At 40.8% G+C, this 121,896-nt stretch overlaps 2 protein-coding genes and 2 long non-coding RNA genes across 14 annotated transcripts in view; 2 read left to right on the forward strand and 2 right to left on the reverse strand.

The window, feature by feature from the left end:
• TNFAIP8 (TNF alpha induced protein 8) overlaps positions 1–41,285 on the reverse strand; it is a 47,799-nt gene extending 6,514 nt beyond the window's left edge. Inside the window, exon 1 of one of the 4 annotated variants that reach the window (XM_081213928.1) lies at positions 40,952–41,285. Coding sequence is in view for 3 of the 4 variants with exons in the window: in XM_081213925.1 (XP_081070051.1) it covers positions 18,409–18,439 (31 nt within the window). In the remaining variant the exon portion in view is untranslated. Of the gene's footprint in view, positions 1–18,408; positions 18,509–40,477; positions 40,517–40,703; positions 40,925–40,951 lie in introns of those variants that run through there. The other 3 variants (XM_081213926.1, XM_081213927.1, XM_081213925.1) reach the window with 3 other exon arrangements.
• Positions 41,286–42,504: 1,219 nt separating this feature from the next.
• On the forward strand, positions 42,505–53,021 carry LOC308597823. 2 transcript variants are annotated; one of them, XR_014013153.1, is made up of 4 exons: positions 42,505–45,755; positions 45,909–46,028; positions 46,179–46,549; positions 52,892–53,021. It is a non-coding gene; the product is annotated as an uncharacterized lncRNA (long non-coding RNA). The 2 variants fall into 2 exon arrangements; XR_014013154.1 differs by lacking the exon at positions 52,892–53,021 and adding an exon at positions 49,668–49,909.
• DMXL1 (Dmx like 1) lies at positions 51,101–121,588 on the reverse strand. Of its 4 annotated transcripts, XM_081213498.1 has the most exons (46): positions 121,115–121,588; positions 113,981–114,106; positions 111,841–111,918; positions 110,780–110,858; positions 108,974–109,100; positions 108,069–108,135; positions 103,154–103,329; positions 101,574–101,763; positions 101,253–101,418; positions 100,277–100,489; positions 98,991–99,235; positions 98,235–98,901; positions 97,976–98,097; positions 97,324–97,413; positions 95,219–95,321; positions 92,861–92,977; positions 91,358–91,579; positions 89,245–90,903; positions 87,886–87,996; positions 86,937–87,106; positions 85,204–85,301; positions 83,323–83,488; positions 82,113–82,365; positions 80,231–81,309; positions 77,453–77,644; positions 76,975–77,051; positions 76,049–76,176; positions 74,822–75,070; positions 74,247–74,360; positions 70,342–70,517; positions 69,253–69,386; positions 68,662–68,747; positions 66,822–67,023; positions 65,170–65,287; positions 64,607–64,669; positions 63,156–63,242; positions 62,312–62,433; positions 60,681–60,822; positions 57,452–57,502; positions 57,125–57,185; positions 56,758–56,885; positions 56,212–56,304; positions 55,458–55,549; positions 54,815–54,867; positions 54,078–54,295; positions 51,101–53,681 (listed from the first exon to the last, which is right to left on the reverse strand). In XM_081213498.1, the coding sequence occupies exons 1-46, from the start codon at positions 121,199–121,201 to the stop codon at positions 53,457–53,459; spliced, it is 9,222 nt and encodes a 3,073-aa protein (XP_081069624.1). In that variant the 5' UTR covers positions 121,202–121,588; the 3' UTR covers positions 51,101–53,456. The 4 variants fall into 4 exon arrangements, with proteins under 4 accessions (XP_081069624.1, XP_081069626.1, XP_081069625.1 ...); XM_081213500.1 differs by lacking the exon at positions 74,247–74,360 and having other exon boundaries at positions 121,115–121,587; XM_081213499.1 differs by lacking the exon at positions 57,452–57,502 and having other exon boundaries at positions 121,115–121,587.
• LOC308597839 lies at positions 54,067–60,674 on the forward strand. Of its 4 annotated transcripts, none has more exons than XR_014013183.1 (5): positions 54,067–54,207; positions 55,236–55,320; positions 55,424–55,571; positions 57,925–57,975; positions 59,137–60,674. It is a non-coding gene; the product is annotated as an uncharacterized lncRNA (long non-coding RNA). The 4 variants fall into 4 exon arrangements; XR_014013184.1 differs by having other exon boundaries at positions 60,457–60,674; XR_014013185.1 differs by lacking the exon at positions 59,137–60,674 and having other exon boundaries at positions 57,925–58,167.
• Positions 121,589–121,896: the final 308 nt, after the last annotated feature.

Below are 121,896 nucleotides of genomic sequence, written 5' to 3' on the forward strand. Positions count from 1 at the left end.
CTGTTTTTGTTTTTTTTAAAGGGTCTGATTACGTGGGCACATCTATATACACATTCTTCCTGCTAGACGTCCACTACTGGCTCTGTGCTCTCAAATCCACACTCTCCCAAGTATGCTATTCGTCAGCAATCTGCAGGACTTTTGCAGACACATTTCCCACAGCAACAAGCCTGCAAACTGGAGTCATGTTTGAAATGAAAGTTGTGCGAATAGAAGATTGTATCACTTGCTTAAAACAACAAAACTGCATAGAATACAAAAGAGGCAGCAGCATGCCACACTATAACTAATAATGTTGCCTGGATAGCTCCATTGGTTAGAACATGGTGCTGAAAATACTAAGGTAGCCAGTTTGATCCCTGTGCGTATGGGACAGCTGCAGACAAACACAGTTTACTGCTTGACCAAAGATTTTAAACCAAATGAATGTGGGTGGACAGGGTGACAGTTGGCTATGGTATTTGTGGATTTGTTGCTGCAGGCTTTGCCTCAGCACAACCTCTATGCTAACATTCCAACTTTCTATCCATCAAGCCTAGATTTTGCATGCCAATGGCAGTTGACAGTTTTAAAACCGGTATGTATTAACATTTATTTACCAGCACTCTGTTTTTCTTTGCACAAGAGTCACAGGAACGTTATCATTAATTTTTTAGTTGCTTTTCCTCACAAAAGTGATGCAAAGTGGCTTACAAAAATAGTATAAACATTAAAACCAGTTATAACACACACACAACCAGTAAATGCCTAAAAAGCACATCTGTGCAGATGACAGGTCATACATATCCCACCGCACTAAAAGAGGCAACAAATGTATGAAACCCTTCAAATTAAGTGAAAAGGAAAGCTTTTGCTTGGCGCCTAAGAAATAAAGATGGCACCAGGGAGAGCATTCCACAAGTGGGGAGCCAACACTTGAAAAGGTCTGTTCTCATGTGGCCTTCCTCCTGCCCTCCTGAGGAAGGGACACAAAGAAAACACCTCAGACGACAATTTAAAGATCTGGGTTCGTTCACATGGGAAGAGGCAGTCCTTGAGATACTGGGGTCCTGAGCAACTTAAGGCATTTCAGGTCAAAACTGGCACTTTAAATTGAGGCCAGAAACATAATTTGTAGCCAGTGCAGTCATACCATAATTGGTGTTATATCTTTGGATCGTCTTGCCTTGGTCAACAATCTGGCTGCTGAATTCTGCACAAGCTGCTGTTTCTGAACCATCTTTAAAGCCCCACATACAATGCAGTAATCCAACCTAGAGGTTACCAGAGCCTTAGCAATGGAAGCTAGGCTATCCCTGTCCAGCTGGGGCACCAGTCAAAGCTGGCAGAAGACACTCAGTCCCACTGAAACCACTTGAACCTCACGTGAAAGCACAGGAGCCAGATGTTTTCCCAAGCTATGTACATACCTGCTCTTTCAGAGGGATAATAATCCCATCCAGGGCAGATTAATCCCATCTATCCGGTACCAACTAACACTTCCTCAGCCTTATCTGGGTTAAGCTTCAGTTGAACAAAGTCAAGGAAATAAGGGGTAGAAAAACATGGAAAGGAAAAATAAATAGTCTGGGATAATGGGATAAATGAGGAACATGATAATGCATTTGGGCAGATACAAGAGAGAGGAGCAAAAGTATGTATGTATGTATGTATGTATGTATGTATGTACGTACGTATGTTATTTCTGTACTGCCCTATACCTGAAGGTCTCAGGGCAGTTCACATAAAATATCAAATACATAAAAATCAAAACAACAACAACAACCCAATAACCTCCCCCCCCCCAAAAAAAAAGAGCCAGCATTTTAAAAAGGGTATAGGATGTAGATCAAGTCAGGCAAAGGCCTGGTTAAAAAGGAATGTTTTGCCTGGTGCCTAAAGGTGTATAGTGAAGCCACCAGGTGAACTTCCCTGGGGAGAGCATTCCACAGACAGGGAGCCTGCAGAGAAGGCCTATTCTCGTGTTGCCACCCTCCTGACCTCTTGAGGAGGCACACGAAGAAGGCCTCAGAGGATGATCTCAGGGTCTGGGTAGGTTCAGATGGGAAGAGGTGTTCCTTGAGGTATTGTGGCCCTGAGCTGTTCAAATCAAAATGAGGAAGAAGATGGATATGGGAAATAAAAGGGAAGGAAACAACTAGAGATGAAAGGACTATTAGGCCAGACACAAAGAGAACAGTAGGCGGTGGAGGTGCAAACATATACAGAGCAATGGGTGGGGGGGAGGCAGAAGTGAACTGGATAAACACACTGGAGAGAAGGATGTCATTAACAGCCAGAAGAGACACAAAGATCAGCCAGATATTTCCTCTCCTCTCCCTCCCCCCCAGCCACCAACTACAGAACCAGAGTGATGCTAAACAGACACAGGCCACTTCTTTTAACTTGAGTTCAGACTTTTTCTTCTTCTTTTTTAACCATGTCTAATTCCACATCCTGACATTTGGATGCTGATGTCAAACACCTGATAATCTTCAGTTTTAAGGACATGTCTTGCTCTCAGGGATGTAAAAGAACACTTTGGGCATATTTATGATTGTGAGCTAATGACCTGGAAACAAAATATAAAAGAATCCCAATGGTTAACTTTCACTTCATAATGGAAGATGGCATTTTTTTAACTCTGGCCCTGCACAACACATTTTTAGCAGTCAAACTACTCTCACCCTGACGCTTTCTTTCCACTATTTGCTTTGGCATTTTTACAAACTAATTTGACAAGATGTAACATATACGCAGGAAACTGCAGTGGTTTTTTTGTTTTTATGTTTTTTGCTCTACTGAAGCCTGGCCATAGACTACTGAAATCTCTGTCCTGAGTATTTTCAGGATCATAGTACCAAAGGTGACTCACTGAGACCACTATATTCAAAATGCATACATTCAGAGTTGCCTTTCTACTATGACTGGTGACTATGACTAAAACAATGAATGGATTATTGTACATCACCACTTCATGCTCCAAGCATTTTACCATTTTTTATCTCGAAGAGAATGAGGAAATTTTGTTTAATAGCAGAATTTGGCTGGCTAGCAGGGCCATCACTCATAATAGCTGTTTATCAAACAGTCTGCTTCTGCACTCTAACCATCTCAATTCTGTATCATGTCAAAAAAACAACAACAAAGTGGCAGACACTGACCTCACACAATCACATGGCAGATTCTGCTGTTAGAAGACTGATAGTACCATAATGAGATAGCAGCTTCAGTGATACAGCTTATTCCCAATTTGAGCTGACAACCTTAGAAACAGCTCCTGTAGCTGCCCTTTAACCACTAGCCAGGTCTGCAGCATGCAGCAGTTAGCAGGTGGAAATGTTTAGTTCCATGCCTTAAAAACCTTCACCTGCTGATTTGCACGTCTGAAACCTTATATATATATAAACCATATATATATATATATATATATATATATATATATATATATATATATATATATATATATATATATATATATATATTGGCCTACTCATCTCTCATCTTCCATATATATATATATATATATATATATATATATATATATATATATATATATTGCTTTCGTAGATTTTCACGGGTACAGGAATGCAGGTTTTGGTGTCTTCGGGTGTCTTCCCGTGTAAGAGTTGGGGTGTCTAGGCGACGTTTCGACGAGGTCTCACTCGTCATCTTCAGGCTGGTGCTTTCGGCTTCTTGTTACTGGAACAGAGCAGGATCTCAGTGTTTGAGTTCCTATAAATACTGTTGAGGGGGTGTGGTGTATAGCCTCCAACGTTCTGGGCAGAGAGGAAGTTCCCAGGTTAGTGTGCCTTTTCTTCTTTTGTTCATTAATTACTTGAGGGATATCTTGAGAGATTTCTTGAGTGATATTCTGAGTACCATTTAGGAGGGTCATTAGGTGTGGATTAGTTGCTAAAGCTTTCGTGTCTTGACCTCTTGAGCTTGTGAAGAGTTTTTCTGAGAAGATGGCTGTACTGCACTTAGTTGTGCCAAGCCAGAGCACAACTAAGTGCAGTACAGCCATCTTCTCAGAAAAACTCTTCACAAGCTCAAGAGGTCAAGACACGAAAGCTTTAGCAACTAATCCACACCTAATGACCCTCCTAAATGGTACTCAGAATATCACTCAAGAAATCTCTCAAGATATCCCTCAAGTAATTAATGAACAAAAGAAGAAAAGGCACACTAACCTGGGAACTTCCTCTCTGCCCAGAACGTTGGAGGCTATACACCACACCCCCTCAACAGTATTTATAGGAACTCAAACACTGAGATCCTGCTCTGTTCCAGTAACAAGAAGCCGAAAGCACCAGCCTGAAGATGACGAGTGAGACCTCGTCGAAACGTCGCCTAGACACCCCAACTCTTACACGGGAAGACACCCGAAGACACCAAAACCTGCATATATATATATATATATATATATATATATATATATGGAAGATGAGAGATGAGTAGGCCAAGCTGCTTTTATCAGGTCAGATGGCGAGACTGCAGTTGCCCAGGAGGATTATTTTACCCGAAAATTGCATAGAATTTTTCTGCCAGGGTCCTTTCAGGTTATGACACCCCATAATGGGGGAATGCTCCACCACACTGTATCCTCAAGTCAATAAAGAAACAGCCTAGGCCCACTGATCCAGATAAAATCCTAAAGTCCAGGTATCAACCTCACTGCTAGTAATGAAGCAAATAGCTGTTAAGAAGTTTTAGTAAACTGTACTACACCAGGCATGGGAAATTTGTGGCCTTCCAGCTGTTGTTGGGCAACTCCCAGCACAACTGACTCCTGGGCCACGCTGGCTGGGGCTGACGAGAATCAGACTCCAACAATATCTAAAGGGCCATAGGTGCCCCCCACCCCCCAAAAATTAATTCCACATAGTTATCAGTACAAAGTCTTTGAGTGAGAGTTGCACCCTTTTGCACTCAAGTTACAGTTTCCTGAGTACTTCTAAAGTCATTGCTGTAGGATACATATGGGTTGCAAGCAAAGTGAAAATATCAGAAATGTTATCTTTTTCCAAGAGGGGGACAAAACAACATCAGGAGATCTAACCACACTTCTTTTCTAGCAGATATACTCAAGCCTCTTTATTGCTCCATTTGAAAACCATAAGAGGCTGTGGAGGAAATTTGCTACAGGATGTGGGTAAAGGTGCAATCGGACAGAAGCAGGACGAGACAGATTCACATATTACTCTGACAGTGCCATGATATACAGTAATGCTGATCTCATCTTCATCTTTATGTAGCCAGAAGAGGGTGAAAAGAACGACAAACTAGCCAAATGAGTACTGAGCATCCTCAGTTGGTGTGGGATGATGGCTGACTGTTGTGGGGTGGGGACCAAAAACCAGGATGACAAAAACAGAATGGAGTATCCTGCGAAAGGACACAGCTGGCCAGTGGGCACTTTAAACATCCCATACTGCAACATGTGTTACAGGTCCCATTTGTATAACCAACCCTTGTTTAACTTCTTGGAGATTTTGTCTAAAGTTTGTAGGGCTATAGCCCTATTTGAGTGTTCCAGTTATCCTATGCAATTAGAATCACATGAAGAAGAGTGGCAGCAAGTTGCTAGCTCAGCTCTCTGTCACTGTTCTCATCACTCTCTCCAAGTTACAGGCAGATGTCTGCAATGCAAAGCAGAGCTGGGTCCTAAACAGCACAAGGAGCCTATACATTTAGAAAAGATTCCATACTTCAGAAATGAATGCTCCAATTTGTGGATGGTACAGCATTTTATTTTTATTTTTTTGAGGGAGAGGGGAACTAGCCCACTAATATGAGGTATCAGAACATCTAAATAGGGCTTAGATGGATGGACCAATAATATAACCCAGAAACACACATTTTATTTTAATCATACAGCTAAAGCATATACTTAGCTGTACAAAGCTGTGGCAAGAGAAGGCTTAAGCGACATTATGTGGAGTATATCACAATCACCATTTTTATTATTGTGACTGAATTGCATATTCTGCTGAAATATTTACTGATTTTGCCTTGAAGAACAGTTTTAGATAAAATCCTATTTCCCCTTAAAACCATGACACTCACTCATTTCTGCAATAGAAGAATTATAACGTGGACAAACACAGCATGGGAGCAACCTTCAGAACAAGGTATAAGCCTGTAACTCTTCTCAATACTCTGAATGACATGGATCTACTTAACAGGAGAGTGCACAGAGTATTGTTAGTGAGACTATTCCTGTGAGATAGATGCCAGTGATTAGTTTAAAACACACAACTATCAACGTAGCTAGCATTGGATTATCATAATCGAGAACTGCTCTTTTCTCATTTATGTGCAATGACTTCCTACCTTCTCTTACAACTAAAACATAATGCAGTGATTCTTAAGTGCTTTAGCCTAGGCATTCATAGAGTCCAAGCTAGAGTCCAAGCCAAGAAATATGGTGTATGCAAATACAGAATGCTGATTCACAGTTCTTTCGATCTATATGAGGGAACATAACAGAACGTTAACACATTTCCTTCCTCTTTGCCTTTCTGTAACAATAAGCGCATCTGCACAAGTACTGCTGTGCTACAGTTATTAGTTGGTACATCAGGCAACATTAAATTCTTAAACTTGCAGAATGATAAGCACTGCCATTCTGCTGGGAGAACCAGCATCAAAATGAGCAGGAGAAAGTCATGCAATGTGAGTAGTAGTAATTTCAAATTATTAAAGCAGAGGTTAAAAAACTGATATTGCCAGCTCTACTGTAGCTGGGTAATGAAAATGTTTTTTTCAAATTTCAGATAACCAAGGCATCTGCCTCTTCTCAGGGGAACTCAAGGCAGCATACATTATTCATGCCTCCTAATTGTATCTTCACAACAACCTTGTAGGGTAGCCCAGGCTGAGAAATAGTGAAATGCCCAAGGTCACTCAGTGAGATTCACAGCTTAATACAGATCTGATCTCCCTAATACTATTCAGACACTTTAACCACTGCACCACACTGGCTCTGGATAAGCTTCCTGCCAGAGTGGTCAGCAGAGAGGGGTGGCACTAAGCACCTGGCCCCCCAGCCGTGGTGTCTCTGCTGCTTGCTGAGAGTGACAGGGGCAAGGTGGCAGTGGAGATGGGAACTGCACGGATGCACCAGTACAGCCAACCTGGTACTCCTGCCAATGAGCCGTCACAGACCCAACCTGGCATCTCAGCCCATTCAGTAAAGAGCAGCAGCAGTGCTGCTACCAGGAGGTCAGGTGTACAGCAGCGGCCCTTCCTTTTGGCTGCTCCCTGTCTCTTGACTGGAAGGCAACTAGCTCAGAGCAGTAATATATTGTGAGACTCAATGGGCAGCCTCTTCTGAAGATAGGCAACTCTGCTACATCTCTACACCTGGATTGATTGAATGATCCAGTCACGTCAGATGCAAATATATGAAAGAATTATATTGCCCCAGGATGCTGTGGAAGATTACTGGAAGGAGGCAACAGCAGAACTGGAAAATGTGCAAAATCACTGATCAGGCTACCAACTTTCTGGGAGGGTACTCTGAATTAAAGAAATCCTGTACTCTGGTAGTGGTCTGAGCACAACAGAATGTCCTTCTGGCATGTACACAATGAACATGTATGAAATACAAGCACTTACATTTTATAACCTGTAGACAAATCTAATGACTGAAAACACCATTTTCAACGTAAGTCAATCTACAGAACATAAAGGGGCATTCATTTCACCAAACCATAACACAATCCAGTCAAAATTTAGCACTTAAAACATAGCACAGTGGGCATGTACTGTGGAGTCAGAACTAATCCACGGCTTTATGGTATTCATCTGCCTTATGGCTGTTCTTATCTTGGATCATACATGATGCAGCAGTCGTGTTTGGGGAAGTAACATATGATCTGGGTGCCCATGCTGGCGTCCAGTTCTCCAGAAACCCCGTTTGTGGTTTCTCTCCTTCAGGGGTATGTGGGGAGTGGTATAAAAAGCACGAGTGGCAGCATGAACTCTGGGCTCAAACTTCATTTCCCTCACATGGATGTTGCAATGAAACTGCTGTAAAAGGGTTGTGTTTTTTAAGTACAGTAGACCCACAATTTATGAAGGGGTTATGTTCTGGGGATAGTGCATAAAGCCAAAATTGCATATACTGTAGTCAAAACACTTTGGGTGCAAGGTGGGTGGGATTGCCAAAGTATTTTCCCCAGATGCCCTCTCCCTTTTTAATTTTTTTAAAAATGCTTGCCAGGCACATAAAGCTGAATGCACACAAGTTAAATGTCCATAAGTTGTGAGTATACTGTTATGGAGCAGGGAGGCTTTTTCTTCAGTTTCAAAGCACAGGCAGCTGGTATAATAGTTTATTGCAGAGTTTCTCTTGAAGTTATCCTGCGTGCAATTCCATCCCTGCTACACCATAACCCTCCTCTCATGAGCTCGGAGATAAAGTCATGACATGCAGCTTTATTGATTCTCATCTAAAACTGCTGCAAACAAGCTTGTGACCTCAAGCATCTTGCACAGAAAAAGCTTCTGGAAAAGCCACAGTTATCAAAAAACAAAGGCTATACCTCTCCAAAAAGGCATCAAAAATTCTATGCTGACCTCTCAAAGTAGTTTACAGTTTGCATTTTGACTGAGTCCACTGGAAAAGTGCCACATTCTTTTCCTGATCAGTGTAAGGCCAATTGTGAGTCATTGCTTCTGTTGTACTATTTTACTGTTCAGGAAAACAATGAACTGTACAGCAGCTTCACATTTTTAATTTATTCATCTCTTTACCCCAAAGTGATGTTCCACTTCCTGCTGAACCAAGCAATACCTTTAGGAGGAAGCAAAGAGGGGGAAAAAACAAGGTAAGGAGGGAGGAGAAACCCCTGGAGATACTGTGGGACTGCCTGAAATGAAAAGTTTACTTCCAAGGGTGAGAAAACATTTTCTGATGCACATCAGGTTGATTCTTCATTTCCTTTTGAGGTGTGTAAAATCAGAGCAGGGGTTTCATGGTCCAGATGTCCAGATCTGACACTGTTCCATGATCTAGATCAGGGGTCAGCAAACTTTTTCAGCAGGGGGCCGGTCCACTGTCCCTCAGACCTTGTGGGGGGCCGGACTATATTTTGAGGGGGGGGCAGGAATGAACGAATTCCTATGCCCCACAAATAACCCAGAGGTGCATTTTAAATGAAAGCACACATTCTACTCATGTAAAAACACCAGGCAGGTCCCACAAATAACCCGGAGATGCATTTTAAATAAAAGGACACATTCTACTCATGTAAAAACATGCTGATTCCTGGACCCATGATCTAGATTATGTTCCAAGCACCCAATCCTTCAAATGTCTGTTCAGTTCAAGTGAACCAACAGGTTCAGTGTCACCTCATTGGAAAGATGTGAAAGAATTAACTGTGGTAGGGAACCTTTGGGTTCCCCAATATTCAAAGCATATTTTCAGGGAGCTCAAGAGACAGCAGAAGGATTGAATTCAAGCAAATGTAACTATTTTAAAAAAATAAATAAAATTAATTACCATAAAAACTCATTATGGATATTTTGATATTTCACTGTTTTACGTAGTCATGGTATCTACTTCCATACACTGATTAATTTATGTATCATTTACCTTTGTATCCTGTACTACTTTGAATGGATATATGCACTAACAACACACTTGGAATATTTAAAGTCACACTTGTAGCATTGAGATTTATTTTACAAATTCTTTTTTTAAATTAAAGATATGCAAATTTCCAAAACTAATTAAAGGGGAGTTTTTGAAGGTATATTTACTCACTTGGAGGGAGTTAGCAAAGTTAGGTGCAAATGCATTTATTATGTGCAACATTGCAAAGATAGTATTTGCTGTTAAAAAAACCAACACCCTTATATTTGGTCAAATCACCAAACGTTATCTTTTTTTTTTATAGAAATTTTTATTGGTTTTTTCACCTTTTATAAAGACAAATACACACAAAAAAGACAAGAGACAAAAACATGTATAATTTCAGAAAATCCTACTTTCCTAACCTTGTTCCCTGACTTCCCCCCACCCCCCTTCATGCATCCCAATTCCCAAAATTGTGTCAGCAAATTGGTATTTCTCTTCTTAATCATCTTAAAATTACCTCTTTTATAGAGAAAAATAAATTTTTTCTAAGTTGGACTCAAGTTCTCTTCCATTGATTTCCCAATTTGTCTTAAATAAAAGTCATATTAACTAAACCCAAGGGTCTTGAATGTTTTTACAATTCTATTCTTCCCTCCCTCCCATCCCATCCCCGGTTTTCGTCCCTTCCCAATACATGTCCAAAATATCAGTTCTTAGCCTGGGTTCCTCACGTCCGAGGCTTTCAAGTCTCTTTCAGTCCCTCTCCGCCGGTCTTGTTGGTAATCCTTTATGTCGGTCATCGAATCTCGAAAAAATTCTGTCACCATCCAACCATATTCTCTTCCCACAAGGACATTTAGAAACAGCTGCTGGAAAATTTCCACAAAGTCTGCATCTTCAGAGTCAAAGTCAAAGTGGAGGTCCCCATCATATTTCTTTATTTTAAGTTCCTGTGTTCCATAAACTCCCGGGGCCTCCTCCTTCATCCTTTGCATCTTTCGCAGATTTGTGGTAGATGTAGTCCAAAAGTCTCCTTGTTTATATTCCACAGATGTCAGCTTCTGGTTGGTACTTTCCAACTTTACTTTCTCTTTTTCTTGTTTAGTCTCTTCCACTTCTTTAGATATCATTTCCAATTCAGCTGTGGATTCTTTCTCATCCAGGTCCTCAATACATTCAGCAGAGCTGCTTGTTCCAGAAGTCAAGGTCATAAGTTGTTTATTCATAGCCAGACTCTGCTCTTGTAAGATTCCCACCAGCTGAAACATTCTTTCGATTTCCACTAGTAACTTTCCATCCACAGCCATTGTAATTTCACAGAATTCCCCCTAGAGGGAATCTGGTTACTTGGTAATCTTTCTCCAACAATCCTCCAACTTATTGTTATTACTTTGTTTCCAACAATTTTAACTCAATTGTAACTCATTTTAATCCAGAGGGATCTTAAATAACGATTTTTCCACTTAAACTGTCCGTTTGACAGCTTTGACAGCTGTCAAACTCCGCGCCTCTTCCACAAGCTCAAAAGCAGGACGCTCCCGGGCCCGGGAGGGGGGGGGGTTGTTTACAGCAGAAAGAAAGCTTCCAAAAATTTCTTTTTGCCAAATCTTGGAAGTTAATGTCTTTTTCAACTCACCCCACAAAGGGTAGGCACTCCAGCTTAGTTCTTATATCGTTGCTTTAGATCGTCTGCAAGAAGGGGGGGTGCGGACTTCCTTTTAGCACACCCCCCGGTCGTCTCAAATTCACGGGATAATATTCATAAAGTCCAATTCCGTTTTACTCACGGGTTATTCTTTTCAGTCCGAATTTCAAGGAAGGGAATCAGCGCTCTCCAGTCATGGCTTGCGGCTTCGCTCAACCGAGGTAGCGATCGACTCTCAGCACCACGCCACCCTCCGTATCCTCTCCGCAGCCTTTAAAAAGGCTCTTCGTGAATCGGGGGGCGCTTAAGGTGCCCACCGAGTCTTCAGTCCGCAGGCTTCAGCGCCTGCGGTTTTTAAGGGTCCCCGCGTCGCCGGCGCGGCAAGACCCGTCCTCAGTTGAGCCGATTCCCTCCGCAGCTCGGAGGGAATCCGCCATTTCCAGATCGCGCCAACCCGGAAGTCCCCAAATCACCAAACGTTATCAAACATTTTTTGATAGTTGATCTAGGTATATTTGTACTAGCTTTTAGTGTACCTTGCAAACAAAGTGTTTAACATTTACCAGCCCATGAAAAATATGAAGCCATGTCTCTATTGTTGCTGTGTAAATGTTGCTGTTCACATGCTTGAAGGAGGAAGTCTCAATTTTGTGTTTGTGTGTGTGCATTAATAGTATGTATATTTGCAGTGATCCAATGAAAAGAAGTGCCCCTGAAGAAGGAAAAGAATAGGTCTTGGACCTTTAAACTACAATAAACTTTGAGAACACTTCCCTCTTTCATTTTCTTGCTGTTCACATAACTACACAACCCAGAAATTATAAAGCTGTGAATGTAGCTAGCTTCATGCTAAGACTGGCTAAGGTATGGGAAGTACATTGCTAACCACTTAGAAATGTTTTGCTACTTTTAATGGTAGTGATTCTAAGAGAGAGGTGAGCCTCAGCAACTCAAATGGCCAGTGCACATGTAATTTGCTTAACCACATGCTCCTTCCCAATCCCTCCTTGTGGAACCTGGCAAGCCTTAACCACATAATCACATTTCCCATAGGGACATTATTCCCTGTGTTTGTGGTGTTCTTTTAAGTTGTGTTAAAATTCATTTTGTGTTCAAGACTGCCTTCAACCTTTCACAGGGCTGTACTGTTCCCCTGAGGAAAGGTGAGAGACCTTCAGCTCCCAAGGTGAACTTCTGTATCTCTAGATCAGGGTCCTCCTTTGGCTCATAGGCCAATCTTGGCCCACCAGACTTCCCCATTTGGCGCATGAGTCCACCATGTGTACGCCATGGTCACCCCCATGACACCTGATGTCATACAGGTAAGGGTGGGGCTTGACCAAGCTGCTTTGTCCAGCTCTGAAAGCAACCAGTAACCAGCTGGTTGTCAGGAGCCTTTGAAGTGCTACACGAAGCAGGAACCCAGTGCTAGGCAGGATCACACTCCCTTCATAACAGCTGATCCAAAGGGAGATCAAATTCTAAAGAACTTCTGAAGTTCTTTAGCTTATTAACTTCTCTTTCTCTCTCTTAAATATTCTTCTATTCCTTTTACTATATTTCTTCATTTTCCTTCCTCCCTCCTCCTCCTCTCCCTCTTTTTTGCCTTTAATGTTTCAGTTTGGATAAAGAAAATATGTTTGACAATAATCTTTGTATTTTTCTTCATAAACCTTAATAATTATTTCAAGAAAAAAACATGGGGAGATGCTAAGGTCAGGCTTTTGTAGCAAAAATAACATGCTAATTCAACATAGGTTTCTGTCAGGAAACTGACATCGGAGCAACAGGAGAAGGAGAGGCTCTCCGATTCTGCAGGAGAAGGTACCAGCACAAGGGGGAGACGCAGCTTGATAGAGGGGGAAGGAAATCAGCGTAACACCAAGGATCCAGGAGAGCAAATGGGGGAAGAGGGGAAAGGGCTCTGGGATTCTTCCCTGGACGTCAGTGAAGAGAGCACTGGTCCTCCACTACCCACGCCCTCCCTGCGCAGAAAACTCCCGCACAATGAGAGGCGGAGACGATTGGGTGTCAAACAGCTTTTATGCTGGCAAAGGTTTAAGAAACGCCCACAGACAGATTCTGCTAGCGACTGAGACAGCCACACGGAGATGGGCTGTGTAGTCAAGACGGTTTAACCCAGGCCGTTAAGCTCCCAAACGGGGACAGTTTACGCACGAGTAACTCCAAACCACTACAAGTTTCATTGTCCCAAGCTCATCTGATTTTGTTCCTAACTTAAAAATTTATTGTCAGTTCACCAAATGACGACGTAAAACTATGAATAAAATAAAGTGCCATTGACCTAGTCTCTATTTTCTTGGAGAAGGTATTTGAACACTAGAAGAAAATTAAAGAAATTCTGAGTCATCGTGTGTGTGTGTGTGTGTGTGTGTGTGTGTGTGTTAAGTTGCATACCACCCTTCATCCGTAGCTCTCAGGGCAGTTTGCAGCATAAAAACAAAACAAAAAACATGTAAAATGTAATTTTTAAAAAACTGTTGCCAAGTAATGAAACTTTGGAAAATTATGATATAGAACATGTTAGCTATATATGGAAACGAAAAATGTGTCTGCAGGTTGACATTTTAACAGAATTACGCAAATCCGAAAGAAGGACACGAACAGGTAACTTGAAGGTTGTGAACATAAATTATTACTGAAATTAAGTAACCATTCAAATCAGTGCAAATAAGGATGTAGCAAGAGTCCTGCTGGAGGTTGGATCTGATTTAGTTCAACATCCTATTTCTCAGAATGCCCAGTCAGATATCGATGGGAAGCTTACAAGAAGGGCTCGCTTCTAAATACATGTAGAAGAAGGCTGATTGCCGAAGAATTGATGCTTTTGAATTCTGGTGCTGGAGGAGACTCTTGAGAGTCCCATGGACTGCAAGAAGATAAAACCTATCCATTCTTAAGGAAATCAGCCCTGAGTGCTCACTGGAAGGTCAGCTCCTGAAGCTGAGGTGCCAATACTTTGGCCACCTCATGAGAAGAGAAGACTCCCTGGAAAAGACCCTGATGTTGGGAAAGATGGAGGGCACAAGGAGAAGGGGATGACAGAGGACGAGATGGTTGGACAGTGTTCTCGAAGCTACCAGCATGAGTTTGACCAAACTGCGGGAGGCAGTGGAAGACAGGAGTGCCTGGCGTGCTTTGGTCCATAGGGTCATGAAGAGTTGGACACGACTAAACAACTAAACAACAACAACAGATAATGTGGATGTTTAATGTAATAGTTACATGAAATGTCCACATCATTCAATATGTCCAGACTATCATTCATGCTGCGTTATGATGTAGTGTGTTTGCAAGTTGGTTCAAGACCCATTGAGGTATTGATTGGCTTCTCTTATTTAACTCTCAACAACAACCACAGGTCAGATTCTGACCTTATAATGCTTGCCACCTCAGTTCAGTCATTTGCAGAAGAGTAAATGGTCAGACTATCGCAGAATAATCAAATAACTTAAAGTAAATGCATACTAATTTTGGATCTATTTCCTCTTTCTAAACTACAGACATTGTGAAAGCTTTATTAAATATTTAAGCCATAAAACGATTGCTATATTGATAAACTCTGTGTCATGGACTGGCTGGATGCAGAGGAGTGCAGCAGGCACCAGCGGGTACCTTCAGTTCTCGTAACTGCCTCATTGGGGCAAGATCTACTGGAAAGAGTTGCTGCGCTCACTAGGCCTGAGCTGTTGTGTTTCTCTGAATAAAGAGAGTTAACTTGACTGACAATGCCCCACACCCAGCGCAGCCAGCTTTTATGGCCGGTGGTGGACCAAACAGAAGACTGGGACTGTCAGGTCTGCCACTGGGGCACTGCGCCCCCACCAGGGTGCCAATTGGTCCATTTGCCAGCTCCCCACAGCCATCAAGACCATTGCTGACATCAGCTGGCCATGCAGTTGATTCTCACCCCCAGCTCTCCTCATGGCCCCATGCCAAGCTGCAACAACAACCACTGCCTGAAGATGGTAAGCAGTTTTAATATGAACCACCAGCACCACCACAATTATTCTGGTGTGACTTTATTGATCATACAAATAACGAAGCATTAGTAAGTTCTAATTAACTATGCCCTAGTAGTTCAAATACAGTTTTCTATCTTACCCAGAAGTATACTGTGAAGAAGCACAGAGGTGAGGCTGCACACCTAACAGATTCAAACCCAAAAAATAAGTGTCAAAATGCCTCTTTTTAACGTGGGATACACCATTTAGCAAAGAATGTCCTCCAACCTTTCCCACCCCATCTATCCCAAAATCAAGGAAGTAGCTGAGACATCTGTCTGACTTAACTCTAAACCTCCCCTAACTTTAACCCTGCCCACACTATACTGCAACACGACTGTGTTGTGCAAGAAGGAGAAGCATTACTACTAAATTGGGGAAAATATGTGTTCCAGCTCAACTATGAAAGCAATTATTCTAACCAGGATGGCAATTTTCACATTAACTCACTCCCCCCAAAGTATTTAAGGGAACATGATGTTGCAGATATTTAGCTTAAAATTAGTTATGCTGAACATCAGTCCAGTACAAATACCTCTAATAATAGTTTGTGGTCAAAAATTTAATACAAAATTTAATACAGAATGTAGCAAAAAGCACAATTCTATCGATCCATTGAGGTTTAGAAATCAATTATAATGTTCCAGTGTAATTGCTCCTTAGCAGAATCATTTGTTATGGGATATTAAAAGGCCAGTATGTGAGCAATCTTCATCTGGAAAATACAGAAAACAGAGAAAGAAACACACAAATGCTGCAAAGCCATGGGAGAATGAAATGAACAACATTAACAAGACCTCTGCCAAAACAAAAATTAAGAGCCCTGTTTTCCTAACTCAAATTTCCTTACCCAAGACATTATTTTATATTTTTTATCTCTCCCCTTGCAGCCCTTCTGAAACAGCTTATAAGACAAACACACAAACACACACACAAAATGCAGCTTAAATAAAAAGCCACACACACAGTAATCAGAGTCAGGAATAGCATCAACACTGTCCAAAGGCCTGTCTGAAACGAAAAAGCATAGATGGCCAGCAAAAGATGGAAAGCAAACAGGCCTGATAACTTTTTTTAGGAGAGTGTGACTACCAATATTCTACTGTTCCTTTTAACTTGCTGTTCAAGGCCAGAGTCCTCTGCACTCTTACCTAGAAGCAGCTCCCCATTGGGAACAGTTATTTCTGAGCAATAATGCACAGGATTGCATTGCAACTGAGGCATAGCACTGGCAAGAGGAGCTCATTTATGATCCCAGCATCCACAGAGGAACAGGTAAGTTATCAGGCCCAAAAGTTTACAATGCTTTTTTTGCAATGACATACATCAACACAATTAACAAAAGTTTGTGGTCTTTAATTTAAACACCTGAGTGGAACTCTGGATACACCTCTTTATAACAAATATATTGTTTGGTTTTATCATTATTTTCCTTTTTCTCCATTCTATGACTCACATCGTAAGATCTAACTACAACAGCCATCAATCCCGCTTAAAACTGAAATATTGCAACCTAAATTTTGGGAGGACAGAAGAAATCCATCAACCGAACTGGGGGGAAGGTAATTTCCTGCTATTCTCCCCTCTCCCTATAGCTCCCCACCCAATGTGCCCTAGAGGTGCCCCCAACCCACTGAAACAGGTTTGTAAACTGAGACACAATATACTGTATTCAACTTTTACAAATGCCAACATGTGTTCTACTTTGTTTTCCTTAATTACCCCCCTTGAGAGAAGTTTCACCTTGCTCCATGTGAAACTCAGGAGTTTTGCTGAAAACAGAAGCACACAGGGGCATCTCAAGATGTCAGCAGAAGAACAATCACCCTGTAGCAAAGATAGCAGGGGCAATTTGGATGTTTTATCTTAAATCAACTGAATGTTCATGTGAAACGAAGGCCACTTTCAAAAGGTTTTCCTGCAATCCTTGTGTCATGTCATAGCATGCATGCTGCTTACTCATCTCGCACACAGGAGGGTTGGAATGAACGTGCCGCCAGGGGAACACTGCACTGAGGAGTTGCCAGAGAAGAAAGGTTTAGTACAGTTTTACAATTGTTCAATGGAAGTGGATTCACATTTATTCTCTTGGTTGATGAGGAAAGGAAAGGGATCAGTATTAAAATGTTTTTAGCATCAATGTATTTGTTAATTAGCTATGCTGCAGTTTGTGGATTTCATTTACTAGGCTGTGTTTTTTTCTGTGCTAAGAAATACACACTCCTTCAACTCCAACTGGAAGGATAAGAGCTATGTTGAAAACATTGGCAAGGTGGGGGTATCAGATAAGCCATGGGGAGAATAGAGGAGCATTCCAGTGTTTTGAAAAGTTTCCTGATTTACTACAAACTGGTGTTCTGACTAGCTTATACCAGCCCTTTATGCAAGTTTATCTGGATTCCTAACAAGTCAGGAAATTCCAGTTTTTAAAAGTGTGCCCACATTTTTAAAGGCATTGTTCTTACCCCATTCCCACCCCTTCTCCAAACCTCTGATTGAAATGGTTTTTGTATTAACATTTCAGAAAGCCATTTCTTCCCTTCCTTCACCAGATACCCCCTCCTCTATGTTTACACAGATAACTGGGGTATTTCCAGCCCTCCACATGCTCTTCCATATCATAAAAGTAAATGAAATAGTTTTCCACATTGACAAGCCTTGTTTCAGACCTAGTGTTACTTAAAAGCATACATACATCAAGAGTATATACCCACACTGGAAAAAGAAGTTGTTAACGCCAAGAAACCTCCTTCCTAAAAATAACGATCTTTCAGTTCTCTGTATTACACAACTTCCTTTTGCAAAAGGAACACTGCATCTACTTAAAAAAAAAGTATCTTCCCCTTTCAACTTAAGCTATTGTTGCTTGTGTGAATACATAGCACTCAGCCCTTTGAACATGAATAATACTGTGTATTGTATATAGTTATCATTGCACAAACAAAACGCCATTGGCATCAAGGCTCGTGTTTCTGCATTTTCAGTGAAATCTGAACAGCAGTCTTTAGATGCCTTTTGCTTTCTCCCCTCCCCTACGAAGAGCTCAGTGCTACAGAGAGCACAAATCTCTATTCATCATCTCATATTGCTGCCAGAAGCAGCTCTGAAGGAGACGCAAACTTTTTCAAAAACAAAAACCCAAATCTTAGAAAACACTAAAGTCATACCTTCTTTAGATTCATCTGCCTCGGCGCTCATGGTATCACACTAAATCTCTGGAGATTGCGAGTGACGTGCGCGTCTGAGAAGCAGCAAAGTCAACTTCTCAAAAGAAAAAAAAGGGGGGCTGGGATTAAGAGAGGAAAAGTTCTGTGAAACCAACGAATCACAGCTCAGCTGCTCTAAAAGTTTCCGCCTCTTTCGGAATGGCATTCTGAGCAACTGTCTGAAAAGGAGCACCTTTGCAGACACCCATTTCATTTGCAAGGAATCACAGTTTATATATTTTATTCTATTTTAGCCTTTCAAATGGTGGACTTCTACTTGTTAGAGCTTGCTAAGCAGTGTGAGCGCACACATGCACATGAAAGGCAGTTAAGACAAAACAACAGAAAAGCCACTTAGTTTTTAATATCTCATTAAGAGGCTGACAAGCAGCATGGGCCTACAACCTCCAACTGTAATTGTCTAAAACAGTGTTTTGAGCTATTAAGAATTAACTTGATATTTGAGTATGAATTGCTTTATAGGGTGGGTGTGGGTGGGAAAGACTCAAGGAAGGAAAAGGTATATTTTAAAAAACAAAAATATACATAAGCATTGTTTCTTCCAGCTTTATTTTAAAATTCAGACTGTGGCTTTTTATCTGTCCATAACAGGAGCAATTTTGGTGAAATATTTTTGCCTCTTCCCCCCTTATCTGTGCATTTCACATCTTTACTGTCTCAGATCAGATAGATCTGGTGCTAAACCACTGTTTGTTGTAAGCAGAGTTTGGAACCCAAACCATGGCTTGAGGTCTGGGTATAGGGCGGTATATTCATCATCATCATCATCATCATCATCATCATCATCATGGTTTGTGCTTCCAAATGTACAAGGAAAACTATGACTTGCAGTACGTCTACTTTTACATTCTGCTCTTCAACTTTCCTAAATTGAAAGGGCCAGAAGCATATGGAGACAATGTCTGCAACTGTGGTTTCGGAGGCATTACAGTGGTACCTCGGGTTAAGAAGTTAATTCATTCTGGAGGTCTTTTCTTAACCTGAAACTGTTCTTTACCTGAAGCACCACTTTAGCTAATGGGGCCTCCTGCTGCCGCTGTGCTGCACGATTTCTGTTCTCATCCTGAAGCAAAGTTCTTAACCCGAGGTAATATTTTTGGGTTAGCGGAGTCTGTAACCTGAAGCGTATGTAACCTGAAGTGTATGTAACCCGAGGTACCACTGTATACCAAATCTTGGGGCTGGTTTAGATGATACGCACCTGCCTCACCTACTGGATAGAGAGGGGAGAACAAGCCTGCCTGCCAACCTCACCCAGACAGCATGCAAGCACCACTCGATTCTCACTATGTGCATGGGCGAGCATGTGTATGATATTATGCCTATGCATATACCAGATTTCATTTAGGAAATCAACTGGGAGGTCTTAGTGTATGTATGTGGGCAGCATTCACATATTATGTCCCCACATGCAGGTGTGGAGCCACCACAGGTGGGTCAAGTATTCTGGACAGGCAGGTATGTTCATGGTTCTCAAGGTACTTGGAGCCCTGTCTCAACTGGCTCAAAATGAGCATGAACCATAGTTTCCAACCCCACTTCAAACTATGGTGTCCAATTGCACGCAAAGGTTCATCAGTTCAGACATGATACAGAATCATAATTCGGTTTCCTTAGCCATCATTTAGGATGGCATCTGTATTACTACTACTACTACTACTACTACTACTACTACTATTACTTATATACTGCCCTTCATCTGCAGGTCTCAGGGTGGTTCACAACATAAAATCACAACGTTGAATATTGAACCTTTACTGTTGTCAAAATAAAAAAAATTCCTTCCAGTAGCACCTTAAAGACCAACTAAGTTAGTTCTTGGTATGAGCTTTCGTGTGCATGCACACTTCTTCAGATACACGAAATATGCACACGAAAGCTCATACCAAGAACTAACTTAGTTGGTCTTTAAGGTGCTACTGGAAGGAATTTTTTTTATTTTGACTATGGCAGACCAACACGGCTACCTATCTTTACTGTTGTATGAACTATCAGCTTTACTGATAGAGACATAGCTCTGTAATTAGCCTAATCTTAAGTTGTTTAAAAGTTTTATGCTTTTGTTTTGAAATTGCTTCTACTGAAGTATGTCCTAGGTAAATTGTTTTAATTTTACAGTTCAGGATGACAATATCAATACTAATGTTGCACTTTCTTCTTGCAACAACTCTGCACAATCTAAGTGTATTCTTCAATAGGCTTTTGTGGTGCTTTGTAAGACCAAAGGCTGCTGCAATTGTGTCAGTCATGGTAATTGCCATGAGATGTATTGGTCTCTTGTGGAAGAGGCACTGTTTGTACCAACAGTGCCCGAGGTGATTGTTAGACTACATATGAAGAAGCTCTCCCTGTGCCCTGTCAACTCAAACAAGCAACTGGCGAGTTACCAATCTCTTGAGAATTAAATACTGTTAATGAAAACAAGCAAACAAAATCTAAGTTATGTTGGTAGAGAATTTACTTGAGCAACAGAACAATATTTAACTTGTGTTTTTTTAAAGAGTGCTGTATTTTTCCTGTAACAGCAAGTTCAAAGCTCGGGAGTGCTTTTGAATCTGGCCTTGTCTTGCTCTGGTAACATCCAGACTGGATAGTTTTTAATTCATGACAAATAGGGTTGCCTTTTAAGTGTTCACAAAGAAACTTCATCTGGTTCTGAATACAGGAAGATATTAACAGGGGTTTTCCACAATTAACATTTTGCCACTGTTGAAATATCCCTGTTGTTTTCCAGTATGTTTCTGACCTCAGTTCAAAGTTCTCCTTTTGATCAATAAGGTCCAGCAGTCTTCAAAATTCCCTCCTAGGGCTCACTTGAGATGGCCCATGACTCATAAAATGGCAGTGAAGGAACAGAGCTGATAACAAAATGATGGCCAATAGAGACAGAAATAGGTATAATTGATGAGCAATTACTGACACTTCTATCTAATCCCTTTGTCACAGCGATTTCCTTGTGGTAGGGAATTCCAATAGTTAAGAACAGATATTGGCTTCGGAGGCAACATGATTTAGACTCTCCATTTTATTTTATAAATTTGTTCTTAGTCATACAATTGTTTATAGACTATCTTTTTAGGAACATCCAATGGTGGTTTATGTTTTATTTTAGGCAGAATTTGCTGATCTGTGTCTAAGCAGAGATGGCTTTTATATTTTCACTTTCACATGCGCCTCAAAATAGTTTTACCCATCCACAACTTCATCTTCCCGTCTCGTTTCACCCCTTTAACTTGTACCCTTTCCCCACTCCACAAACTGTCAGTTTCTTTAATCCCTCCATTCACATTTTCCCTCGCCCTGCTTCCCCTTTATTCCCAGTTTATCAGTACTCATTTTATAAATACTGGATTTCTCCTAAGTTCATTTAATGCCCCCTCTTCAAAGGAAGCTCAAACCATCCATTCCTTTCATCAGCCCCTCCTTCCTTCCTTCAAAGCCAGTTAACCACACTGCCCATTTTCTCACTTCCCCCCCTTTCTTAGCCTCCAACCTTGCATGCTACAGCCTCACTCTTGCTGGAAAGCATAGGGCGTTATGGGCACAACAGCCTAAGTCTGGCAGGCCCCCCCCCCTCCCCAGCTGGCTTAGCCTTTCAAGGCCCAGGGCAAGTGTAGCCAGCTACTCTCCACTATGCACAGGCAGTATCAGAAAGTAGCCAGGCACAAGGTACATTTTGCGACTGGTGGAGACTGGGTGCCAGGTTGGCAACTGATGTCTCAATCTGACTGGCCTCTCCAGCTTTTTTAAGCAGGTAAACAGAAGAGATTATTGCATTTATATCCCACCTTTTCTCTCCAAGGAATACAAGGTCCAACCTCCTCCTACAACAATCCTGTGAGGTAGGTTAAGAGGCTGTGACTGGCCCAGGGTCACCCAGTCTGTTTCATGGCTGAGTGGGGATTTGAACCCTGATCACCTAGGTCTCAGTCTGATACTCAAACCACATTGGCTTCCGAGAGTACTTCTGCTATGGGGCAGCTATATAGGTTAAGTAGGTAAATAAATGTGGGGAAAACAATATGTAACTCAGAGAAACACCTGAAATATTTTCCTTGAAGCTTTTCCTGACAGTAGGAGGAGGAGGCGGAGGAGAGGGTTCCACTCCACACCAGCAGCACTGCCACACTCCTCCCCTCGCCAGGCCAGGAGCCAGAGCTACCAGGCGCACATCAGAGCAAGTAGTCAGCAAGCGTTAAAGTCTAGGGAAGGATAAGCACAGGGGCGCCGGCGGTGGGTGGGTGGCTGCACCACTCGACTTCCCCAGCCTGGTGAATGCTTCTCCCCCCCCCCCCATAGCTAGCCTCTCGAGCACCCACACAAGGGACAGGATGAGACACCATGGGGGCAGAGCTAGCTGCCCACTGGGCAGCATGAGCTGGGGCAGGGGCCAGCTAGAGGGCAACCGCGGCAGGGAGAAAGGCAGCAGCTGGGGCAGCCTACAGGCCACGCTCCACATGTGTCCCATGCTTCATTTTCAGGCAGTGCTGGGCCCATACGCTGGAGGGTACCCTGCAGCCGCAGTGCCGCCCGTGTCACCCACCCCCCACTCCCTTCCTCCGCTACTGATGCATCCTGTTCTGGGTGTTTTCCCAAGCCCTCCACAGGAGATGGGGTGGATATGGAGAGGGAAGGAAAGTTCTGCTGTGCAAGCAAAAGTCCATGTGCAAATGGTACAACTTTATCGGATCCAACCCTTAGGCTACAATCCTATATCCACTTAAGTGGGAATAAGCACTATTGAATTCAAGGCGCTTCTTGAGTATACATGTATAGGATTGCACTAATGTAAGTATAGGATTGCACTAATGTAAGTAATGTAGCTGAGAGTGGCAATACATTGACACTGTAGTGCACAGTAACAGACCATGACATGTCAGCCCCTTTTACTACTAAGGTTCACAAGTCCTATGGTTCAGTATTTTGTGTAGTAGTAATAATCATAATCATAATAATTTATTATTTATACCCCACCCATCTGGCTGGGTTTCCCCAACCACTCTGGGTGGCTTCCAACAATATTTTAAAATACAGTGGTCTGTTAAACATTAAAAACTTCCCTAAACAGGGCTGCCTTCAGATGTCTTCTAAAAGTCTGGTAGTTGTTCTTCTCTTTGACATCTGGTGGGAGGGTGTTCCACAGGGTGGGTGCCACTACCAAGAAGGCCCTCTGCCTGGTTCCCTGTAACCTGGCTTCTCACAGCGAGGGAACCACAGGAAGGCCCTCAGAACTGGACCTCAGTGTCCGGGTAGAACGATGGGGATGGAGACACTCCTTTAGGTATACTGGACCGAGGCCGTTTAGGGCTTTAAAGGTCAGCACCAACACTTTGAATTGTGCTCGGAAACGTACTGAGAGCCAATGTAGATCTTTCAAGACCGGTGTTATGTGGTCTCGGCGGCCGCTCCCAGTCACCAGTCTAGCTGCTGCATTCTGGATTAGTTGCAGTTTCTGGGTCACCTTCAAAGGTAGCCCCACATAGAGTGCATTGAAGTAATCCAAGCGAGAGATAACTAGAGTATGCACCACTCTGGCAAGACAGTCCACAGGCAGATAGGGTCTCAGCCTGTGTACCAGAAGGAGCTGGTAAACAGCTGCCCTGGACACAGAATTGACCTGCGCCTCCATGGACAGCTGTGAGTCCAAAATGACTCCCAGACTGCGCACCTGGTCCTTCAGGGGCACAGTTACCCCATTCAGGACCAGGGAGTCCTCCACACCAAAACAGTAGTTCTGCCTTGTCAGGATTCAACCTCAATCTGTTAGCCGCCATACTGCCTCAAGACACTCACACAGGACCTTCACCGCCTTCACTGTTTCTGATTTGAAAGACAGGTAGAGCTCGGTATCATCCGCATACTGATGAACACCCAGCCCCAAACCCCTGATGATCTCTCCCAGCAGCTGCATGTAGATGTTGAAAAGCATGGGGGAGAGGACAGAACTCTGAGGCACCCCACAAGTGAAAGCCCAGGGGTCTGAATATTCATCCCCCAACACCACTTTCTGAATACAGCCCAGGAGGAAGGAGCGGAACAACTGTATAACAGTGCCCCCAGCTCCCAGCCCCTCTAGACGGTCCAGAAGGATGTTATGGTTGATGGTATCAAAAGCTGCTGAGAGATCCAGCAGAACTAGGAAACAGCTCTCACCTTTGTCCCTAGCCCGCAGGAGACCAGTGCGACCAAGGCAGTTTCAGTCCCATGATGAGGCCTGAATCCCAACTGGAAGGGATCCAAATGGTCCGCTTCTTCCAGGCGTGCCTGGAGTTGTTCAGCAACCACTCACTCAATCACCTTGCCCCAGAATGGAATATTTGAGACTGGGTAATAGTTGGCCATATTGACCGGGTCTAGAGATATTTTTTTTAAGAAGTGGTTTAATGACTGCCTCTTTCAGCAGGTCTGGGAAGGCTCCCTCACAGAGAGAAGCATTCACCACCCCGCGAAGCCCATCGCCCAGCCCTTCCCAGCTAGCTTTTATAAACCAGGATGGGCAAGGATCAAGGAGACAGGTGGCTGGTTTCACTCGTCCAAGCAGCCTGTCCACATCCTCAGGGGTAACAGATTGGAATTGATCCAACACAACTTGACTAGACAGGACTCTAGCACTCTCCCACCCCGGCCCTGCTCCCACGGTGGAGTCTACCTCTTCCCGAATCTGAGCGACTTTATTTGCAAAAAACTTTGCAAAATCATTGCAGGAGATCATGTGGCCCGTACTGGGCCCCGATGGAGCAGGTGAACCACCTGAAAGAGGCTCCTGCTGCTGTTTTCTGCAGATGCAATAGAGGCGGTGAAGAAAGTCTTCTTCGCCGTCGCTATCGCCATTTGGTAGGCTCGACACTGAGCTCTAACCTGTGTCTGGTCAGCTTCAGAATGAGTTATCTGCCACCGGCACTCTAGCCGTCTCAGCGATTGTTTCATTGCCCTCAGATCCTTGGAAAATCATGGGGCTGTCCGGGCTCCATGCAACCGGAGAGCGCGCTTTGGAGCCAACAGTCAATAGCCTTGGTTAACTCCACATTCCAGCGGGCAACCAGGGAATCAGCTGAAAGGCCATCAACATGGATAAAGCATCCCCTACCACTCTTTGGAAACCATTTGGATTCATTAAGTGGCAGGGGCAGACCATCCAAATCGGTCCCACCTCCCTGCAAGAGTTCTACAGGAACTTGAAGCTTCACAACTCCTGGGTTAAAAAAAAGAAGAAGACATTTTTTAGGATGCTTTATTCAAGGGAAAGTTGAATTCCCATACAGCTATTGGTTTTAATGTGCTCAAAACCAACGTAATTGGTTCCTGCCTTCCACAGATGTGTGATAAGGCGACATGAAAGTTCATTTGAAATGCATGTATGCAAAACAGGTCATCTAAACTGCATACTAAACACAGAAGACATCTAATAATGGCTTGGAAGCAAGCAGCTACTTTTTGCACTCACTCATTTTAAAACCTTAAACACACATGGCACCTGCCTCTCTCTTGAAAATCTGCTTTTATCTTCAAAAGAGTTTTGCCATGCAGTAGTATCCGTGTAGGGACGCGGGTGGCGCTGTGGGTAAAACCTCAGCGCCTAGGACTTGCTGATCGCATGGTCGGCAGTTCGAATCCCCGCAGTGGGGTGCGCTCCCGTCATTCGGTCTAAGCGCCTGCCAGCCTAGCAGTTCGAAAACACCCCCGGGTGCAAGTAGATAAATAGGGACCGCTTACCAGCAGGAAGGTAAACGGCGTTCCGTGTGCTGCGCTGGCTCGCCAGATGCAGCTTGTCACGCTGGCCACGTGACCCGGAAGTGTCTGCGGACAGCGCTGGCTCCCGGCCTATAGAGTGAGAGGAGCGCACAACCCTAGAGTCTGTCAAGACTGGCCCGTACGGGCAGGGGTACCTTTACCTTAGTATCTGTGTATGAATCCCATAAGAAATTAGATAGAATTAATGTTACAGATTTGATCTAGTTATTTCCCCCAAGATAAATGCATAATTCAGTAATCTGGACTCAGTTTAAAACTGTGTGAACAGACCCCAATTAAGGAATTCTTCTAAATTTGGTTCAAGCTTTAGAAAATGTAGTTGTATCAACATGGCACTAGATGGCACTTCATCACTAAGAAACCATATCCTTTTACACAGGAACAAGTTTGCTGCTGGTTGGAACACAACCATTAGAAGCATTAAAACTTCACAAGAATTTTACACGTTTGGTGTGTACATGCGCGCGCACACACACACAATATATATATTGAGGGAAATTAGCCCTCCCCACAAAAACCGACACCAGAACCAGAGGCACACAGAACGCCATCTCCAATCAACCACACCAGACCCAAACCCAGACCCTCTCCACAGATAAATTACAGATACCATCCAGTAGCCAAACCATAGTGGCACCTCCGGATGCTGCACCCCCCTGCAATCCCTACACAGATCTGGCTGGCACAGGGCACAAAACCACAGCTCGCCCCTATACACGAAGCCAAGCCAGAGCACAACTAAGTGCAGTACAGCCATCTTCTCAGAAAAACTCTTCTCAGAAAAACTCAGAAAAACTCTTCACAAGCTCAAGAGGTCAAGACACGAAAGCTTTAGCAACTAATCCACACCTAATGACCCTCCTAAGTGGTACTCAGAATATCACTCAAGAAATCACTCAAGATATCCCTCAAGTAATTAATGAACAAAAGAAGAAAAGGCACAATAACCTGGGAACTTCCTCTCTGCCCAGAACGTTGGAGGCTATACACCACACCCCCTCAACAGTATTTATAGGAACTCAAACACTGAGATCCTGCTCTGTTCTAGTAACAAGAAGCCGAAAGCACCAGCCTGAAGATGACGAGTGAGACCTCGTCGAAACGTCGCCTAGACACCCCAACTCTTACACGGGAAGATACCCGAAAACACCAAAACCTGCATATATATATATATATATATATATATATATATATATATATATATATGTATAGGTATAGGTATAGGTATATATGTATATATTCTTACTATATCAGTTAAAACGATTAATTTTCAACAAGGTTATTGGAGGCAATCCACATAATCACACAAATCCATGAACATAAATATCAATGTATTTTATGGCCACATTCACTAAAATACAGGAGAGAAGAATTAGATAAGTTTGACACAAGTTACTATGGGTTGCATTCAACTAAAACATTCCCAGAGCACACCTACGGAAATTAGTGAACCTAAATAATAATAATAATAATAAATTTTATTTATATCCCGCCCTCCCCAGCCAAGCCGGGCTCATGCATATTAACTTCAATGGGTCTACTCAAAGTAGGACTAGCATTGAATACTAGTCTACAGTAGTATTAGAAGAAAAGTCAAAATTTCATCAAGTCTTTCCTATATATAGTTTGATAGACTTTCTAAGTTTGTTATTCGTATCGATACCTCATCCCAAATGGTTTGAATCCAAGTGTGCTAAAAACCAGAGTGAAAAGCTATTTTGCAGCCGTTACATTTGACCTTAGGATTCTGCTTCCTTCTTGTTCAAACCAGATTATTCCAATAGCCATGTAACAAAGCTTATGCACAGTGCAAACAAATACATCTGAGCAGCAAACAAAGTATATGTTTAGTCAACAAAGAAATAGAAGGTGGTACTTATTTTTCTAGATGTTTAGCTTCAAAACTCCTCAGGGAAGCTACCTTACTGTGCTTCTGTATAGCACAGTATTTCAAACTCATCACTTTTTAAACAGGCTTGCAATGCTTCTCAGATATTTGTTAGACACACAGCCTTTGTTCATGCATAGGTGATTTCACAGAGGGAGATACACATAAGCAGCTAGGGATGGGGATGGATGAAATTTCAAGTCTGGACACTAGATTTTGGAGTGCCTGTAGCCCTCCTGTTTTATTATCAACAGGTCACTGGAGTACCAAGGTGACACACATGCTTAACAGTGATGGTGAGGAGTAATTGTGTGAAAAGCACGCATACTGAAGTCCCCTAAAACTACAGTGAAAGCTTTCCCCAACACCACAAAAACTCATCTGTCCAGGTCTCAGCTATATATGCCAAGCCAGCTCCCTCTTTCATGATCAAATTCTGGATGATGGATGTTTTATTCTGGACAGACCCATCATTTAACATCACCACCACTACCACCAGGCCATGAGAACAGCTGATAGGCACTCCCAGATTCTGAAGTGCAGCAGTCAAAGCAGAGGGGGAAAGGGCTTTGATGTAATTAGCCCTTCTCTCCCACTTATATACTTTCACCCACCTCTGTATGTCTCCCTATCTACAATCATCATTGGGATGGAAGTTTCACTTCCATCCCCTATCCTTGGCCCCAGCCTAGCTACAAAACTTTCCTTACCCTGACTGTTCAGCCCTAATCATTTAAGGCTTGGGAAGAAGCAAAGCATATATGGAAGAGGCCAGAAGACTCTGCCTTCTACTGTACCAGCTGGTGCATTGGTGTATCAGTCTGAAGTACTTAAGGTACTTCAGCTTTAGCAGCCACCAGGATATGCAATTCTACATCTAGAAGCAAACACAAGCTGCATACGTTATCATTAAAAGTGGAGAGAGTGTGAACAGAACAGGCAAATCTCTGATCAAACTGATGAAACTTTGTCAACATTTCCATATTATCTGGATTGAGATGAAACATTATTCTAAATTATTCTGCAGAATTATATACCCAGTGATGATGCAATATTTGATTGTTCCCAGTTAGAGAACAGCCTAGTATTGATGCAACCATGACCATGGCATTTATCTTACGTGGAAACTGATGTAGTAAGCTGGAATGCAATCACAGTTCTTGCTCAACAACAATAAGCAAATGCATCCCAAGTAGTAGGAATGACACAACTGAATTTAAGCCTCCTTACAAATAAGAACAAATATGAGTCATGTTACAACATGGGTGTTCCCATAGTATCACTGCTCAAACATCTAATAGTCACAGAGTGAATTCTGAAAACATTAAAAGGGAGAGTCATAAAGACTCTTAAGAACACAGGAAAGAGAGGAGTGAAAACATAGAGGAGTGATGTGTTTTGTAAGCTCATCTAATGATTTCAAGGATCCTGCTATAAAAGTGTTCCTTAAAGTACAATGATTCAACAACAAAAAAGAGCAAGACTAGAATTGTTGCATTATAACATTTGGATTTTAGTGGTCTTTTGAGCACTAACACACACACTGGCCCATTAACAGGGGAGGGGCATTTGGGTCACTGAGCATTCAAGAAAACAAATTGAGATATTAACTGCAAAATGTTAAGTTATGCTGCGGAGTTCATGTTCTTACAAATGAGGTGTTATCTCTTGACTTATACTTTGTACACAAATGCAAACCACACACATAGGCACCTATGTGTTATGTTATTGTTCAGAAATAATAACCAGTACAATTTACTGTTCATGCATTTCTCATTGCAAACTCTTATTTATATTGAGCTTAATTTGAAGTCAGGAGTCGAAAACACACAAAAGCTTGCCTCTACCTTTATTAGGACCAGTTAGAATGCTGGTCCTACTAAAAGGTTCTCATTGGCCACATTTGCACATCACAACAAATCACACATGAGCCACAGTGAGGTTCAGTGGTAGAGTGTTTGCTCAGCATACAGAAAGTCCCATGCTCAATTCTTGGCATCTCCAGGTAGGGCTGGGATAGACCTGAACTCTGAACTCCTTAGAGAGCTGCTGGCAGTCAGTGTGGACTATACTGAACTGGATGAACCATAGGTCTGACACAGTTTAAGACAGCTTCCCAGGTTCCTATGCTTTATGTGAAGCTTTTAGTTTCACTTTTTAAAAGCAATCACTTCTCATCTCTTTCAAACTGGGGAGTATGGTTTAACAAGTTATGGATTATGAAGTTGGCTTGCTTAAATTCCTTCACCCAACAATATGGCAGGAAGAGAGGTGGAGAGCTAAGAAGTCTGGAGTTTGCTGTAGCTCATGTACGTAACCCATGCTTTTTTACAGGTTACAGGGAACCAGGCAGAGGGCCTTCTCAGTAGTGGTGCCTGCCCTGTGGAACACCCTCCCAGCAGATGTCAAGGCAATAAACAACTATTTTACTTTTAAAACACAACTGAAGTTAGCCCTGTTTGGGTAAGTTTTTAATGTCTGATGCTGTATTGTTTTTAATATTTGGTTGGAAGCCGCCCAGAGTGGTTGGGGAAACCCAGCCAGATGGGCGGGGTATAAATAAATTATTATTATTAGTAGCAGTAGTAGTAGTAGTAGTATTTCTTCTGTGGGTACTCAAGGGTACGCAGTATCCACATCTCCCCCCCCCCCATGTTAAAAGTGTGGCACTTACTGTAACAATTTCATGGTGAGTAAAGGCACCTTTTTGCTTAAAAAGCACAGTACATAACAATAAACCATGGTTTAGCATGACATTCAAACTGGGTCACTGTCACTTTATTTGCATACTACTTTTCTAGACTATGTAATTTATTACCCATCCTTCACGAACAAGTCTAGGAGGGCTGCTGCTGCAATAATATAAAATTCAGACATATAAATACTTAAAACAAATCACAGTTGCATGAATAGGGTGGGTCCTGAAAATACACATCTAAGGTGTAGGTAAAGAGGGTAAAGAGGTGCATCTTCAATATTTGCCGAAAGCATAGCAAAAGTGCTAGACACACTCAATGTTAAAGGAATACCTGACAGACAAATGGCAACATGGAGGGCAGAACACTAATTACAGAGCAGTAAAATCAAAGAGAGAAAGCACGATTCGCTTCTCTGACCTCATTTGGAAAGTATGCAACTACAGCATTTCTCTTAGTATCAATAGATGATGTTCATCCCTCTGGCATATACATAGATACACACTGGTAAGCTCTATATTGTTTGCCTTTCCCAGTTTAGCTCTCTGCAAAAACTATCCTCCAGCATCAGCCAGTGGAAAAACACGATCAACAAAAGTAGATAAATAAATAAACAAGGGTCTGGACAACGCAAGGCCTAACATAAAGCCAGAGGGATTAGGGGTGCTTGACGTGCAGACCACTTGTAGCAGCTTACACAAAAGCTGGAGTTCATGTAATATAAAGGCAAACGCTCTCTAACATAAAATAATCAGAAAGCTTCTACCATGGCAGAAGACTCTTTGTTCCAGCAGAGGTTTTATCAGTGGAAGAGAGAAGGAATGTGATTTTCACCCTTCCTTTAGCAGCACTGATCACCTCCCAAAACCTTCTCCAGAAGTTTGGCAGTTCCTTTAGAATAGCATGGGAAATGGTGTGAGGAGGAGTACAAATTGGTGAAAATAGCCTCCTTTCCTTTTTGGCTGACAACAACCTCTGCTGGAATCAAAGAGCCTTCCTTTGTTAGAGCAACCGTACTGCATGTAAACCACAGTGATTTCCCCCATTCATTTGTGAATTTTTGACTAGGGGGCAAAATGTTATTTCACATACAGTTCATGTAATTCTTTCAACAACTTCACTACTTATTTGCCTATTTATTCTGGGAAACCTTTCTAGAAGTCAGCCTAACTTGTTTGTCTTTTAGGTTATTATGTGTTAACTAAGTATTCAAATAGCTCCATTTCCATCTGCAGCACAAAGCTATTTCCCTATTATTCAAAGAAAAGACACTGATATGCACATGGATGCATTAAATACTAGGCGAAAACATGAAGAAAATCTACTACTAAGCTGAAAATATATTAACTGAGCAGAAGAAAGGACAAAGACACAATATGTCATTTTGTCACAGCTGATCGCTTCCTGATTCTTTGAAGATTTATTTTAATTTATGTATTATTTTCTTATATATTATATTTTAGTCTAATAAAGTATTCTTTATTAAGTAAACTACATAGTTTATAATATATGTGTGTATATATATATATATATATATATATATATATATATATATATATATGTGTGTGTGTGTGTGTGTGTTTGTGTGTGTTATAAAATGCTAAAAAATATGAATGTCTTTATTGTCCTTTAAAGCTCATAAGTATTTGACCCATTATTTTGAATAATGTAAAATTCAGTGCTCCTCACTTCTCCACACTCCGTTTTCTAACAGGTAAAGAGAGGGTAAGCCCACACCCCATTCCTACTGCAGCCTCCCAATTATCTTCTGTGTTCTCCGACCCCTGGACCCCTCCAGCTCAGTTGATGCCCCTCTAAATCATCCCTCACCACCTCCATGTCATAGAAGCCAGTGGTTACAGAAAAAGACAATGGTCCTTTAAGAACAGCTCCTCAGAGGAAATAGGGGCTATGTGGTGGGTTAGGCCAGTCAGCCTTCAGGAGTCCTTAAAAGGCATCAGCATGCTACTGAGACCACAGCTCTCCCAGAGAGAATCCTAGTCAGTACTGGCCAAAGTGAGCTCTCCAGGGTACTAACATACTTTCTTTTGCTCTTAGGGGCCTTGCTGTCTTTCCTAGTTGAAATATGGCAATGCCAATTTTGCCACTAGTCTACTGCCTCTGCCCTGCCCCTGCCCTTCAGCACATGGCCTCCATGGTGCAGAGCATCAATCCACCCTCGGATGCGGCACTATTTTGCTTCCCAGGCTCATTCAAAAAACTGAAAACTTTGCTACTTTGGAGTCATGCTAGGAGTTTTAGTCCAAAGCATCCAGAGGGCAGTATGCTAAAGGACATATGGCTCTCTGGTCTAAAAGGATGGCTGCCAGCTTATCATAGAAAGGAATCACCATGGTATTGGAATACAAAGGAATACAACTGAGTATTTCGTGTGGCAATTTTCTTGACTTCTTTTTGAAGGCACTCCTGCACTGGGTGGGGTTGTGGTAGCTCCATTGCACAGGATCTTGGAGCGGCAAGTGAACTTGGCAAGGCAGCAAGCAAATCATTGTTAAGGACAGAACACCAAGCCATTGTTAAAACATAGTCAAAGTTTGTTCTTAAGAACAAACTATTGCTTCATACTGCAGTTCGCTGGACATTAATAAACCATAGTTAAGCCTCTGGGCAGAGTTCAGATGATGAAAAAAGCCATAGTTTAACAAACCATGGCTTAGTGTTATATACTTCTATAGCTTGGTTAAGCTTCTTGCCACTCACCAGTATCAAATGATGAAAATAAAGTGCTCTATATTAACAAAGTGAAAGCTTAACGTCCAGTAACTTATCTCATTCATGAAATGGTATTCTTCTTTTGCTACCACCATACCATGTTCAGTTTAGACAAAGGCCTCTTCCATATTCAGAATGAAGGCCATCCACTAACTCTCTTTGCATATACCAATTGAATTATATGCTTAATTCATTTGTGCAGCTCATCCACAAACTAGTTCCAGAACCTGCTATGCAAATCTAAATAAGGAGCTATGCAAAGAAAGCCCTGTTTGCACTGCTGTAAGTGTAGACAGAAGATTAGAAGACAATATGAAATACAGACACCATTATGAAAATGTATTCCACTTGTCTCTATGATTCATGTTTCTCTAATGAAAATTATATTTTTGTTTTTCCTCCATCTTATATACAGCACCATTAACATTCAGGTGGAAAATTCAAATTTAATATAAAAGTCAACAATTGGGGGGGGGGCAATGCAGCTATATGTTTAGTCATACTAAGGAAAAGAAAAGCACCAGTGCACCCCACACGGCTAAATGAAACCTCCCCTAGTACCAAAGGCAGGTGGCTAGGATCATTTAGGATGAGGTGGGGGACCCTGGACCAAAATCAGCCTCCTAGGCCTCTCTATTCAGCCCTCTGGATTCTTCCCAGATGATGCCTCCCTCATTCCTAGGCTACACATCATCATGCTTTCATACTCTTAAGTGCTTTTGGGTGGCTGTAATGTGCCCTTTAACTGTGTTAATATTACCTGCTTGCCTTATGGCTAGTGAATATACTGCCCATGGATCTCACTGAGAAATCTGAATGTGCCCATTAGTCTAAACAGGTTGGTGACTTGTGGATGAATGTCACAACAACAGGCTTTGGCCAGTTTCCAATGATCAATGATGGGGAGAGTTTTAGCCGAAACCTACAGGCTACACATAGAGCTTGCTCCATAATAGCATTTTAAATGAACACAGTAGCTGAAGAAGCCACCAGCAAGCACCTCTTGAAACAGCACCAAGAAAGAGTCTCGTTACTTCCGAACACTCCTTGGTGCCCAGAGAAGATGCACTAAGAAGGTGCCCAGATAAGCACAGGTTACAGATGTAAAGTTTCCTCGCTCCCATCACTCTTGTCTTTTCAACATCTTGAAAGTCTAAGCTGTGAACAAGAACTTAGCAATTATGTTCATGTAAGGAAGAAATTTCTTTAACGTTAACCACTTAATAAGAGGGTGTATGATGATTATGTTGGGAAACAGCCAAACACTTTAGGCTTTCTGCAGTTCCTGGGTTCCACCTTGCTAAATGAAGGTGCTGTTCCTCCCAAACAGAAAAAAGATCCAATCTTCTGGCCTGCAGGTGCCAGATGGGACAGCGCACAGGCGCATGCAGAAGAATGGAAAATGAAGTAAACAAAGAATCTTCTGTACTTCATAGTATTTTGTAGTCCCATTCATACAGGAGATTTTGCCCAAGAATTCTGCTATCCTACATTGTGTTGAGACAAATGAACACGTATACACAGGAAGTGCCTTTACACATGTGAAGAAAAACCTGGTTTACATCATACACATAGCGTACGTATTTTAAGGCAGCATGGCTTTTAATGAATTTTAACTTGACACTGGAGGTTTTAACTTTGTCTTAGTATTCAATGTTTTCTGTTACTGTTTAAATTTATTGGTTTTTGTATTTTCTTTTCTTGTAAAGTGCTTTGTTAGATCCATTTTTGTTGTTTATGCACATCACCTGGGAGCTAACATTTACAGCAAAAAGTGTACAGTACACATGTAAAGACAACTGAATCTTCTCCCACTCACCCTCCAGGGGCTTACCATCTGAACGCTAGAAGCGCACCAGGTTGGGGGGAAAGGGCTCTTAGCAGTGGGCCATGGGAAGATAAGGCATGTGAGGGTATAGCTGTCAGCTATACAACTCTTTTTGATGTTAAATATTACCCACATCGTGCTGTTTGAAAATACAGAAATGGAACAGATATGTGAACGGTGAGGCTGCCATAGTCACATCTAGTTTAGCCTTTGAAAACAAAGGATACAGTTCCTCAAATGAGATCAACTTCCTTACCAAGGACAACTTAAAGGTAATGCTTCCTATCAAATTCCTTACTACATGATGTACATGGAGTTTCACCAGCATAAGAGTATTGACCTATCTGTCATTGTTCATTTTCTCCCCATTGAAGCGAAAAATCAATAACTTTTCCAAACCCATTTGCCCTTGTAACAAGCTCTCCGGAAATACAATTCTTATTAAAATCATGGTAATGTATTTTAGATTTTACTTTTCTCCCTTCACCACATTTTGGGCAGTGGCATGTAGAATTATGTGTGCAAGTTCATGTGGTAAGGATAATAGACCTTGGAATACACTAGGACTGCTAACGGCTGCTTAACATACTAAAATATTTTACAAGTACACAAAAGGGTTACAAATGTACATGGCATGAACACCCATGGCTTTATATAAGACCCAAGTTCCATGTCACATGCACACTATGGAAGCAAATACACATTTGCTGCTGAATATTATGTGTTGTTTCCAAATTAATCACTGATGTTGTAAAGGCAGAAATTCCAACAGTAACTGAAAGACTTTTTCTGAAGAGTATACTGGTATAGGGAAGTATGCTACCTACTTTCTTCAACAGTCAGGAGAGCTGTCCAGATGGTCGCTGGAAAGACAACTAGACCGAACATTGCCTCAAATTGTGGGAGTGTTAAGCCATAGATTTGTTGATCAGGCAAGAACATAGAATTGTAGAGTAGGAAGGAACCATGAGAGTCATTGAGTCCAATCCCCTGCAAGGGGGCCCAAACTGGGGCTTGAACCCATGTCCCTGAGATAGCCATCAACACCCTGCAGCCCTATTTGGAATTAATCTTCATGAGAATAACATTCAGATGAGAGGCTGCACCCATTGGCCTTGTACCAGTATCCCTACCAACCTAGCCCCATCATCCACTTGCTGCAGGGACATGTCTGTGGAGGAGCCTGTTCTCAGTGCACAGTCTTGCTGCACAATCATGGTTTTAAGTCTGAGAGGGAGTCTACTCGGGTAGACCAGGCTCCTTTCTACAGTTCGCCCCCAAACAGGGCTCCAAAAGAGAGGAAATTTCTAATCACAGTGCTCTTAGTAGTTGCTGAACTTACAACCAGGGCTGAACTGTCTCCTGTCAACATCCTATTTCAGAAATTATTCCAATCTATCCAAATCTTGCAAAACTTCAATCTGATTTCTGAATGATTGCTACCCGTATCTCAAATGTAAATAAGGCTGTTCACACCCTTTCCAGACATTTCTTCTTCCCTAAGCAGTGGGCCAGAAACTCCTCAACCTGTATTACTGGAATGTTTGCCTACCTTACAATTGCCACACATTACATTGCCCCAAGTCTTTTTCTTTCTTGAATTGTCCTTAAAAGATCCAGGTAGTTCACAAATCAGATTTCACAAGTACAGAGATGGGTACTGGAATCCTAATACTGGGGGTATGATTTTTGTTTGTTACTATGGTATATATTTTTGTGTTTTTATATTTTAAACTGCCCTGTGACCTTTGGGAAAAGGGCAGTATAGAAATTTACATACATACATACACACATACATACATACATACATACATACTGGAATATAAAATTGGGCATCCTGAAAATATCTTTTTTCTTTTTAGAAACAGCAAGGATAATGCCTAGTGAAACCTCTGGTATGAGAGAGCAGTGAGCAAGATTTCTGGTTACCAATAGGCTTATATAATGTTTTGTCCCTCCACTAACTAGTGGAAGCAAGGTAATATACACAAATCAAATGTATAAAAAATTGCACTGTCACAGAATTTAGCTTTCCTTGACAAAGAATATGGAGTATCAGTACCTACTCTTTTCTTTTCCCATTATTTTATTTTTAAGTGAAGAAAATACAGAGCTCTGGATTACTGGCATGCAGGGAAACATAACTTTGGCCTACGCAGGATTTTTGGTTCTAATATGGGTGCTTTCACTGATGTTTAAGGCAGGAGTCTGGTACAAGGTGCAAGACAAGATTGTTCTGAAGTATCTACCAGAACAAACTTGAATCATTGCCAAACTCAGGATGCATGTCCTATTCTTCCTGCACTACACCCAACCAAATACACATTATACATACAAAGCAGGTGTATCAAGTATATACCTATTAAAAAGCAAATATTTGCTTTAGATGGCAGGAAAAGCAAAAGAATGATTACATTGGTCACCTTAGTTTGCTTACAAATGGAAAACATTGACCAGAGAAATCTGGTTTAGCCACATCACCCAAAACATGTTACACAATGTATAACAGATGTGTGCATGCACATACACATACACTTATTCAATTTTTTAATCTACTTTTTATCTTCTTTCCGAACAACTCAAGAAAATATATTTTGACGAATAAAGCAAGATACACCTGTATCTTCTACTTCTATTTCCCCCAGTTTCCCCATGGCAGAAACCCATGAAATAAACACTTTGGTTACAATCACCATCAAACTTAATATTTCTCGCATTCTAGAAACTTGATCATTAAAACACCACCATGTGTCAAGCATTATGATCATGCCTTTTTTCTTTTTACAGTTTCACAGCAGTAATTTAATTTGAACAATCATTGTTCTCGGGAGGTTAATCAATAATATGCATTATTGTCTAATTTCTAGAATAGGTTAATATTGTTTCCTGCTTTTAGGCTTGCTCAAATTAGAAATCAAAATGCAGTTTATTTTGACAGAATATGTAAATTTCTAATTGCACCCATAAAAAACCCAAGGCATTTGTTTCCTTTCTTCTCATACACACACACCTTGCATATATAGCAGACATGGGGAAGATGTGCCTTTCCTGGTGTTGCTGAGCTATAATTTCCATCATCACTGATCACTGGCCATGCTGGCTGGGACTGATGTGAGTTGGGGGGTTTAACAACATCTGGAGGATCCCTAGTATATAAGCCGCAGAAGCCTCCCAAAACCTGGTGCCCTCCAGGGGTTTTGGGCTGCCAAAACATCAGCCTCAGCCAGTAAAGCCAACAGTCAAAGATAATGGGAGCTTGAACTGCAAGTTGGGGATGGTCGATATATAAAGGTAAAGGTAAAGGGACCCCTGACCATTAGGTCCAGTCATGGCCGACTCTGGGGTTGCGGCACTCATCTCGCTTTATTGGCCAAGGGAGCAGGCGTACAGCTTCCGGGCCATGTGGCCAGCATGACTAAGTCACTTCTGGCGAACCAGAGCAGCGCACAGAAATTCTCGCCGGAGCAGTACCTATTTATCTACTTGCACTCTGCTGTGCTTTCGAACTGCTAGGTTGGCAGGAGAAGGGACCGAGCAACGGGAGCTCACCCCATCACGGGGTTTCGAACCGCCAACCTTCTGATCGGCAAGTCCTAGGCTCTGTGGTTTAACCCACAGCGCCACCCACATCCCTGGTCGATATAAAGGCTGCATTTATTTGCATGGGAAGCTGCCTTAAATCAGTTTGAACCACTGGTCCATCTAGCTCAGTATTATTTACACTGATTGGGAGCAGCAGTTCTCTGGGGTCTGAGACGGGGATTATCCCAGCTTTACCATTAAATGCCAGAGATGCAATTTAGGAGCTTTGCTCTAACACTGAGCCATGGCCCTTCTTATTATTTGGCAACTGTCTTTTGAACTGCCTTGCGTGTACAAATGCAGCAGGCAGGACAGATAGTACAGCACAGAATGGCAACCCCCGAAGCTTTTAAATTGGTATCCATTTGTCTTAAATAGCCTTAACAATGTACATTTAATATATATTTAAGGCTGCAGTCCTGCTTACACAGTGCAGTTGCTTAGATCCTAGCGACCTCTACAGCCACACTTAGAAGCCTCTCTAAGCGCACTGAACAACAGGCTAGAAGTAAACCCACCATTCAAGGTGGTGTGTATGTGTGTGTTTTTAAAGGCCAGCTCCACAATGAACCCAGAAAAAGGAAGAGAAAAGAATAGAAAGGGCTCTGGGACTGCAAGCCTCTGGAAATTCCAGAGCAGCTGCCGCAATATGCCTTGCACAGCTACACAAGCTGACCCAGCCACCCAACCTGCGAGAGTTGGGGAGACAGTCAACTTCAACAAGAGGCGCCCCTTCCAATAATCCCAATTGCTCAATGGGATTGCAGGAGCAACAGCGTCTTATTCTCTCCCCCGCCCGCCCTCCAAAAAAGAGGAGTTTGCAGAATCATAGAGTTGGAAGGGACCATGAGGGTCATCTAGCTTAACCCCCTGCAGTGCAGGAATATTTTGCCCACGACCCCTGAGATGAAGAGTCTCAGCTTGTAAGGTTTCCAGCTTTCCATCCACACCCCCTTTTTTGCAGTCCTACTTCTCCTTGGTATTCCAACTGGGGTGCCAATGGGGGACAGATATATATTGCATATAAATTCAATAAATAATATCTGTGAACTGCCCTGAGACCTCTGGGTATAGGGCGGTATATGAATAATAATAATAATAATAATAATAATAATAATAATAATAATAGGGGTGCAGGTATATATTGAATATAAATTCAATAAATAATAATATATGTGAACTGCCCTGTGACCTCCGGGTATAGGGAGGTATATAAATTCAATCAATCAATCAATATAAGCCCTGCATGGCACAGTTGGTCACATGGTGCAACACACACACAAACACACAATTTGAATGGCAATGTCCATCAACTTTGGGGGAGGGGCTGGCCCCTCAAATATTTTATTTGGGGAGGGGTGAAGGGGTCCTGGCTCCTAGGAGTTGGCTGCTATGTTTCCCTATCAGCATGACTATTATGTGAGCGTCATCTGGGGGTGGTTTTCGAATAAGACCAACATGGCAACCTGTGATTTTTATTTTTATTTATTTCTCTCTCTCTGCGTGTGTGTGTGTGTGTCTACTACTGACTATCCCACGAATTCCTCAGCGAAGTCTAAGACGTTTCCCCATCCAAGAAGGGAAGCCTCCCCTCAGAGCGCCCCCCCCAACACACCGTAAACTATTTAAAAAGAGCATTTTCCCTCACAAGCGGGGAGAAGCTGCCGCTGCTTCTCTCTTTCTCGTCATAAAGGACCCCCCCCCTCACATACCCCGACCCCTCCCTCCAGGGTCGCGGCCACGACGTCACACTCACTGTGTAGCCCGTGAAGAAACCGTTGGGAGGGGGAGGGGAAACCCAACGGCGGCGGCGGCAGCAGCAGCAGCACCTTGACGACTCCTCACAACTCTCCCAATTCCCCGGGGCGCGCGAGACAGCGCGGCTCGGAGTGACAGGCGGGTGAAAGAAAGAGCTTTGGCCCACAGGCGTACAAGGAGAGGCGGGGCTTGAGACTTCGGGCCAATCGCAGAGCGGAGGAGAGGGCTTGGGGGCGGGGGTCTCACCGGAGGTTTGAAAGGTGCGCCGCGTGAGGTTTCGCCCTCAGTGGCGGCAGGGCGTTGGCCACTGCTCGCCAGCGGGAGAGGGGAGTTTCGTTGGCCGCGTGTCTCAGGCGCAAGAGAGCCGTGGTCTCTCTCTCTCTCTCTCTCTCTTTCCGTGGTTTACCCCTTTGTAAAGAAACGGGAATGCGAAACACGTGTCTCTCCTTTCTGAAGTGCCCCGCCTTTGGGAGCTTCTGTGCTCCTGTTCCTTCAACCGGCACAGGACGCCCGTCTGTCATCATCCTCTTGTCTATCAGATCCGGAACGAAATGTCTCAACTGTTTGTAGAGTTGGAAGGGACCCCAAGGGTCATCTAGTCCAATCCCCCGCCAGGCAGGAAATCTCAGCTAAAGCATCCATGGCAGATGGCAGTTTAAATCGCTTTCTTTTGACCCCAAGTGCTCAGGAAAATCTGTCAAAATCTTTCTACAATGTCTACTTTTAGTTAAGTATTTTTATTTATTTACTTGATTTTTTGGAGGGGGGGTAAGTGGCTCCCCCCAGCTACGACCAATGTTACTAGGTCATCTGGCCTCGTTTTGCAAGGCCCCCACTACCCCATTTTGTGTGCGCACGTGCAAATACATGCATACATATATACGGTGTATATATATGTATATATATATATATATATATATATATATACCGTATTTTTCGCCCCATAAGACGCACCGGCCCATAAGACGCACCTAGATTTTAGGGGGGGAAATAAAGGAAAAAAAATTTATTTCCCCCCCAGGTGCGCTGCGCTAATCCAGAAGCTTGGGGCAAGCTGAGGTCAGCGCGCCCCAAGCTTCTGCGTGCCGGCAAGCAGTCCGCTGCCGCCCCAAGCCTCCCGCACCCGGCAGGAGGTCCCGCCGGGTGCGCAAGGCTTGGGGCGGCAGCGGACTGCTTGCGCGCACCTAGAAGCTTGGGGCGTGCTGAGCTCAGCACGCCCCAAGCTTCTGCATGCCGGCAAGCAGTCCGCTGCCGCCCCAAGCCTCCCGCACCCGGCAGGAGGTCCCGCCGGGTGCGCAAGGCTTGGGGCGGCAGCGGACTGCTTGCGCGCACCTAGAAGCTTGGGGCCAGCTGAGCTCAGCCCGCCCCAAGCTTCTAGGTGCGCGCAAGCAGTCCGCTGCCGCCCCAAGCCTCGCGCACCCAGCGGGACCTCCTGCCGGGTGCGGGAGGCTTGGGGCGGCAGCGGACTGCTTGCGCGCACCGAGAAGCTTGGGGCCAGCTGAGCTCAGCCCGCCCCAAGCTTCTAGGTGCGCGCAAGCTTCTAAGCCTCGCGCACCCGGTGGGACCTCCTGCCGGGTGCGCGAGGCTTGCAGACACTCGCCCGAAGCAGGGGGAGCCCTCCAGAGGGCTCCCCGTGCTTCGGGCGACAGGCTGCCGCCCCAAGCCTCGCGCACCCGGTCGGACCTCCTGCCGGGCGCGCGAGGCTTGCAGGCATTCGCCCCATAAGACGCACCCCGATTTCCCCTTCATTTTTGGAGGGGAAAAAGTGCGTCTTATGGGGCGAAAAATACGGTAATATGTATTCTTTGCTACCAACCATTAGGGGATAGTGCGCTTGGGTTTACGGATACTAAACCTGGGGGCAGGGTGTTAGTGAGAGATAGCCCCCAGTAGCCCCATTGCGTGCTCAGTGGGCACATCATGGCTGACAGACTCTTGAGGTGGGGAAATCAAGATTTTACTATACAGTACTGAAGGGTATCTCAATGTGTAAGTAAAGGGACCCCTGACCATTAGGTCCAGTTGTGGCCGACTGGGGTTGCGGCGCTCATCTTCCTTCACTGGCCGAGGGAGCCAGCGTACAGCTTCCGGGTCATGTGGCCAGCATGACTAAGCCGCTTCTGGCGAACCAGAGCAGCGCACGGAAACGCCGTTTACCTTCCCGCCGGAGTGGTACCTATTTATCTACTTGCACTTTGACGTGCTTTTGAACTGCTAGGTTGGCAGGAGCAGGGACCGAGCAACGGGAGCTCACCCCGTCGCGGGGATTTGAACCGCCGACCTTCTGATCGGTAAGTCCTAGGCTCTGTGCCTTAACCCACAGTGCCACCCGCATCCCTATCTCAATGTGTACATGCCATCTATTTAAAGTGCATCACTCCCCCCAAATATTCTTGGGAACTGTAGTTTAAGAATGCTGGGAATCATAGCTCTGAGATGTAAACTAAAGTTCCCAAGGTGCAAAAAGGTGTACCAGACTGCCTCTTATGGGGTCTGGAATATGCTACAACATTTTGCTGCAGTTCCCACTTGTGTATGCATAATACATACCCCCAACACACACACAACACAATAACAAAAATTCAACAATATATCCAGCTGGGTATACAAAACCTAAACATATTAAATAATGACACCCAATTTAAAATCACAACTATATTTTTCTAGATAGTGTGGTGAGAGATACAGTTTAGCTTCAGATTTACAGGTATATGCTATTTTTCTTCAATAACTAAATTCCAATAGATTTTTTATGCCATAAGGATATAGTCCATATTTTTTAAAAAACAATTTCCACTATTTTGCTATAGGGATCCTGGCAGCACCCATGTCAAAAGTTCCTTTTGGCAAAATGTATTCATGGTGTATGCCCTCATATTTAGTGGATAACTGGGGAGAAATTTGAATATGTGTTTTAACAATCTTTCATATTTCCTGAATAATTTCATTCCAGAATAAAGCAACCTGTGGGAATCCCTGTCACCATTCATCCTACAGTTTGGTGATGTTTTGGAAGTAATATTTGGAAGTCCACAATATTTATAAAGAGGTAGTGGGCTTTGGGTTTGCTTTCTCATGAAAGGAGTCTTGAAGGAGCTTGAAACAACAACAAAAAGTTGTTGGTATCTCTTTAGCATTTATATAGCAATATGGGACGTAGGCTAAACCTAGACCTGCTGTATTATATGGTTCCAGATAATTTGCCATTATTGTAGCTTCAGCTCCCCGTCTGTTAAGGGGGGAAAGCAACAAACAATCTTGGAACTAGTATTGGAAGTGACCCTAAAGGTCATCTTGTCTTCAGTATACCACTTCAGACTGTAATGAGGCTGAGCACAAATACGAACTTTCAGAAGTCCTAGGAAAACAATATGAGTAAAATTCTGGGTTTTAGCTCTTTAAATAAACCACACACTTTTTCTACTAAAACATACAAAATACTGTACAGAAGTTTAAAAACAAGGAGAGAACTGTAAAAAGCAGAAAATAAAAGGCTCTAAATTAAGTTTAAATGCTTCTTTTCATAGTAAACGGAAACATTGAAATTTCTGGCTTTTAGGAGCTTAATACCCTGGCTCCCCTTTTCTTGCAACTACAGATTCCCTTATTAATCAGCTGCACTTCCAATTTAAAACCCTCCCTTTAGATCCACAGTCTTCACCTATTTAGGAAAGCCTAAAAAGACCTACCTAATCCTGAGAGAAAAGAGAGACGACTCATCTTCCGTCTGAAAAATGCAGTTTTAAATTGCCGTCACAGGTGTCATGTCTCCTGTTTGTCTTGCTTTCTAATTTTGCAATGTTGCAGCACTTATCTCACAAACTTCCTGCTAGTACACAGTAATTAAAAGCATATTAGTCTGCTTCAGGTGAAAAGCTTCTGGCAGTCCTAGAGTTCCTAAGTCTGAAGCAGAAGCAGTCTTCCTGGCTGACATAAAAATCCAAATGTTTTATATATGTGGCACAATCAAAGCTCAAGTAGAGTATTAAACATTGGTCATAGGACCTGTTTGGAGAAAGATACTTATTTTCCTCCTCCCCCTCACCTGAGAAACTAACTTTGTGCTTGCTCCACTCTGCTCTCATAGTGTTTAAAATAAAAAATTTGAAGATGGGCCATAGCACTTGGATACATTAGTCACTTGAAGGAGGACGGTGAGTACAAAGGATCCCTGGCCCCAACACCCACATGCTGGGCATAGGCACCTCTGTAGGTCAGGATGGAGAACCTGTGGCCATTCAGATGTTGGATTACGACATCGGCCCAGTATACCTGAAGGAGCATCTTTACCCCCATTGTTCAGCCCAGACACTGAGGTCCAGCTCCGAGGGCCTTCTGGCAGTTCCTTCATTGCAAAAACTAAGGTTACAGGGAACCAGGCAGAGGGCCTTCTCAGTAGTAGTGCCCGCCCTGTGGAACACTCTCCCACCAGATGTCAAGGAAATAAACAACTGTCTGATTTTTAGAAGACATCTGAAGGCAGCCCTGTTTAGGGAAGTTTTTAATGTTTGATGTTTTATTGTGTTTTTAATATCCTATTGGAAGCTTCCAAGAGTGGCTGGGGAGGCCCGGCCAGATGGGCAGGGTATAAGTAATAATAATAATTATAGCTAAGATTCCTGGCTGTTGGTTATGCTGGCAGGATCTGAAGCGAGTCCAACAAGATCTAGATGGCCACAGGTTTTCCATCCCATCTCTATACTGAGAGAACTCAAGGCCCAAATATGCCATTTAACTTGCATCAAACAGTGATTCCCATTGTGAGGGAAACTAGTGGTTTGGAGGGGAGGGGGTTAATAGCTTTTCCTTTCCTTCTATATATGTATTTATTTACATAGTATATATATATATATTTATTTACATAGACCCTGGTGGTTTCCCATCTGGACACTTCAGCAGACCCGCCAAGTGTCCCTTTTTTCCAGGAACAGATTTACAGAAGCCATTGTGACACCTCCCTCTGCTGGCTCACTGGTCTCCAGAGTGTTAAAAGGCCTGGTGAGCTCCTATGGTTGGATTTCGTGTTTGTTATAGGAAGAAGACAAGACACGTAAGTAGGATTTCTCTCAGCATCTGCATTCTATGATGATAGAGAATTCCTCTTGAGCTTTGAGGCATGAATGCCAAAATCAGTTTAGAGACACAGATCAGGAGAGTACTAACTGTGGGCCCCATTTCTCACATTTTTCTCTTTCTTTTCTAGGCTTTCAAGGCTGAGAAAAGTGTTTTCCTGGTTGGGAAGGAGAAATAAGATTTTGCCTCTCCCTGAGACCTGCTCCTCACCCACAAACTCCCCCTCTGCCTTCCCTTCTGGACAAAAAAGGTAAAACGCTTCTGCATATAGATGTTGCTTCCAGAGTAATATTAGTCCCTAAGTAAGGCTTCTTAGGAAAGGTCTCTCTGTAACTGTCTGAGTCCTGTTTCGAGGTTCAGAAAATAAACATATCCCATGTGGCTCTTTCTTTCCCTGTAGGCTCTGCAGACCTCCTGCCAGCCAGAACTAAAAACCCCAGGAAAACATGAAGGCAATGTCTATTTCCAAGGATATGTTCAGGGTATATAAGAAAGTCCCTAAAACAGTTATAATTGCTAGCCTTCTCTTCTTTTCCATTGAGATGACATAATATATGAAGGCCTGGAGGGAGAGCAGGGGCAGGACAGCTTTTATACTGACACCATGAACCACAGAACCTGAACACGGAGTTTGCCCTCACTCTCTACCAATGGGCAGAGCTCCACCATGGAACGAACCTCGCCATTTCCCCAATGAGTGTGTCTCTTTCTTTGGGGCTCAAGGAAGCCCATTGGCTCAGCTGCAGCATGGTCTGGTATACAGCACTCACGGTAAGGCAACTTTCTGAGAAACAGCTTTTCGGTGAGCAGTGCATGCTGTCGTGAACTTCACCTTACAGCTTGGACTGCCTTTCCTCTGAGATGCCGAGGAAGCCGCCCTCCTGGGGCACGAGGGCTGCCTGGGTCATGGCGGGGTCCGGAGAGCCAGACTCCACATAGCCCAGCAGGAGCGGGGACGAGGGAAGTGCCGGGCATGTCCTCTATGGGGGATCCTACAGGCCCAACTGGGGAGAATTTAACATTTTTAAAGCAAATGTCCTGGATTTGAGGTTTGGTTTAAGCTCTGACTCGGCAGCAGTGGAGGGTCTCTCAGGCCACTTTGTATGTCTTGAAAATTGGCAACCCCAGATGTTTTGCTTCCCTGATTCTCAAGACAATACAAACTGATTGTATTGCACACTCTTTTGCACTGACACGCTTTAAGACATTGCTATGTATAAATATGCTATTAAGCTAGAGCAACTGTTCACTCGCCTGATGAAGCCTTTTAAAAGGATTGTTTAAGCCTAAACAATCACCTAGCATAATTACTCTTATTTTAAAATTTAACCTTACATTTCCTAAGTTATTCCTTGTAATGGAAGGAGATGGCTTATCGAGTAAAGCTATCAGAGTGCAACTCAAAGTAGAAATATTGCACAGCTGGGCTGGATCCAGATGACCACATTTAACACCACAGAAAACAGATGCCCAGTGTTTTTAGCACAGGTAGCATATCTGATTAGACATATTTAACTGGTGGGCAGACAAGGCTGGTTGTTTCAGATGCTTCTTTCTTTGCATGCCTTGTTGAGATCCTAAAATGTCTGTCCAACAGTTGCTTGAAAAGCTTTGAGAGATTGAAAGCGTAACTTGGTATTCATGAATTACAACTGACTTAATTTTCTTTAATGATACATTTCAAGGCAGCTGCTTTTTATAAACTGCCAATCTGCCTAGGGACAGCAAATCAATGAGTAAAATGATTGGTTGCATTGCACAAACACATTGTATCCTAACAGTGATCTCCGGATCGTTAGATTTGTATATTATTTTCAACCAGTGCTAAGGTAGCTGACTTGAGAAATTCTAAAGTAAAATTTTCTACCATTTTTTAAAAAGTAGCATAATACACTGAGCTTTCTGCAGATTAACTCTGACATTATGTGAGACATAAAAAAAAATAATACTGCAAGATCTTGTGTAATATCTTCAGATGCTCAAAAAAACCCCAACAACCTTCTTTCCCCTGCCCTTCCTGGAAGGGATGAAGGCAAGAAGTGGTGTCTGGTGCAGCAAATTGTGCAACATTTCAAAGCAATATTGCCATTGAGAAAATGGCAAAAGGTTTTCAGTGGGTGGGAGAGAGAAAAGAAAGAAAAATACACCACTGCTGGCCCCCTTTCCCTTCATAAGAAAACCCAATAACTAACAGTCCATCTTCAGTGCAAGCCTTCCACATGAACAATTTTTGGAAGTTCATACTTTCATGTGATGGGGGGGGATAGTAATTCAGTAGTTTCTAAATTAGAAACTGAAATGATGGTTTTGTTCAAGCAAGCAATACAATTACTTGAAGGTAATGGGTTTTTCCCCCATCAAGGATCAAATCTAAAGGGTTCAGTACCATCCACATATAGAATAGGGCTAAGTAACTGCTGCAAGTAACACCTAAGTCAAAAGCTGCTGTTCAGCTTAAAAACACAACTTGTCTTGGCCAGTGCCAACTGCTACATCAGGGTGGGGAACCAGCATAGGTTCCAATTTGGCCTGCAAAACCATTTCCCTTAAATCCTGTGTCCAACACCTGATGTAGTATGTGATGGTAGGTGTGGGGCAGGCAGAGACTGGGCAGGATCAGCTGCAGAGCCAAGTTCCTTATGGAAAGTTTGTGCAGCAGAACCCTGTGGAAAGCAGGGTTGAAGTCACCACCCATCAGCTGCGTGACTGAGTTTCCCATGGGAAATTTGACTGCACATCAATCCCTACAGAAAGCAGCTCTGCTAAATATAGGCATTGCAAAGCCCCTTGCACTGCAAAGACACACCAAAACAGCAAGCAAAACTCCTGTTGCATGATGCTGTCTCATACATAGGCAGGCCCCTTCTCTGGATCCAAGCCTTGATGTTTCACGTTCGATATTGCTAGATTCTCAACTTCCCATCAGCCTCAGCTAGGTGTGGGCCAATTTCCAATGCTCAGGGATGGGGAGAGTTTTAGCTGAAACCTACAGGCTTCATGGGACATGGGTGGCGCTGTGGATTAAACCACAGAGCCTAGGACTTGCCAATCAGAAGGTCAGCGGTTCGAATCCCCGCGACGGGGTGAGCTCACATTGCTCGGTCCCTGCTCCTGCCAACCTAGCAGTTCGAAAGCACGTCAAAGTGCAAGTAGATCAATAGGTACCGCTCCGGCGGACGGTAAATGGTGTTTCCGTGCGCTGCTCTGGTTCGCCAGAAGCTGCTTAGTCATGCTGGCCACATGACCCGGAAGCTGTACACCGGCTCCCTCGGCAATAAAGCGAGATGAGCGCCGCAACCCCAGAGTCGTCCGCGACTGGACCTAATGGTCAGGGGTCCCTTTACCTTTACAGGCTCCATGCAGCTTGCTCCATACAGAGCAGGGCTTTTGTTCAGCCAGAACTCACTGTAACCTAGTTCTGACACCTCTCAGGTGGGCACCATAGTCATAAGAAAATAGGGGAGGCGTTCATGGTGAGTTCTGACACCTCTTTTTCTAGAATATGCATGATAGCACTCTAAATGAGCACATTAGCTGAAGAAGCCACCAGCAAGCACCTCTTGAAACAGCACCAAGAAAGAGTCTCGTTACCTCCGAACACTCCTTGGTGCCCAGAGACGATGCACTAAGAAGGTGCCCAGATAAGCACAGGATACAGATGTAAAGTTTCCTCACTCCCATCACTCTTGTCTTTTCAACATCTTGAAAGTCTAAGCTGTGAACAAGACCTTAGCAATTATGCTCATGTAAGGAAGAATTTTCTGTAACATTAATCATCATACACCCTCTTATTAAATGGTTATGTTGGGAAACAGCCAAGCACTTTAGGCTTTCTGCACAATTCCTGGGTTCCACCTTGCTAAATGAAGGTGCTGTTCCTCCCAAACAGAAGCAAGATCCAATCTTCTGGCCTGCAGGTGCTAGATGGTACAGCGCACAGGCGCATGCAGAAGAATGGAAAATGAAGTAAACAAAGAATCTTCTGTACTTCATAGTATTTTGTAGTACCATTCATATAGGAGATTTTGCCCAAGAATTCTGCTAGTCGGCATTGCATTGAGAGGAACAAACATGCGTACACAGGAAGTGCCTTTACACGTGTGAAGAAAAACCTGGTTTACATCATACACATAGCGTACGTATTTTAAGGCAGCATAGCTTTTAATGAATTTTAACTTGCACTGGAGGTTTTAACTTTGTCTTGGTATTTAATGTTTTCTCTTACTGTGCCAGTTCATCGATTTTTGTTCTTCCTTTTCTTGTAAAGTGCCTTGTTACAGCCAAACAGTGGCATAAAATGTTTTAATAAATACTCTATATACCGGTAAGTAAAGGTAAAGGGACCCCTGACCGTTAGGTCCAGTTGCAGACGACTCTGGGGTTGTGCACTCATCTCGCTCTATAGGCCGAGGGAACCAGCGTTTTTTCACAGACAGCTTCCGGGTCATGTGGCCAGCATGTCTAAGCCGCTTCTGGCGAACCAGAGCAGCACACAGAAACGCCGTTTACCTTCCCACCGGAGCAGTACCTATTTATCTACTTGCACTTTGACGTGCTTTCAAACTGCTAGGTTGGCAGGAGCTGGGACCGAGCAACAGGAGCTCACTCCATCACGGGGATTCGAATTGCCAACCTTCTGATCAACAAGCCCTAGGCTCTGTGGTTCAACCCACAGCACCACCTGTGTCCCCATGTCGTCCCCCAAAGTGGCCTGCAGGGGTCAGGAGAACCCCATAACGGCATGTGGACCGTGGTGTCTAGCAAGCTGAAATGTTTGCACTGACAAGTTTTGCATCAGAAGAGCGTGACACTGAATTCCTTCCTCTGCTTTCAGTCTGATGTGTTAACCACTCTTGGTACAAATTCATGATCACGTATGAAATCTATATTTCAGCAACAAATTGATTAGAAGGGTGGGGAAAAGTGCATATCTTACCAATCTTCAACGTCATACCATGGTTTCCCCAGTTTGTGAATGAGCCAGATTGAGCTCTGAACTAAGTATACCAAAAGATGAGTAGAATGATTCAGCTTAAACAAACTGTTACATCCAATTTCAAGGAATTATGGTTTGTTTAAACTACGGTTTCATATCCTGGGCATTTGAAACAAACCACAATTCCTTGAGTTCAGATGTAAGAGGGAACAGCAGTTAGTTTCAAACTTGGAAGTTGCATGTTTCAACCTCTTCACTAGGAGCACAAAAAAGAAAGGTGGGAGGGAATATATTAAATTGAGGGGACAGACATAACATTAATATCCTTAAAATGACCTTCACGCTAAGGAAAGAGTCTTCATAAAAAGTTCATAGCAACTATGGCATTTTGGAACAATGATTCTCTACACGACTTTTTATTTAGGCATTATGGGTGGGTACTAAATACATGACAATATTACAAAATTTGAGTTATTAGCTGAAGAGTATTCTTCACAAACACACTCATTCACCCAGTTTCCTTGTAGAAGTGCAGAACTGTATACAATATTGGAATATTGGCATACTTAAAGTGCAACTTGTCAAAAGTTTTACTGAAAAATAATAGTACTTCTCAAAATATAAATTTCCATCTTAAATTTATTTATTTATTTATTTTAAAAAAGTCTGAACTGCTGGTACCCTGAACTGTAAATTTTCAGTATGCTTGGCTGCCTTTGTGATTCAAATATAAAACTCAGAAACTGGAAAATTAGGGTTTGTCTCTTTAACGTTGAAATCATTTCCCCACCTTTGTCTTTTGAATTAAAATGTGAAGGGCGACAGTGTTTAAAGAGGAAATGCTTTAATACATACATGAAATATAATCATCACAGCACTCAAACTCATGATCTGCTCCAAAATAGTTGTGCTGGCTTTCTGTCCAGCATAAGCATAACTTTCCATAACCCTAGCATGTATCATCCTTGTTGATGACTTTATAGAAGCCCCATAAGGGACATAGGCCACTCTACAGGCCACTCCAAGCACTTATTTGCTGGTGCTACTTCCTTCATAAGTAGGGTATTAAAAGGCATGTCTTCCAGTCGTGTGACTGCTTCATGGCACATGATAGAGCTATTGTCACCAAGTCACCCCATGGCCTGATCATTGTGTCTTAAAACATCAATTGATTCACTGGAATTTCAGAGGAAAAATGATTAAAATTCAATGTATCAAACAACTGTGCTAGTTCTTTGAAATGCCCACTGTGCATTTCTTCTCTACAGTAGTAGCATATATGTTATTGCACAAATTTAAATGCAGGCTAAGTGCTTAGAAACCACCCCTCTGCTCCTTGCACAGAAATCTGCAAAAAATTACATTTAAAATCATATAAAATGTTACAAAATATTAAAATTAAAATGTTAAAGTATGTGTCCTGAGAATATTACAAAATTCATTATACAAGCCCTTCATTTTTGTTTTATTTACAGCATCCATTCCCAGACATTTTTTTTTTTACAATTAGCATTGTATTGACACTGTTCCCACCCCCAATATTATAGCAAAAAGTATATTATTTGCATTTGAGTAACCAGTCTCTTATCTAGTTTACATACTTTTCTACACTTCTAAAATGAAATAATCCAGAATAGCTGTTTTAGCACATAGAAAACGTTGAAGGCTTTGTGCATTTCTATATTTTGGTCAAAACAGTTAGTGTATACACTTTTTACATTTTGGCAAAAGAAATGTGAAAATCTTATTTCAATATACTTTGATTTCCCCCATTATAAATCTATAGTATATTTCATACCCCAGATTAGTCATTTTCTTTTGCAGTATTTTCTAAATTTGCTTCAGAAAGGCAGTTACAAGGTAAACGCTATGATCTCTAAGTGCTGGAGAGAAAACAGCATCTTTGGGCTAAATGAAAACAAATTCACCAGAAAGGGTAAATAGCATTATTTGTCTATTTCCTGAAACACTCAGCGTTTTACAAAAGAACAATTCGCATTCAGTATCCTATGCAGCACATTCCTATGGTTCATTTCATCAACACTAAAGGTTCATGTATTGTTTTATTTAAATATAATTCTTAAACAGTTTTATGAGAGAGATAATCACATAATATTTGCATATTTTTAAACAGGGCTTAGATAAAAATATATATTCTGTATGTCTCTTGGTTTAAGGAAAAGACTGCCATCCTGATAGCAGCCGTTCAAACATGGAAAGTTCCGACACAAAGTCTATCCTTCAATTCTTAGCTCTGCATACAGAGTTCAAATTGCAACAATGATCAACTTGGATTCCAGGGATTAGGTAGCAGCGGTGGCTCAACTCTCAAGAGGTGCTTATTTTAGACAAGTACAACCCATACTCATAGCTAGCTAGGAGGAGGAATTTGGCAACAGATAGTTGTATTTATCAGGCTAACATCATAAGGCTTCCTTATGGTATGGGTCTTTAGAGAAGAATAAATGAAAAAAGACCACGTTCACCTACAAATTAAAAACACAGCAACGTACATAAAAAACTTCAGCAACATACATATTTTAAACATTTACTGAATGATCGCATATGGTTTAGGCAAAACCAGAAGGAACTTATTAAATCTTTAAGGCATCAGTGCATCGAGGACTGAAGCGCCAAGAAATAAATATAAACATCGAAAAATGTTATTGTGGTGTTATCTGTACAATCATCAACATACTTTACATACAATTGTTACCCACTTATAAAATATATTTCAGTATACTAGAGCATGAATTTCACATCACTTTTCAATACTTCACTGAGTGAGCTAAATCGATCTGGCAAGATTCTCATCTTTACTGTCCCATCAGCTCCACATGAGAATATGTGATTTGCTGGTCCTGTCTCAATCTGCATGACACCTGTCCCAAGGTTTCTGAAAATAGACTGTCGAGAATGTTCATTGATGAAAGTGTGAAGAAGACCAAAGTTAGATAGACTCCATACCTAAAAACACAAAGAAAAATATTTCAATATGTGGGTTTTTGCTATTACAAGGATAATATTGTTTGCTTAATCCATTATCTCATACTAAAATTATTTCATCAATACTGTAACTTTGGTTATTGTGTGTTTATATATATATATATATATTATTTCATTTTATGGTTTGTACTGCAAGCCTACTTCAACTTCTGTAAAGAAAGGCAGGGTATAAATATTTTAAATAAAAACGAATTCATAGTTAAGGCAATACTAACAGTCTTAGGTCTAAGGAAAAAGCAGAGGAGAACAAAACATAAAAGGCCTACTCAATATAATTCTTAGGCAATGCTCTAATGAATGTGTAATAAATTTGCATTTATTCAAAGTCTAGCAAAATGGAATTTTACAATGTGTTACCTTTATGTTGCCTTCAGCAGATCCTGTGACAAAATATTCTTCTGTAGGATCCACAGCAATTGCTTTAATTGGAGAATCGTGACTCTGGAAAAATTGTCGTTGCTGCTTTTGCCGAAGATCTATTAAACAGGTATAGCCTTTTCTGCCACCTGATATTAATAGCTGGTGTTTGGGGGCATAGGCTAAGACAGTTGCTCCAGTATCATGACAAGTAAAGGCTAAAATCCAAATCAATAAAATTAAATAATAATGTATTAGTATTTTATTTGCAGTCTTGTATAAAGCTTTGTGTAACAATAATAGCGCACATGAACTGTAATATTAAACCTGGTTTTAAAGTGACAAACTCAAGTCCAAAGAAACTAAAATGATACTGATTCTCCTGTTGGCTCTCATGCACATGGTTCAGAGATTTCTCCTCCCTAAGCAAATGACTACGGTAACCACTTAAATCAAGAAATTTGCCCTCTATGAATAATGCACGTATTCAACAAGATGTTGCCAATAATCTCTAGCACAAGTTCCAATAATCTATTGGTCAGTTGATTGCATGTAAAATGAATAGTGATTTGTGAGGCTAAGACTAAACAAGGAACAAGAATGTAAATCTAGACCACAGTATTTGTTTTCCAGAAGTTTGATAAAGAATGTGGCAAACTTTATGGGAAACATAACAATTATCTACCCACATATAAATCTGTAGTTTTAAATTGTTTGTATATATGCGTTAAACTTACCATGCACTAAGCTACTAGAATGTGCAACCAGAGTATCCCACAGACAAATATTTCTAAAAAAGAGAAAGATGTAAAATAATCAAATAAACTTTTCTGAATTGCACTTGCTGGTGCCCTCCCTTTTTATACACATCAAATAGTGTTTGTGTGTATACAGTGTGTCTACTATATCAGGATAACACTTCCTGCATTGGATAAAATGGACTGCATATCTGCAGCCCCTGACAGATTGCCTCTAGGGAATGACGCTATTCCAATAATAATTAAGTTCTACTCCGAGTAGACCCACTGAAATTCATAGCTATAATTTTGATGCATTAATTTTAATGGGTCTGCTGCGTTTGGTGGTTTTATGCTTGTAGAAATCATTTGTGCAAGGCAGGATAATTCATTTTTGCCAATTCTCTCCTACCTACTGTAGTTTCCTGTGCACTCCGAAAAGCTGGTCTCAAGGACTGGAGGGCCCTCCTAAGTAGTGTGAAATATGGGGTCGAGGACTGCAGAGGGTTGGTGGAACTGGTGAAATTCAGGTGTCCCACCTTGTGCGAGCGGAAGCACTTTCCCCTACTGCAAGCTGCCACTGGCAGTACTTTCTTCATTTGCACTCAGTTTACCACTGTGATCTTGGAAGAAGTTTCAGTACCTGTTGTCAGTAGACTGCCCAGCTGTGGCTATCAAAGATGAAGAGCTGATGAAAACGAAGTCACTGGCTGTTTTGTTATGGCACTGCCATGTCTGGAAATTGTAACGGGCATTAGTAATTAAAGGTTGGAAATAAAATTAATATATAATTTGGTCTTATAAACAGTAACATGTATGAGATTGTCTAAGGGCTTTCCATAGTCATAGTAACAACTTGAATTTGGCCCAGTAACAAATCCTCAGCCAGTATGGCAGGAGTGTTAAATGCTGATAAGATCTCACATCTGTCAGCAACCATGCAGCAGGCAGCCTTCTGCCCTAACTGCAGTTTCTGGGGAAAGTGCAAGGGAACTGTAACATTCATAGTGCATTGCATTAATCCCATCTTGAAGTCCCAATGCCACAACTATTATGGTCAAGCTCTCCCAGTCCAGGAATAGTCACATTTATCATACCAGCCAAAGCTGGTAAGGTGTTTTTTGTTTCGTTTTGCTTTTACTTCTTTTCATTGAACAGAAGGTCCCTAAAACCATATCGTAACATACTTTTAGAAAGTCCCCGTTTCAGAAGTGGTTTGCCACTTGGCTTGTGGGTTTTTGTTAGAGAAGAAGAACGAGCACAAAACCTGCAATTTTTCAACCAAGTATATTTAACAATAGATGTCTAATGTTTTACAACAATTAAAATACAGCTTTTCAATGTCATGGTGCTATCTAACAAAAGCAAGTTGGGGGATGACGACTTTTTAGACTCACCAAATATGGTTTGGGTGTGCTTCCATTAAGTAGAGATGTTTTCCAGTTTGTTTGATACAGACTTATAAACCCATCACCATCAACGATCCCAAACTGGGGGGAGAAACAACATTAAGAATATAAACATATATGCAGTTCCAACATATATTGTTTGTGTTTGTGTGCTTATATATTGCCCATACATTTAAACTTATTGTATCCTAAACATTTACCACTGTGGTTCCCAATGTGGGGCACCCCCCCACAGGGGGGCCATTTGATTTTTAAGGGGGGCAATTTGAGAATGAGTTATTAACAGTGAATGGCCTTTTAGGCTTCCTCCACATGAATAGGCGTTCACTTTTTGAATAATAAGAATTATATGTCACGGGGGGGGGGTGGATCAGGATTTTAGAGATTATTAGGTGGGACAGGATCCAAAAAAGGTTGGGAACTACTGATTTAAACTTATTGTATCCTAAGCTACTGGAAGGAGCAACCAGAACATTTCATAGAAACACATTTCTTTTTTAAAAAAATCTCCATGAGATGCAAAAGGGACGCTACCTTATTGCCTTGATAATTGAATCTCATCCGTGTAATCCTGGAGTTGCCACCAGACCGGAAACATGTAATTTGCTGAGAATGGCCCCACTCAAACATTCTCACACTGCCATCCTGAGCACCTGTCAAATCTGGAATAAAAAATAATCCAAAAACACTTCTTTAAAACTAATGTATAGTTAAAATGGCCAAAAATAGATTCAATCTGAATTAAGAATTACAACCGCCTACAAGTATGCTGTTTTTGCTCCATCTTTTTAAACAAGGGGCACTTTTCCTTTCTGGATATTTTCAAACATTTTCCCCATACACTGCATAATAAATTGGGACTATTGCAAACATCAAAATGGCCTAGAAATATTAAACTTACAGTAAGGTAGTGTTGGGTGGGAAGCCATTCTTCGTACATTATTGATAGCCTTCTTGATCATCTGTTAGATGTGCAAAAATAAAAAGGTAAGCTGCAAAATTGATCAGAAGCCTTTAAAAGTAATTAGTGATGTAAAATGCAGACGCTACCAAGTTTGTTTACCTTCATGAATTTGGGGCTGAAATATGGATGGAAGTCAATGAAAACTACATAATTCCCTCAGCATTAGTGCACACTGATATCAACAGAACATAACCCCTGAGTGTGGGAGCTTTCGTTCCACAGGACTAAGGGTCCCAATAGAGACACACTAGGCTGCATTCTTACCTCTTTTCTTGCCAATTCCTTTCTGATTCCATTAAAATTATTGGAATATTCCTGTATATTGTAAGGTAAGTAAGACAGAGGTAGAAGCAGAAGCATGTAAGAGAGAGGCAAACAAACTTTTACAGAAGTTAACTAGGAATGAAGAACATTATGTTTTGCATTTAATCGATCACAGAAAATTTAGTTGTGACTTATTTGCATTAACTGGAAAATTATGTATCTAAGTAGCCTTTGGTTAAAGAGCATGTATTACAGTAGGTAGTAAGGATTTGACACAGCTATGTGGCACATTCATAAAGCTTAATTTTTAAGGAGTCTCCTAAATATTCCTGCAGCTTCTCCTTTCACACTTCATTTGTCTCCCCTGCCCCCATTACTTTTACATATGCTTCTTCCTCCATTTCTTATCCCCATCTTCTCTACTCCAAGTTTATTTTTTAATATTAACCTTTTATCTCTTTATTTCCCGTCAGTACCCACTTTGGCTCTTTGCCCCTCAGAAGAGGGAGAAGCATTCTGATTTGGTAAGTGATTAGCAGGGAGGATGGGAGAACTGGAGTGTGGGTGTGGGATTTGGAAGGGCCAGAAGATGCTTGCAGCAGCAAGCCCCAAATGTTTCCTTCTCCCTCAGTTCATCCATTCCCTCCTCCTCCTTTTTTCATATTTGGCTGGGCACTCTGCCATCCTCTCCTCTCTCTCTCTTCTCTCTCTCTCTCTCTCTTCTCTCTCTCCTCTCTCTCTCTCTCTCTCTCTCTCTCTCTCTCTCTCTGTGTGTGTGTCTGTCTGTCTGTCTTTTGCTCCTTTCCAACTTTGCATGGTGCATCTCACTCTCCAACCCCCTTCTTGCTTCTGTGTGTGTTTATGCACTCACAGTGCATGTGAGCAGCTACTGGGAATGGATTCAGTCCCACGAAAAGGCTATGAAGCCCACAGGTGGTCCCTTGACCACAGTTGTGGGGAAAAATGTAGAGCAAAAACAGAGTTTAAATTACGTCAAAAAGGCAGGCACATTAAGGAAAGTGTTTCATCCGCCAGTGTCATTTGAAGGAGGCATTCTTCCATGGCTAGCAGTGCCCATTTCTAGGTAAAAGGTTAGGTAAAACAAAAGATGTACACATCCAGCTTTGCTGAATACCGCACACTTGCTTTGGTCTTCCTAGTGTAACAGCTGAAGGGAGTACTCAAAATTCCTTCTACATGGATGTGTAAGTGGCGCCAATACAATAGATTGGGCAATTTGCCCAAGTTCTCCCTTTGGATGTTACATAAAAACCATAAATTTGAAGTGAGAATTCAACCTTGCAGCAAAAGAAGATATATGGTAATTACAATGCATAGGATCACAGCCTTGCTACTGTCTGAGCAATTACTATCTTCCTACAGTATCACTGGGCTCAGCTACACATGCCTTGGAGATTATTTGAGATCTTAGTGTAATCCATCTTACTTTTGCTTTATTTTCTCTACTTTTTGCAAAGGCAAAAATGACCGAACATGGATACAAAAATAAAAACCGAGGATACATATAGAACCCTTTCAAGCAGTTGTTTTAAGTAACTAGTTCCAATATTTTATAAACTGAAGCTAATCCCTGCTAATTGTATCAAGTTTTATCTTTTTTGCTTTGTGTTTGGCAATTTTAACTCACATAACTGCAGATAAACCTGCCATTTTTCCTCCATCAGGAAATAAAGGGCATGAATGAGATTTGTAAAATATATCCAGTGTCCAACGTCTTCTGGGCCAATATACACATAATGGCTCATGCATGTCTCTTTAAAAGAATCATCAACTAAAGAGTGTAATAACGATACAAATACAAAAATTTAAAATACAAAAACAAGTGAGCTTTCCTAATGTAATAGCAGCAGGTTGCACAGCCTCAGATTCCTACTAGCAGAGCTGATGTGAGAACACAGAACTGGTGAGGATTTAAAACGTTGGGGAGTAAAAGTAGAGAGATGTTTTCAGAAGTGTTCTCTCCTGAGGAAAGTGTCAGAACAGTTGGACCAGAACTAAAACTTCAGAATCACTTTAGAGACAGCATGGAAAGGTATCCAAAGCTAAGGAAGAAGAGGTCCTAAGAGGTTGGGGAATCCAAGGGGATGTTGATGGAGTCAACAGTGGGCTGAGTTACATTGGACCAAGTGAAACACAGATGGAGAAAGAATCCTGAAGAAAATGCAAACAGAAAATGCACAACTGAGGGCTCTAAGTGACTCTGAGTTTCAGCACTCCCACCCCACAGTAAGGGCACAGAAATACTTGCCCCTATTGTAAAAGTTGTTGTAAGGGTTACAATTAGATGATGCATGCAAAGCATTTTGAAAGCTCTAAAAGGTACTATATCAATACTGTTTTGTAATGAATTATTCTGCTTAAAGGAAACTGGGCTAGGCAGTAAATAAAACTAGCTGGGAATAACAGTGGCTGTAGTAACAAAAGGGACAGTGTTACAAGGCACACCTTTTCTATCATTGTAACACCATGATGGGAAGATCCACAGCTAGTAAATTCTACCAAGTACAAAGGTCATATTAAGAGCCAGACATGAAAATCAGTGAAACTCAAACAACAAAAAAGGAGAGCTCAATGATGTGTAAAATTAGAAATAAATGGCCAAGGAAGGAAGGCAAGGAAGTAAACCCTAGGCTGAACTCGGATTTCTCTCGACGTTTATCCTTTGCACAACATAATAAACTTCTGAATACTGGGCATCAGCACCAGGCTCTGCCTTTGCCTCGCTTCTCCATCTCTGCCCTTTGAAAGGAACCGATGGCAAAAGAAGCAAGCTGAGGAAACTTAGTGTTAGCATGGTACCTTTTGGAATGTTCAAAATGCTTCATGAATTTGTGTCACATTTTCAACCACCATATATGGACAGATTAGTTTTATAATTTCCATGCTACAATTAGGGATTGAGAATTCAACCAGCAACTTCTTAAATGATATATCATGTTCTTAGACAACGCACTATTACTAAACTTTGCTTTTGTTTCCAACAGCATTTGGATTTTCTGCATGGAAGAAAAATGTTAAATGTCTGGATTCAACACAGTAACAGAAGTGCTGAGAGTTTCTTAAGTAATTACTAATGTTTTAATCTTTAATAGCATTAGAAGTGTATATATTCTGAATATGATTTATAATACCTAATAAAACTTAAATATTCAATATTAAGTGTGTAATAGTGTGTAATTCAAGGATTATTCTATTGCATGTGACTCACCACAGCAGCACCTCTGCCAGTCTGAGTACTACCAAGCCAAGGCATGTTGATTGGAGTGCCAGGATTGCTGTGAGTATAAGGAGTAGTTCCCTGAATGTTTCCCAAGTCATCACGAGCGTGGATAACCAAGAAATCATCAGCTCTATAAAAGAAAATGTTCTTAATGAGAATTTTATGTTGCAAAAAATGGCAGTTGTTCAGCCAATCTGCATCTACAAATTATAATGCAACATCTCTAATTTGGGCTATCGTAAAATGGTAAGAAGGGTCTGTGTCAGGCTTCGGGGAATTGGCTTCCTCCCCCCCCCCCCCCGGTAGTAGATAAGAAGATCAAACGAACGCCTTACTAATTAGCATATTTAATAATCACAGCAAGAGAACAAAGAACACATCTCCTAGAAATGGTAAGGATCACACACCCCTCTGTCCCTATTCACTCCTATGTCTTGTAATCTGGGCTTGTACCCTCTACGCTTTCTGTTCTGAGACTTTCTGAGCTCTTTGTGACCTTGGGGAGGGTGGTGGAGGAATGCTGCCCAGTGACTGTGAATCTGTCAACCCTCTCTCTCCCAGGATTTCTTCTTCTGCTAGCTGTTACCCATTCATTATTTCCCAGCTTCTGCCTTCTGAACTATGCTCCTCTGCAAACCACTGTTCCAAATCTATACTGTCTTCCCACTCCTGGAAAGATTCAGGAGCAAAGGGAGGGGGTGGCTCCCACCATTTCTCCTCAGTGCAGCCCTCCTCAGCATGGTCCCTGACAGTCTGCTGGGTCTGGCCAATGGTCCATCTGGTCCAGCATCCTGTTAACATAATGCCACCCAGATGCCTGCTTATTGTTATGTACTGAGCTGAATCCTAGAACAATAGGATCCAGAATGCAGCAGTCTGATTGGTCCACAAGAGCCACCCAATCCAGCTCCAGGTAGAAGTGAATCAGCGACCTGATTGGCCTTCAGGAGCAGCCAATCAGGCTTCTGGAGGAGGTGAATCCACAACCTGATTAGCCTACAGGAGCAGCCCAGAATTAGCCAATCACACAGGGCCCATTGTGTAAATAATGTATATATAGCTAGACGTTTTGGGGAAAGTTTCATTCACTGCTACTATGAGCTGAATAAAGAGCATGAAATCCACACTCGACTCCAAGTATATTTCACTTATACTTGGCTCTGTGAATTCAGAACTAAGGTGACCATATAACCACTTCAGTGTCTGGGTCAAAGCAGGCCAGTCTTTTGAGACATCAGGACAGCTAAGCCAACAGCTGCCAAGGGGGAAAAAATGATTGCTTCTGTCAACACAGGTGGACTGTAAAACCACAGCAAATAAGGGTAGCAGAAAGGCGGTGCTAACACTGGGGAAAAGGTGGTCTGGGAACTGCAGCAAACAGAGAGGGGGAAAGCCCAAGGTTGGAGAGATAAAGAAAATCAGGAAGGAGATCCCATAACACACTTAGATAAATGTTTTAATAACTTTTAAAAAACTAGTTGGATTAAGAAATTAACAGTATCATTATCATGTATTATTATTCATTTCATTTCTATACTGCTTTATATTTTTAAGAAAAAAATAAATTCATGTACAGAAGCCAATGTTAGGAGATATAGCCAACAAATGAAAAAATATACCCTTTAGCTTCCACTTCTACATCATCATCAACCCAAGTGTAGATCTGTGTAGCAAGAATTCCAGAAACATCTAGTTCTTGAACATCATGACTTGAAGCTATTGCAATACAATTCCTGTTGGCCTACAATATACAAGTGTAAGGGGAAAATAATAAGCTCAGGACACCACCAGTTAACAATACCTTTAATTCTACTATTGCCTGTTCACCACTGAATACAAAAGCCCCATGGAAGCGTGAAGTTATGAGTGTGACAGGGTGTTTAAATGAATCCGCATTGGCAGAGTTCCACACAGCTTCATATCATTTGGGTCCCCAACCACACCAATCAGCTACTCTTCTTTGGGTGGAAAGTGCAGAAGGTTAAAAATATAATATCCATGCTGCAGTCAGGTTTATCTGGTTCAGCAAGCTTGTTTCCAAAATTGACCAGCCAGATGCCCCAGGAAAACCATTATCAGGGTATGATTGAAATAGCTATCTGCTATCAGTTTTTCAGTCAGTATTATTGCATTTCAAAGGTTCAACTGGATGAAAAGCTGCCCATATATATGACTTTTCATTTATGTTGTACCCACTCAGTCCCATTGCAACCATCTATTTATGTTGGTAGTAGACCAAAGTTTCTAGAAGAGCAGAATTACTGCAACAGAGATCACTGTGCCTTTTGTGCATGCAGAACACAACATAATATTGACTGTAGGAGAAATAAAAATGGTGTTATTACCTCTAGCTAAGGTCTGACTATTTTCTTTAAATATTACAATAGCTCTTCCTTCTTGTGAGCCTGAACTACAACATTCCAAAATATTCATTTTTTTAAAGCACCCCATTTGTGTGCATACCTTGTTGACAGCAAAAGCAGTGATAATGTCAGACTCTTTATGGATAATTCTAGCTTTACTTCCAGGGTATCCCATATCAGTCTCTATCTGTATATAAAAGGGAAACAAAGAGAGAGGCGGGTCACACACATACCCTTTTTTAATCAGTAAGATTTCTATCTTTCTAGCTCATGCTGAAATATAAAAGCTACATATTAATCAGGAAGAGTTCTGTGCTACTTGAAAGCATGTTACTTTTAATTAGTTCTAGATAGTCCAGTAAAAAAAGGTAAATTGTTATAAAAAATTAAAACACATTTTAAAAGGTGTAACAACTTTGCATTCTATTTACTTTATAATCATTTATTGTCCCATCACTGTTATATTTAGTGCATAACCAGAAAACTAGAGAAAGAAAAGCAATTTCACATAAAGATGAGCCATGTCTACCTATGAAATATTTAAAATTGACTCGGTATCTACCATTTAATAGTTCAGAACCAGTCACAAATAATGTGAAATTTGTCAAGAGCAGCAATAATCACATGAACAATTCTACAAGTCAGAAGGTTATAGAGTGAAATATTCTGTTTTTGTATGTTAGGCCTCTGTTACCAAGCACAGAAATACCAGTATACACATTACTTATGCACTTGTCTGACACATAGAAGTATCTATGAAGGTTTTACAGGTTGCTGGTTGTAGCCTTTAAACCAGTGTTTCCCAACCTTTTTTGGGCAAAGGCACACTTGTTTGATGAAAAAAATCTCGCGGCACACCACCATTACAGCCCCGTGACGTCAGCGCGCAGCGTCACGCCGGGAGGGACGCACGAAAGTGTAAGTTTCAATTTTTTTCCCTCCCCCTTGCCGGGGAACCTCCAAGCTTTGGGGGTGGGGAGGGAGGAGGCAGCAAAGTAAGGCAGGAAGGAGAGCGCGGCTTGGCTGGGTGAGCTTTGGCAGGGAATGAGAGCCGCGAGGCGGGCGCTGCGGACGGAGGCGCTGCCCGCCGAGCTCGCAGGCAGGCAGGCAGGCAGACGGCGAGAGCCCCGCGCTGGGCGGCCTCTCCTCGTCGCCCCGCCTCTCGCCGCCCGACTCGCCCGCCTCCCTCCAGGCAACATCTCGCGGCACACCAGGCAACATCTCGCGGTACACTAGTGTGCCGCGGAACAGTGGTTGGGAAACACTGCTTTAAACATAATTACAATTAAAGTCTGCACAGTTTATCAAATACAAATAAAATTAATCTGCAAGACCTGACACAGTTGACTCTGGGGGAAAAAGAATCACATACAAAGGAGACCAGACGATTGCTGGTATTAGTCCACTCTGTATCTTCCCAATCAATGCCAATGAACCACATAATGTGTTACACAGTTAAAACACACACACACACACACACACACACACACAAACATTTTGAATGTAGGCTATAGTTTTCCCATATCACCATTTATTTTATTTCACATATACCTTATTGATTCCAGGCTCCTCCACTGAAGTACTTTTGATATGTTCGTTTTGGTCTTCTATTGACTACACCAGAAAAGAAAAAATCACATGACAAAAGACAAGATGAGACTAACATGCAACTATGAGGCAAGGTTAACAATTACGTAGTAGTTTTATGAATATGCAACAACATTTAACTTAGTGGAACAAAATCGTGGAATGCTGCAATAAACGTCTTTGAAGTACATTCTCAGAAGTACATCAGAAAGAGTTCTATACCTTAGATACTATGGTGAAGACTTAACTCTCAGCTCACAAAGGGAAATTGGACAAACTATAATAAATGTATTTATACCAGACAAATAATACTTCCATTATATTGTTCTCCAGCCAGTGAACTTTACTGCTTACACATTAAGCATATGCAACCTTTGTATTTGAGGAATGTGGTGCCTTGGAAACTAGAACAAGCTTGGATAGGGGTTGGGGGGAGACCCTGTGAGTTCAAAAATTTGAGGAACGCTGGCTTAAGAAAAGCCAAGTTAATGTTATTAAATTTCTGTATAAAAACATACAATACATACCTCATTCAAGCACCTTTTCTTTGAAAATATGTTTCTGATAAAGGTTTCCTGGACCATTTCTTGTTTAACGAGGTATTGCCAAAGTCTCTTCACAGATAGTGCATTATTACTTTTAGACCTAAAAATGAAGAGAAACATGTTTTTAAGCATGCTGCAGTTTCAGAAGCTTTTTCTGTAAGCCCAGTTTAGTCCCACTACCCTTGCAAATCTGGCAGAGGAGAATCCAGATTTGCTCATTGCTCAAATCAACGCCAGGCAGGACGCAGGTGACCGCCAAAGAGAATCATTTTTTGCCAGCATGAAATTAATAATCATGTTAACCTATTCACATGGAGCCAAAGAACTAATCCCTCAGGTTTGTTTTGTTTCAAGGAAGCTAGGTTTTAAATCAAGATGACCCAGTCTGAGCAAGGAGTGCAGATGTCATCTGGAAAAGCAGCAGAGCGTCTTAGCAAATTTTGATGAAGCACAACCAAAGGTAACAGAAAGAAGAAGAAAGCGATAAGTAATAGTGTAAAAGATAAAATAAAAGAGAAGAAACTGGTTAAATAAAAATAAGGTGGGTGAAGAAGCTCTCTTATTTCCATAAAAGTCCTTATGTTTCCTTGCACATTAAGGTAAGACTTCCTTCAGAAAACAGCAAAAGGTATATCATTTGATTTACTTACTTGTTTGTATTTGTGGTGTTCGGTTGTGGAGGACTGATGGAAAGCCACAACAATATATAACTTAAAGCAGCAGAGGGGGTCAGAGCAAAAGTCAGGGTTGTCACCAGCTACAGTCCACCCCAACTCCATGTTTATCTGCATGATTCATGTTTGCTTTGCCTTTCCACTTTTAAATATACAGTTTTAAGTGTACATTAAAATACAATCTACACACGCACACACACAAAATTAGTGAATTATCCTTAAGTACTATCTGAAACTTGCTTTGAGGTAAAGACTCTCCTCCCTGGAAGAGAGGGGAGTGGTTGTGGGCGGGAGACCGAGCTCCGCCCCTGGTAGGGGCATTAGCCCCCTCCCCTCCTACCTGGCTGGCGCCCACGCCCACCGGAGGTGGCCAACCAGGTGCCTCCGGGGGGCGTGTGTAGCAGCTTAATGCTGTGGTGCCAGCTCCGCCTCCTCCTCATTCGTCGTCGTCCCTATTGGTGGGTAGGTTAGGCATTGGATTCATGTGTTGTGCTGTGTCAAGGGCTAGGTGTGGCCATCGCCTATGCTATCTACCGTGGGTTATTCCATTAAAGGAATCTGGCGGTCGTGTATTCCGTCCGATGCCTGCTTAGCGGGAGGCCATGGCACGACCCTCGGTGGCATCAGGGGGTGAGCCTATAGTTGGATGAGCATCAACAGGCTCCACCTACTGTTGAATAAACCCACCACCTATAGTCATCCAATGCCTAAGCCAATACCTTTTCACTGCTGTAATCAATAAAGTTGTGGCCTTTTCTTGCCCATTAACCTTATATCACGTGTCCTTGTGTATTTATTTCACATAGCGGGGTCGGGCCCTCGATCCACAACAAATCCATGCTATGCTGAGGTACGCTTACAACACTAATTAGAATGTATTGCCGATATGGAACCATGAATGGCAACGGGTTTAAAGAGCATGGAAAGTACAAAAACGACAGAGCCACTGAGCACACTTACTTGAAGGGGGCGTTTGTTGGCTCTAGCAAGGCTTTGTGGCGAAGGAGTGCAGGGCCTGAAGAAGATGCATCTTGAGAAGTATGAACAGAAATGAAGTTTTCTGGTGGGCCGCCATGCATCTCAAGTCGCCTAAGAAGAACTTGCTCCCAGCGTTGAAGTATCTTTAGTACTGCATGACACAGTGGGGAACTAACTGGAAGCTCTAAAACAAGAACAAGTTTTCCCTTAACTGCAATATATTAAGGAACTTTACACTCTATTTTCTGCTAAGGTACTGCTGTCACATCAATAGCAGATTTTACTCTATGGGTGGAGCCTGCACATTTTCCTGTCAAGATGCACACAAGCGAGGCAACCAGAAATTTAAAACTAAATCAAATGGACACATAAATTTACATGCTAAATTTGGGCATGTAAATATGTGCTAATGAACTGTAGGAGTAGCTATCAAAACAAAGCTGCAGATGGCAAACCGGTTAGGAAATGAGGAATAACAGTTCTTTAGTCCAACCCTAAAATCCTTTATATACATTGTTCATGTATGTATAAATATTTTTAGGTACATTTGATCCTTCCTTTCCTCAAAAGAGCTCAAGATGATATACACACCTTTTTTATCTCTGTGAAATAGATAGTGACTGGCCCAAGGTAAGCTAATAAACTTCATGAATAAATGTACATTTGTATCTTCCCAATCCTAGTCTGGCACCCTCAACTAGTACACCACACCAACACCCTGGTATTAAATGGAGCTTAGTTCCTCAAAATTATCCTTAATATGACTGCATCTGTTAATTATTTTCAAGGTTTAACACAAAACAGACCCTTTTCACAGTTGCATAGATTCTAGCCTGTTAGCTGGCCGTATGTGCTTTTTATAAAGGCAGTATAAAAATATTACTGCTAGAACATGGCTTGGGATGTAACTTAAATATATGCTCGTTCAACATGAGCTCAGGTTTAGCCACATTTAATATTTTAGCTGGCTGTTGTACTGGAGGATGTAAAAAAAAAGCTTCTCTCTTTAAGCAGCTCTATAAAGGGAGGCTTTAGCACCTGCGGCTCATGATGATATTCTTGCAAAACTTTTACCCTTAAAACCCCTCTCACTCAGTCCCTTTTGAATATTCACTCACAAAGTTCAAGAGGGATCATTAGTTCAGCATCTGGACATTATATTAGCTTCTCATCCACATATTTCAAGAGTATTGTCCCTGTTATACCTAATTGCAAATTCAAATGTATGCCTATCGTGTTTTATGACTTCCTTGATATTGTATGTGGGCTGGATCTGGTCTGTAACCGAAATAATAAAATTCATTCATTCGTATTTCAAGAAGGAAAAAGAGAAGGCTAATTTTCTCAGTCCTTAAACAACGCCATCCCACAATGCCTTTCAGGAAAACAAGTTTGCTATTACACCAACTAAAACTCAAGTAGACTTGTAACTGCAAGCAAGGACTAAAGAACAGTTGCAGTATTATGATAACAGATAGAATCAGATGTGTATAGATGGAAAATAAGATATGGACATGCATGCATGAATAATAAATATAATGGAACTATGGAAAGGGTAGAGGGAAGTCGAGGGACTGGAGAAATCCCACACTGTGATATTGTATTGATGTTTATTTTATATTGTTTGTTATGAATAAAACCAATTTTTTTAAAAGTAACTGCAAGCAAGGATGTACACATATGTATACATTATTTTTTTCATTATCAACAGTTGTATAAATTTTATGAAATAATAAAAATAAGCACCAGTAAAATGGGTTAATTAAGGAATATGAGGGAATTCTCTATAAACAAATCCAAAAACCCACTAAGACAGACTTACCTGAAAGATCATGCCCAGCCATAGGGTAGAAAGTCTTCAAGTTCTGGAGGACAAGCTGAACCATAGCCAACCGCATCAGAGACCAACTAAACAGAATACACAAACAAGTATACACGAGCTGTGAAAAGATAATACTGGTTTCCCTTTCCTTTTTATTATTAACTAAAGGGTGTTCCTCTGATTGCTCCATACACCAACTCCCTTCTCCCTGCCTCAGTTGTCTTCCCCCGAGTTTCCCTCCTCAGGACCACAGAATTTCCCCCACCTGTTTCCATATTCCTCCCCAAGACTACAATGTGTTCTTCCTTCCTCACCTCCCAAACCCGCAAAGGGTTGCAATATCACTCCACGTCCCCCCTCTCTCCCACCCACAATGTAATATCCCCCACCTTCAGTTTTCCCTTCTTTCTCCTCCTCTCTCATTTGGCACAAAAACTGCAAGTTCCAGTTTGTGTACAGAAGCACTTTGGGGGTGTGTAGGAGAGAACATTAGATGGAAAGGTTACCTCTTCCCTAGATGCCTCCCATTTCATAGATGAAAACAAATGTAGAAACAGTAAAGGAAAACAAATGAATCAAATCATTTCATACCTATATGAATTTGAATTTGAATGTTCCTGACTCTTTAAGTCTGGTGAGAATTCATCATCACCTTCATCATCGCTGCTTTCCTGACTCTCCTCTGAGTCATATTCAATTCTAGTTTGCGATGATGGAAGAAATGGCTAAAAGGTAAAATGGAAGTCTCAATCGAGGTAAACACAAAACAAAATACACTAGCTTCAAATACTTAGGGAGATCTGCTTATCATTTCAATTTCATATTACTTTTAGTATGACTTGGCTTGAATAGGTTAAAACCAATAAAGAACTTACTATATTTATTTCTTTTAACCTTAGAAATACAGACAGGAAAAATTCCAGGTTCCCTCTTTCATTTATACTTACCTTATACTTACACTTTCATTTTTTCGTCTATAAGACACCCCCATGTATAAGATGCTCCCTATTTTTGGGGACTCAGATTTAAGAAAATGGGGGGGAGATGTATCCGTGTATAAGACGCCCCCTAATTTTTGACATTATTTTTAGGGGGGAAACCTAGTCTTATACACAGAAAAATACTGTAATTCATATATTCTGCACACCTTTCCTTTTATTTCTTGGCGCCATTTCCTTTCAGAGTTGCCTCCTATTGTCCTTAAGCTACTTTACTAATTACCTAGCTTTTTACAAATAAGATCAGTCCACAGCTGATGTGCTCGTTTTTCCACCTGCTTAGCCAATAATTTAAGGTTAAGAGATTGCTTTTCAAGCAGGGTTTTTGGAATAATTCAAGTAACATGTCATATTAAGACATAGTTTTAAACCAGAGTTGGAGAGCCTCCTGCCCATTTGGCCCGCAAGACTGTTTTGGGGAAGCCATGTCCACCTGCCCTACATCTGATATCATACATTTCATCAGGTGTGGGGTGGGTAAGGGCTTAAAAGATGCATTCAGTGGTGCCAATGAGGGTATCTGCTTGAAGAATCAAGAGTTGATTGTGCTTCTTCTTGAAACTGGATCCTGCTTTTTGCCAAGAAAAACTACTTCACCAGCAAGGCCAGTATGTGACAGAGTGAGAATCACTTTTGCTTATGGAAAATATTCCAAAAGTGAATAAAAATTAAAATAAAATACCTTTGCTATGAAGTAGTCCCAGATACTAAGTTCAGGAGGAATAAATTTCTCTTTGTAATTTGGGGCATCTTGTTCTATCGAGGGTAAAGTAGTCTGTGAACTCTCTTTTAGAGAGGATTTTGATGACATTTTTAAAAACTTCTGTTGCTTCTCACCATCATCTAGGGGAGAAGAGGCTGCAGAGAGAAAAAGATGCACCTTTTTAGTAAAGTTTGGAAACCATTTACCAGATGTCTATCATCAAACTATTTAAGAATAAAGGTTAAAAATCAATGTCTTAATTGCAACACCAACCACCAAGCACAAGTCTAGTACAGTATTACAGTATTTGCAATTTTAAAAATCTCTGGCTTCCAAACCCTTAATATTTTATCTATCCTCTCTCTTAACCCTACACCTCCAAAGAGGTGCAATTATACTGCGAAAATTCTTAGCAAAAAATGTAACTTTCATTTCTGCATACCTGAGAAATCAAATTTCCAACTATCATATTACAATGCAGACTGTCAATTTATATCCCCACAGAAGAGCAGCATGTGGTGCTGCTATTTGCTAATAGTAAATAAAATTCTCACTGGCATGCAGGTTTTAAGAGTACATAATCTATAAATGGAAGTGCACGATAACACAGAAATAATTCAGATTTATTTTTCCAGTATATAATGTCTCAAAACATGCTCATAAAATTCTCCTTAAAAATGCAACTCACTTACCTTAAAGATAAAAACATATCTGTTATAATACAAAGTATTTTAAACTTTGGTTTTTAGCTAGCACATCAAACATGCACATGCATTGCTTAATATGGTGCATTAGTTTTTGAGCTCAACAAAAATATCAAAGCTTTCTTATGTTTGAAATGAAGGCATAGGAAAATAAGCTTACAGAAAGTGTTACATGATACAGAACTTGAGAAATAATGGATCTTTTGAATTCTTGCTTCCACTCACCCCCATCTAAACAGTAACCACTGTGCTTAACTGCTTTCTTGATTTAAATTTTACCGTTTAGGCCTGCAGCACTAGTAGGCTATTTGTTATGGAACTACAGACAAATGCCAAACTTATTACAGGAAATGAAGTCTCACTGACAAAGTTCCTGACTCTACAAAATAACTAAGGAAATTTATCTAAAAATGGTTTAGGATTGGTATCTTAAATGGTTAGGAATATTCTTGTAGTGCTTTTTCTTGTACATGCCAGAGAAACAGAGAAAGAAGTTAATAAAACATGTATATAACAAGACTAACAAAAGAACATAAATAAGTGACAATATAAATAAGCGACAAATTGAATCTAAACATCACTGGATAATTTAGATTGTTCTGTTGTAAAAAAACTGACAAGTCTTATGTTAATAGTCTATTTAAATGTATAATATGAATTAGGCAAAAATTCCAAAATGCCCTTTTCTTATTAACCACCCCCGACTGTATCATGTTTTACACAAGCAGCAAGATTTGAGCATTCCTTAGCTTGCACTGGAAAACTGCAACCATCAGCACAGCCAGTTTGCATTCCATTTGCTATCTAAAGTCCCAAATTGCTTGAAATAACTTTAGGGAGGTTGCTCCCATGGAGCTACTTTGGCATGGCACTTTTCTGTTTTACTTTACTATTCTTTTGTATTGTCAAAACAACTGAGCACCCTAAATGAAGAGGAATATGGGCTTCTAGTTATTTTTTAAAGGTTGACAATTTGCACTGTACAGCATTCAGGACTACTCAGAAGGTTGTTATAATAAAAGAAGAAGAAGTGTCACATCTATATATTAAATACTTAAATATCTGAATTTAGCCGAAGGACAATCAGCAGAATCCAAAATGGGTTGGAATAATAAACATCTGTTTTGTCTACCCCTTCTTCCAATTCACAGTGCAACACCCATTTATTAGTATCTATATCCTCCATTAAATCATCATCACTTTAGACATTTCAGGAATACAGATCTATTTATGGAAGACTGCCAATCATTCACTGTGGAAGATTTCTCTTTCAGAAGTACTGTTATTAAAATATTTAGTCCAACGAGTTAAAAAATAAGAATTTATTTTCAACCTAAATGAAAATGCTAACACATCAAAAGGAAAGGAGAATTCTGATTATGGTGTGTGTGTGTGTGTGTGTTTTGTTGTACTCCATCCTGGAATCAGAATTGGATGGAAGGTGGTACATAAATTCTTTAAATAAATGTGTGTGCACATATTGGGCTGGATCTTGGGGGTTTACTCCCCCACCCCCGTGTGTCTGTCATCTTGGCCTCCTCCAATTAGGCTCCTCAGTGTGAGGCCATCCCAATTCACAAATACAAAAAGAGTAACTTTTTACAAGTATTAGACCTGTGGCATTTTGGAAGACATGTGAACACAAACTTGCTTTATACCAAATCAGAGTACAGTGGTACCTTGGTTTAAGTACAGCTCAGTTTATGAACAACTTGGATTAAGAACGCTGCAAACCCGGAAGTATGTGTTTTGGTTTGTGAACTTTGCCTTGGAAGCAGAACATGTTCCGCTTCCTGTTGAGTGTGTTCCATTTGTAAATTGAGTCCACCACTGCTATAGGAAAGCACACCTTGGTTGAAGAACGCTTTGGTTTAAGAACGGACATCCGGAACAGATTAAGTTCGTAAACCAAGGTACCACTGTAATTGGTCCATCTAGCTTACATGTGCCCCGACATTCAATGGCTTTCCAGTAATGGGCAGCCATTTCTGGATCTTTCTTCCTCTGAAGCTGCTGACAGTGATTCCTGCCTTCAAACACTAGTCCCACCTGAAATCTTCTTACAAGCATGGGAGGAACACAATTTTATCACTGAAAATTCCACTGTAATCCAGAGTTAAGTACAGACACTGACCAAATGTATTTCCTCTTTTCTAAAGTGAGCTGTCCAATGAAATATGGGCTTGCATGCAAGTTCTAATGAAGTCGGTTTTGCTTACTTCCGAGTACATTCACAGATGGCAAGAGCTATAAATTTTACCCTAAAGCCACAAAGGAATCCATTATCAGAATCCTTCAGAATCTAAGTGTTGACATCATTCATATCTAATCTGCATACCACACAAGTTTACTGTAGGTTATAGATAATAGAAGGGACCACAAGGATCATCTCTACAGGAATATTTCACCCAGTGTGGAGCTCACACCCATGACCCTGTGATGAAGTCTCATGCTCTACCAACTGAGCCATGAACTATTCCTCAGGATCATTTGTTTGGTGTAATTAAAAATTATCTATAATGTATTATATGTGGACATTTGAATACAAAGCAGCATTTTGCTGTGGTCAAATAAGCAGGCTATGTGAATGATGATGTTTAAATCAACTCTTCTCTGCCAAGGCCATTTTGTGTCGCCTATGCCAATCACAAATCAAATTATAAATCAGCCAAAATGAAATGTTAAGCAGGTCACATTACCAGAGGATCTGTAGACACCAAGTTTTACACTTATATTATTTGCTGCCCTACAACAATCTTTGATGGTGACTGGGTTCATTTTTGCTACAACTAAAGGCGGCTTTTATATGCTAAATTAACAGTTAGAAATCCACAGCCATATGCATGGTCATGTGACACAAAACAAGCAGTCTTCATGAGCAAAAAAATGTATTGGAAATATTTCTGGTAATTGCAAGCCATGTTCTTCCTTCAATAATGAAGTCATTTAAAACTGTTTTAGAAGGGATTGTTCCAAATGTATGAATGACCAATGTGGTGGGTTTTTTTAAAAAAAATTCAACTCCAATTTATATAGTTAACATAATATAAATAAAACATAATAAAAACCTGAGGTCATGACTTACAAACAGAAATTTTTCTTTGTATCTTTATTCCTACATATGCAAGATCACATATCAGCACTGGATTTAAAAGCCTAAGACTGAAGCTAGTATCTTGCCTGCAGGTTTGGTAGGACTATGAGTACTGATGGCTGTTAGAGATTTGGTAAACCCCACACATTCCATGGAGAATACTACTACCTGGTGTGGGCTAGGCATAGGGAAGTGCCTACCTGCCAAAAAGAGAAAACATAGGCTGCTCTTAGAGTAAAGGAATATGGCTACATCAAACAAAAATAAATTATTTTTTCACGAATCATTTAAATATCATGACAATATTTTTTTAAACTGGCATTTAATAGGCTGCATAGAAAATTAGTTTTAGACTATCAAATACTGGAACACCTAGAACTGTTTGATTAATTTCACATGTAAGGTATGAAATGGCTATTTCAGCTACATTAGAAGTATTTACAGCACAAACCAATGTACATTTACTTTAGAACCAAGCTCAGCTACTTCCATGTAAGAACTACATAGGATTGCAGCCTTAATGCAGTTATTTACTTAATTTAACTATAGCAGATAAGAGGAATGACAGTGCCAGACAACCTAGCCAGTTTATGCAGCAGGAACAGGAAGGAACAGAGTTCACAAAAGTTTTATAGGTAAAGAAAACAAAGAGTGAACGAACCCATCTTTGATGTTTGTTGCACCTGGCCTTTCTTTGGAATCTTTGCTCCTCCACCAAAGACAGCAAGCCACATTTTGTCATTAAGAGGATGGGCCACAATTCTGTACAGCTCATTGCTGGAATGGGTGGCGAGACCATGGATGAAGAGGCTAAGGTAGACTGCTGTCAAAATTTCACAGAGCAAAACTGTGATCCCAGATTGCGCTTCTTCTCCAGTATGATTTAATAACTGTATTAAAGCCATTATACCTAGAAAGAGAAAAAGCACTATCTAGTTTTTAAACACACACAAAACCACAAAACAATTCTCCTCAGAGACAATAGTAAACTTACCGTGAGCTATTTAGGGTGTTTATTTGTTATTTGTGCAGTAATTGCTGCAACCCACCCAAACCAACTGAGTATAATGGTGTAAAAATGTAGTTTTTTCGACTGAAGCTACATCAATGCATCCTCAGGAATAGACCTGTTCCCCAGAATGCACTTAACAGAATCAGAGTTTTGGGGTGTTCTTGGAAGCTCAGTTACCCTCAGTGGCCAGCAGTGACTTTTGCCAGCTCCCGCTGGTACATCAACTATGGCAGTTTTTGGATAGGGCTAGTCTGGCCATGGTAATTCATGCTATAGTACCACCTCAAGGATTGATTGATTGATTAATGCAATGCACCCTTGGGCCTGCTGTGGAGGCTCTAGTTAATGCAAAACACTACAGCTAGATTGTTGATGGGGACAGATAATCACCAGCACATAACTCCGGCAAATGCTTGTACTGGCTATTCATATGCTACTGAGTCAAGTTCAAGATTCCTGTATTAATTTACAAGGCCCTTAACAACTTGGGCCCAGGTTACCTCAAATACCACGTAATCCCTGCCCTAAGGTATTTGCGGGAGTCATTGAAAGCGGTCCCCATGGCTCAGATATAAGTCTTGTATCCACCAGGAGCTATGTGTGTTTAAGTCCTGTATCCCCAATTTTGGGGAAGAGGCTTCCTCCTGTTCACATTCTGGCACCAACTGAAGTATGTTTTTCTTCCAGTAGGCATTTCAACTGAAGTCCGATTTTGTAGTTTTAACTGATTTTTACCCTTTCTGGGTTTTTTTTGAAGACCTTTCATAGACAATTGTAGTTATACAGTATATATTGTTTAAATAAACCAAAAAAAGGAACAGCACTGATTATTGTCAAGAAAGCTAGATAAGACAAATAAAATAAAATCATTACTACCTGGCCACTGAGATGGTGCAGTATTGGGAGTTACTGTTTCATCTAAGCTTGCTGTCCTTAAGGAATGCCGGTGAGAAAGCAGCAGTGTTTGGTAAACTGTTCCAGTGAATTGGTTTGCTTGTAATGAGCTATTAAAAAAGAAAAGTTAAAATTAAATCAAATTAAGCCACTATTTCTATTAATCATGGCACTTATTTTCTTCTTTTAGAGCAGGCATAGGCAAACTTGGGACTACAACTCCCATGATCCCTAGCTAACCGGACCAGTGGTCAGGGATGATGGGAATTGTAGTCCCAAAACAGCTGGAGGGCAGAGTTTGCCTATGCCTGTTTTAGAGTGTCTTTCAACCTACAAACCCGGTTCATATAATGCTAAACTATAGTTTGTTTAGCTTAAGTCTAATTTCCTTTTCCACCAAACTCAACCAGGATCGCTACCATGGTTTGAGGTAAGCAAACCAGGATCATACACCATGGTTTGAAATTGGTTTGTGAATCTTATTTTACACTGTAGTTTGTAGTTATGCACAAACTTTGTGTGCTGGTTTAATCAAAGATTGTTATACTACTCTACCCCTACTACCCACCTGGTTACAGAGTCACAAGCAAAGAATATAAAAGGGTGGAATCTGGGGTCTGTAACTTACATCTCCAGAAGGTATGAATAGTAAAAAGGACCGAATGATTATCTTACCATAAGTAGCTATAGTGTTGTTAAATAAGAGATGTAATTAAGTTTGTCCATTTACATCTAACACTTCAAAAGACCACAGAACATCATAACCCTTTATCATAGAATACACACAGAGGCATAAGCTGGGGGGAAAAGATTTGTGTATTTTTATACCTTAAGTAGGACTGCAAATAGGTAATTATTTCTCTTGCTGAGCCTCAAAGCTCACATTCATTTATTTTAAAGATCATTACCTGTAGCTGTGACCACCACAGAGAGACTGGTATATGCAAGCTGACAGAGATGCAGCTAACGTATGCATTACATGGATCTGGAAGAAAGTTTTAGAGGACACATTACACATCAGACAAGAATTGTTGTTTATGTAATGTTGGAACCTCTCGTTTCCAGAAACAAATTATCAAGTCAAACACAGTATGCCACATGACGTAATGTGCCAGCATCTATTTAAAAATGAACAAAACACACTCGCACCACCACTCGTAATTCCAAGGGCAGACTTTTGTGCCAGGGAATACATGTGCGTAGATATAAACGGGTGAAATGCAACGTAGCATTTAGTGCAGTATGCGTAAACAGAAGAAAGTTCTGTTGTGCAAGTGGACCCTGTTTTGCTTGCGCAGCAACTTAGTCGAATCCCACCATATTTTCAATTGTTAAAAAAAGACTTATTCAAAGACAAAAAAGAAAGTTACTTGTAATAATACTTGCCTTATTATTTTGTACATCTGGACTGGGAGGCGCATGAAGGTTTACTATAGCATGTAGTATGTCATGAGTCAGGTTACTAAGATGTAGCAAAGGATTGGCCACCACGGTTTTGGCACTTGCAGTACAGGCAAACAGAAGCGGTATTGAACTCTGCTCAGATACGGTATTAGTAGGCAAATGAAGCAACAGTTCCTTGGGGGTGGGGAGAATAATAGAAAGCATATTTTAATAGCTGAATTCTGGAAATACTAGCATAGGTTATTAACAGTGATTGCTTCCTTCTTATGGAATTCCAGCTGATGATACATATACACACTTGAAGTGATAACGTTAATGGTTTGCCTCTTCCCTCTCAAAAAATTACTCAAAGCTAAACAAGAATCCAATATGTTATTATATAAGCTGGTGACCAGCCTGGCAAATTACTTGCCCTCTTGAATAAGCGATGTTTCGAAAGTGGCCTTGTGATTGGGCAGGGAGCGTAAGGTTTCTGAATTGGCCAGGCTAATTTATGATCCATGTCCGATCAGCAAAAATTTCACCGGCTGCACCCCAAATTTTCAATTTAAGCCCCAGCTCCAACAAATGACTATTGAGACCTGAGATTGGAGGGCTCTCTCTAGATCTGGTTGCAGTAAACTCTGCCTCAAGCTGGCCCCTATTAAGTTTTAGGCATTGCAACACCAGTAATTGTTAAGCTAAATCGCCAGTTTGTGTCCACACACAGCAATGAATGTTGCATGAAGCATGTTTCTCTTGTGAAATTCTGTGCCATGTGGTGATGTATACAGAGGGAGGTACAGTAGTGAGTGGCAGTTTCAGAATCATTTTTTCTCTCATATAAGAGCTTGTGCACCTTTGCCAATGGTTACCTGTGCAGAGTATTTTGGGAGTAGATTCACTGTTGCCTCTTTTTGGTGGTTTATCTCCCTTTACCATTTAATGTCCTTCAATTATGCAATTTTGCTGTGACTGCCTTAGCTTCTCCCTTGTTGTATTTCTTATCTTTTTGCTAAGGTAGTCCTCCATGTCACTGTTTAAGATTACAATTCACCTATCTGAGAGTAAGTCCAACTGAAATCAATGGGTCTGACTTGTGAGTAGACATGTAGAGGATTGAACTGTCAACTTCAGACTAGTTTTTTGAGGAAGGGGAATGAGAAATGGGAGGTGAAAGTGACATTCCAAGCCTTATTTCCCTCAAAGGAGGAATTTGAAAGGGGAGAATGAGAACAGATCCTTTAGAAATCACAGGATCCGCCCCACAGAATCTGTGATTTTTATAGTTCAGTCCATATGCACGGATATAATGCATGTGTGATATAATGGTACTTCCAACAGTATGCTTTATTAACCAGAGGGGTCTACTTTTGCACAAAACTGAAGTTATTCCTGCTTTGCTGCTGTGCAGATCCATATTGAAAAATGTTGCCTCCCCCTCCCCCCCCAAAAAATTTATGGCTGACCATTTAGTATTGCAGATGGAAGTAGAGTAGAGGACAAATTTGTGCTCTTGGAGCTACTCGATGCATACACAACATACACAACAGTGGGAAGGTGAAGATGCAGCAGAAAGATTGCCAAACTAGTTCAGCAACCTGAAGGCACTAGTCCCAGTAAAGTTAGAATAAACTGTTGCTTGTATCTGTCTACTTTGTAAACAAAGTGACAGAGCAATAAACAGAAAAAACATGTCTAAAATGAGTTGATTATTGTGGCATGGAGGTCCGCCTCCTGTTGCTACAATGGGAAATGTCACATGACACATAGGCTCACTTATAATTCAGTAAGCTTCAACATGACAAACTGCTCCTGTCTTTATCCTAAAAAGGGTGAGGCATCTCCAGCCCACAGGCCAATCTCTGCCTGTCAGGGGGTCCAATTTTGCTTGCTGGCCATTTCCCTCAAATCATGCTCACCCACCCAGCAGCTAACACCACCAGATAAACGGATACTTTCTACTTCTGTTCAGCAAGGAACAGGATTGTACAGCCAAGGCAAGATTTTAATCTCCACTTATTAGCTGATAAGCAGGGATTAGAGTACTTCTCAAAAATGCTTCTTAAAGCAGCTCATGTACTTCTGGAATTAGGTGGGCACCAGTGGCAGCAGTGGGGAGAAAAGAAGTTTCTCCTCCCCTCTCCCCAGGTACCACCCACCTGGACAAGTGTGTGAGCTGCTTCAAACAGCCCTTTTGTGAAGTAATGTAAGGCACCCCTCATGTTCCCGTGTCAGCTGCAACAGGAGTGTGGGGACTGCCTTAAAGTGCTTCCCAAAAGGGCAGTTTTATGCAGCTGCCCCCTTCACTTAAAGGAGAAATGGTTGAGTGCTTCAAAAAGGGCTTTAATAGAGTCCCCATGCTACTATTTCAGGCTGAAATGGGAGCATGGGGGCTTTCTTAAAGCCTGTGCAAGTCTCCCCATACCCCCCTGCTAATCTTCTGAGATTGGGAATTTAAAATGGGAAGGGTGAGACATGCAAAGTAATACACCTGGTAGGTGGATCAAATTTGGCTTGCAAAGCCAATCCTGAGAAGCTTCTGCCTCCCCGTCCTCAAAGAGCTTTGAGGATACTAGATAAGTATAAGTTAAATACTTATGTGTAGATGCAAAACTATTTAGACATGTGTTATTTGAAGAAATTATAGAGATATCTTTATATACTGAACCAGAAATACATTAATGGGCACTATAATTATATTTTGCCAATAATATACTTTTTCTCTTAACTATTCATATTTTAATACTACATCTATACTACAAGGAGAAAACGCCATACCTGCTGAGATTCTTGAAGCAGTAAAATCAGTTCCATACGTACAGATGCCAAGCCTCCACCATGAGATCCATGAAGGATACAGTAACTTAAAAACATTCGCAAAAGTGATTGATATTTTACAAGCCACTGTCTTCTCTGAAGGTATTCTCTCTGCTGTGTATTTTGCTGTGTGTCTGATAGTTCTTCGGTCATTTCATTTGATGAAGGTTCATCCATTACTGGGCTAATTCCTGGCTGAACATCTTCTGTTTCAACACTATAGTCACAGGTTTTCTGAAGAGCTACCACTTCTCTTTCAAGCCAGTGATACAGCTGGTATCTTAATTTTCCACCATCTACTTCATAGCCGGTAGATAATGTGCGAAGCTCCACTGTAAGGATCTTCAAGCATGCCCTAAATTTCAGCTGTGCAGAAATGATGTCTTCTGATGAAGTGAAAACCTCATTTTCAGCACCTGAACTGTAGGTTTCTGTATAGCTAGAACTAACTTCATTTGGTTTCTCACTCACTTCCTTCTGCAAAGGTTTCATTACAATACAATCTTCACTTTCATCATCTTTGTCACTGTCCCACTTTAGCTCAAAAGGCTCATCCTGGAAAACTGTGCTCGGTTGACTCCAGTCCAACGAAAGAGCAGAATTTGAATGTTTACCTGATGACCCATCTGAAGATGATTCCAGACCATTGACGATAGGTTGTGACCAGTCAATGCTGAAAGGTTTGTTATCCTTTGATTCCAGTGGTCCTGGAGAAGAGGGTGAGCAGCCTTTACTAGTGTCCATTAAGCTAGATGTTCTTCCTAAAGGCTTTGACTTTTTTACCACTTTGGGCATCTTCGATAACACTTCCAAAGCCAGCATGGGACAGCCAGCTTTTAAGTGAGCATACGCAGTCGTAAAAAACAATCTTCTTTCCCTTAAATTGATTTCATCTGCCAGCCCATTTTCTCCTGTTACACAAATCCTCGTGGAAGATAAATCCGAAGACCCAAAATGCCGTCTCAACAAGAGAGGATGTGTCCTTAGGTAATTATAAAAATTGAACACTGAAGGGTTACATCTTGACACATTGCCTTCATCTGTAAAGACATTGCATCAGAGATTGTTAATGATTTATTTATTCCATAAAAGAACTCAACCATTTCCAGTTCTAATACAATAAATCCCCTGGAACTACAATTGTATGTAATATTATCCCACCACTATGTTTATAATGTGCAGTAGGACTCCCCAAGAGGTTTATATTCAAAACATGTAAGAAAATTATATTTGTATCTGCCTTATAAAAAGAATCACATCATGAATTCATTTAGCTCAGTATTGTCTCCATTTCAAACAATAAACAATTGGTTTATCATTATGTGTAAGAACGCTGGATTAATGCGTTTTGTACTCATGTACTCTTGCTCTCTTCTCATATTCTCCAGTGTGACCATGTGAACAGACTTGTATTTCTGAAAAATTATTGTTTCTACAGAAGAAAAAAGTTCATGTCGAAGAGAAAAAGTAAATAGCAGATGTCTACAGATATTCTTCAAATGATATGATCATATCAAAGTAAAGGTTTTCAAATACATAGTAACATACCTGAGAACCAGCACTGTAATGATCACTCAAAACTCCCATTTTGTAACTAGAATGAGACTGTGACAGATTTTCTTTCTGACCCTGCCCACTTTCCCCTTTGTTGAGAGATTCATTTCTTATGTAGCTAAATGTTCGTTCACTGTTCTGAACAATGTTCATCTGGACTACCAGTCTGAACCAGAATAGCAATTCTTTGCTGTCTTTTACTGATATAAACTCAAAAGATATTTTCTTCAGATGATAGATTCTTTATATGTTTCCTAACAAAGAGCATATATAAAACGTCCCAGCTTACCTTCCTCATCCAAAATGGGTTGGCTTATAAGAGTATCAAGAGCATGGCTATAATCCTCCAAAATCCAATAAGCCATACTCCGAAGAAAAGGATCAGCATGTGTGCTTGATGGACTCTCTTTAGTATGATGTCTGCTTCCCAGAATTCTCTTCTGTAGAACTGATTTGTAAGTCCCAGATACTTCAAACTCTGGCTCATAAAGTCTTGCTATTATAAGAGCCAATTGAATATCATTTAGTTTCTCTAGGCAGACCTTTTTGAAACAAACATAGGATTACTTTTAAAAATTGTTTCTGTCAATTTGTATCTCCACTGGGTTTTGTTTTAAGAAACTTAATATGTAAATGGAAAACAAATGTTGGATTACAGCTCATTATTTGGACAGCTTTCTAAACAATCTACCTGCTGATATTTTGCAGTAATGTCAGAAAAGTATTCAGCCTAATACCCAACAAGTTAATTAAAAGCAAAGCTGGCTTATGAAGCTTCCCCCCCCCCCCAATAAATACTGTTCTTACCTACAGCGTCCGTTTTCAATTAACTGCAATTTATTGATTTGTCTGAATTTGGAACTGCAATTAGTTGAATTATGGCTTATCTCCAAAAGCCAGAATCAGAAACCAGAGCCTGAAATTGGCTTGTTCAGACAACTATGAAATGACCAACTGCAGTTTGTTGAAAATTGAAGGGGATGCTTCAATTTCTTACTGGTGGAAGAGTGGGGAATGCCCACTAAATCTAAATATAACCAATATTTATTACAAATGAACATTGATTACCCGAGAACAGTAAATACAAAGTGTCAAAGTTATATACACAAGAAAGAGTCAAAGAAAAAGACAATCCTAGACCCATTACCTTAACGCCAGTAGTAGCTAAGTCCTTGAAATAGGTTATTTTTTAAGCAGTACAATGTCACTAACTTGAAAATATTAATATCAATATGCACATTTTGAACTGAGTAGAACACTGGGTTAAATAGAAAAATCATAAGTGCGTTGGAGCTGATGTCACAGTCCCTTCTTTGATTCCAAGTACAGAGGCATTTGAAATCTTTAACCACAGTAAGCCAAGCCAATGACGTTTTTCTTTTAAGAATTCAAGCCTAATATTTTTCCTGTAACAGCACATTACATAATTATGGTAATAGTTATAGCCCCTGTTCTAAATATTTATCACTAGTCTCAAAAGGTAGTTTCATCCTACTTACCTCAACAGCATCTTTTAGGTGACCAGCCAACAAGAAAAATGCTGCAGAATGTTCAAAGCGTTGTTTGCCTAGCAGTGAAAAGGCATTCTTCAATGCAGCTTTACGCCATCTGTCTTCAGTAAAATTGTGTCCAAAGAACTGTGTCATCTTAGTGTCATTTAGAGATCTGAAAATGCAAATATTTAATACACTTGATTAAATCAGAACATATTCTAATAAGTGATTGGTTCAGGAGCATCCAGGGGGGAAAAATACTGGTAAGCATATTATCCAAATATCACAGGGTAGACCCTACTCAAAGTTCAAACAGCAATTCAACTTGCTTTTGAAAATTTCTATACTTAGGAAAAGACAGGACCATTGGTCTTATCTGCAAGTTATTTCTATGTGCATGCAAATATGTTTTCTCATGGGTCTCAAGCTCACCTAAAGGATGAAGAAAGGAACACTGTTTTGCTTCAAAATCCCTAAGTTTCTGGATTTTACTCAGTCTGAAACTATCATCAGATCATTCATGCCTTCAAGTGAAGCAGATGATGAGTGTATTCTCTGTCGGGTCTTCCATGGCTCAAGCCGGTATACTGCAGTGTGTGCAATTAGTTTTCAACATTTGCTTGTCTGTTACTTTGTACCATTAGTCTTTGTCTATCATTCCTGTTTTTGTTTCTGAGTTGCGACTGTGGTCTATATGTTTCTCCTCAGGGTGAGTCTTTCTAGTCCCCTCCTGGCCCTGGTGTGATCTAACTCAGTTTATCAGTACTGTATTTTAAGTAATCCCTGTATTCCCCATTTTTTTTGAAGAGTCCATTTTTCTGAGTTGCTGTTGTTTAAAAAAAGAGCCATTTATATTCTCACATTTTGTCTGTCTCTCCTCTATTTTTATGATAGTCCTAGCCCTAAGTGTTTTGTTGTTGTTGTTTTAAACTTGCTCCAGGCTTCAAACAATCACACCCTAGGCCAACCCCAACCTCTCTCACCACCAAAGGAACACAAGTGAACAACACAAGCAACGCTGACACCAAACTCTACATACATTAAACATAATAGAAACACCGCCACCCGACCCCACCCCTATCCATCCTCACTCTCTCCACCCCCCTCTCTTTTTTCTTTTTTCTTTTCTTCTCCCCCTAATGCCTCAACAAATGAAACGGATTTGTAAAAATGTTACATGGAAAAAAAAATACGAGGCACTACACTTCTGTAAAACAAGAAAATCCTGAATAAAATATATATATATATTTTAAAAAAAAAACTTGCTCCAGGCTTTGATCCTTTAGTAGTGATGAACAAAATGTACAATTCAGAGCTACCAGCTAGAACCCCAACAGCTTTCTTGGTAATAGATGAAAAAGAGTAACAGAGCTGCACGTCACCTGCATGCAAAATCCTCAAATGACTTCTCTCAGTAGTTAACACAAAGAGATGTTGAACAACATGGGAGACAGAACAGATTCCTGAAGTAGACCATGCATCAATGGCAAAGGTGCTAAAAGGAATCTAACACCTCCAGTATGACTAGTCAAAACTTATCCAACATACCAGGGTTCAGAAAGGGCTTGTTAAATAAAGGTCCTATGCTGCCAACTTAAGGTTTGCTAGAACTACACCTTCCTGAATGTCTTTGTAAGTGGGACTAGAAAACATACTTCCTATTTGGGGCCATCATATTTAAAGTTCTATTTCAGGCACCTGAGTTTTTTTGACTCCTGCTTGCAAGTTGGCATTTGTAATACTATTGGCAGAACAGGTGTGCTATGACATCAGTAATGAACAGCTACTGGAAATCACAGAAGCTTCAAAAACTTATAGTAAAAAAAGTAAAAGTAACCAAGTTAATTATCCACATGTATTGAATTAAATCCAGTTATAAATCTTTACCTGTATAATCCCCAAATCACAGCCTTCTTTTTCATTGCAAGGTAAAAAATGGCCGCATCTAAGGGGTCATGGTTTCTTTGAAAGGCTGCTTTAGCGACCTGTAAAGATAATGGTGTACCTAAGCATTACAGATTTCATACATTTCTATCTAGAGGACTGCAAGCAATACTGAACAATAATATTTGAGTCAAGGTAAAAACATTTATGTCAGTGCTGCTCATTGTTGTGGTTCGAGGACCTGATCCCCGCAAAGTGGAATGAATACACAAGGACACGTGATAGAAGGTTAATGGGCAAGAAAAGGCCACTTTTTTTATTACAGCCGAGGAGGGGCTGGCGCCGCAGCATTTAGGCTGCTGTACACGCCCCCTCGGAGGCACCTGGTTGGGTGCCTGCCGATGGGCGTGGGCGCCAGCCAGGTGAGTGGGAGGCAGCGGGCTAACGCCCCCTGCTAGAGGCGCCCACAACCACTCCCCTCTCTTCCAGGAGGAGAGTCTTTATAAGTTTTCTTCTTTGGCAATCACTCATAGCCATGAAGACGGTCTTAACGTAAATGACTGTGGAGGCTAATTCTGGATCCACACATCCTTCCACAGTGGGGACATAGGTTTCGGGGCGGGGGTTGATCATGGTGAGGGTTTGCCAAATGTGCCTTCCTCTTAAGGGGCATAGTATGAGCTGAATGACATCAAAATGAATTAAAATAAATTCCTACAATGTCTTGCAACAACAAAAAAGCAACCTGAAAACGCGTGGTACAATGCATATGATAAATGAGAATTAATGGTTTGTAGCCAACACTGTCCATGTGTGAACAGAATGGACTTCAGTTTGTGCAATGGGACTTTGCCTTCCACGCCTCCCCTCAATCACCCTCAAAATCCAGGAAGAGAGATCAGGGACAGGCTTAGATTCTCATACCTGGCTCCCCACTCCCTTCACTGTATGGAATGATTGAACTAGGAAAATCAGTGTTTGCTTGACTACGGAATCTCCCTTCACATTACAAGAAGAAACCCTTTTTAAAAGAGGGAGAAGTTACACTCAGGGCCTTCTCCTGGTCTTTCACTTGCAGGATGTGAACATACATGTGTGGCCTTCCAAATACAACCATTACACAATGATTACACAACCATAAATTTAAATTCAGCATCAAACGCAGGCAGAGATCTTTGAAAATGTGGTCTGGGCTTAAATACAGTTGAAAAGATATTTTCTTCTGCTGCAGTCCCAGCTTTAAATTGAGCAGGGGCTTCAAAAAGAAAGAAAGAATGAATCAGAGAACACTTATGAGTGTGCTTACAACTGAATCACCTTATCACCTTTAAAGGTGAATCATATGATGCCCAGTGATAGAAAGGTGAGTGGCCCTGTCCACCTGTTGAAAATCATGGATCTAGCTCACTGGGTGGATCCAGTTCTTCGCCCCTGATTTAGCAGAAAAGGCTGAGTGTGAAAGATCCTTTCCATTGGCTTTACTGGTAAAGGTGCTACATGCCACCTTCTCCTCTCAGACTATCAATGACTGCAGGACTAAGCTTCCTTTCCATTTGTCTAAATTGGTTCATTTGTCTTTTATATTTCTTTTCTTATCTACTTATCTTTTTCCTATTAAAAAGGTAAAATATATAGAAAGTACACATTTTAGTTTTAGCTACCCATGCTGAAAATACTGATGTTTTTGCTTAAGAACATTCCAAAATCATAAAGCAACATGCTATCAAAGTATTTACCTTCTCAATGCATCTCCGTAAACTATGGGTATTTCGAACCCACCATCCTACACCCATAGCTCTGAGCTCTGACCATGTTGGATCACCTTTTTGCATTGCAGGAAGCATGTTTAGCAGTTCTTCTCCTGCTACTGAATGAAACGCCCAGGCAAAATGACTAGAAGATAAGCCTAAATTGTTCAAAGAGATTATATTGTTACAGGCGTATAATTTACAACATGCTATCATGCTAAATGCTTATTTTTTTTGTTTCTTGTAATCAACGTTTCAGAAGACTTTGGAGATCTTAGGATAACATCCAAAGGATCCACATCACATAATTTGGCTTTTTGCAAATAGGCACATTAGATTTGCCAGTCTAAATATGTTACATGGGCATTTGATTGTTAAATTGAACACGGAATTATGCCAATCTCTATGAAGCCCCCATAATCCTTACATCAGGGGTGGGAAAACTTTTTTCAGTCTGAAGGCCACAGTCTTACTTTGGGGTAGCTAGAATATAGCCTAAAAAGTCAGACCACATCACTCCATTCAGGAAAACAAGAGGCATTATTAAGAGTTAAATGACACATTCCAATCAGGCAAAAGCATGAAGCAGTCAGTGCCAGTGAGGGGATGTGAAGTGAAGAGGGTAGATGACTTGGGGAGAATCCTAGAGGCTAACTGAGAGGCCTTGAGAGCCACATCTGGTCCCTGGGTCTGAGGTTCCATATACCTGCATTACATGAAGAGCCCCAAACCAAGCCCAAAATAGCAATTGTCCAGGCAGCCCTAGTTGTGCAGTCATACAAAAGAAATCCAGTTGCTCAGTGGAGACCATGAAAGCCTACATCAGCACAACGACAGAGCTCCCGAAGGCTAACGTTTCCTCAAAAATCAATTGTTTCTAAAAATGTTGCCCTACATAATGTAAAATTGATACTATAGGCAGAGTGAAAACCATTACCTTGGTGAAGGAGCTGGGCTCTGTGAGCAGGTGGCAGCGAAGTTGTCATAAAAGAGTGAAGACGTACAGCCAAAAGATACTTTAAACCACATTCATCAAGTGTTTCTCCTCCTATGATTAAATGTTCAGTGTATATAATTTAATTCTTCATGGAAAATGTAGATATTCATTCCACCCATCATCTTGTTTCACATCATTTAAATCGCATTAGGAACACATGGTTCGACAATTTTATAATGTCAGGAAACCAGTGTGCAGTAAAAACTGATTTACTAGCAATCAAAAACTATTCTAAATTAATATTGTAGACAATTATAGTGTTCATTAATTTGCTCACAGGCAATAAGTATAGCTGAAGTCCTGCATAATTATATTGTGGTATTTTTCAGTGCACAATTGTGTTACATATTACATCCAGAAGGGATATAGTCTGGATACAAAGGAAATGAATGTTGGACATTTGCAAAATAATACAGTCCAGATACAACATTGGGTAGCTTAGAATGACTCTCTCCCTCATCTCTAAGTACCTACCACTAAATCAAAAACTGTAACTGCTCTATTTCATTCACAGAACTCTTTGATTCTCAGAGAGCAGCTATCATGTTATATGCCTAAGCAAGTGTTTCAGTGGGAGGCAACTTCTGAAACCAATCAACTAACCATGTGTAAGACCTGACAAATATAAAATAAGTATAAAAGGTTCCTAAAGGGCTGAAGCCTACATGGGCTGCCATAGCTGAACTATATCCCAATATGATGCTAAACCACTGCATCCTTCAAAACCAATCCAATTAAATCCTTTCTATTGTGGAATTAAGTTTCACCTACTTTGGTCCCTCAGATTTCATAGACTTCCAAACCCTTTCATAATAAACAGATGAATTCTGTGACTATTAGCAACACTAGCTAACAGATTATAAAAGTATTGGCCTTTGTATTTCAAAGTGCAATCTAAACATATTAACTCAGAACCAAGTTCCATTGTATTCCAGGGAAGTATTCAAAGGTTTTTTAGCCTAAGGGCCACATCCAACATCACACAATCACAATTCTCACAACAGAATGTCCCCTTCTTCTCTGCCCCCTGCAGCTTCTGTTCACATGCCCCCAAATCTGCTCCGGGTCCTCAAACTTCTCCCCACAAGCAGTTTTCTGGGGCGCAGAGGGAGAGGAGGACTCCATTCTGCCAGTGGTGTCTGTTCCCCTGACAAATGGATATCATTCAATTTCTAAAGCTTGGTTTAACTATATATAGCACATCAGATGAGTATCTAAACAAGCATACTGTACATAGAAATTCTGAAACAGTTTTGAGAAGGTAAATATCTCATTTAAACAAATCATGAGAAAACTCACCCTTGCTTTTGTCTCTGCTTTCTCCTATATCAGTGCTGGTAATGGCAATTGTATCGACCAAGGCCATCAAAGACATCTGCTCCATCCTGGTGAGACCGGGTAAGCTAGCGTGAAGCAAGTGCCGCGAAAGAACCTGAGCATGCTCTGGTCCAAAGTAAGTTGGACTGTACTGAGAAAGATCAATAACCTTTGGCTTTTTATCTTCTTCATCTACTTCAAACATAGTGAGATCATCCGTATGTAGATTGGAATTCTGAAAGAGATCGTCATAGTTTTCATCTGCCACCTCTTGCTTCTTAACGGTTCTTTGGTTATTAGACTTCTCTGTACATGATGTATATGAGCAGTCCTCATCTGCAGCAAGCAATGCATATAAAGGTAGTGGTGGAACAGAGTCTATTTCTGTATAGTCTGTAATAGTACATTTGCTAAATGTCATGGGGTCCCGAGTACTGCTCCCACTGGCACAGATTGAGAGAGAACGGTACCGCTTTTCATGCTCAGGATCGTCGACGGCAATAACTTCTCCAGCAATGCATTTCACAAGATGAGAGAGGATGGCTTTTGCTCTACGCACTTTACCTAGATCCATGAGTTCCAAGAGCTGCAGAGGATGGTACTGAGGTAAAGTAGGACATAATGTATGAGCTGCTTCAAAGAGGCCAGAATCTTCCATCTCCAGAGACAGATCATATACAGTTCGTTTCCCACTCAGTTTCTGAGCGAGACTTGTCATGGATCTGGTCAATGTCCTCTTGGGTGGGTGACCACCAGATGACTGACTTTGTTTCATTAAGCTTATTATGGATGGTGTACTCCCACTGTAAGAGTCTAGAGTAACTGGTTCTTGCTTCGTAGGGGGCTGCCACTGAGAATAAACATGCATTTCACAATCCATCCCAACTACGAGGATGCCATCACGAACCCAAGATAAAGAAACAGGTAAAGGTGGTGAACCTTCTACTGATGAAACTAAATCCACACATCTTAGTAATATAAATCTAGAAGAGCATGACGTTTTAGGATTTTCCCACACAGGCAGTACGAGCATTTCCTTACCACTTTGTTCTTGCATCTTCCCAGACAGCTGACCAAACATATACAGCTTTGCCCCAATGCCTACTGTTAGGATATGCGAGCCATCTTCTCTAGACATCCAGTCTAGGTGAACCATATGATTTGTTCTAGGTATTAAATTCTCATTTCCATCTATCACTGAACTGCTGTCAACACCCAAAGAGTCCAATGTTGGGTTTAGCTCATCTAAGTGAAGTGTTTGTTCCAAGATCCAACAAGAGCCTCCGGTAGATTCGCATTCAAAAATTCCAACCGTCACCAAAAAGTCTTGAGATGAACGACTGTTTATGGTTGGTGTTCGCTTATATGCCACAGCTAAGCGATTTGTATGTGCACAGCTGATTTCCAGAGCTTGGCCTGGCACAAAAAGAGCACTACTGCTATGAAGTCCATCTTCTATTAGTAATGGCCATTCTTCCCATATATACATGCCACTGTTTGTAATACTCTCTGCTACAGACGTCACACCTGATTCCACTGCTAATCTGCACCTCCAAAACCTAACCTTACCATCTGAGCATAAAGTTGCCAGAAGATAAGGTGCACGACATACAGGATAAATGGAAGAAGAACTCAGGTGACCTGAAATTAGGAAGAAAGAAACCCTCAGGATATCAGATAAATGTATTTTTTAAAATACTGTAAATCTCCTAGAGGTGACCAGCATTAAATGATCAACAAGTTTAAATAAAGTATAACAAGAAAAATACGGAATTCCAAACTGACAGCCCCCGCCCCCCAAAATCAGGAAGTACAAATAGAGTGGTACCTTGGCACTCGAACGGCTTGGCTCCCAAACACTGCAAACCCAGAAGTGAGTGTTCTGGTTTGCGAATGTTTTTTGGAAGTTGACTGTCCAATGCGGCTTCCGCAGCTTCTAATTGAGTGCAGAAAGCTCCTGCAGCCAATCAGAAGTCGCGACTTGGTTTTTGAACAGTTTTGGGAGTTCAGTAGACTCCCGGAACAGATTAAGTTTGAGAACCAAGATACCACTGTAAATCCAAAGTTAACACCCCCCCCCCAATAAATTACAAACCTGCTGATGGTTTGATGCTTATGATCTCTACTCCTTCTGGTAAATTCAATTCTTGACTATAGACAATTTCTGAAGAAAGAGTAAGTTGGCTGGTACTTTGAAGGTTCTCTTTGCAGGCTTGATATTTCTGAGTGAAGGAAGACTGGAACTTCTCTTGATCTGGAGAAGTGTAAAGCTCTTCTTGAGACGCTGCTTCACATGCCTTGGAGTCTATTTTTTCATCTAAAGAAAGTGGACATTTTAGCTAGATGTATTATAAAAGCAGGGTTTTAAAAAAAATAAAATAAAAATAAAATCTATACCCCATGTATTCAAACTCTAGCCTATTCCTGGCATTGATGTTGACCTATTTTCTTTCAATGGGTTTAACATGTTTGTGAGCTCACGGTCATGTAACAGCTATCATGAACTACCCTTGGCACTCTAAGACTTCAAGTATCCGCAAGCTGTTACAACTATTTATGTAACGGTTTAGTAGTCTGTATACTATATTTTAATACTGAAATACATTAGCAAGGGGCAACAGTCACATTCTGTCCCCATAAGCTCTACATAGGCAGACTCTAGAGATAGTAAACTTGACTTTTCAAAGCCACACATAGCAATAATAGCCAAATTATCAGACGGAGCTGTTGACAGAGTTCTTCTTTCAGATACGGGAAAATGGGTAGCCCTCAGCAAATTGTTTCAAGACTAACATACCTCACATGATAGTCTGAAGATAAATGACTTAAGAACTGTAATGTATTCATTTTTGAACTGGAAATGTTATGCTGTCTGCAATGCACCATTCTGCACAACGCAATCATTTGGGATTATTTGCACCAATGCAAACTGCCATATTTGTATTGATCAAATTAGTACTATGAAGCACCTTTTAAGGCTCTTTTAAAAATATTAGGCTGCACTCAAACACTGGATATGATTCAGCCCTTTTGAGTACTGTTACTTTCAACAGGAGGTGTGCTTAATTGCTTCCTTATAATCAAACACATGCAATATGCTTAACTTTAACTGAATACTACCCATGGCTGGATTCTACCTATTGCTTTTTAGGCAGACACAAACAGACTGAAAAGGACTTGCTTTACTAATATTGGCCTGGTTTGCATTTTCCAAGAATTTTCTCTGTGTGCCTCCCTTCCTCTGGCCACGCTGCTGCTGCATCACTGACAGCCTAAAATCTACTTTGTTTTGTTGTTTGAACCCAGGCTCACTGTTTGTTTCCTCCAAACTAGCATCAGGTCATAATGATGAAGCAGCAGGGAAGTAGCAATGTAGAAACTTTATAATAAAGGATAGTTTATTTGAGAATATTTTGAGGCAAGGACAAAAATAAAAACTAAATCCCATGCGTGCGCACGCACACACACACACATTTGAAGAAGAACCAAAAATATTATTGAACTACAGCATTGCAATAATAATCAAAATAAGCAAGCATTCTATCAATAAATGTGCTTTATAACTTTAAAATTTACATTACAAATATAAATAACCTACCTACTGAGACTGGTATGGACTTCAAATGTAATTTCCACATATGTAACATTGAACAGTTCTGAGTATGTTCAATTACTATTAAATAGAACTTTTCAGAAAACCCATTTTTCTGATATCCTGCAAAAATGTAGACAGATTTAGTTATTAGTAGATGATAATTTGAGCAGTTGTTAACTACTGACTGGACAACGTTCATCCCTCTGTTTTATGGTATGTATGCATTCAATTTATATACTTGAAGGACCATCCTTTGTATCAGAAACTACAGAGTTTTTTTACTTGTTAAGGAATCCTGTTTTTGACACAGATTTAGTATGGCACAAGCTTTCACGGAATCCAGTTCACTTATCAGATGCATGAAATGTTATCCTGGGTTGTAAGTACATATAAACATTTGGAGGGGGTGGAGAACAATAAAGTCAGAAAGAACGCGGGTGCAGAGTAATGGGAGAACAATATGGTGCTAATCCTACTATTTTATTTTATTAGCAGTGGCCTTTCATACACCAAATGCACAAACACACACACACAATTTTTAACAAGCCAGACACTCTGGCACACCTGGTTCCATACATTTCAAAGGGATTTATTATTTCATGAGAGAGAATAAAAATTGAGCCTTAGGTCACAATTCTATGCACAATTAGTTCAGAGTAAGTCATACTGATTTCCGTGTTGCTAAGAGCCAAACAAGATGTGACAGTAAAGGTGTCGTTAGGAAAAACATTATTATTATTAATAATAAGAGCATGAGTGATTTTCATCAGGTTCTCAGCACACAAGAAGGGAAGATTCAACTTTTACTTCCCGAAACACTATTCTGATTAGGTAAAGGCAGGCTTCTTCAAACTCAGCTCTTCAGATGTTCTTGGCCTACAACTCCCATGATCCCTAGCTAACAGGACCAGTGGTCAGGGATGATGGAAACTGTAGTCTTAAAACATCTGGAGGGCCAAGCTTGAGGAAGCCTGGGTAAAGGTAAGGGACCCCTGGATGGTTAAGTCCAGTCAAAGGCGACTATGGGGTTGCAGCGCTCATTTTGCTTTCAGGCTGAAGGAGCTGGGATTTGTCCACAGACAGCTTTCCGGGTCATGCGACCAGCATGACTAAACCGCTTCTGGCGCAATGGGACACCAGACGGAAACCAGAGCGCACAGAAATGCCATTTATAATCACACAACCACCCCAAATTGGCTTTGAGGGAAAAAAGCTCCCAGAAGTGAAAAAGGGACTTTCCCCATATGTGGGAGGGATGATTTTCACTGTGATAGTAGCTAGGGATTTAAATCTTTTCCTTCAATGTGGCTCTGTTGAAAATTCCTTTACTTTTGCCACACTAAAATAAAAAATAAAAAATGTAATTTTCTAATGATGCATGAGTTCTTGGAACTAAGGGCTGACTCTAAACATGGGATTGGAATGCTGTTCAAACTCAGTCCAACAAGTCCCTTTAAACATATACAAATGATTATGCATGCCATGGCAATTTGGCACTGTAGAATAGCAGCTTCTGAACAAAAGGACTACGTATTCAGAATTTCAGATTACTCTTTTCTAGACTGAAGCCTGTACAATAACTGGTTTATATACACAGCGGAGTGAGAGGAGAAAAAAATTCAATTGTAATACAATAAAAGAAATAAACGAAGCAATAAAATACAATTAACAATCAGTATGAAAAATGGGATGGATGTGGTGTCTCCCTTCTTCAACCACAAATCCAGACACAGACCACCTGAATGAAGCTCATTGACCAGTTTGAGAAACTCTGCTTTAGAGGTAATTAAGACATTTAGTTTGGCTCTTAGCAACATTTGGCCTTCTGCGTTGGCCAGCATGGGAAATCTTTGGCAGATATGCCTTGTGGACATGAACATTTGTGAAACTATTTTGTTTTTAAAGACTAAAAAATGAATTTTAGGAGACACAATTATAACTAATAGTATACAAGGTAAACTGTCCAAAAAAAAAACTGTCAAAAAAGTTAGTATAATCATTTCAGAACACTTATCATTCCATAGAATCTATAAGATGTTTAAATTTTAAAATAAAAAGACAATTAAAACCATACCGCAATAGCACACCACGTTACAACAGCTAAAGCAGGTAGAAAAAAATTTAAGTGGTCCACCAAGACCTTCAGCAATCATCAAGTAGTCCATGGGGGGCAAGTTTGGGAACCACTGCTCTAAAATATTAACAGTATGCTAGGATAAGCCTGTTGCTTACGGGACAGGAATCCCATTTTCTTACTATAGTTAGAATACAGTCACTGCTTTAGATTTCATATTTTCACAAATTGTTACACAGTCGTAATGCCATTGTATTGAGAAATTACTAAAGGCAGATATGCTTTACCAGAGTCAGGTAACATGGTGTTTTTCTCAGACAGTCTATTTTCATGATTATTCAAAATGAAATCTTCTTGAAAAACGTGGAGTAGCTGCATTTTCCCACCATGCTAAATAATAAAAAAGCATATTAAAATACAACATTCTGCCCACATTAAATAGTCTCAAACAGAGTATGTTGAAAATATGCAATACTTTGTTGAACACATTTTCAGGAGGCAAGGGGTGGATTAGCCCCTGAGAGGTTGATAGAAAAATCAGGGAAGAGGAGTCCCTAGAGAAGCTGTGAAGTGGAGCTACAGCAGAGGAATCTGCAGCTTCTGTTGATTCTCTTATGATGGGACCTTCCCAGAGAGTGGTAATAATGCCTACTTTTATTTCTTTGTGGCCCAACCCCATAGAATAAAAGCAGGAATGGCTATACTGCTCCACCTCCACCGGTGTAATACTGCCTCCCTAACCTCCTAGATGATGAGCTGTTGAAGCCATCAAAGAAAATTGGCACAGACTTAGTTCCTTCCACAGTCTGGAGTCACAAAGCAAGATGACCCAGGGGTCTCAAACTGACTCACTGCTGTGCTGCCAATAGTGTGAGAGGGTGACTCATAATAGGCTTCCCTCAGCATCACTGCCACCTGCTCCTCTTCAATGTGATTCATCTTCTTTGCAACTATACAACCTCATCCAACCACTGATTAAATGAAGTCCGTATTCCCTTAAGTTTTACCTCTTATGGTTGTTTTAACTGCGTGTCTTTTAGTTCTTATCTGTTTTAATTATCCGTTTTTATCCATCCATTATCCATGTTTAATCTCGTATTCTATTCACATGTTTTATCCTATGCCTGTTTCTTGGTTCTTATTTGCTTTAACAATTATCTCTCTAAATGCTAACTGCTATTTTATTTATATGTTTTTCTTATGCTGGTCTGTGACTGTAATAAAGTTCATTCATTCATTCATTCCTTCATTCATTAGAGAAAACTTCCAAAAACCTAACTTATTCACCAATTCATTTTTCTGGATCAATGCATATTCATCCCAAAGAGGGAAGTATCACACAGTGTGAGGAATTCATTGGTTTGCATGTTATTTGGCACGACAATGCCAACTGATACAGAGATGAGATGAACTGAACTTAAGGTTAGGAAAAACTGTAAGATTTGGGTATTTGTCACCTATGTTCTCATCTGGTCAAACAAAGTGATGGGAAGTCCTGGCCAAAGCGATGTGTTCTGCCTTGTGTATAAAGGATGTAGAAATGTTTGCTTGGGCACGGACAAGCCATCTCCTTGCTGTGGTGTCCATTCTACTTTCTGTAGTGGCTGGGGGATGTGGCAGGCTGATTTGCTGTAACTCCACCCCTTTCTTTTAATAAAATCTGAGGCAATTTTACAAGAGGTGGCAACTGGTGAGTAGTATCCCCTGACTCTGGGCAGAGAAGGGTGGGGTAGTACTGTTCTACCTACGCTAGTAGACTCATACCCAGTTAGAGAGAGCAAAGAGATTCCAGTTTTCCCCAGACCAGCTGCCAATGTTTGGGAAACTCACTGCAACCCTGGCAGGATACTGTGGTTCCCTTTCTTCACTTCCCTGCTGAACTGAGCTGAGGGGGCCAAGGCTGGGAAGCAGTGTGCTTAAAGCTAGTTTGGTGGTGGGGAGGAAGGTTAGTCCTTCTCACAACATAAATAAAAAGACAATCTTTGCAAAGCTTGTCTGCATTCCTCCGCCAAGACCCTGTTCTTACAGTGCCAGATAGGGCCCTTCTCCTTCCCCAGGATGGGATCATAATGATTAGACCCTGCCTGGCCTTGTTGGGATGAGCTAACCCTGAAGGTCTTGGAATGCCCTATAGGATAAGGTTATCAGATTTTTTTCAATGAATCCGGGGACACTTTTCAACTTCAATGGATTTTGTATGGGGACTGATTTGTAAATCCGGCGACTGTCCCTGGGAAACGGGGACGTTTGGTAACCTTACTCTAGGAACCACAGGAGAAAACAGAGTATTTTGCTCATTTTTTCAGGAGGCATATTATTTCTAGAAAACAGGTATTTCTTTTGAATAAAACAAAACAATGATGTTTCCACCCACAAAATGCAAGCACCTTACCAGCTCTGTAATGGAATTCAACTCTACAATGCATCCTGGTCTAGCTGTGGATTGTTGACTTATGATGTTAAAAACTTCACCAACGTATTTCTGTAGAGTTATAAAGGTCAGTAGTTACAATTTTTGAGGTTACATCCAGCCGTATCTCATAAACCATTGTCTGAATCTTAATGTAATGTAATCACTTGGGACTTTATGAGAAGGTATTTCTGCTTTACTTAAAAAAGAGAATGTTTATTTTTGTGAATTCCTTAAGGCAAAACAAGTTTTGTTCTGATAAATCTGGGTCAGGGATGGGGAACCTGTGGTTCGCTACGTATTTTGTGATTACAACTCCCACCATCCCAGGTCACTGGTCATTCCAGGTGGGGTTGATTAGAACTGGATTCCAGAAACATTTAAGGGGACACAGATTTCCCCATGCCTGATCTAAGCAAATCTCAAAAACATAAAAATCTCCATATAATTGCAGGAGCCAAGATAAATCAAGCCTGAAAAGGATTAGTCATACTTTTTTAAACTACAGGGCAAGCTAGACTTGATGCATGTGGCAGGAGTTTAATCCTCCCCCTGTGATCTTTCTGTTAGATTATGTGATTATGTTAGATTTCTGTTAATTATGTAATTAGCAAGCCTATTGGCCTTTACTTACAGAAATTCCTGGATTTGATAGCTCACAGAGAAGTTTTTTGGCATCTATTATAGCTTGATACAGTCTCAAATATTGTCCATCACTTGCAACAAAGCAAGCACTTGGTGAATTACAGTATGCACCTAAAGGCAATTATGAACAGTCTGGTTTAGATAAAAAAGATCAACGAGTACCGATACATTTACACACAGTTTTATTCAGATATCATTATGAGTTGTTGCTATGTTCCTTATTTTATTTATTTATAGGAAGGACTTACCTAGGCAATAACTGGGTATAAGGGTAGGCAGCCATGCCACATTTGAAAAGGCAGAGACATGAAGAGAATTAATTCTTGCAAGCTCAGAAACTCCGCCAGAAAAAGATAACGGCCCAACTGGATCAACTCTCCAAAGGATAAGTTCACTGTAAACAGCAGTGAGATCCTGTGATGTGCTTGCTGTGCCTTCATCATGAAGTCTCGATGGTGAGACGTCACACGACTCTTTTATGCTGTCAACAGCCGGTGTCCTTATTGCATTATGATGAGAGGTTGTAAGTAGCAATGGAAGTACTGAATGACAAGCCAAGTCATTAAGATGGAAGCGATGACCACAATATCTTGATTTGTGGGAAATACTGAGTACAACTGAAAAGGCAGATTCCTCTGCAAAGCTGACCAGCCATTGGTTTAGAGACCCATCTGCATGTTTGGAAATCATCATAACATTTGGGGTGAAGATGCTTAATTTTAAGCTGTTGGTTGATTTACTATGGCCCGAAGAGATTAACATCGAGCAGGAACGCCCAAGGCTAGATGGTTTCTGTTTGCCTTGCTGAAGAGCAAGATCCACATTCTTTGTACAAGCATACATCACTACACTTTTGCAGAGCGAATTTGCATCACCAGTAGGGAAGGCCACAGGAATCCTCGAAACAAATGACACCTAAAAACAGAAATGGTACGGAGAAGCATTGGAATCAAGTGGAACACCTCAAAACTATTTTAAAATTTTATTCAGAAGAGCCACAGTACCTGTACTTGGCGAAACATGCCTGGCTGGTACTCATCTAGCCAATCTACATGCCATACTAACAGTGACCCATCCATAGGATGAATACTAAACAACATGTCTGCATTTTTATTCCATTCAGACAGCTGTACTTCAATCTCATGATCAACAATAGAAGATGACAAGGGGATATAGCTCGAATTTGGAGCTGGTTTTTCACCAGCAAGTTCTTGATTTCCTTTTTGATCTTCTCTATTACCATCGGTTTCTGGTGAGAGAAAAAAGTGTCGCTGTCAAGAGATCCACACACTGAAACCATCCTTATAGTTACAGGCAATTTGACGTTTTACAGCATTTTCTAGAACTCAAAAAGTTCTAGCAGGTTGAAACAGACATCTCCTATACCCATACATTGACCTAGCACACATGTTACTTTAGACCACAGCTAAGTTTGACTGTGGTTTAAGGTGAAGGGCAGCGTCTAAGTGAACAGGGAGGAAATAGCTGCCTCTTCATGCCACCCTTCGCTCTTGCCATGATACTGGGAGTTAAATCAAAGTTACATTCAAACCAAGACTTGGAGCTGACTCTCTCCAATCAGCCCACAAGCTGTAACCAAGCCTTGTTCTTGACTTACACCTCAAGACTTTGTCTGGCAAAGACAAGCCACAAGTCCAGGTTCAGATGTAATGGTAGCGTGGCAGCAGTGGGAGAAGGGAGAGTAAATTTGCTGATATTTTTCCTTGTGCACCTGCATGCTGGACAGTCACCTTTAAACCATCTTTAAATTTAACTTTTTTCAAGTGACATGTGAATTAGACCACTTTGCCAAATATCCATGTTCAATATCTCTCCATCAATAATTTTCTATGGCTGCCAATAATTTACTATGACTATTTTAAAAAAATATTTCATATTTGGTTTATCTAACAAAGCAATGTTCACGTGAGCGATATTCCTTGTTCTGTGGGTAATTAATGTCTGATTTAAAATGCTTTAAATGAAATATTCAAAATCTAGAGGTCATGGCTTCAAGATTAAGAGTTACACAGACGAACTCTCTCATGCACTTAGGGAAAGAATCCAATTTTTTGCAAGTGGGCTTTCACACATACAATAGGACTCCTCCTTCCTCTCCTCCCCCTGCAACCCTCTGTGTGCTCTCAAAATCTGTTGGAGAGATTCCAATCCTCTGGAGCACATTTTAAAGGTGCCTGTTAAGACATACAAACTAAATATTAAATTAGTGTATTATAGGCATTACATTGTTTCCAAAAAGAGTCAAACAAACCAATAGTAGTCACTTTACCTTCATCAGATTTTATCTCTGTCTGATTAGACTCTTCAGTGCTGACCTCTGAAGAAATATGCTCAAAACTCTTTTTTAGTTGCTGTAGAAAGACTTCCATTGATAGGGTAAAATGCAATTCTTTATTATTCAGCCAGTGTACAACAAAAGGCCCACTCTTTTCTTCATTTTCATTAAGACTCAGAGACATGATGGAAGGGAGCAAAGGAATGTCTACAAGCAAAAGACTAAACTTACTTTCTATTCAAGATGTACCATAACTTTTAAATTATTTCCTTTTTAGTAAGTAAACTGCATTAGAAGATGGACATTAACACACACATGCAAAAATCACAGGACAGTTAATCCTACATTTCTTTAATAAAGCACACCCAGAGATATACATAGACCCCACTCCCCTCTGCCCACAAAAAAAGACAATACAAATATGACTACTTGAAAGTAGGTTATTAACATCTCAAGGATTCATGTCCGAAATTCAAAGAGCTTTTTAAAGTACACCTGAAGATTTTGGGCATGCCCATTGGGATTTCTGATTTTCTTTTATTTCAGCAGCAGAAACTAAATGTTATCTGACACAAGGAAGAAGGGCATGTCCAATGGACAAAGACCAGTCTGGTTTTCTTGTCTTTGGCTGCAAGGTGCCAATATAACCCAACCATGGCATGTGTGATTCACTTCCAAAGAAACTAAACAGATTATATGGCATAGTTTCATTTGAGCATTCGAGGTTTTTGTTATTGTTATAAAATTTATATACCACCCTTTATGCAAAGATCTCAGGGCCCTGTTCCAGTTAACATAAATTATCTTCTGTTAATCATCTTCAGCAGCAGTCAAAGCCTCGAACTGAAGCCATGCTAAGCTTTATATCATCATTATTCACAGTCAGACAGTATGTCTATATTACTTTTGCAGGAGAATTTTAAAATGAACTGTACCCACGTATAAAGCAAAAATTGGCATTCATAATCACCTGTAGCTGGGTTGATGCTGGCAGCAATGTGGAAGTGGCAAAGTGCATTTGATTGCAGCGGAGTGTTTCGATGAACTTCGTGAGCGTCTTGCTGATGCGGCAAGTATCCAGTATGTGCAAGTGCTATTGACCTCCTTCTTCCTCGTCGAAAGGGCTTTAGATTTAACTGTTGAGAAAATGACATGTTATACAAAAGGAGAAAAGGAATATAGCAGCAGCAATATAGATCAGATTGCTGTTTCTCAACAGTCAGCAAGTTACTTTGGTTGTTACTTTAAATACAAAACTATAATGATCTGGGAGGCTTACTCAAAGTCTTACCTCTAAAGCATTTTTCATGCTTTCTTTACTAGAAGCATTCCTTTTAAAGTTATTAGTTGACTTCACAGGTTCAGGCAAATGGTTGTATCCACCTCCATATAACAGACTGTCATTTGGCAACAAAGTCTCTGCCCAGAGACGGCATATATTATCTTTGCAGCATGTCAACAGCACATTACATACGGCACCACTAGGACAGGAAAAAAAGGTTTTTTAAATTCTGCAGGGGTTTCTGAATTTTATACTGTGCTGCTACCTATAGCAAGTCAATTTTTTCTGCTTTGAAGTCAATACTACACATGAATACTTGGAAATAACTTTTTTTAAAAAAATGTAAGACATGTTCCTATTTTCTTACCACCCTTCTACTGCAGCAGTATGATACAAGTTAGGGCAACTCAAGCCACAGTGGACTTGGATATATTAGGTTCCTGCTTTGTTTCCCTATAGCCAAGGATATTCGGGTGCTATTTGTGCAACACTGGTGAGGACACAAACTCCTAACGTCATATGTACAGTGGTACCTAGGTTTTCAAACATAATCCATTCCGGAAGACCGTTTGAGTTCCGAAACATTCAAAAACAAAGACTCAATAGCCGACAGCTAGGTCTTCAGATCTTGCACTAAGCAGAAGCCACGTAGCACATTCGACTTCCGAGGCTTATTTGAAAACCAAAGCATTTACTTCCGGGTTTTCAGCGTTCGAAAACTGAAACATTCGACTTCCAAGACGTTTGAAAACCGAGGTACCACTGTATAAGTATTTCCTACAATTAGTGTGATCGTTATTAAGTGACTCTCATTCGATGACTATGTTCCACTCACAAATCTATAAAACTAAGCAATTACTCAGTGTTGAGGCAGTGATGGAGAACGAAAATGTGGCCAGACAGCGCGCTGCTGAAATCACTTACTAACTGTATTATAGGAACTTTTATGCCCACCAGCCAGGTAGATTAAGGTATTTTTCATTTAATGTCAGAACACATGTACAGAACTGATGTCAATGTTGCCAAAGTGTCGTTCAGCAGACCTTCAGTGCGTTATGAGCGCGGGATGGTTCACGAGGCTTTGCACTGTGGCAGATATTTTACATGCTGGTTGAGGCATTTTATGGAAGCCTATTACGTGCAGTAGCAGTGGATAGCATGGTGGAGGGTGCGCTACTCACCTGACATTTCTATGCTCCCGTTGCTGCTGAATACTGGGATGTAGAAGGGGAGCAATGAGATGGTGGTAAGGTCAGTGCTGTGCAAACACACTGCCAAGAGCATCGTATTGGCTCCACCAGTTTGCACTGTACTGACCTTAACCCTCCCATTTTCTGTTCTGATCAGCAGCAGCAACTCAGCTGGAGGGAGGTCAGGTATGCAGCACAGCCCGAGCTCACGGTCTACTACTGATTATATAGCTCCATTATCTTATCTGTTTTGGGAAGACTTACTTAGATTCATCTGAATGTTGACCCAACCATGGCTGATTAAATAAACACTGGCACAATTTTGAGAGCACAAGGCAAAATTTGAAAGCATTCACAATTTCTACCAATTCAAAGATGGAACAGTGAAAAAATGCTCACCGTGGCATGTAGTTACTTGTCTTTCGCCAGGAGAACCCATTAACAGACCGAGGATGAACCAAGTAAATAAATGAGAAGCCTACTTCCTGTGGGATTGCTTCTGGTACTGTAACTGGAGGTGTGACTGCTGATTTCCAACTATCAGTGTTATACCACACCTTTACAAGACAATCATCCTAGCAAAGAAAAAAGTGATATATATTAGAACACTATTTTCCATAATTGCTAAACAGAGCTAATTTTTCCGCTTTTGCTCACTCTTAAATAAGCTTTTCAAAACAATTGAATAGAATTATTTTCAACAGAATTATTTAATCATGTTAAATGGAGGATGAAGTCACCTTTTCCCCATAAAAACAACTTTTAAAAATTCTTCTTAATCTGTGGTTCATAATTTCTGCCAATTCTTTTTAATGAACTCCATCCCTCACCAGGGCCACTTCTTTTTGAAAAATGTAAGCAGCAGCAAAAAAAGTCCATACTCTTTCTGCAAGAAGAGCCAAAGGAGACTCCATTTCTCTCCCGAGTTCTCTGCCCTTGTCCAATCCTGGTTTCTGTAGATGTTTGATTCCCATGACACTCATCCACCCTCTGGTTGTGAGCACAGAAACAAAAATATAAAATGCTTTGCACTAAATGCTGATCTGCCTCACCTTGCATGAACTTCTCAGCTACTGACAGATTCATAGCTGGCTTATTTTAACTGAAACTCATAACTCATTTCTATATGTGTAACTTGTATGTATGTAAACAAGGGGGAAATTTGGTATTTTAGTATGCCATGCAGTTGAGATATCTGAACCATCATCAGAGCCCAGGAAGAAAGAATCACTGAAAAATCCAGTATAATAGAAAAACGGTTACTGAAAATAATAAAGAGAAAATGGAAGGTGAATGAAGAAAGATTAGATAAATAATTATTCAAGAACGAGATAAGTAGTTGTAAAAATTACAGAATTAACAGTCTGTAAAAAAAATGTAGTCTATAGTCCAAGGATGCCAAGAAGTTATGACTACATGAGATAACAATAGAAAAGCATGAGCATAAAGATATCAATGAAGCACTAGAGAGAAGCTGCTGAAGGACAAGATTTATCATGCTGTTTTGAAGGGCTGTTAAAGTCTTATTTGGAATTTAAATAAGAATGTGGATTGGCATAGAAGGTGCTATTAAAATAAATTTAAGATCTGAAAAAAGAAAAATATCAATGGAAGTTTTCATAAGATTTGCTAATTACAGAGTAAAAGATGCAATTCAGATAAATGTTTGGACAGGGTATTCACTTAAAACAGACAATACAGAGGCTGATGTTTTAGCAGGTATGCATCTGAAAATATTAAGAAGAAACCAGTAATTTTTGACCATTTGTTTAAGAGAGAGACAGATGAGGGACTACTTTTATTCTTAAGTTTTTGTTTGGAAAAGAATGGATTGCACTGCAGAATACCAAAGAAGGTCAACACTTGTTAGACATAATCAATGGTTCTCTCCCACAAGCAAATAAAAAACCTAACCACTTAATGCTAGGCTGCTGTTATTAATCCTTTCATCTCTCTCAAGCAGAAACAGTTTGAAATTCTTGAGAAAGTAAGGGAAGGGAAGGGAAGGGAGAAATGAAACATGGACAAAATAATAAGAGAAAATGTATAACTGAATAATGGATAATTTAAGATTACCGTCTGTTAACGTATGGAGACTGAATTAACTCAATAAATGCATAAACATCATTAGGCTATTGAAAAAAGCAAAAAGCTTCAATAATTCTCCTCCAGTGGAAACATAATTTAAGAAAGAGATTAAAAATATCTGGATGCCTTTACACTGAGCTCAGATAAGAGAAGAAAAGAAAAGAAAAGAAAAGAAAGGGCAGTATATTATTGCTGAAGGTTTAACCTCCATTAAGAATACAGAATGGATAAAAGACCCATCTGAACGTTGTATTTTTGGCATAGAGACAATAGTCAATAAACCTTTTATGACATTTATGTCTGTTCATCTTTTATTAGAATAGTAAGAGTTCAAGGAACAATAAATTCATAGGCCTCAGTCCAGTACACCTGAAGGAGCGTCTCCACCTCCATTGTTCTGCCTCGACACTGAGGTCCCGTGCCAAGGGCCTTCTGGCGGTTCCCTCGCTGCGAGAAGACAAGTTACAGGGAACCAGGCAGAGGGCCTTCTCGGTAGTGGCACCCGCCCTGTGGAACGCCCTCCCACCAGATGTCAAAGAGAAAAATAACTACCAAACTTTTAGAAGACATCTGAAGACATCTGAAGGCAGCCCTGTTTAGGGAAGTTTTTATGTTTAATAGGTTTAATAGGTTATTGTATTTTAGTGTTTTATTGGAAGCCACCCAGAGTGGCTGGGGAAACCCAGCCAGATGGGCAGGGTATAAATAATAAATTATTTATTATTATTATTATTATTATTATTATTATTATTATTATTATTATTATTATTATTATTATTATTATTTTCAGCTCGCACAATGAGACTTTCACTTTCTCCTCCTCCCCACTGCAGCTCTCTTTATGTCCTCAAAATTTGCTCCAAAGGGGTTGGGAGACTCTGATTTTGGGGGTGCACAGGGGACTGGAGAGGAAGATGAAGTCTGCATGAGCAGAAGTCTGAGCAATGCTGGATTCTATGCATACATTCTTTGCGAGGCGGAAATTAAAAGAATAATACAGTGCATTACATAAATTTACACATGATATTTTAGACTAGAATAAGCAACATGAGTTAAGATTTATGAACACTGGTTCTAACTGGCAACTAACTATATATGATTAATCCATATTTCTGTTGTATTATACTATCCTTTCACCAACTTACTATTGTATATTTGTATTGCAAATAATTCTGATAAATGTGTTTTTAAAAGAAAATGAACAGAAACAGGCTTACTTCTATTTTCAGGGATGAAGGCATACAAAATAGCTAAGGTAATATATCTATTAGAGCAGGCATGTCCAAAGTCTGTTTGGGGGGCCTAATCCGGCCCCTGTTGCTGTATATGTACTGGGGTAAAATCCAAAAAAAAGCTGAACAACTTCAGTCCTAAGAAAAGCTCTATGTAAGAGTTGAATCCGGCCTCTTTCAAAGAAACAAGTCCTTAATTGGGTTTGGATGTTGTACATTTAAAACACCTATTACTACTTTGTCCCCTTTCTGAAGCCTTCCCTAATGGATAGAGTCAATCCTAAAAACTTCAATCCTAAAAAAACCTCAACAACTTTAGTCAGCTCTCACGCATGTTTACTTCATCAAATCTGGCCCTCTTTGAAAAAAGTTTGGGTATTAGAGCAACTACTGTCAGTGTTAAAGTATTTTCTTAAATGGGCATCCAATAATAAATAGCAGCTACACATTTCCCTTAATTTTGGCACTATAGCCAAATATGTCAATTCCACAGAAAGTCATTCTGTCTGAAAAACAAGCATCACATGATTGCATCTTAGGCCTTAGGGGAAGTGTTAGTTGCTTCAAACAGATCACCATGTTATTGCAATATTATGCTTCTGTGCTGATGATTATTCATCCGAAGAGCACAAGAACTGTGAAATCCAGTAAGTTAAGAGGAAAAAACACCACACTGGATTTTAAGTTAGCTGATCTTTTGTCCAAAATTTAGTTTATAAGGGTGACTTATTATAACGAGCGGGACGCGGGTGGCGCTGTGGGTAAAAACTTAGTGCCTAGGACCTGCCGATCGTATGGTTGGCGGTTCGAATCCCCACGGCGGGGTGAGCTCCCGTCGTTCGGTCCCAGCTCCTGCCCACCTAGCAGTTCGAAAGCACCCTTAAGTGCAAGTAGATAAATAGTTACCGCTTTATAGCAGGAAGGTAAACGGCGTTTCTGTGTGCTGCGCTGGTGCCGGCTCGCCAGAGCAGCTTCGTCACGCTGGCCACGTGACCTGGAAGTGTCTCCGGACAGCACTGGCCGCCGACCTCTTAAGTGAGATGGGCGCACAACCCTAGAGTCGGACACGACTGGCCCGTACGGGCAGGGGTACCTTTACCGTTACTATTATAACGAGCAATTTATTTTACTTATAAATTTGCATAGCACTCTTCATCTGAAGATCGCAGGGCGGCCCACAACATAAAATTGGAAATTATATTGTGTGACTTATTCTTAATATTCTTGGAGGGAACTAAATTATGGTTTGTGAAATCTGTAATTTCCTCTTCTTTCAAGCAATTTATGACACTGTTGCAGCATCACAGTTGCTCCATGGATGAGTAAAGTTTGGGAAGATAGGGGCTTTCGCAAAACCACAGACTTACATAGCCGATTAGCTATGTGGACTACAACTTTCCCATCTTTGGCTTCTTAACCACTTATGACTGTGTCTGCATGCTGAACATTCTACAAGGCATAGGAGTATCACAGCTAAGCTTGCTTTGCCCTGCCTTTAAAAGCTTGGTGGTGGTCATGTTAACCCATTGGGACAAATGAGCTTCTTGCCCTGAACTTTGACTCAGGACTACTGCTTCTAGCCCAGCTAGTCCTGTCATTCCTGTTGCCTAGTCCAAGCTCTGAGGCTGTTATGATACTATGCTTGTTGCTGAGCCGGTACCTTTAATCTCCCTGTATAAAGATCTCTTCCTTACTCTCAAATAAGAACCTCTGTCGCCATAGTCTGAGTGGAAGCCAAGATAGGTAGCACCTATAAACTGCCCTCCCCTCGTCTTTCTATAGTCACATGAGATGGAAAATGACTTAAAATGTGTGTGGAAGAATATCAACATTGTATCCCTGGTTTTATTGGTTCTTTTCATTTTACCGCTTTTTTACAAAAATGTTTTATTGTATGTTTATTGTACTCTTTGTTACTTTAATGCTATAAGCAGAAAGGCTAGGTGTGAAGTTAAAATAATAAATATATTTCAGATCCCATGAAACTGGTTTACCTTTCCTGCAGTAGCAAAAAATTCCCCATCTGGTGAAAACTTCATTAGCTGAACTTCAGAAGCAGTTCTGTGAACAGCAGAAAAGAAAAGGGGTAAAAAATGTTCATCATGATTTGATACCTCAAAAGCTTAATAAACCTGAACTTGAGTTAAATATTAGAGTTAGTAAAATCACTTATTTGAAATTCAATTATTTTTGTTTTCGTTGCAGATGATTAATTGCAAAACTGATGATACAACTTATGTGGTTTACTTGGCTGTTCGCCTACCAAAAACAAAGTTACAACATTAACACAGGTTTTACAATTATAAAGCTTAGTAAAATCTGTTGAAACCCTCTTTCACTTCTTAGCATTTGCATTGTTTGCTTTATTTATGCTGGATCACCCTTCTTAGAGTAAAAGGGCGCTAAATACTCATATGCACTTCCATATGTTCTAGTATATGTGCTGCCGAAGCGAGCACTGCACTTCCATATGTTCTATGTTGTAGAGATGAAACATCTACTACATATTTCAGAAAGTATCTCATATATAACACTTTTTAATCTGGGAAACAACATACAATGATTGGCTCACACTGAATGCACCGAATTGCAGTATACTGTTTCTTGCATCTTTCACAGTTTACCAAATATGAAATTAGACCCGAGTTGAGGACAAAGGAAGTCAATTAGAAAAGAATAAGAATTGAAACATGGATATACATTTATTATTTGGTTTGTATCTGTATTTTTTAAAAAGTCTGTTTGTTGTGTGTGTTTGTGTTGTAATAATAAGCTAATAAAAAGCATATATAAAAATGAATTGCAGTATACTTATCATTTAAATATACTGCTTTGGAGTAATGCACCGGTCCAAGGAGGTTCAAAAACAAGTGTAAATTAGTCTTAATATATTTCTTACTTGCACTGCCAAATGATTCTCCAATTCCGAGCTTCTGTTTTTTCAGGATTTTCATCTTCTGATGGGTTTTCATAATTGACATTGGACCAAAGTTGCAAACAACTGCAAGCCGTCAATAGACGGGAGCCTAGATTTTGAGAATGTGTACACATAAATTAGAATAAAAAATAGTAGATAAAGTCAAACTACAGACTCTGAAATAACTGTAACAAACAATATAACTATAAACCAACTATATCCTCTGAAATATACACCTGAATCTATAAAGTTTTAGGTGATCAATCTGAACTACTCATAACGAAACCACTTCATTTGCATGCATAAAGACTAGAATTGGCAACTGTCCTGTAAGATGGCAAATTGGCAAGAAGTCAACTGGCAAAAATATGCATGCCAATCCAGCTATCAGAATTCCATCTTTATTAGTTGTTGCCTAGAGGAAGGGAAGAGATCGATCTAGCTTCACTTTCCAGCAATGTACTTCAACAGCTTCTCTGACTACACTGACTCAGCTAGTAAAATTCCATTTTTAACTGCCAAGTGCCTTATGAACAGATGGGGTAGGCCTGTGTAAAGGATTCTCTTTAGGAGGGTAAGCATTAAGGGATGGTGGGAACTCAGCAGACACATACATGAGGAATGATAGATCAGAAGGACTTGGAAGCATGGAAGAACAATGACGGCTGCAGAGAATCTCAATATCACTCAACTCTTGCTAACTAGTCAAAGAACAGCTTTTTGGTGTCCCCCTGAAGAGTAAGGGATAGTAGGAAGAACCTCTAGATCAGAGTAGCCAGATGTTACTGGTCTCCAGCCCCAACCAGTCCCAGCCAGCATAGCTAAAAGTCAAAGCCGTCCAACAACATCTGGGCACCATGTTGGCTAATTCCAAGTTAGAAACACTGAAACCTTAACTGCACAGCATCATGCATTGGGGTGAGGATGAGGCTTTGAGTTTGCTAGGAATCCTGCAACACAAGTAAGGTGAGCAATATGCATTGTCCTGGTCAATTTCTTTCAAATTAAAAATACTGATAAAGTAGCATGCGAATCCTAAGATTTAGGAAGTGGGGACCGTGTTGTAAAAAATGACTGAAAAGCAATGCTGTTTATATCAAATTTCCATAGAATCAAAGAGTCATCTAGTCTGGCCCCCGCTGTGCTATTTAGACGTGTGTGGTTTTTTCCAATTCATTCATATAAATGTATCTTATTCCTCCACCCCCAAGCAGAAAAAAATAATCAATTCTGCAAAGTATCATAAGCTTCAACATATATTCAAGTCAGTCAGTTACAGGAAAACAGAAAGCAAGGTTGGGGGGGTGTGGTTTGAGAGAAAGAGAGGACACTTGGAAAAGAAGGGTACTTGAGAATAAACAGGGAGGTCCACTTCAGGGGAGGCTTGGGTTCTCCTGAATTCAAAGCACTCCCACTCCCCAGGCATACCCCTGGGATGGGTGAGTGTGGAGACTTATGCCAATCCTTCAGCTAACACACTTATTTTCCCTCTAGCCACTCCCTATTCTCCCTAACCAGCATGAATTTTATGTTGTGAACTGCTCTGAAATCTACGACGGTATACAAATTTAATTATTATTAATAATAATAATAGCAATGAAGCATGAGATTGGGTGGTTCTTCTATTACATATACTCCCCCCACTGTCATCCTACAGGATTGCTCTGCCCAACACTACACTTCCACAGAAACATGCCTAAATATGAATTACATTATTATTGCCACAAGATAATTCATTGAAAGACAGGGAGAAAAGAAAGGCAAACATTTAGCTGATTTTGTATTTACCTGTTGGATCCCATGTTAAGTTATGCACTGCATCTTCCAGTAAAATTTGATCTGACTTCTGCCACTGATAATGTAATCCCTACAAACCAAACACAAATGCAATACAAATTGTTTCTAAACACTTATATTCAGTTGGCATAGTTGTCAAATAAAGCATAATGAATTCAGAAGACTGATCTGCCAAACTTCCTTCAGCAACTATTGGATAATATTTCCAAATAACTGAGATAGCAATGACAAGTTCTAAAAGTTCAATTCTATAAACTGAAACTGAAACTTCATTACAATGAGCCCAACACTTACGCAAGAGTTTTGTTCCAGGAGTCCGCATGCAATGGGGAAAACATTCAAAATCAGGAATCCCAGGAACCACCCCACCCCACCCCAGTGAGGCAGAGGACTGCTCCCCAGGGGCTCTGGGAAGGTCATTGCCCTCCCATGACTTTCCCAGAGGCCAGTAAGCAAGTCGGTGCATCTGAAAGAAACTGCTCTATGTTTGGAAATACCGGTACTTGCATCAAATCTACAGCACGCGAAAGAAACTGGTCTATGTCTAGAAATATTTGCACCAAATCAAGAAATAAACTGGCATGTGAAAATGCAGAAGTTGATTTCAATAGTAATTTGTTTTACTACCATTTTGATGGTTTGTTTTTTATGTTTTTTGCCTGCTCATTATAAAGTGGCAAAACCACATAGATGCTAGGTTCTTACAGTTCAGCAGCTTGTAGCTCCATTTGCAACAAAAACTTTAAAAAAAATTAATTTGTAATTATTGTCTGCATATACTGTACTTTCAATATGCCAGAACAATAATTCTATGGTAAACGAAGTTACACATAATGCATTTTATGTTCCTAAAGCAATAAAGTTACTTTTGATATTTAAAGAGTGCATAAAAAACCAAGTATTGCATTTTTCCACTCCCCTCCCCCCCAAAAAAAAAAAATTCTGTTCCCTCCGGGGAAAAACTCACCTAGAACATTTTCCATCCATGGCTTCAAATAAATACAACTCACAATGCAAATGCTTAGCAAAGATAGAAAAGATAAATTACTTACAGTATGATGACTACTCTTCTGTTTTAGGTGTTGAACTGGCTCAAATATACAAATCACATTCCCATAAGAAGCTGCAATCTAAAGCAAATAGCACTTTAAAATTAGTTTGTACTGTATTTACTTGCAGGTTGTGTTACTTTCCTTCCATAGCCATAAACTTCTTTGTATCTCCACGCAAAGAATCGCCATCACAGAAATGGCAACTCTCTAAGTTATTTTGAAGATACACAATACTGTATTCATTTGGTTAGAAATGGCTACATATAGCTCTGTTAAGACTCACAATATATCTAATTACCCTGAGGCTGGGAGCTAAAATGCACAATTACATTTGTTTTTTAAATGGGGTGAGAAGGTGATATGCATGTAAAAGATACTCTGAAACATGATAAGAAATGTGTGATACAGATCAGAATTCAGCAATCTTGGGTGTCAAAAGTACAGTACTTTGAAAAAGAATACATACAAGATGTTAACATGTAAGAAATATTTAAAAATCTAAGGCACAAAAAGCTCAGACAGTCTGAAATAAAAGGATTAAAGACAAGCAAGGGTAAAAAAAAGCAAAGAGAAACCACCTATGTATATTTGTATGTGAGGCAATAACAGATACATATATAATCACAATTTTACATATTGCACAGAACTGGAGAAGCAGATCCAAAAAAACGTAGGGGAAAATAATGAAAAGAAGTTTAAATATTTTAACTTCACCTATCATCTGTCAGAACCATATTCCACTTTCATGCACAATATAAAATAATATATATATTGTGTATAATGCACTATTATTTTCATGGGCAGGTCTTATTTTTTTAAAAAAGAAAACTTTATAATGTTACTTTTGCAGAAATTCTGGAAAAATGCAGTGAGATGCAGGTTCAAGATTAAAAATCTATTACAAAAACAAATTACAAGGCAAAGCAATCTACACATGAGCATGACCTAAAAATGCCAACTAGAATCGTCAGAACTGCACAAAATCTAGAGTAGTAAAGACAATAAGAAGGTAGAAAGGTATTGCGCGCTTAATAAAGAAAGTGATAATCTCCAGTATTTCATTCTCACGTGGATCTCAACTGTGAAGAGGAGTCTTATGTTGGGGAAAAGTTTATGAATTCGGTAGTGTGCTTAAATTCACACCTTTCCTAACAGAAGGATGTTCGTTCTCCTTTCATGATCTATGCTTATGCAGTTTCAGAAAAAAGGCAAGAAGTTCAGAGAGTGGATGTATGAGCAAAATCAAACACACCTTATCAGCAAAGGAGAAAGCAATGTTGGATAAAACAGAGAATCCAGAGTCTTAAGATAGTGTCTTAAACTTCAAGAGAGGCCAAGAGAGATCATCAAGAAATCTGTTTTATGGTAACTCTCAGTTGATTTTTAAAATTGGTTTTAAGTTTCATTTACAACAGTAAATTACTGTGTGTGTCTCCTACTATATGACCATATCTTAACCTTCCAGCCACTCCCGCAGACATCTGAAATAGCATGAAGAGACTTCTCTCCAAGGTGCTAGGTTTTGATGCTGGCATGGTTCACATGTCATATTCAAACACAGTTAAATATTAACTATGGTTTAATGCATATCAGCAGAGTGCTGCTGCATGCTGCTCTAAGTTCGTTTCACTTTCCTCCCATCCTGGCTATGCCAAGAACAACAAACAGCAAAGCCCTGTATAGTGTCATCAAAATCATGGTTTGTTTCTTGCCTAAACAAACAACATGTGATAGCCAAGAAAACGAAAGAGGGTAGTCTCACGGAAAAACCTGTACTATCTCAGCCACAAGATGTCTTAGCTGGCTATGTACCCACTGCTGTAGGAAGTGCCTGCCTTTGTGTGGGCTTGGGCCCACATTGACAAAGAACCTTGTAGCATAATGATGACCAGACTGTTCTTCAAAACACAGTACTGTATCAGACTCTAGAATATAAACAGGAGTCTCCAGCAGAGGAATTAAAATAGCAGGATAGCTGCAAGCATAATTCCATCTTCTTACATGCAGGTCCTTGTGAAGGGTTAGTACTAAAAGTATTTGAAGAGTTTAATATCACCTTCAGACAGGATGGCATTGCAAAATACATATTACAAGAACAAATCAGATAGGTAAGTTTAACAAGAGTACCACTTCTACTTACCTTCCCTTGTTGCATAGAGCAATCTACACATCCCACTTGTATATTTCCATGTTTTGCTCCAGGAATTATTTGTAATCTTTCAAAATCAGTCCCCAATATCACAATATCACATCCTGATGCGTATGCCTAGAAAAAAGTAAATTATATAACTGCTCTGCCTTTTTTTTGGGGGGGGGGGTAAGACAATTCAAAGAAAGGTGTATTTCAGTAATTACCGGTAATCTTTAAAACCCATTTACCTAATCATCTGGTTTTAAGTGTAGCCACATATTTAATCCACTGAACCTATTACTGGAAAAATCCGAGGGCTCCCTTGGACAAAAACAAAGACACCAACCAGGATAACTTGGAGCAAAACAGCAGCCTGTAGGCTTGGCCTTTATTGAACTGTTGCAACAGGGTGTTCCCCTCACTTGCAGGAGAGAGGAAAGACCCAGAAAGATGGTGTGCAAGACCTTATAAAAACTTTTGAAATTCCCATCCTCTAGGTCAAGCCCACCCCCAGAAACATCATGCATACATTACAGAAGGGGTTGACATCATGCATACATTACAGAAAGGAGGGGTTGAGGGAGGAGTTGTGGTGGTAACCTGAGTGTCCTGTCACCTGGCTTTCCCCCTCCCCATGAGTCACTTCCAGGAGACAAAGGGGAGTTTGCAGTTTCCTGCCCCCAGAGGGAAGATCTGATCATTGTCCTTTGTTTCAGTCCATGCTGAATCCACTCCCATATGCAAGTTCTTTGTGATCATGATTGTCTTCTGTCTGGGATCATCAGGGTTGGCATAGCAGCTGGGCAGGGCTCCTGTGGATGTGCTGGGATGGTGAAGGGATTATGGCTGACCAGAACCAAGCCACCCCCCTTTGATAGTCCTTGTCATATGGAGTAAAATAAAAATGGAATACTGCAATCCGATGTATGGTCGATTTTTCTATGAATTTATAACAGAAATGTGGCGTATGTAATGTGTGAGTGTGAGTGTGTGTGAAGTTTGTACAAACAGAATTAGGGTGGGGGGGGGGGGTTCCTGCTACAAACCATCCTTAACAAAAAATTAAAGCTTTGTATTGCTGCTATGAGAAAAGCCACTTTGTAAGTAGCATATACATCCTGACTGGATGCCAGTTAAGTTATTTCAATAATTACTTTCACACAAATTCAGCAAAATACATCTCTTGTGAACAAGCACAAGCATCTATACACTTATACAAAGTCAAAGCCAAGAACAAAGTTTAGCTTCTGCTTATGGCCTGATTAGAGAGAGACAAACCATAAGCCTGGGCTCAAACATCACAACAAGCCATACTCAGACATGTTTCTGGCCCCATGCAGCGCAGTAAGGAGAAAAGGGGGGGAAAGCACTTGTGTTTAAACTATAGTTTATTTGGAACAATGGTTTAATGCTTTGTGAGAACTTGGCCTATATGGAGGTGAGAAAATTTTCTGAAGATTGTGGGGAATGAAGTGTGCCCTGTTTCTGTCCTAGCTCCTGCAATCTCCCTGGAGAGGTTAATCTCATTGCACATATACCTACAACACTAATCCGCCTTTAGGATATTGCTAGAGACTCAAGTAGGCCAATAAACTGAACTTCTACATTTAGGGACAATGTTAGTTAGTTAGTTTATTATCCTGCCCTTTCCTCCAATGAGTTCAAGATGGTATACATGGTTCTTCCCCGCTTCATTTAATCCCAACAACAACCTTGTGAGGTAGATTAGGCTGACAGGTAGGGATTGGTCCAAGGTCACCCAGTGTGCTTTATGGCCAAGTGGAGACTTGAATCCTAGTCTCCCAAATTTTAGTCCAATACTCTAACCACTATACCATGCTGGCTCTCTTTTGATTATAGGATGCTATGGACAAAAGTAGATTGTTATATCATAATCTGCTTGAAAGCTTCCAGAAGCACCTAACTGGTTACTACTAAAGACACACTGCTACTGCAAACTAACAGGAAGAACTCTTACGGCCTTGTCACGCATTAATGCAACTGCAACATTATATTTTGGGTACTTGCACAATATAATGAACACAGAACACTTCTTAGGAATTCAGCTGTATTATAAATTGTGGCTAACTGAATCTGGAAGTGAAAGCTTTTGGTTTCCTCTTCACAGCATCACTGGAGAAGAATATGAGGTTTGCTCAGATAGTGTTACAACAATTATTGTTTGAGCGGCTCCCAACCCCTTCTCTCTTTTGATAAGACTTTTGACCAGGAACCACATTATGCTTTGTTAAAATAGAATAACCATAACATATCATAGATGTTGCCCTTGTAGAAACTGGGCTGTGCATTGTCTTAAACCTTATCAAGATCTTCCAGGGCAGCTTTGGAGGACCAGCCCTGTATGAAAATCCTCATTACAAGTCTCTAAATATGTATTGCCAGGTAATGAGACTAGACACAGCTGCTAAATTCAGAGAGAAGCAACAAATAAAAAAGCTACAGAAATTGCAGTGTTTCTGGAACTCATATACTGTAGTTCTTAACATGCAATCAGTCAGATTGGCAGCCTCTGTAGGCAGTCCCCAAATGGGACAACAGACCACCAGTTCTACTCCTCAAGTAAGTTATTAGGAAAATAGCAGAGACTGATGAAAACCAAAGTATCTCCAGCTCAGGCTTAGCAACCTGTTAAGGATACAGCTAAATCCTAAGACTCCTTACTCTTCAGTCCCATTCTGAAGCTGCACCCCATCAACCCCTCAAATGGCAGCGAACTCAAGATGCATATGCACTGGCCAGCACTGAAAATGTGATGCTAGCACTTTAAAATGCTGTCATTTTGTTCTTTTTTGCATGTATCCAGTACCTCAAATTGTTATGCTGGCTCCCAAAGTATTGATTCTGATGCCCAGGAATTTAAATATGTTGCCAATGCTGAGACACAGTTTTTAAAACATTGGCTGAAGGAATTAATAGCCTGTTCAGTGCAATAAACTTAACATAAATCAATTAATATATTTATACAGTTGTGTTAGTCAAGTAGAAGAAAAAAATCCTCAAAGCATTAGTGAAGTAATACCTCCACTAGGACCAAGTAAAACTTCCCAAAACAATAAGTAATCTATTGAGCTTCTCAATTTTTTTCCTTCAGGTTACCGTAAACAAAAAAGAGTGTGTGGGACTTCTTTTTTGCTGGGTATAATACAAATACCTGTCTTAGTTTTTAATAGTCTAAAAATGGAAATAGAGAAGGACGCTGTCACCTAAATGTTTGGTCTTGTCTGATAATAAACACGTTTCTACTTCCTAATGAAAGCAATGGGATTTACACCTACATTTAATCTTAAATTAGATAGTGCGAAATAGAAATGTTTAGTCTCCCTCTAAAAAGCAGAATCTGGAAGACATTCAGAACTTTCTTTAGCAAAACAGATCAATGCATATCATTGCTATAATATTACAGCAACAAAGTCTATGCACTCCCAATTGCACTGATGGGCAACACCCCTGCTTAAAACAAAACACCCAGTTTTCCTCATTGCATCCCTTGACATAACAACATAGAAAGGGGGGTTGGGAGAAAGAGCTTTTCCTATGAAAAAGATACAATCTTAATAAAACATCCATGCCAGTGGCATTTTCTCCTACTTCTAGAAACTTTTCACAACAGAAAACCTGTGAATAAATAGTTGAATTGTCATTTAAACAAGGAAAAGGCCTTCCAGGTCACCTCTAAGATAAAAATGTCCCAAGCTACTTGTGATGTAATCAGTTCCTTGAATTCACACCAACAAGCAGTTACTGTTTACATTACTACGTTCTTGGACTATTTGATAAACAGTGCTTATGTTCATTTGTTCATTTTTAAAACAATGAAGAACCTGTCAGACCTTGAAGAACTAGAATTTTACTAGATGGTGCCATAATAAAAACATGGAGGGTGGCTCATAGAACTCAGCAAGCACAAGGTCCCAGTTTCAATTCCTGACATCTCCAGTTAACCATCTCAGGTAGAAGGGCAGGGAGTGGTGGAATAATTCTGCAGGGGACTTTAGAGAACTGCTGCCCATCAGAGGAAATAAATAAAGGCTAGTTGATCCACTGGTTTGATTCATAAATGGCTAGATTTGGAAATTTGAAGCATTTAACAATTTTAAGAGTGTATTTTTTGTTTTCTCTCGTAGACTGATTGTTTTAACTCCTTTTAACATGTCTTAAGAACTACTTGCTATTTTGCCAATCCAATACTTTGCACGAGCAAAGGGAGTGGAGTTACTTTCATGCCCCTTAGAATATTATGCAGAAGACCATCTTTTTATTATTGTTTACCTAATTGCACAACTATTGCAGGGACGGGAGATTAAAAAGATAATATAGTATTTTCCAAGACACATGCAACAACTACTTTGAATTAACAGCTAGTCTACAATTTGCATATATCATATTTTTCCATGTATAAGGCACCTCCATGTATAAGACAATCCCTATTTTTTTGAACCAAAAATTAAGAAAACAATATTTAAACATCAAACAGGGTGGCAGGGGGTGCACACCCAAGATCGGGCAAATTTGTAGAGCTTTCTTCGGAGATTGCCAAAGCTGGGCTCCTAGGAGGGACGGTGGCTATGATGTTCTAGCAGCTTCTTCACAGAAGGTAAGTGGTGTTTAAAAAATAATAATAATAACCTGTGCATTCACCATTTGTATATAAGACAACCCCCAATTTTTTACTAAATTTTAAAAGCAATTTTTAAAACATTATCTTATGCATGGGAAAATACGGTAATTTTAAAAGATCAGTTGTGTTTTACTTAAGTTCATAAGTTTTCCTGATGATGTACAAAGTACTGGCAAAAAAGAAATGCTACGAAGTTGAATATAGAGAGATAGATAGATAGTTACACACACACACACACACACCACAGCAAATCTAGAACACACATTCGAAAGTAATACTTCCCATGTTTCTATTATGGTATGACAACTGGAATCAACATAGTAGGTTTTCAGAATTTCCAGGACTGTCTTAGAACAAGTGTTGCAAATACTCTGAAAGACTGTAGTAAGACTCATCAGCTTTTTCTGGTCTACCTCTGCAACAAAACTTAAGAGTTTAACCATTTCATTCCAATAAATATGCATACAAAATCTCAAATAATTAAATGTTGCAGCAAGGAGATACATAGCAGAAAGAGCCTAGAAACTAAAAATGCTTAGAAGTTTAGGCCCAAGTAACAGAGTTGTTCAATAGTGGAACAGACTCCTTCGGGAGGTGATGGACTCTCTTTCCTTGGTGGTTTTTAAGCAGAGTGTGGATGGCCATCTGTCATGTATGATTTAGTTAAGATTTCTGCATCACAGGGGGTTGGACAAGATGAACCCTGGGATCCCTTAATGATATCAAGAAATGTATTTTATTGCCATCCTATTAAGTAGTGTTAAAATGCAAGAAAAAAGCCTCACTATGAAACAAGTTATGAAGAACAAATGTTTCCAGAGACCACCAAAATATGCTTTATTCTCATTATAATTAGTCATAACTCAGGGAGGCCTATTCTTTTGTTTTTGTCTTATTATGTATGTTGTGTTCTTGTTCTGAAGCTTATGTTCGGAACCACCTGTGATCCAGGAGTACAAAGAATATATACATGCAATGCTAATCCCTAAGGAAAGTAGTAAGATCAAACTGTATTTATACTAAGGGTTTCCCAAGGGAGGTTGAAATGTACCAAAAAATGATTCTGGGTGACCATAGACCAGTTTTCAAACAGCAGTTTTACCCTGGGCTGAGTCAGTTTACACCATGGTTTATTGTTGCACTGGGAGCCCATGCAACACCTTGGACTCAAGCAGTCCACACTCCTTTTCCCACACAGCTAAAAGGAGGAATAAACCATGTTTCAGTTTCTCCATCTCCAATTTCTGACTTGACATTATGTATAAAGCAGGAATTGTGGCTTACAATCAATTCTAATCAACTGCAAAAGCAAGTCAACTTTAAAATACAAAATGAGAGCACAAATACAAAAGCAAACCAGTAACTCCTCTCCCACAAACACATTTAATAGGCTATATAATGTTTAATCAGCCAAAGTCTGGTTATAGAGAAACGTTTCATATGTATGAAGGTGTCAGGTGAGCCTCTCTGGGGAGAGTATTCCACAAACAGGGAGCCAACACAGAAAAGGCCACCCTCTGGGACTCTTTCAGAGAGGGAACACCAAGAAGAGACTCAGGTGATGAACAGAAAATAGTACTAATAATTAAGCCATAAGGAACTGTATATGCCCAAAAGTTGTTTCTAGCATGACCCATTGCCCAATCACACACATTTTGTCGCAAGCACACAAGAATGGGAGTACTGCATTTCAAACCTCAAAACCGAATATATAAACACCACACTCAAATGTCACTTCCAGTTGTTTTCGATTGGAAAGCACAGCTGTTAGTTACATAACAGGCAGGCTGATCAATAACAGCCTCAGAAACAAGACAATCCAGATGTTTCCTGGGGCCCACAAGAGTGCCATATAGGAGCCCAACCCTATCTCTTGGCCACTTGTCCTTGTTATCCCTTCCAAAGAAAAGAAGAACTCTGCCTCCCTGAACACGTTTTGAACCGCCAGGCTCTAAAGCAAGCACAGCTATAATAACAATAATATAAATGAATAATAATAATAAAGGGAGATACCTCTGAGCATGCGGAGAATGCTTCCGTGGCATTAATGCAACCGGACTCACCTTACGCCCAAGCACTTCGGAAACTAACCACAGCTCAGATGAGGAGTGCGCATTATTGCAAAAAAATAAAAAAAATTGTAGAGAAGTGGCAAAAATGCTTGCAGCTGGAAGCGAAATAAAGGGAATTGATCTGCCCCGTCATGGCAAAGAAAGGGCCCGGTCTCGTGCTCGCTCAGCTCCCGACGCCAATACAGGCTCGGCTCCGGTCGAACCGGCGAATCTCGGGCGTGCTTCAACAAGGCACCTGCCGAGCGTCCCACCCGCACCGGTGCCACCGTCCCTGACGCAAACTGCCCGCCCGCGCCCCCTCTTCGCCTGCCGGCTGAGGGAGGCCGAGCGCTGCCCGGGGAAGGGGCGCCGTCGGAGGCGGCCTGAGAGGGGGGGGACGACCCTCTCGTCGCGGTGGCACCAGAGCTGAGGAGGAAGAGGAGGGAGACTCACCGTGAAGGGATGCCCGCCGACGTTCCCCACGGAGAAGCAGTTGTCCCCGGGGTTGACAGCCCCCGTCAGCACCTGGTGCAGGTTCATAACGGCGAGGCTCGCGCTTTCGGAGCCGACGCTCTCCGCCAACGGGCAGGGCAGCTGAGGCACCCGGAGCCGCTCGGCCGCGGCTAGTCCCGCAGGGGGCGGCGGCGGCACATAGTGGGGGGCGGGGTCTTCCTCCGAGGCTCCTCCCCTTCTCGGGCAGAGGCAACGTCCGCTCGCGACCTCAGGGGGCGGGCGGAGGAGCCCCTCGCGCGCGCGGACTTCCTCCCTCAAACCGGCTTCTTACTGGCCCTCGCAGAGTTCTCTCTCTCTCTCCCCCTCAGCCTACAATAGCGGGCCGACCCTCTCCTGCGAATCGAACCATCGCGAGAGCGGGACCGGCCATGACGTCGCCCGGCTCACCCAGCAACCCGCGAGCTCCCTCCTTTTCCCCCATTAGGCATCGTTACGTACGCGTGCGCTAGGACTGTGAGCGAGGGAGGGAGGGAGAGGATAAGGTTCAGAGCATGCGCGGTTGAGGCTGCGTGCCTCCGCGAGGAAAAAGACGCGGAAGCCGGAGCCACCCGCCCGTACGCAGGCGCATTGGTGGCTCGGGGGCTCGGGAAGGAACGTCGACTTAAGGGAGGAAGGAGCGCAGGCGCAGTAGAACCGTCTAGTCCATGGCGGGGTGTGGTTGTTGTCACGTATTCGTCATGACCGTGAGGAAGGGCGGCGTGTGTTGGGGGAAAAGAGTGTGT

Source organism: Podarcis bocagei (assembly GCF_964188305.1).
Source record: "Podarcis bocagei genome assembly, chromosome: 11".
Lineage (NCBI taxonomy): Eukaryota > Metazoa > Chordata > Lepidosauria > Squamata > Lacertidae > Podarcis > Podarcis bocagei.

What these genes read in the sequence shown, in the direction of transcription:
- DMXL1 (XM_081213498.1), bottom strand. Translation starts at nt 121,201, where the DNA reads ATGAACCTGCACCAGGTGCTGACGGGGGCTGTCAACCCCGGGGACAAC. An exon ending in CACCATGTTACCTGACTCTG is followed by an intron (nt 92,978 to 95,218) that starts GTAAAGCATATC and finishes ACATTTTTGCAG; the next exon opens with GATATCAGAAAAATGGGTTT. An exon ending in GTAGAAGTGGAAGCTAAAGG is followed by an intron (nt 60,823 to 62,311) that starts GTATATTTTTTC and finishes TTTCTTTTATAG; the next exon opens with AGCTGATGATTTCTTGGTTA.